This window comes from Triticum aestivum, chromosome 7A (genome assembly GCF_018294505.1).
Source record: "Triticum aestivum cultivar Chinese Spring chromosome 7A, IWGSC CS RefSeq v2.1, whole genome shotgun sequence".
NCBI classification, from domain to species: domain Eukaryota; kingdom Viridiplantae; phylum Streptophyta; class Magnoliopsida; order Poales; family Poaceae; genus Triticum; species Triticum aestivum.
This window is the reverse complement of record NC_057812.1, coordinates 153251010-153395188: the sequence shown is the minus strand read 5'-3', so window position 1 is coordinate 153395188 and position 144179 is coordinate 153251010. Positions and strand designations below refer to the sequence as shown.

At 45.3% G+C, this 144179-nt stretch overlaps 1 protein-coding gene across 1 annotated transcript; it reads right to left on the bottom strand.

Annotated features, from left to right (window-relative positions):
- Positions 1-22445: 22445 nt before the first annotated feature.
- Positions 22446-24036, bottom strand: LOC123154971 (protein ALTERED XYLOGLUCAN 4). The gene is made up of 2 exons (XM_044573558.1): positions 23730-24036; positions 22446-23601 (listed from the first exon to the last, which is right to left on the bottom strand). Exons 1-2 carry the CDS (start codon positions 23932-23934, stop codon positions 22499-22501), a joined length of 1308 nt encoding a protein of 435 aa, XP_044429493.1. The 5' UTR covers positions 23935-24036; the 3' UTR covers positions 22446-22498.
- Between the last annotated feature and the right edge of the window lie 120143 nt (positions 24037-144179).

The following is a 144179-nucleotide window of genomic DNA, read 5'->3' as shown; positions in this document are numbered from 1 at the left end:
CCCAATTAGCGTCGGGTGTCGGGTTGGGTGATAGCGAACGGGGTAAGGAGGAGGCTCCATTAGTCGCTGATGACGTCGCCATGGATGAGGATGAGGACGACGATGGCGCTGAACAGTATGTCTATACTGGCGCCTCCTCAGGGTTTGAGCGTCATGAGTCAGTGCCTGAATTGCCGTCTCAACATATTATGGACGACCTTCCGGTAGTAAAGAAGTCTAGGAAGAGAGAGAGGAAAGGCAAAAAAGTTGATTCTATGATCCAGCCGCCTCAGCAGCCTCGGCTTCAGGACCGTATAGATACCCTCAATGCGGATAAATGGCATATCCCGGTCAACCAATCCTACCTGCAACAGCGCTATGGGTCAGATTCGGCGATCTAAGGAGACTTCATGACGATGTGCTGCGGGTAGAGAAAGGTCTCATCACCTCGAAAGATCCAGGATACCCACTCTACGTGGTTAACATTCCGCGGCAAATGTCGTATGTCGACAGCTTCCCCACGGATAAGTTCTTCCTCCGATTCGATTACATATTCGACATGTTTCACGTGAAGAAGCTGGATTTTACATTTGTCCGCCTTTATGCCTTGCACATGAACTACATCATCGGGGTTGAGCAGATATCTCATATCTGTGTCGCTGACCCGTACTACATGCACGAGGGCTTCTTGGGAGTCTGCGCAAAGCACCGTCAATACACGAGGGATTACATCGTCAGTTTCATGCTCGCCAATAAGGACAAGGAGGCGATTATCGTGCCTTATCATCCTGTGTAAGTCATCCGCGCTGCTATCCTTCCTTCGATTTCAATCATTCATTTGCACGGTGGAGGCTAATTAATTTGAGGTGTACTTATTTTGCGCAGCGGCGGGCGCGCCATCCTCATCATCCTCTACCCCTGATTCTCCCACGCTCTTTACTTGGACTCGTCGAAGAACATTCACAAAAAGGATTACACCCACATCAAGGATGTTCTCGATAGTGTTATGTTTTACTACCAAGCAAGGGGTGGAGAGGTCGGGGACAAGAAGAGAAGGGGCGGCAGGGTCGCCTTCGGCCATAAGACCGACTTCTGCTGCATCCAGCAACCGAACGATTCTCTTAATGATGGATTCTATGTCCTACACCACATGCTGGAGTACAGACGGGATCACCAGAACCTTCGCATGTCACCTAGATCCGGCGATGCCCATATTCTTCAATGGGCAAAGGACATAGGAGATATCGAGGATCATCGACTTTGAGATGAGTTCTATAACATCCAGCGCGAACTTGCCCAAATCATCATGAAGGAGGTCGTCGGAAAAACAGGGATGTTCTACGGAGAAGGAAAAATGTCGCGGGAAGACGTCCGAACATGGATAGCCTCTCAGCGTCTCGACATGAAGCCTTTCACTAAGCTCAAGGACTATCTGCCTGACTTGGATGGATGGAACAACATGTTGGAGTGATTGTCGATATATGACAATGTGTCCGTTTAGTCCATACTTTCTGTATGACAAAACTTTGAGTTATGCATGATGAAACTTTATTTCTGATGTAATTAAACCGTCCTCCTCCTCGACTAGCGAAAATCACTCTAATTAGGGCATTTTGGGGTACAATGAACTTTGTTATTTATGCTTATGATATGTTGTTTCTATTTTTGCCAAGTCTGTCTCTTTCTGTTGCTCAACTATATATGTTTCATATCATCGACTCATGTGACGATGCAGGTGCATAGATCATAGATGTCGAAGAAGTGCTACACTAGGAGTATATATACGACAAGTGGCCGGAGTGTCAGGCCTAGGTGTACCATTTTTCGGTTTCCGAGCGACAGGCAGTAGTTAGTTTAGGTTCACGCTAATGCGAGAGAGGGATACGAACTCATGTACTCAAAGTGATAGCTCTTCTCGCGTATATCATTGTTTAGATGGATGACGATGTATTTGCAAGTAATCTAGACTTGTATCGCTATTTTCGAGATGATGACGAGAGACCACTTTGTGTTGGAGGATGATTATGATGATGACATGATTTGATGAGACTAATTGTATGTATATGCTATGATTACATTTGTATGTGTATGATATGCTAAGGATTATTGTATAAAGCCTATTCAAATACAAAACAAATATGCAGGGAAAGAAACTAATAAAACTAGTAGTAGCGAGGGGGGAAATTTAGCAGTAGCGTCGCCTTACCAGTAGCGCTTCACAGTAAACAACACTGCAGATAATATCAGCGACGCCCTTTTCTAAAGAGCGCTACAGCTATTCATGTATAGCAGTAGTGTGGGACAACAGGCGCTACTGCTATACGTTAGCTGTAGCGCCTTATTAGTAGCGTCGGTCCCCGCGCTACTGAGAGGCCCAAAACCCGCGCTACTACTAGGCTTTTCCCTAGTAGTGCATAGCCCTCCGGTCCAGCGGTTCCAAATGGCGAAAGAGATCCAGATGTAGGTTTTTAGCGTCGAACATGTCCTCGTCGAAGGCTCATTGAGCATAGTTGCCATCGTCACCGACCACCCAAGGGTTGTTCGGAAGTGGATCAACAATGTATCCAACTCCCTCCAAAAGGTAGGGATGAAGGTCATTGGTCTCAACGCAGAGTACACAGAACATGCCACTGGGAAGATCCAACGTGTCGCCGTCCTTCAGTTGTGCCTCGAAGATGATGTTTTGGTGTACCACATCATACACGCGCCCTCCATGCCAGGTGAGCTCCACGATTTCTTATCTTGGGAGGATATATACTTCTGTGGGGCAGCCATCGAAGGGGACAAATAGAAGCTGGCGCCATACAACCTTGATTTGAAAAGCATAGCTGACCTACAAACCATAATCAAAATTCCTATAGAAGATTGTGATAAACAGACACCATCCCTATTCAACATAGAAAAATTTGTGCTCGGTACAAATCTTCAGAAGGGTGACGAGACGCTGGCATTAAGGTCTTCTGGATGTGAGAATTATCCCTTGACATACGAGCGGATAAAATATGCTACCCTCAATGACCATGTGAGTTTCGAAATAGCTGCAAGGTCCAAAGAGCATGTTACGAAGCCGTCTCCCACAGAAGAGAAGAAGAAGAAGAAGCTGCACCAGCAGCAGGGCATTATGGATGGATGAACTATTTCCTCTCTTGTAAAAATATATTTCCTCTCTATGTACATTGATATAGATAAACTATTTCGATGGTGTGCATGTCTTTGGAACAAGTAGCAGCGTAGGTCCGCTTGACTATAAGGAACTATTTATCTGCCTAGCTTTCTCTACTACTCCTTCCAGTGATCGGTATGCAATGCATGTGTCAGTAGACATGACAGCTTGTCCATGGAAGTTGAACTACGACGGCCATCACGTTTCATACACTGCCACTCGCGATTCCCACGACGCCACTCCAATCCATGTCACCACGTCCCCCGACGTGCACCTCACCCCTCTCGGCCGCACCGCCCCTCTGCCTTTGTGTGCATGACATGTGGGCCAACTGAAATGTGGCGAGCATCAAGTTTCTACCATAGCCACACGCGATTCCCATGACGCCTCTCGAACCCATGAAAACACACGTCCCCCGACCTACGGCTCACCCTCTTGGCCCCACCGCCCCTCTGCCTTCGGGAGCCTGACATGTGAACCAGCCACCTATCGGGTCCACTTAATCTCACTCCTGTGGACGCCGACAGGGAAATGTAACTCCTGTGCTAGGTCTTGTGGTGCTACCACTGCACGAACGCGTGCCAAACTCGAGATTTGTTTCTTACTAGCAAGATGCCCGTGCGTTGCATGGAACATCAAGATGCATTTGTATGAGTAGTTTATCTTGTGGGAGAAAAGCATGAACGAGGGAAGGCCTTATTTGCAAATGTGGAGAGCGTGTGGGTATATTTTTGCAACATTGCCATAGTTTCCTTCCATGGACATCCTACACCTCATAACGCCTTGACGTCCAGCTGTGGCACCCTCTCCATGTCCAGGCTACCACCGACCGGTTCAACTCAAATGAGTGAGTCGCGAATGTCGCCGCGACAACGGCCAGCTGGGCATCTCGAACTACACCGATGCCGCTTCCCGTTAGCCGACCTATGCTGGCACGTGGCTGCACGCCGTTGAGCCGCGCGTCAATGTACGACGGCAGGAACGCCTCCAGGCTCACTGGCTCAACTGCGTCGAGTACATCACATTCGTAAACCGGTATCCGTTGAGCAGGTTGCTCCCGCCCATGAGCACACGCCTATACGTATCCAGCATTCCAGCCTCGTCACCGAGTGGTACATCCTCGGGACAGTGCAAGCGGTCAAAATCTCGAGCCCAAGTCGAGCTATGTGCCCTAGGTAGATCACTGGCTCCCGCCTGGGCTCCCACCCGGCCGTCGTTGCCGCCGCACACTAAAGATCTGGAGTAGCACCATACCGCTCAACCAGAGCACGAGCTAGTAAACGACGTCGTGCGACACGTCACAACAGTCAAGCACCTCAACATGCGTCGGCTGGGCAGAGACTTTTCTTGGCCACAAGCTCCATGGTCTCGTCCAAGATCGGTGTGGTACTGTAGTCGAACATGCGGGTAAAATACTACGGGAGCAGCTGCATGTGCATGGCCTAGACGCTGATGTTGGCGTGGAGGAGGTGATACTCGCTGGCGCCGCAACGTGCTAATGGCTTAGGCAGACACCTGTTGCGATGCTCTAGAGTTGGCACCGACATTGTCAACGAAGCTGATGATCCGAAGGAGGACGAGCAGGAAAGGAAAGGGTCTTGCATGCGTGTACAGATTCATGTAGGAAATTATTTCCCGGAAATACAGCCTTTGTTTACCTTTCTTTGAGGATATAGATGACCCACACGAGGAAATCTATTATAACCGCTGGATGAAAATTAGTGGTGCAGGAGTACGGATCGGAGCATGGGAGTGGAGCAGGCAAGTCTCGTCCGCCGACCTGCGCCTCACCCCTCTCGGTCACACCGCCGCTCTGCTTTCATGAGAATGACATGTGGGCCAGCCGCATTTAAGGTTCACATGTCGTTGACTCATAGGCCGGTGCACTAAGCCACTGAAGCCCGGTCCCGTGGGCCCCGAGAAGGAAATTTAACTCCTACGCCAGGCCTTGTGGTGCTCCCGCAGTACGAACTCGCTCCAAACCCGGAATTTGTTTCTTACAACTACCAATGTGCCAGCTCGTGCGTTGTACTGGATCCAAAGTATTATCTATTTAGTGGAGTGCACTGATACGTCCATTTTGCATCATGTTTTCTTACTATTATTTATAATGTTTTCATCCATAATAATGCTTTTTGGAGTAATTCTAATGCCATTTCTCTCATAATATGCAAGGTATACACAAAGAGGAAGAATTCCGGTAGTTGGAAATCTGGACCTGGAAAAGCTACGTCAGGCCACCTATTCTGCACAACTCCAAACAAGCTGAAACTTCACGAAGATATTTTATCAAATATATGAAGGACATTGGAGCAAATAACTACCAGAGGGGGCCCACCAGGTGGGCACAACCCACCTGGGCGCGCCAGGTATTCCAGTCGTGCCCTGGTGGGTTGTGATCACCTAGGCCCACCTCTGGTGCCCATCTTCTGGTATATAAGTCATTTTGACCTAGAAAAATAAAGGAGAGGACTTTCGGGATGGAGCGTCGCCGTCTCGAGGCGGAACTTGCGCAGGGGCACTTTTGCCCTTCGGTGGAGCGATTCCGCCAGGGGAACTTCCCTCCCGGAGGGGGAAATCATCGTCATCATCATCACCAACAACTCTCCCATCTTGGGGAGGGCAATCTCCATCAACATCTTCAACAACACCATCTCTTGATACGTCTCCAACGTATCTATAATTTCTGATTGTTCCATGTTGTTATATTATCTATCTTGGATGTTTTATAATTATTTTATAGTCATTTTATATCATTTTTTGGTACTAACCTATTGACATAGTGCCAAGTGCTAGTTCCTATTTTTTCCGTGTTTTTACATCGCAGAAAAACAATATCAGACGGAGTCCAAATGCCACGAAACTTTACGGAGATTTTTAATGGACCATAAGGAACATGTTGGGCCCTGGTTGCACCTCGAGGGAGTCCCGAGGAGAGGACAACTCACTAGGGCGTGCAAGGAGGCCCAGGCACGCCCTGGTGGGATGTGCCCACCTTGGGTGCCCCCCGGACCGCCTCTTTGCTCTATAAATACCCCAATCTTTCTAGAACCCTAGAGGAGTCGATGAAATATTCATCTAGCCATCGCAGAGTCCAGAACCACCAGATCCAATCTAGACACCATCTCGGATGGGGTTCACCACCTCCATTGGTGCCTCTCCGATGATGCGTGTGAGTAGTTCTTTGTAGACCTTCGGGTCCATAGTTAGTAGCTAGATGGCTTCATCTCTCTCTCACTTGATTCTCAATACAGTGTTCTCTTCGAGATCCATATGATGTAACTCTTTTGCGGTGTGTTTGTTGGGATCCGATGAACTTCGAGTTTATGATCAGATCTATCTTTTTATATCCATGGAAGTATTTGAGTTTCTTTGATCTCTTTTATGCATGATTGCTTATAGCCTCGTATTTCTTCTCTGATATTTTGGTTTTGTTTGGCCAACTTGATCTATTTATCTTGCAATGGGAAGAGGTGCTTTGTAGTGGGTTTGATCTTACAGTGCTTGATCCCAGTGACAGAAGGGGAACCGACACGTATGTATCATTGCTACTAAGGATAAAATGATGGGGTCTATCTCTACATAGATAGATCTTGTCTAGATCATGTCATCATTCTTATTGCATTACTTTGTTTCTCCATGAACTTAATACACTAGATGCATGCTGGATAGCGGTCGATGTGTGGAGTAATAGTAGTAGGTGTAGGCAGGTGTCGACGTGATGCCTATATAATGATCATTGCCTGGATATTGTCATAATTATTTGAAGTTCTATCAATTGCCCAATAGTAATTTGTTCACCCACCGCTTTGCTATTTTCTCGAGAGAAGCCACTAGTGAAACCTACGACCCCCGGATCTCTTTCTCATATTATTTGCCTTTGCGATCTATTTTTATTTGCCTTTTACTTCAGATCTATTAATCCAAAAATCCAAAAATACCTTGCTGCAATTTATTTTATTTGGTGTTCGATCTATCAATATTTACAATTCTCTCACGTTTGTTTGCCAATTTCTGGCACCATTGCCCGAAAGGGATTGACAACCCCTTCAACACGTCGGGTTGCGAGGATTTCTTATCTGTGTGCAGGGGCTGATTACGTTGTGTTGCTAGGTTCTCCTACTGGTTCGATAACCTTGGTTTCATATCTGAGGGAAATACCTACCGCTGCTGTGCTGCATCATCCCTTCCTCTTTAGGGAAATATCGACATAGCTTCAAGCGACATCAAAAGGAATTTTTGGCGTTGTTGTCCGGGAGGATCTTGAACATATACCAGGTTCCTAATCACAAATCTCATCTCCTTGCAATTTACATTATTTTCCATTTGCCTCTCGTTTTCCTCTCCCCCACTACACAAAAATTTACCGTTTTACTCGCCTCTCTTTTTCGTTTGTCGTTTTCTTGCTGGATCTATTTTTGTGTGCAACCTTGTTTGCCGCTATTATGGATAGTTCTTCCACTATCGCTTGCACTCCCGAGAACAAGGTTCTCAACTTTAAACAAAGGGGAGGAGATAATTTAAAAGATGCTTGGTATAGGATTTGCAATGCTCATAATAGATCTACAAGTAAGCAATCTACTGTTGTTCTTCTTCATTGTTTTTATTTTCGCATCACCACTTGGTATAGATTCGTCCTTGATATGATTACCGGTGGAAATTTCTTGATGTGTCCTTCTCTTGATGCCTTCAATGCTATGGGAGATTTAGTGGGATCACCACCTCTCATGATTAATGAAACAACTTTGACTCTTGAGCATGTTATGGAAAGATTGGATGATATTGAAAAGAAAATGCTCACCGAAGATCATATGGAAATTATAGATAAAAAGATTCATAATTTTTCTATAAATATTGGGTCAAAAGTGGGAGATATACTTAAGTTGTTAAAAGATAAGGGTACCTCAATCCATGAACGAATAGAAGAAAGTCTGTCTCGGATTGATAAATTAGAAGAAATCTTTAGTAATCTAAGCACGGCTTTTGCTTCCGCTAACCCTATCGCGAAAACTCCCATAAGGAGGGGTAGATCCAAGAACAAGGGTGCAACTTCTAGTAATAGTAATAATGGAGATCTTAAGATGATTAGTGTTCACCCGGATTTTGTTGAAGTGATAAGAGAACCTTTTTGCAAGAATGAAATCTTTCAATTTATTCCTAGGAGTATTTTTATTGATAATCTTTATGCTAAATCTCTGAAGGATCCTAAGTGTTTGATTGAAGATTTGGACAAGGATGACAAAACTTAGATCCTAGCTTTATGCCTAGCCGAGGGCGTAAAACTATAGCGCTTGTTGGGAGGCAACCTAATGAATCAATTTTGTTTTTGCTTTTTTCTTCCTATTTTTGCATGTTAGCACAATTATGCTACTGTTATAATTGTGTTTTTTATGTTTTAATTAGTGTTTGTGCCAAGTAAAGCCTTTAGGATCTTCTTGAGTGATAGTTGTTTGATCTTACTGAAAAAACAGAAACTTTTACGCTCACGAAATTAATTTTCATTTTTTACCAGAGAGCGATAAAATACCCATTCCACTTCCAGTAGATCAATATACAAATTTCTCATGTCTTCCTAATTTTTCAGAATTGTTGGAGTTACAGAAGTATTCGAAATAGTCAGATTTCTACAGACTGTTCTATTTTGACACATTCTGTTTTCTTTGTGTTGTGTGCTTACTCTTGATGGCTCTATGGTTTTTTTTGATGAGTTTTTTCCACAGAAAAGTTGGAGTACATTAGATATAAGACAAGAACAAAATATGAATTGGTTTAATACACTACTTATAGTAGTGGTTTATTATTCTTATACTAACGGATCTCAATAAAGTTTTGTTGAGTTTTGTGTGATTGAAGTTTTCAAGTTTTGGGTTATCTTACGATGGATGAAGGAAGGATGGAAGAACCTAAGCTTGGGGATGCCCGGCATGCCAAGCTATTATCCAAAATTGAGCTACCAACTAAGCTTGGGGATGCCCCCGAGTGGCATCCCCGCTTTCTTCCAACGATCATCGGTATTTTACTTGAAACTATATTTTTGTTCGTCACATGATATGTGTTTTGATTGGAGCGTCTTGTATGATATGCGTCTTTGGTTGTTTTATTTTGTGTTTTAAGTTATCAATCCTTGCTGGACACACCTATTTGAGAGAGCCGAAATTATGTCATGACTTGTTAGAATTGCTCTCTATGCTTCACTTAATTTTTTTATGGGCAATGGACTTGCTCTAGTGCTTCACTTATATCTTTTTGAGCACTATGTGCTTTAGTATTTTTGAAGAAATTCTCTCTTGCTTCACTGAAATTAATTTGATAGAAATAAAATTATATTATGCTCATGATCTTCACTTATATTCGTTGGAGCTTGTCAAAAGCAATACATGAAAATTAGTCCCAAAGTGATAGATATCCAAGAAGGATATAATAAAAACTTTCATGAAGATCATTGGACAAAATAAACTTGATTCTTAGTAATAGTTTTGAGATATGATGATGTGATATGTGAGTCATGTTGAGGAGTAATTATGCTTTAGTACGAATATTGGTGTTAAGGTTTGTGACTCCCTATGCAAGTACGAAAGTCAATAGTCATGCAATGAAATTATATCCTACTTGTGGTGCATTATTCGGTGTTATTTATGCTTAATGATTTCTTATGAGATTATCTGTTTCTTAGTTGGTCGCTTCCCAATCTATTGCTAGCCTTCATTTTGCACTAAGTATGATCACCACTTGTGCATCCAAAATCCTTTAACCCAGTTTTGCCACATGAGTCCACTATATCTACCTATATGCGGTATTGTTTTGCCGTTCTAAGCAAATTTGCATGTGCCATCTCTAATTTTGAAAGTAAACTTCTCTTTTGTGTGTTCGTTTCGCTCGCGGAGCGGTGAGGGGTGGCTAATATTTTCCATGCTAGATGTATTATTCTCAATATGAGTGTTTATTCACTTGTCATTGCACGAGAGTAAGGCAAAGGTATTAGGGATGCCCAGTCCCGAAATGCAAAAAAAATTGAATTTACTTTATGTTGTAAAATAATAAATTCCTTGGAAAGTGTTGGTATGGAGGGTAACCGTGGATACGGCTAGCCATGGAAAGTGAAAGTTATGGTGGAAAAAGCAATAAACTTTATTTTCTGTTTAGGAACTGCCTATGATATATCTATGCATGGAAAGTATTGGGAACTCTAAGTCGTTTTCGTTGGTGGGATGGATACACCTCTCAAAATGTTTTTATCTCTAAGTTTTTCGCTTTGAGCTCTGGCACCTCTACAAATCCCTACTTCCCTCTGTGAAGGGCCTTTCTTTTACTTTATGCAATTTTTATTTTTGAATTTGAGTCTCCATCTTCTCTTATAAAAGCACCATCTAGGAGGCAATATGATCGTACTTAAGTATTGGGTGTAGCTAATATTCGAGTATGTTTCATGAATGGATCAATGTTTGAGCATGATGGACTAGGGATAACTTATTTTAACATTGATATTTTGAAAGACATGCTTGCTTATTGATATGCTTGAGTATCTAATTATCATGTCAAAACTAGACTATTGCTTTGGACAATATAAAAGTCCAAATGTCCATGCTATAAAGAAAGAAATATGATATGACATGATAGGCAGCATTCCACATCAAAAATTCTGTTTTTACCACTTACCTACTCGAGGACGAGTAGGAGTTAAGCTTGGGGATGTTGATACGTCTCCCACGTATCTATAATTTTTCATTGCTCCATGCTATTATATTATCAATCTTGGATGTTTTATAATCATCTTATAGTCATTTTTATATCATTTTTTGGTACTAACCTATTGACATAGTGCCAAGTGCCAGTTCCTGTTTTTTCCGTGTTTTTTACATCGCAGAAAATAGATATCAGACAGGGTCCAAATTCCATGAAACTTTACGGAGATTTTTTATGGACCAGAAGGAACATGTTGGGCCTTGGTTTCACCTGGGGAGTCCCGAGGAGGGGACAACCCACCAGGGCGCGCCAGGAGGCCCAGGCGCGCCCTGGTGCGTTGTGCCCACCTCGATTGCCCCCGGACCGCCTCTTTGCTCTATAAATACCCCAATATTTTTAGAACCCTAGGGGAGTCGACAAAATATTCATCCAGCCACCGCAGAGTCCAGAACCACCAGATCCAATCTAGACACCATCTCGGATGGGGTTCACCACCTCCACTGGTGCCTCTATGATGATGTGTGTGTAGTTCTTTCTAGACCTTCAGGTCCGTAGTTAGTAGACAGATGGCTTCATCTCTCTCTCTCTCTTGATTCTCAATAAAATGGTTTATTAGAGATCCATATCATGTCACTCTTTTGCAGTATTTTTGTTGGGATCCGATGAACTTCGAGTTTATGATCAGATCTATCTTTTTATATCCATGAAAGTATTTGAGTTTTTTTGATCTCTTTTATGCATGATTTCTTATAGCCTCGTATTTATTCTCCGATATTTGGGTTTTGTTTGGCCAACTTGATCTATTTATCTTGCAATGGGAAGAGGTGCTTTGTAGTGCGTTCGATCTTACAGTACTTGATCCCAGTGACAGAAGGGGAACCGACACGTAGTATCATTGCTACTAAGGATAAAATGATGGGGTCTATCTCTACATAGATAGATCTTGTCTACATCATGTCATCGTTCTTATTGCATTACTCCATTTCTCCATGAACTTAATACACTAGATGCATGCTGGATAGCGGTCGATGTGTGGAGTAATAGTAGTAGATGCAGGCAGGAGTCAGTCTACTAATCTTGGACGTGATTCCTATATAATGATCATTGCCTGGATATTGTCATAATTATTTGAAATTCTATCAATTTCCCAACAGTAATTTGTTCACCCACCGCTTTGCTATTTTTCTTGAGAGAAGCCACTAGTGAAACCTACGGCCCTCGGGTCTCTTTCTCATATTATTTGCCTTTGCGATCTATTTTTATTTGCCTTTATTTTCAAATCTATTAATCCAAAAATACCTTGCTACAATTTATTTTATTTGGCGTTCGATCTATCAATATTTACAACTCTCTCACGTCTGTTTGCCAATTTCTGGCACCATTACCCGAAAGGGATTGACAACCCTTTCAACACGTCGAGTTGCGAGGATTTGTTATCTGTGTGCAGGGGCTGATTAAGTTGTGTTGCTTGGTTCTCCTACTAGTTCAATAACATTGGTTTCATATCTGAGGCAAATACCTACCGCCGCTGTTCTGCATCATCCCTTCCTCTTTGGGGAAATGCCGACGTAGCTTCAAGCGACATCACCTCTCAAACCCTAGTTCATCTCTGGTGTTCAATCTTGTTACCGGAACTATAGATTGGAGCTTGTGGATGACTAGTAGTGTTGATTACATCTTGTAGTTGATTACTATATGGTTTATTTGGTGGAAGAATATATGTTCAGATCCAATATGCTATTTAATACCCCTCTGATCTTGAGCATGATTATCATTTGTGAGTAGTTACTTTTGTTCTTGATGTCACGGGAGAAATCATGTTGCAAGTAATCATGTGAACTTGATATGTGTTCGATACTTTCATAGTATGTACGTTGTGATTCCCTTCGTGGTTTCATGTGAACGTCGACTACATGAAACTTCACCATATTTGGGCCTAAGGGAATGCATTGTGGAGTAGCAATTAGATGATGGGTTGCAAGAGTAATAGAAGCTTAAACTCTAGTTTATGCACTATTCGTAAGGGACCAATTGGATCCAAAAGTTTAATGCTATGGTTAGAATTTATTCTTAATACTTTTCTCGTAGTTGCGGATGCTTGCGGGAGGGTTAATCATAAGTAGGAGGTTTGTTCAATTAAGAACAACACCTAAGCATCGGTCCACCCACATATCAAATTATCAATGTACCGAACACGAATTAAGCCAACATGATGAAAGTGACTAGATGAGAATCCCATGTACCCTCAAAAATGCTTTGCTTATCATAAGAAACTGTTTTGGACCGTCCTTTGCCTCAAAAGGATTGGGCTACCTTGCTGCACTTTTGTTACTACTATCGTTACTTGTTCATTACAAATTACCTTACTATCAAACTACTTTGTTACTTACAATTTCAGCACTTGCATCTAGTTCATCGTGATCAGAATTTTATATATATAATTTTTGGCCTCGTGAAGGAGAAAGTATCGCTCTAGCTTGGGGAGGCTTAAGTCAATGTTATATTCATGCCCCAATCATGAGCTCTCAAGAGAAATTATTATCCAGAACTTTTATGCTCGACTTTCTCGTAATGATCAAACCATGCTTGATACTTCTTGTGTTGGTTCTTTTATGAAGAAGACTATTGAATTCCGGTGGGATATTTTGGAATGAATTAAACGCAACTCTAAAGATTGGGAACTCGACAAAGGTAAAGAGTCAGGTATTAAATTTAAGTATGATTGTGTTAAATCTTTTATGGATACCGATGCTTTTCAAAAGTTTAGCACTAAATATGGACTTGACTCTGAGAGAGTAGCCTCCTTTTGTGAATCATTTGCTACTCATGTTGATCTCCCTAAAGAGAAGTGGTTTAAATATCACCCACCTATTAAAGAAGAAATTAATGAACCGGTACTAGTTAAATAAGAAACTATACTTTAGAATGTTGATCCAGTTGTTCCTTCTGCTAATATTGAGAAACCACCTTTCCCTGTTAGGATAAAGGAACAAGCTAAAGTTTCAACTGTGGTTAAAAAAAGCTATATTATAACACCTAAACCTGATGAACAAATCAAAGTGGAACCTAGTATTGCTATGGCTAAAAATCTCTTGGAAGAAGATATGGATGGGCATGTTATTTACTTCTGTGAAGAAGCTGCTAGAATAGCCAAACCTGATAAAAAGGATAAACATAGACCTATTGTTGGCATGCTCGTTATCTCAGTTAAAATAGGAGATCACTCTTATCATGGTTTATGTGACATAGGTGCTAGTGTGAGTGCTATTACTTACACCTTATATCAAGAAATTATGAATGACATAGCACCCACAGAGATAGAAGACATAGATGTTACTATTAAACTTCCTAATAGAGACACTATTTCACCAATTGGGATTGTTAGGATGTTGAAGTCTTGTGTGGGAAAATAAACACCCTACTGATTTTCTTGTTCCTGGTTCCCCACAAGATGATTTTTGTCCCATTATCTTTGGTAGACCTTTCTTGAACACCGTTAATGCTAAGATAGACTATGAGAAATAAACTGTTGGTGTTAGTTTTGGTGATGAGTCTCATGATTTTAATTTTCCAAGTTTAGTAGAAAGCTTCATGAAAAATAATTGCCTAGTAAGGATGAATTAATTCGTCTTGCTTCTATTGCTGTACCATCTACTGATCCTTTAGAACAATATTTGCTAGACCATGAAAATGATTTTCATATGCATGAAAGAAATGAAATAGATAAAATTTTCTTTGAACAACGTCCTCTACTTAAACACAATTTGCTTATTGAAACTCTAGGAGGACCTCCTCCACATAAGGGTGATCATGTGTTTGAATTAAAACAATTCCCAAACACTTTGAAATATGCCTATGATGAAAAGAAGATATATCTTGTTATTATTAGTGCTAACCTTTCAGAACATGAAGAAGAAAGATTATTGAAAGTTCTAAGGAAGCATCGAGCTGCTATTGGATATACTCTCGATGATTTAAAGGGCATTAGTCTCACTCTATGTCAGCACAAAATTAATATGGAACTTGATGCTAAACCTGTTGTTGATCACCAACGTCGGTTAAACTTGAAGATGAAAGAAGTGGTAAGAACGAAAATACTAAAATTCTGGAAGCAGGTATAATCTATCCCATAGCTGATATTAGATGGGTAAGTCATGTTCATTGTGTCCCTAAGAAAGGAGGTATAACTGTTGTTCCTAATGATAAGAATGAACTTATTCCACAAAGAATTGTTACAGCTTATAGAATGGTAATTGATTTTAGAAAATTAAACAAAGCAGCTAGAAAAGATCATTACGCTCTACCTTTTATTGATCAAATGCTTGAAAGATTATCTAAGCACACACACGTTTGCTTCCTTGATGGATATTCTGGCTTTTCACAAATACCTGTTTCTCAACCTCATCAAGAAAAGACCACTTTTACTTGCCCTTGGGAACTTATGCTTATAGACGTATGCCTTTCGGTTTATGTAATGCACCTCCTACCTTTCAAAGATGTATGACTGCTATATTCTCTGACTTTTGTGAAAAGATTGTTGAGGTTTTCATGGATGACTTCTCTGTTTATGGGAAGTCTTTTGATGATTGTTTAAGCAATCTTGATCGAGCTATGTAGAGATGTGAACAAACAAATCTTGTCTTGAATTGGGAGAAATGCCACTTTATGGTTAATGAAGGCATTGTCTTAGGTCATAAAATTTCTGAAAGAGGTATTGAAGTGGACAAAGCTAATATTGATGCAATTGAGAAAATGCCATGTCCTAAAGATATAAGAGGTATTCATAGTTTCGTAGGTCATGCTGGTTTCTATAGGAGATTTATCAAAGACTTTTATAAAAAAATTATGCCTCTCACGAATCTTTTGCAAAAGGATATTCCCTTTGTTTTTATGATGATTGTTTAGAAGCCTTTGAAACATCAAGGAAGCCTTAATTTCTGCACCTATTGTTCAACCACCTGATTAGAACTTTCCTTTTGAAATTATGTGTGATGCTAGTGATTATGTTATTGGTGATGTTCTAGGACAAAGAGTTGATAAGAAACTGAATGTTATTCATTATGCTAGTAAAACTCTAGACGGTGCTCAACGAAACTATGCTACTATTGAAAAGGAATTCTTAGTAGTGATGTTTGCTTGTGATAAATTTAGACCTTATATTGTTGATTCCAAAGTAACTGTTCACACAGACCATGCTGCTATTAAATATCTTATGGAAAAGTAAGATGCTAAACCTAGACTTATTCGATAGGTTCTCTTGTTACAAGAATTTGATTTACATATCATTGATAGAAAAGGAGTTGAGAACCCCGTAGCTGATAACTTGTGTAGGCTTGAAAATGTGCCTGATGACCCACGCCTATTGATGATAGTTTTCCTGATGAGCAGTTAGCTGCAATAAATGTTGCTCATAGTACTCCTTGGTATGCTGACTACGCTAATTACATTGTTGCTAAATATTTACCACCTAGCTTTACATACCAACAAAATAAAAAAATCTTCTATGATTTAAGGCATTACTTTTGGGATGACCCACATCTTTATAAAGAAGGAGTACATTGTATTATTAGACGTTGGGTACCTGAGCATGAACGAGGACAAATCCTACAGAAATGTCACTCCGAAGCTTATGGAGCATCATGTTGGAGATAGAAATGCTCACAAGGTATCGCAATCTGGATTTTATTGGCCTACTCTCTTCAAGGATGCCCGTAAGTTCGTCTTATCTTGTGATGAATGTCAAAGAATAGGTAATATCGGGAAGCGTCAAGAAATGCCTATGATCTATTCACTTGATGTTGAACCATTTGATGTTTGGGGATTTGATTACATGGGACCTTTTCCTTCCTCTAATGGGTATACTATTTTATATTATTTTTGGGACTAATTTATTAACCTAGAGCCCAGTGCCAGTTCCTGTTTTTCCCTGTTTTTGAGTTTCGTAGAAAAGGAATACGAAACGGAGTCCAAACAGAATAAAACATTCGCGATAATTTTTCTTGGACCAGAAGACAACCATGAGACTTGGAGATGAAGTTGGAGGAGCCACGAGGAGGCCACAACGACGAGGGCGCGCCTAGGGGGTAGGGCACGGCCCCCACCCTTGTGGGCCCCTCGTGCACCTCCCGACCTAATTCTTTCGCCTATATATACCCATATATCTCCAAAGCAGTAGAGGCATCCACGAAAACACTTTTCCACCGTCGCAGCCTTGTATACCCATGAGATCCCATCTAGGGACCTTTTTCGGCACCCTGCCGGAGGGGGATTCGATCACGGAGGGCTTCTACATCAACTCTATTGCCATTCCGATGAAGCGTGAGTAGTTTACCTCAGACCTACGGGTCCATAGCTAGTAACTAGATGGCTTATTCTCTCTTTGATTCTCAATACCATGTTCTCCTCGTTGTTCTTGGAGATCTGTTCCATGTAATACTCTTTTGCGGTGTGTTTGCCGAGATCCGATGAATTGTGGATTTATGATCAGCTTATGTATGAATATTATTTGAATCTCCTCTGAATTCTTTTATGAATGATTTGATATCTTTGTAATTCTCTTCGAACTATCGGTGTGGTTTGGCCAACTAGATTGATTTTTCTTGAAATGGGATAAGTGCTCAGCTTTGGGTTCAATCTTGCGGCGTCCTTTCCCAGTGACAGTAGGGGCAGCAAGGCACGCATTGTATTGTTGCCATCGAGGATAAAAAGATGGGGTTTTCATCATATCGCTTGATTTAATTCCTGTACATCATGTCATCTTACTTAATGCATTACTCCATTCTTTATGAACTTAATACTCTAGATGCATGCTAGATAGCAGTCGATGTGTGGAGTAATAGTAGTAGATGCAGAATCGTTCTGATCTACTTGACACGAACGTGATGCCTATATTCATGATCATTGCCTTAGATATCGTCATAACTTTGCGCTTTTCTATCAATTGCTCGGCAGTAATTTGTTCACCCACCATATTATTTGCTCTCTTGAGAGAAGCCTCTAGTGAAACCTATGGCCCCTGGGTCTATTTTCCATCATATAAGTTTCTATTTTCCATCATATAAGTTTCCGATCTATAATTTTAGTTTCCGATTTACTATTTTGCAATCTTTTTACTTTTCGATCTATAAACCAAAAATATCCAAAATATTTACTTTACCATTTATCTATCTCTATCAGATCTCACTTTTGCAAGTAACCGTGAAGGGATTGACAACCCCTTTATCGCGTTGGGTGCAAGTTGTTTGATTGTTTGTGCAGGTATTCGATGACTTGTGTGTTGTCTCCTACTAGATTGATACCTTGGTTCTCAAACTGAGGTAAATACTTATCTCTACTTTGCTGCATCACCCTTTCCTCTTCAAGGGAAAAACCAACGCAAGCTCAAGAAGTAGCACCCACTTAGTTTCTTTTTGAGCTTTCATACACTTATATCTCTAGTGCATCCGTTGCATATGGCAATCCCTACTCACTCATATTGATATATATATTGATGGGCATCTCCATAGCCCGTTGATACGCCTAGTAGACGTGAGACTATCTCCTTCCTTTTGTCTTCTCCACAACCACCATATTCTATTCCACATATAGTGCTATGTCCATGGCTCACGCTCATGTATTGCATGAAAGTTGAAAAGTTTGAGAACATCAAAAGTATGAAACAATTGCTTGGCTTGTCATCGTGGTTGTGCATGATTTGAATATTTTGTGTGATGAAGATGGAGCATAACTAGACTATATGATTTTGTAGGGATAAACTTTCTTTGACCATGTTATTTTGAGAAGACATAATTTCCTTGTTAGTATGCTTGAAGTATTATTGTTTATATGTCAATATTAAACTTTTGTTTTGAATCTTATGGATCTGAATATTCATGCCACAATAAAGAAAAATTACATGGATAAATATGTTAGTTAGCATTCCACATCAAAAATTCTATTTTTATCATTTACCTACTCGAGGGCGAGCAGGAATTAAGCTTGGGGATGCTCGATACGTCTCAAACGTATCTATAATTTTTGATTGTTCCATGCTATTATATTATCTGTTTTGGATGTTTTATATGCATTAATATGCTATTTTATATTATTTTTGGGACTAACCTATTAACCTAGAGACCAGTGCCAGTTTCTGTTTTTCCTTGTTTTTGAGCTTCGCAGAAAAGGAATACCAAACGAAACGAAAACTTCGCGATGATTTTTGTTGGACTACAAGACACATGTTGGACTTGGACTCCAAGTCAGAAGACATTGGATTAGACAACAAGCCACAGGGGCGCGCCCTAGGGGGGCGCCCTTGCCTTGTGGCCTACTCCAACACCTCCTAACCTAATTATTCGTCCTATATATTCACGTATATTCCAAACCTCCAAAAGCATCTACGAAAACACTTTTCCACCGCTGCAACCTTCTGTATCCGTGAGATCCCATCTTGGGACCTTTTCTGGCACCCAGCAGGAGGGGGATTCGATCACGAAGGGCTTCTACATCAACTATATTGCCCTTCCGATGAAGCGTGAGTATTTTACCTCAGAACTACGGGTCCATATCTAGTAGCTAGATGGCTTCTTCTCTCTCTTTGATTCTCAATACCATGTTCTCCTCGATGTTCTTGGAGATCCATCCGATGTAATCTTATTTTGCGGTGTGTTTGTCGAGATTCGATGAATTGCGGATTTATGATCAGCTTATCTATGAATATTATTTGAATCTTCTCTGAATTCTTATATGCATGATTTGATATCTTTGTAATTCTCTTCGAACTATCGGTTTGGTTTGGCCAACTAGATTGGTTTTTCTTGCAATGGGAGAAGTGCTTAGCTTTGGGTTCAATCTTGCAGTGTCCTTTCCCAGTGACAGTAGGCGCAGTGAGGCACGTATTGTATTGTTGCCATCGAGGATAAAAAGATAAAGTTTACATCATATTGCTTGAGTTTATTCCTCTACAACATGTCATCTTACTTAATGCGTTACTCTGTTCTTCATGAACTTAATATTGTATATGCAGGCAGGAGTTGGTCGATGTGTGGAGAAATAGTAGTAGATGTAGGCAGGAGTCGGTCTACTTGACACAGACGTGATGCCTATATTTAATAATCATTGCCTTAGATATCGTCATAACCTTGCTTTTCTATCAATTGCTCGACAGTAATTTGTTCATCCATTGTATTATTTGCTATCTTGAGAGAAGCCTCTAGTGAAACCTATGGCCCCCGGGTCTATTTTCCATCATATAAGTTTTTGATCTACTATTTTGCTATTTTTTACTTTCCGATCTATAAACCAAAAAACCCAAAAATATTTACTTTATCATCTATCTCTATCAGATCTCACTTTTGCAAGTGATCATGAAGGGATTGACAACCCCTTTATCGCGTTGGGTGCAAGTTATTTGATTGTTTGTGCAGGTATTGGTGATTTGTGCGTTGTCTCCTACTGGATTGATACCTTGGTTTTAAAACTGAGGAAAATACTTATCTCTACTTTGCTGCATCACCCTTTCCTCTTCAAGAGAAAAACCAACGCAAGCTCAAGAAGTAGCATACCCGTCCACCAAAGTGTGAATAGCCAAAATAATTCAGATGTTTTGACTGGGGATAAGTTCTGGGACGCCGACTTTGATGGAACGGCTAAAGAACATGGATGATGCACCATTTGGAGTCTCCTATAGTGAGATGAAAACCGCTGACTCCGTCTGTCGGCTTCACACTTGTCCTCCTTTACTCCAGGTGGCGTCAAAACAGGAGCTGGCACATCCCTCTCACCTCAACGGCTTCCAATGGGAACCCATGCCATGTTCCTCTTCTCTAACTCTTTTGCCCTGAGCCGCTTTAGCTTTCTTTCTTGCCGATGTGATAAGACGAGTGAGCACCCCGGCCAAGTTATGAATATTATTAGTTGCATATGTCGTTAAACAATTAATCTCATGAGGTGTAGTATATGATGACTGAGGATAACCGACCAAATAGCTAATGGAAGCATGGCCGATTCCCCAATCAGACCGGCATGTTTGGGGTTGAACCCACATATTGCAAGCCGACTGCCGACGGATCAAATTGTGAGACACCCTCATGTACATGAGGTGTCCTATATTGGTCACTCGAACTCACCATGTTGTTCATCGGCATATTGAAAGGTGTCGCCGATGCATGAAAGTTCGGATCCCTAAATTGCATGTCGCGATTATGTAAATTCCAAGCTCCTCCAACAGAATAACTAGTCAGCCATTGCTCGCTAGGGCTAGCCGACATGACATGTCCATTGGAAGATCTAGTGACACCAACATAATGATTGTTTACATGTGCGTAAGGAGATTTATGGTACATGTTACCGCTGTAAATCGCAGCCGCTTGATGACGCTCTCCTTGTAGCAGGAACGGGTCGGAGACCATTCAAAGCTTCGATCCCAACAGAGTCACCAAAAAGTGTGTTTGCACATGAACAAGTAACTGTGTACCTCCAACGTTGAGGGTGATGCACCACCACTCACGTCGAAGGAGACCCATCCGGAAGCGCGGTATGCAAGTAATCCGGCGGGTACTTTTGAGGACCCGAAACCGCACACCCCCAGGAGGGAACTCGTTAGGGCACGCGGCGGCTATGGGCTGCCTTAGGTCGATTCGCTCGCCCATAGCGCCTCGAGGTTCGCTGCCCTCCAATCTTGCAGAACGAGGAAGAAGAAAACAAGAGAGAAGATAGAAGCAAATGTAGAAGTGGTAGATGATTGTTCAATTGTGTGTTGTTCAATCGATTGTCACCTCTCATCTATTTATGAGGCGGCTGGACTTCCCGTACAAGAAAATGATTTTAAATCCCGTCCAAATCTTTTCAAAATTAACCGAATAGGATTTAGGTAAGTCTGAGACAACAATTCGGTTTTTCGGTCTTGCGGTCTACAAATGACCTCGGATGAAGATGAGCCCAAAAGCAAATTTAACCGTTTTGACAAGGTGAGCAACTTTCATGTTCAATTTTTTTTTCGATTTGAGGCCATCTTCAGGGCTCAAACGCTCGTGTAAAACAGGCCATCAGTGGCGCTACCCGTTAGACATCAACTATATGTGTGTCTGATTAGGCGCACCACTTTGTTCCTCATGGTAGGGCCGTGCTTCGATGGCTCTAATTTTTGCATACGACTTCGGATTGAGACAACTTTTATATGAAAATCGACCATTTTGACAAGGCGAAGTCAATCCTTGTAGAATATTATTTTCATATGAGGTTGTTTTGGATGCTTAATTGACCGAACAACACATGAATATGAAATCTTAGTAATTCGAGCACAGTTTCGGCCGTTTAGATGAGATCGGATGGTGATGATCCAAATATTAAAGTTTCTCATTGAGACAATACGGAACTTTTTCATGTTGAGATTTTTTCCATTTGAGGCCATGTTAATTAAGTTCTTGCCCGTGCCAAAATTTGATGTCAAAAGTTGGTAGGAGGAAGATGACGTGTCAACGGTTGGATATGGAACTGACGGACAAGTAAAGAAGTGACTGATGCCAAAAATAAATAAATTCAAGTATGTGACAAGACATTTAGACGTCTCCTAAGAAAAAGCATACGTGGCCGTCGGCCTCGCGGTCGCGCGCGCAAGCACGGGGTGGGTGGCGAATGCACGATGAGTCGATGGGCACAAGTACCTCATCGTGCATACTACTCCGAACAATGGCTTCAGCCGCTTGCGGCCAGAATGTGCACCAGTATGTCGTTGAAGGTGTCCACCGGCCCCGGCGCGCACCAGTGCAGGCAGTCGTTGAACACCGTCTCCGGCACGGGCTTTCCGGCACCGTACCTGTCCTTGACGATGTAGGCGCCTGGGTGCCCATCGGGCCGCATGGACGCCAGCCTCGTCACGTCCAGCACGTCGAACCGCAGCCCCCGTCGCTGCCTTTTTGCCGCCGCCGCCGCCGCCGCCGCTTCCTCCAGCACGGCCTTCCTCATCTCGGCCGTGCCCCCATCCTCGGGCACCTCTCCCTCATCATACGGATTAGGCCGCGAGCACGCATCCCGGTGGTTCGACGCGTACTTGGCGTCGAAGTGCGCCGGTGCCATGGTTGACACCACCACCAGCTTCTGCTTGTCGCCGCTCGACTTTTCGTGGACGTACTCAAGCACCCTCCGGATCACCTTGCGGTACGCGCCGATGTAGCCGCCGGCGATGTCGGTCTCGTTCACGTCCGGACGGGCAAACACGCCGGCTATCTGCCCCTTGTCGTAGTAGACGGCCTGGTGGTTGAACCAGTGCCCCGCCGAGATCACCATCACGTCCATCGCCTCCACGTCCGCCGTCCACGGCTCGGTGAGCGCGTCCAGGAACAGCGTGTCGTGCGTCATGGCGTAGTCCACCGACCTGCCCTCGGCACGCACCAGGAACGGCGACCAGTACGTGGAGACGCTGACGTTGTGCGGCGCCGGGAAGACCCACCGCCAGAATTTGTGGGACATCGGATGATCCTCGTACTGGTGCGTCGTCTCGGGCCGCGACACCGTGGAGAGGAAGCAGACGAGGGACTCGGCCTGGTTGCGCGCCGTGGAGTCGCCGACGAAACCCAGGAGCTTGCCCCGGACTGCCCGGAGGAACTCAGCCGGGTCCAGCGCCGAGAGGTTACACCCCGCCGGCTGCCACCGCCAGTTCAGGTACCCGTTGTCCGGCTTGCCGTTGACGACGCACTTCTCCGCGCTCACCATGTCGCAGTTTTCGCTGTCGTACCGCCGGCCGCTCACGCTGCCATCCCACACCCACTTCCCGGTGGTATAGTCGCATTGCTGCCAAGCTGCGAGACAAAAAATGGAGGTCAGCATAGGTAGCATGCAATCAAGCCATTTTCTATATATATACTATACAGTGAGACATGTATATATCTCTATGCGTGTACGATCGACGATCGAGTTGCTTATATACCTTGAGGAGGAGGTGGGAGAGGAGGGCTAATTGTGCTTGTGCGATGTGCTTGAAATGCACCAACAGGATTGGTATATGAGAGCAAAGAAGATGGAGTGGAGTGGAGGAGGATGTAAACGAGAGACAAGGTGAACACAGCACCAGCGAGGAAGTTCTTGAGGAAGGAACAATGGCTATGAGTCGTTACTACTTGCATTCCTCCCATTTGTCGAGAAGAACGATATGAAGCCTTGTACTTCTAGCTAGATTGGTACCGGCCGGGATGTGTATGTATATAAGATCTATATGGAGCGAATGCATGTAGAGATTGGAATCTAGCTAGTACTGGTGAGGACATACCGTATATATCGGAGTTTGAGCGCCAAATTATATGGTTACAAAACAAGGAGTCAACGCCAACAATCTGAGAGCTTGCACAAACCAAGAAATACTACTTGATACCGATGACTATGCAATTGACTGTTAGTACTTCTTTTGTACTCTCTTTGTAAATTAATATAAGAGCGTTTAGATCAACTATATTAATTTACGGAGGGAGTAACAAAAATAGAATGAAAAAAAGTCCAAAACAAACCCTAAACTTGTAATCTCGAAAATCAGCACACCGAACTTTCTGATATCGGTCTATTTTAAACTTTAAGGGCGTTTAGCTGGGATTCATTGATGTGGCAAGTCAAACCCTAAGATTGTTGACCGGCTGGCTGGACAATAGGACGAAATCAGGTCGGCCCATTACCGCAATCGTGTGTGCTGCTCTAATTTTTCTTTTCTTTTTTCTTTCCTATTATTTCCCTTTTTCTTTTTTTGTTTTTATTTTCGAAATGATAATCATCTAAAAATATTTTTGTAATGACAATAAACATTTTTAAACTGCACAAAGTCACTTGTCTTCTACAACTCGCGATGGAAAATAATTGGGTGACAAAATAAAGGCGCTAACCCAGAGTGACCGCACTAAGAGCGACCGCAGCTAGCCACTTGCCCTGAACGCTGTTCATGACGATAGATAGCACGACTTCAACAAGAACAGACAGGAGCATTCATATATGTAAACATTTTTTGAAACATGTGAACAACTTTTGAAATTCCGAATATCTTTTGGCAAATGTGAACAACTTTTCAAATCACGGACAGTTTTTAAAAATGTAAACACAACTTGAAAATTTCAATCATTTTTTAAACATGAAGCTTTTTTCAAATTGCGAGCAAAAATAGAAAACATGAACATTATTTTAACTTCTGAACAATTTATGAAATGCGTGAACATTTCTTAAATTTATGAACAAAATTTTGAAAAAAAATATTCCTTTGAAAGCTTGTGCAAACTTTGTTCCGGATTCAAAAACTGTTTCCCATTTTTTAAAAATGTTTATGTTTCAAAGAGTGTTCGCTTTTTAAAAACTGATTGTGTTTCAAAAGCATATTCTTTTTTTCAAAAGTTTTCGGAACTTCATAAAGTGTTCGCACTTTGGAAAATGTTTGGGGATTTCAAAAATATTATTTATATTTTGAAATTTTGTTTGCTCTTAAAAAATGTTTTCAATTCTGTAGGTTGCTGTCTGTGATTAAATATGTTTGTGCTTCTATTTATTTCAGCAACTTCCATAAATTCTGGTGGGTAGCAAGTGGAGATCTGCAATGTCAAGTCTCAAGTGCTTCTATTTTGACGTCACACCTTATGGAAATTAAAAAAATCGTCACTTCGCGCCTGATGGGCCGGCCCAATTGTGTAGGCAGCCGACAATTCCGGATTTCTTTTACCACATCAACAATCCCTGTTTGGGAATGCCTTCAAGGTTTAAAATAGACCGAGATTAAAAAGTACGGTGTGCTGATTTCTAGGATTACAAGTTTATGGGTTGATTTAGTTTTCATTTACAAGTTCAAGGTTTGTTTTAGACTTTTTTTAAATAGAATCATGATAAGTGCCACACGTGTGGTAAAAACACATGGCAACTCTGAATTTCTTTATGACAAGTTTAGTGACGTGAGGATGGCAACTTTAGTTATCAAGGACGGCAACTTGATTTTCGGATGGCAAGTTTCAGTTTCTAGCCGGCCTGAACTTTTGCAAAAACTTTTTTTGCTCCTCTTTTATTTTTAAGGCCGGTTGCTAGCAGAAGTCACGGACACAATTCAAGTCACAGGGGAAAAAAGAAAAACAAAGCAAAGCTACTGGACACAAGATGCTACGAAAGCTAGCTTGAAGTAATTTGGTGTTGAGATTAGCTAGTACTAGAAGTGCTCGTTGTTGTGATGAACTAGTATTCCCTCCATTTCTTTTTAGTTTACATATAAAATTTGATTAAAGTCAAATTTTGTGAAATTTGACCAACTTTATAAAAGAAATCAACATCTAAAACACTAAAGCTATATGGTATAAAAATTAATTTCATAATACATCTAACAATATTGATTTCATATTGTGAATCTTGATATTTTTTCTATAAACTTAGTCAAAGTTAACAAGGTTTAATTTTGACTAAATCTTATATGCAGACTAAAAAACGGAGGGAGTAATAGTACTAGTGCATAGGATAGCTGGCGGAAATTGGTATGTGTGGCACGCGTAGAGGCAGACAGACAGCGCTAGGTGTCTTGCGGCTCGCGTCTTGCCTATGGCGAAGCGGCGCTGAGGGCCAGATAAGGTGTCCCCTGTATGTCCAGGGTCTTGCACGACGAAGGATGCGGCGCGCGTGGTGACAGACACAGTTGACCATGTGTCTGGGACTCTGGGTGTTTGCGTACCCCTGCATGCGGTAATATACAAAGCAATCGAATCAGCGCCTGATAAATATTGTATCAAAGGAAAATAAAGGCGTTCAGAGTCAACACAAATTGGAAACAACCGATCGCAATCTCTCTTTGTTTTTTCCTTTGGACGAGCACGACAGAGGAAAATATGGTGGACAAAAGAAGATCGATCTAGTAGATAATTTCTTCCGAACCAATCTAAACCAGCACTAATACCTGGATGGATGCAACCAAAAATTCAACAAAGCAAATAGTAGATGCAAAAATTGCTAAAGACTAAGATAGGTGTAAAGGATGAACTAATATATTTTTTGGCTTTTTGTGGGTTATAGGACAGCAAATAACTAATCTAATAAAACTGTAAATCTCCCATGCATGAACCTGAAAAGGGATACCATTTAATGTGACGGCGGCTCGATATTTCGGTAAGAATGGGGATAACTATCGATTTGGTGGATTTTGACCTTGACGATCCGGCTATACCGTATCCGACGATATGCCTCGACAATCACTAAACCAATCTTCGGTGGTTATTGACCTTGCCGTAGGCACGATCAACCTGAACAACGAGGTTCGAGTTCCTGCAAGCAACCAAAGAACCAGCAAGAACAAAGATGAATTACAACTGAAATTGCGAATGATAAATTGAGTACACAAATTAGATGAAAAGTTAGAGTTCCACCGTGATCTGACAAGGCAATAGTCATACATGTCTTGTAGATGCAAATTATAGCGATGGCTAGACAATACAATAAAACCTAAAATCTGAATCCTAGATTTTGACGACTATTTTCTAAGGCAGACAGATGTGTAGGCGTGCGAGCTGTCCCGGAGTCCATCTCCTCACGTCCGTGAAACTGGACCAGGCTGCACCATGTACCTTGTCTTGGGCTGCGTGAAGTCTTTGGACCCGCGTGCATGCATGGCTTAGCACTTAGCAGGCCGGACAGGAAAGTGCTCTTTAAAAAAAAACTGGAAAAGGGGAACCGCGCAGTATAGGTAAGGTTGACGACTTGAATTAATTAATGTGTGTGTCTAGGACATATCTATATGTACTTTACTTATTGCACATCTAAATAAGTGAATTAAGCATAAAAAAAGAAAAAAAAATATTCACACGAACTCGACGTAAAATCAATAATATAGGACTTAGATATGCAATACTTATGACACATCTAGATATGCTTTAACACAACCGTTAATTAATCCATGGAGGTCTAGCTACTTCATGCATTGCAACAGCCCAAGACACGTGCGTACATGTAATATATATTTGCCAGTGCCGACTTCGATTCTGAGCTCTTAGCTTGTAGCTCATTTACTTTACACAACGCTTGCTTGACTTTGATTCTGAGCTTTTAGTTTGTCGCTCATTTTACTTTAAACAATGCTTGCTTGTTTGTTTTTCGAGATGGCAGTTATCCTGCATTAATTAAAAATAAAAAAATTACTCAGTTAATTAAAAAATCAAGCGAAAATTAGATTTTGCTCAGTTAATTATGAAGATCCAGGCATCATAAATGGCAATCACAGTCCAAGATGATGGCAGTTGTTACTAACTTCAAGACGGTCGTCGACCGACCAAGCAAGTTGCATGCGCATAGTCAAATTAACGTCGATTCCTGCCCGCCCACTTCATCATCCAGCTAGTTAGTTCTCCGTAATAATCAATTAACAGTGTAAGAAAAAAAATAGTTGTACGTCATGGTAGCACAAGCATTGGTCATCGTGTTAGGAGCCCAGACCATCAACCTAACGCGAAGCAATCTATGGTTGGATGGTTAGGAAGACAGTGGTATCCTTAGCACACTAGAGTTCAAATCCTGGTGCTCGCGTTATTACTGCATTTATTATAGGATTTCCGGTGGGTTGTGCCCTCCTCGGCCCACCTCTGGTGCCCGTCTTCTGGTATTTAAGTCACTTTGACCTAAAAAAAATAAAAGAAGGACTTTAGGGATGGAGCGCCGCTATCTCGAGGCGGAACTTAGGCAGGGGCACTTTTGCCCTCCAGCAAAGCGATTCCGCCAGGGGAACTTCCCTCCCGGAGAAGAAAATCATCGTCATCGTCATCACCAACAACCTTCTCATTTTTGGAAGGGCAATCTTCATCAACATCTTCAACAGCAACATCTCCTCTCAAACCCTACTTCATCTCTTGTGTTCAATCTTTATACTGGAACCTCAGATTGGTACATGTAGGTGACTAGTAGTGTTTATTACATCTTGTAGTTGATTACTATATGGTTTATTTGGTGAAAGATCATATGTTCAGATCTATTATGCTATTTAATACCCCTCTGATCTTGAGCATGATTATCATTTGTGAGTAGTTACTTTTGTTCTTGAGGTCACGTGAGAAATCTTGTTGCAAGTAATCATGTGAACTTGATATGTGTTTGATATTTTGATGATATGTATGTTGTGATTCCCTTAGTAGTGTCATGTGAACATCGATTACATGGCACTTCACCATGTTTGGGCCTAAGGGAATGCATTGTGGAGTAGTTATTAGATGATGGGTTGCTAGAGTGACAGAAACTTAAACCCTAGTTTATGCGCTACTTTGTAAGTGACCGATTTGGATCCAAATGTTTAATGTTGTGGTTAGATTTTATCTTAATACTTTTCTCGTAGTTGTAGATGCTTGCGAGGGGGTTAATCATAAGTAGAAGGTTTGTTCAAGTAAGAACAACACCTAAGCACCAGTCCACCCATATATCAAGTTATCAAAGTAGCGAACACGAACCAAACCAACATGATGAAAGTGACTAGATAAAATTACCATGTACCCTCAAGAACACTTTGCTTATTATAAGAAACCGTTTTGGCCTTGCCACAAAAGGATTGAGATACCTTGCTGCACTTTATTTATCGTTACTTACTCGTTACAAATTATCTTGCTATCAAATTACCTATTACCGAAAATTTCAGTGCTTGCAGAAAATATCTTGCTAAAAACCACTTGCCATTTCCTTCTGCTCCTCGTTGGATTTGACACTCTTACTTATCGAAATGACTACGATTGATCCTCTATATTTGTGGATCATCAACGTCCTCTGGGCTTAGTGAGCCCTGGACAAGGTCGAGGCCGGGCTCCTTTACATTAGGAACCCCGTGTTTGGAACCCTATCAATATTAAGTATCAAAATATGATTCCACTCATTATAGGAGAATATGTATTGTTGTAGTTGATACCGGGTCTATGTGTAAACCCTTGAGCTACTAGTCTTGCTTTATATCTCACTACATCATTGTTTTTGTAAATTTTTCGGATAGTGGCCCCTTTAAGCTCCCACAAGGAAGTCTTTATGAGGAGTAGGTATTCCATTTAAGCCAATTTGAGGGCTTCATTCATTCTTCCACAGATTTTGCTCTACATCCAGTCGAAGGGTTTTAGCAATTTTTTAGGAGAGATATGTGTCGACAAGTTTAGTTTTTCTATTGTACTATTCTTTTGGATCAATATATATAACTTATGGATATTTCATTTATTTATTCAGGCGCCGTGTGATTTTCCATAACTATGGAGTTTGAGTGTTTCGATGTCCCAACTTTAGAATTTGTGTTCACATTTATGATGGTTCTTGCTGTTGAACTTCTATTTGGTGTCTATCAACTTCAGGTTGATTCACATTTACTGTAGTACATGTCGGCTCAGTCTTCCGGAGGTGCTCATAGGGGTAGGGTATGCGTGTGTGTGTGTTCATAGGGGTGAGTGTATGCACGTTTACATGAACGCTTGCATCTGTACCGTGTTAAAAAAAGACGTTTTTCTTTGTTTCTGCGGAGGCTTTGGATAAACATTATCCCTTGTTACCTGATTTCTCCCTCTTTTATTTGAAATTCGGAGTTTAGTTGTTTTATTTGGTACCTCTAAGTAATATCTTTGTGAATAATTAATAAAATGGTTGCATGCATTGCCCATATGCAGAGATCGGGGTCATCCATATTTCTAAAAAAATCAAATTCAAGTTGATTCACATTTACTGTTGTAAATATGTTTTCTTTGTTAGTGAAGACTTTGGATAAACATTTTCCATTATGATCAGATTTCTCCCCCTTTTATTTGCAATTCAGAGTTTTGTAGTTTTATTTGGTACCTCTAAGTCGCTCTAGTGCATTCACTGTTCGTGCTCGTAGCCGCTGACATCAACAGGCAGCTGTAGCAGTGGGAGAAGTCCATTTGCGGCAACAGACACTTTCACTCCAGTGAGCCATCGTAGCCGGAGAAGTCTGGGGGGGAGACTTGTGTGAGATCTCATATTATGTGAGGTCTATGAGATCAATTTTTTGAAAAACATATACGTCCTTCGTCCGGTGAAGAGTGTACATTTAGCTTCAAAATTTGTGCACAAAAGAGTGTACTTCTATCTTCCCAATGCAATTAAAGTAGAAGAAACTACTTCTCCCTCATCACACAATAATCAAGACCAATAGCAATCTACACATGATCTTCTTAATTTCTACATACACTTAGCTCATTAGGGGTTGGGTAACTAAAGAGGAAAGAGATGATGGCTTGCATCTTTCCAATGCATTTTGTACTTAACTCCATAATTTATCCTAAATTTTTTAGATGTACACTCTTCACCGGACAGGGGGAGTACATGTTTAAATATTCTCGAAAAATTTATAGACGCACATCAATGTTTGATGTATGACCTCAAAAAATTTCAGCCCCTAACTAAACTTACATTAATAGAACCGAAAAAGACAATAGTGTCAAAGTACTATTCACCCAAAGCTGCTACTAGTCACATTCAAATATTTTTTTTTATCTCTAAATATACATCGAGTTTTGAGCTGATTTTTTTGGTAGTTGTAGACACACCCCACATGGATGTTGTCAAATAATTTCAGATTTTTTTGAAATGTGTAAATATGATTTATTTTTTTAGGTTGATCTCACAATCGCACCTAAATGTGAGATCTCATACAAGTCTCCCCCGAGAAGTCTGCCTCGTGCCTGGCAGCAACCACTTGTGGAACTACTGTGCCCCCGTTGTCGGTGTCAAAATCGGCGGATCTCAGGTAGGGGGTCCCGAACTGTGCGTCTAAGGTCGATGGTAACAGGAGGCAGGGGACACAATGTTTATCCAGGTTCAGGCCCTCGTGATGGAGGTAATACCCTACGTCCTACTTGATTGATCTTGATGAATATGAGGATTACAAGAGTTGATCTACCACGAGATTGTTGTGGCTAAACCCTAGAAGTCTAGCCTGTATGATTGTGATTGCCTCTATGGACTAAACCCTCTGGTTTATATAGACACGGAGGGGCCTAGGGTTGTACAGAGTCGGTTTACAAAGGAAGAAATCTACATATCCGAACGCCAAGCTTGTCATCCACGCAAAGGAGAATCCCATCCGGACACGGGAGGAAGTCTTTTGTCTTGTATCTTCATAGCCCATTAATGTTGGGGAACACAATATTTCAAAAAATTTACCTGCGATCACGCAAGATCTATCTAGGAGATGCATAGCAACGAGAGGAGAGAGTGTGTCTACGTATCCTCGTAGACCAAAAGCGGGAGCGTTTAGCAATCAAATAGTGACATGATATGGCCAATATCATTTTGCTCTTTTTGATCTCCATCTTCGGGGCGCCATGATCATCATCGTCACCGGAATGACACCATGATCTCCATCATCGTGTCTTCATGAAGTTGTCTCACCAACTATTACTTCTACTACTATAGCTAACGGTTAGCAATAGAGTAAAGTAATTACATGGCATTTTCATTGAAACACAGGTCATACAATAAATTAAGACAACTCCTATGGCTCCTCCCGGTTGTCATACTCAATGACATGCAAGTCGTGATTCCTATTACAAGAACATGATCAATCTCATACATCAGATATATCATTCATCACATCCTTTTGGCCATATCACATCACACGGCATATGCTGCAAGAACAATTTAGACGTCCTCTAATTGTTGTTGCAAATTTTTACGTGGCTGCTATAGGTTTCTAGCAATAACGTTTCTTACCTACGCCAAAACCATAACGTGATGTGCCAATTTCTATTTACCCTTCAAAAGGACCCTTTTCATCGAATCCGATCCGACTAAAGTGGGAGAGACAGACACCCGCTAGAAACCTTATGCAACTAGTGCATGTCAGTCGGTGGAACCTGTCTCACGTAAGTGTACGTGTAAGGTCGGTCCGGGCCGCTTCATCCCACGATGCCACCGAATCAAGATAAGACTAGTAACGACAAGTAAATTGACAAAATCGATGCCCACAACAACTTGTGTTCTACTCGTGCATAGAAACTACGCATAGACCTAGCTCATGATGCCACTGTTGGGGATCGTAGCAGAAATTTAAAATTTTCTACGCATCACCAAGATCAATCTATGGAGTCATCTAGCAAAGAGAGAGAGAGAGGAGTGCATATACATACCCTTGTAGATCGCGAGCGGAAGCGTTCAAGAGAACGGGGTTGATGGAGTCGTACTCATCGTGATCCAAATCACCGATGATCCTAGCGCCGAACAGACGGCACCTCCGCGTTCAACACACATACGGAGTAGAGACGTCTCCTCCTTCTTGATCCAGTAAGGGGGGAGGAGAAGTTGATGGAGATCCAGCAGCATGACGGCGTGGTGGTGGTGAAGGAAATATGCCCTAGAGGCAATAATTAAGTTATTTCCTTATTTCATGATAAATTTTTATTATTCATGCTAGAATTGTATTGACCGGAAACATAATACATGTGTGAATACATAGACAAATAGAGTGTCACTAGTATGCTTCTACTTGACTAGCTCGTTGATCAAAGATGGTTAAGTTTCCTAACCATAGACATGAGTTGTCATTTGATTAACGGGATCACATCATTAGGAGAATGATGTGATTGACTTGACCCATTCCGTTAGCTTAGGACTTGATCGTTTAGTTTGTTGCTATTGCTTTATTCATGACTTATACATGTTCCTATGACTATGAGATTATGCAACTCCCGTTTACCGGAGGAACACTTTGTGTGCCACCAAATGTCACAACGTAACTGGGTGATTATAAAGGTGCTCTACAGGTGTCTCCAAAGTTACTTGTTGGGTTGGCATATTTCGAGATTAGGATTTGTCACTCCCATTGTCGGAGAGGTATCTCTGGGCCCACTTGGTAATGCACATCACTATAAGCCTTGCAAGCATTGCAACTAATGAGTTAGTTGCGGGATGATGTATTACGGAACGAGTAAAGAGACTTACCGGTAACGAGATTGAACTAGGTATTGAGATACCGACGATCGAATATCGGGCAAGTAACATACCAATTACAAAGGGAACAACGTATGTTGTTATGCGGTCTGACCGATAAAGATCTTTGTAGAATATGTAGGAGCTAATATGGGCATCTAGGTCCCGCTATTGGTTATTGACCAGAGAGGTGTCTCGGTCATGTCTACATAGTTCTCGAACCCGTAGGATCCGCACACTTAACGTTCGTTGACGATATAGTACTATGAGTTATGTATGTTGGTGACCGAATGTTGTTCGGAGTCCCGGATGAGATCACGGACATGACGAGGAGCTCCGGAATGGTCCGGAGGTAAAGATTCATATATTGGATGATATGGTTTGGTCAAGGGGTCAGGCCCATGGGGCTATAAGTCGGTGCAAAAGGAGTTTTGTGGAGGCCAGGGGGCCAAACGCCGGAGACCCTGGCGTCTGGCCCTGGGCCAGACGCCGAGGCCCATGGCGTCTGGGCCACACACCAAGGATTGTGGCATTTGGTCCTGGAGTCCGAGTGGGACTCTTGCCTTTCGGGCAAAACCGACTTTGAGGAGGCTTTTGCTCCAAGTTTTGACCCCAGGGCTCAACATATAAATGGAGGGGCAGAGCTAGCACCAAAGACACATCAAGAAACACCAAGCCGTGTGCCAGCAACCCCGTCCCCTCTAGTTTATCGTCCGTAATAGTTTTCGTAGTGCTTAGGCGAAGCCCTACAGAGATTGTTCTTCACCAACACCGTCACCACGCCGTCGTGCTGCCGGAACTCATCTACTACTTCGCCCCTCTCGCTGGATCAAGAAGGCAAGGACGTCACCGAGCCGAACATGTGTAGAACTCGGAGGTGCCGTGCTTTCGGTACTTGGATCGATCGGATTGTGAATACGTACGACTACATCAACCGCGTTGATATAACGCTGCCGCAAACAGTCTACAAGGGTATGTAGACAACACTCTCCCCTCTTGCTGCTATGCATCACCATGATCCTGCGTGTGCGTAAGAATTTTTTTAAATTACTATGTTCCCCAATAGTGGCATCCGAGCCAGGTTTTATGCGTAGATGTCATATGCATGAGTAGAACACAAGTGAGTTGTGGGCGATATAAGTCATACTGCTTACTAGCATGTCATACTTTGGTTCGGCGGTATTGTTGGATGAAGCGGCCCGGACCGACATTACGCGTACGCTTACGCGAGACTGGTTCTACCAACGTGCTTTGCACACAGGTGGCTGGCAGGTGTTAGTTTCTCCAACTTTAGTTGAACCGAGTGTGGCTACGCCCGGTCCTTGCGAAGGTTAAAACAACACCAACTTGACAAACTATCGTTGTGGTTTTGATGCGTAGGTAAGAACGGGTCTTGCTAAGCCCGTAGCAGGCACGTAAAATTTGCAACAACAAAGTAGAGGATGTCTAACTTGTTTTTGCAGGGCATGTTGTGATGTGATATGGTCAAGACATGAGGCTAAATTTTATTGTATGAGATGATCATGTTTTGTAACCGAGTTATCGACAACTGGCAGGAGCCATATGGTTGTCGGTTTATTGTATGCAATGCAATCGCCCTATAATGCTTTACTTTATCACTAAGCGATAGCGATAGCTGTGGAAGCATAAGATTGGCGAGACGACAACGATGCTATGATGGAGATCAAGGTGTCGCGCCGGTGACGATGGTGATCATGAAGGTGCTTCGGAGATGGAGATCACAAGCACAAGATGATGATGGCCATATCATATCACTTATATTGATTGCATGTGATCTTTATCTTTTATGCATCCTATCTTGCTTTGATTGATGGTAGCATTATAAGATGATCTCTCACTAAATTATCAAGGTATAAGTGTTCTCCCTGAGTATGCACCGTTGCGAAAGTTCTTCGTGCTGAGACACCACGTGATGATCGGGTGTGATAGGCTCTACGTTCAAATACAACGGGTGCAAAACAGTTGCACATGCGGAATACTCAGGTTAAAATTGACAAGCCTAGCATATAACAGATATGGCCTCGGAACACGGAGACCGAAAGGTCGAGCGTGAATCATATAGTAGATATGATCAACATAGTGATGTTCACCATTGAAACTACTCCATCTCACATGATGATCAGACATGGTTTAGTTGATTTGGATCACATGATCACTTAGAGGATTAGAGGGATGTCTATCTAAGTGGGAGTTCTTAAGTAATATGATTAATTGAACTTAAATTTATCATGATCTTAGTCCTGGTAGTATTAGCATATCTATGTTGTAGATCAATAGCTCATGTTTAGCTCCCCTGTTTTATTTTTGATATGTTCCTAGAGTAAACTAAGTTGAAAGATGTTAGTAGCAATGATGCAGATTGGATCCGTGATCTGAGGTTTATCCTCATTGCTGCACAGAAGAATTATATCCTTGATGCACCGCTAGTTGACAAACCTATTGCAGGAGCAGATGCAGATGTTATGAACGTTTGGCTAGCTCAATATGATGACTACTTGATAGTTTAGTGCACCATGCTTAAACGTCTTAGAATCGGAACTTCAAAGACGTTTTGAATGTCATGAACCATATGAGATGTTCTAGGAGTTGAAGTTAATATTTCAAGAAAATACCCGAGTTAAGAGATATGAAGTCTACAACAAGTTCTATATCTAAAAAATGGAGGAGAATAGCTCAAGCAGTGAGCATGTGCTCAGATTGTCTGGGTGCGACAATCGCTTGAATCAAGTGGGAGTTAATTTTCTAGATAAAATAGTGACTGACAGAATTCTCTAGTCACCATCACCAAGTTAGTAGAACTTCGTGATGAACTATAATATGCAAGGGATAACGGAAACGATTCCCAAGCTCTTCGTGATGCTGAAATCGACGAAGGTAGAAGTCAAGAAAAGCATCAAGTGTTGATGGTAAACAAAACCACTAGTTTCAAGTAAAGAGACAAAGGGAAGAAAGGGTAACTTCAAGAAGAACGACAAACAAGTTGCTGCTCAAGTGAAAAACCCAAGTCTGGACCTAAGCCTGAAACTGAGTGCTTCTACGGCAAAGGGACTGGTCATTGGAAGCGGAACTACCCCAAGTAATTGGCGGATAAGAAGGATGGCAAAGTGAACATAGGTATATTTGATATTCATGTTATTGATGTGTACTTTACTAATGTTTATAGCAACCCCTCAGTATTTGATACTAGTTCAGTTGCTAACAATAGTAACTCGAAACAGGAGTTGCAAAATGAATAGAGACTAGTTAAGGGTGAAGTGACGATGTGTATTGGAAATGGTTCCAAGATTGATATGATCATCATCGCACACTCCCTATACTTTCGGGATTAGTGTTAAACCTAAAATAAATGTTATTTAGTGTTTGCGTTGAGCATGAATATGATTGGATCATGTTTATTGCAATACGGTTATTCATGTAAGTTAGAGAATAATTGTTGTTCTGTTTACATGAATAAAACCTTCTATGGTCATACACCCAACGAAAATGGTTTGTTGGATCTCGATCGTGGTGATACACATTTTCATAATATTGAAGCCAAAAGATGCAAAGTTAATAATGATAGTGCAACTTATTTATGGCACTACCATTTAGGTCATATTGGTGTAAAGCGCATGAAGAAAATCCATGCTGATGGGCTTTTGGAATCACTTGATTATGAATCAGTTGATGCTTGCGAACCATGCCTCATGGGCAAGATGACTAAGACTCCGTTCTTCGGAACAATGGAGCGAGCAATAGATTTGTTGGAAATCATACATACTGATGTATGTGGTCCGATGAAAATATTGAGGTTCACGGCAGGTATCATTATTTTCTGATCTTCACAGATGATTTGAGCAGATATGAGTATATCTACTTGATGAAACACAAGTCTGAAACATTTGAAAAGTTCAAAGAATTTCAGAGTGAAGTGGAGAATCATCGTAACAAAAATAAAAGTTTCTACGATATGATCGCAGAAGTAAAATATTTGAGTTACGAGTTTGGCCTTCAGTTAAAACAATGTGAAATAGTTTCACTACTCATGCCACCTGGAACACCACAACGTAATTGTGTGTCCGAACGTCATAACCGTACTTTATTTGATATAGTTCAATCTATGATGTCTCTTACCGATTTACCACTATTGATTTGGGGTTATGCATTAGAGACAGCTGCATTCACGTTAAATAGGGCACCATCTAAATCTATTGAGACAACACCGTATGAACTATGGTTTGGCAAGAAACCTAAGATGTCGTTTCTTAAAGTTTGAGGTTGCAATGCTTATGTGAAAAAGTTTCAAACTGACAAGCTCAAACCCAAATCAGAGAAGTGCGTCTTCATAGGATACCAAAAGAAAAATGTTGGGTACACCTTCTATCACAGATCCAAAGGCAAGATATTCATTGTTGAGAATGGATCCTTTCTAGAGAAGGAGTTTCTCTTGAAACAAGTGAGTGGGAGGAAAGTAGAACTTGATGAGGTAACTGTACCTACTCCCTTATTGGAAAGTAGTTCATCACAGAAATCTGTTCCTGTGACTACTACACCAATTAGTGAGGAAGCTAATGATGATGATCATGTAAATTCAGATCAAGTTACTACCGAACCTCGTAGGTAAACTAGAGTGAGATCCACACCAGAGTGGTACGGTAATCCTATTCTGGAGGTCATGTTACTTGACCATGACGAACCTACAAACTATGAGGAAGCGATGATGAGCCCAGATTCCATGAAATGGCTTGAGGCCATGAAATCTGAGATGAGATCCATGTATGAGAACAAAGTATGGACTTTGATTGACTTGCCCAATGATCGGCGAGCCATTGAGATTAAATGGATCTTCAATAGGAAGACGGACGCTGATAGTAGTGTTACTATCTACAAAGCTAGAATTGTCGCAAAAGGTTTTGACAAGTTCAAGGAGTTGACTACGATGAGACCTTCTCACTCGTAGCGATGCTTAAGTCTGTCCGAATCATGTTAGCAATTGCCGCATTTTATGAAATCTGGCAAATGGATAAACAAAACTGCATTACTTAATGGATTTATTAAAGAAGAGTTGTATATGATGCAACAAGAAGGTTTTGTCAATCCTAAAGGTACTAACAAAATATGCAAGCTCTAGCGATCCATCTATGGACTGGTGCAAGCATCTCGGAGTTGGAATATACACTTTGATAAGTTGATCAAAGCATATAGTTTTATACAGACTTACGGTGAAGCCTGTATTTACAAGAAAGTGAGTGGGAGCACTACAGCATTTCTGGTAAGTATATGTGAATGACATATTGTTGATCGGAGATAATGTAGAATTATTCTGCAAAGCATAAAGGAATGTTTGAAAGGAGTTTTTCAAAGAAAGACCTCGGTGAAGCTGCTTACATATTGAGCATCAAGATCTATAGAGATAGATCAAGACGCTTGATAAGTTTTTCAATGAGTACATACCTTGACAAGATTTTGAAGTAGTTCAAAATGGAACAGTCAAAGGAGTTCTTGCCTGTGTTACAAGGTGTGAAGTTGAGTAAGACTCAAAACCCAACCACGACAGAAGATAGAGAGAGAGAATGAAAGTCATTCCCTATGCCTCAGCCATAGGTTCTATAAAGTATGTCATGCTGTGTACCAGACCTATTGTATACCCTGCCCCGAGTCTGGCAAGGGAGAACAATAGTGATCTAGGAGTAGATCACTGGACAGCGGTCAAAATTATCCTTGGTGGAATAAGGATATGTTTCTCGATTATGGAGGTGACAAAAGGTTCGTCGTAAAGGGTTACATCGATGCAAGTTTTGACACTGATCCAGATGACTCAAAGTCTCAATTTGGATACATATTGAAAGTGGGAGCAATAAGCTAGAGTAGCTCCGTGCAGAGCATTGTTGACATAGAAATTTGCAAAATACTTACGAATCTGAATGTGGCAGACCCGTTGACTAAACTTCTCTCACAAGAAAAATATGATCACACCTTAGTACTCTTTGGGTGTTAATCACATATCGATGTGAACTAGATTATTTACTCTAGTAAACCCTTTGGGTGTTGGTCACATGATGATGTGAACTATGGGTGTTAATCACATGGTGATGTGAACTATTGATGTTAAATCACATGGCGATGTGAGCTAGATTATTGACTCTAGTGCAAGTGGGAGACTGAAGGAAATATGCCCTAGAGGAAATAATAAAGTTATTTCCTTATTTCATGATAAATTTTTATTATTCATGCTATAATTGTATTAACCGGAAACATAATACATGTGTGAATACATAGACAAACAGACTGTCACTAGTATGCCTCTACTTGACTAGCTCGTTGATCAAAGATGGTTAAGTTTCCTAACCATAGACATGAGTTGTCATTTGATTAATGGGATCACATCATTAGGAGAATGATGTGATTGACTTGACCCATTTCATTAGCTTAGCACTTGATCGTTTAGTTTGTTGCTATTGCTTTCTTCATGACTTATACATGTTCCTATGACTATGAGATTATGCAACTCCCGTTTACAGGAGGAACACTTTGTGTGCTACCAAACGTCACAACGTAACTGGGTGATTATAAAGGTGCTCTACAGGTGTCTCCAAAGGTACTTGTTGGGTTGGCGTATTTCGAGATTAGGATTTGTCACCGATTGTCAGAGAGGTATCTCTGGGCCCACTCGGTAATGCACATCACTATAAGCCTTGCAAGCACTACTAGGGAAAAGCCTAGCAGCAGCGCGGGTTTTGGGCCTCTCAGTAGCGAGGGGACCGGCGCTTCTAATAAGGCGCTACAGCTAACGTATAGCAGTAGCGCATATTGTCCCACGCTACTGCTATACATGAATAGCTGTAGCACTCTTTAGAAAAGGGCGCTGCTGATATTATCTGCAGCGCTGTTTACTAGGAAGTGCTACTGGTAAGGCATCGCTACTGCTAAATTTTCCCCCCTCGCTACTACTAGTTTTATTAGTTTTTTTCCCTGCATATTTGTTTTGTATTTGAATAGGCTTTATACACTAATCTTTAGCATATCATACACTTACAAATGTAATCATAGCATATACATACAATTAGTCTCATCAAATCATGTCATCATCATAATCATCATCCAACACAAAGTGGTCTCTCGTCATCATCTCGAAAATAGCGATACAAGTCTCGATTACTTGCAAATACATCGTCATCCATCTAAACAATGATATACGCGAGAAGAGCTATCACTTTGAGTACATGAGTTCGTATCCCTCTCTCGCATTAGCGTGAACCTAAACTAACTACTGCCTGTCGCTCGGAAACCGGAAACCGGTACACCTAGGCCTGACACTCCGGCCACTTGTCGTATATATACTCCTGGCGTAGCACTTCTTCGCCATCTATGATCTATGCACCTGCATCGTCACATGAGTCGATGATATGCAACATATATAGTTGAGCAACAGAAAGAGACAGACTTGGCAAAAATAGAAACAACATATCATAAGCATAAATAACAAAGTTCATCGTACCCCAAAATGCCCTAACTAGAGTGATTTTCGCTAGTCAAGGAGGAGGACGGTTTAATTACATCACAAATAAAGTTTCACCATGCATAACTCAAAGTTTTGTCATACAGAAAGTATGGACTAAACAGACACATTGTCATATATCGACAATCACTCCAACATGTCGTTCCATCCATCCAAGTCAGGGAGATAGTCCCCGAGCTTAGTGAAAGTATTCATGTTGAGACGCTGAGAGGCTATCCATGTTCGGACGTCTTCCCGCGACATTTGTCCTTCTCTGTAGAACATCCCTGTTTTTCCGACGACCTCCTTCATGATGATTTGGGCAAGTTCGTGCTGGATGTTATAGAACTCAGCTCGAAGTTGATGATCCTCGATATCTCCTATGTCCTATGCCCATTGCAGAATATGGGCATCGCCGGATCTAGGTGACATGCGAAGGTTCTGGTGATCCCGTCTGTACTCCAGCATGTGGTGTAGGACATAGAATCCATCATTAAGAGAATTGTTCGGTTGCTGGATGCAGCAGAAGTCAGTCTTATGGCCGAAGGCCACCCTGCCGCCCCTTCTCTTCTTGTCCCTGACCTCTCCACCCCTTGCTTGGTAGTAAAACATAGCACTGTCGAGAACATCCTTGATGTGGGTGTAATCCTTTTGTGAATGTTCTTCGACGAGTCCAAGTAAAGAGCGTGGGAGAATCGGGGGTAGAGGATGATGAGGACGGCGTGCCCGCCGCTGCGCAAAATAAGTACACCTCAAATTAATTAGCCTCCACCGTGCAAATGAATTATTGAAATCAAAGGAAGGATAGCAGCGCGGATGACTTACACGGCATGATAAGGCACGAGAATTGCCTCCTTGTCCTTATTGGCGAGCATGAAATTGACGATGTAATCCCTCGCGTATTCACGGTGCTTTGTGCAGACTCCCAAGAAGCCCTCGTGCATGTAGTACGGGTCAGCGACACAGATATGAGATATCTGCTCAACCTCGATGATGTAGTTCATGTGCAAGGCATAAAGGTGGACAAACGTAAAATCCAGCTTCTTCACGTGAAACATGTCGAATATGTAATCGAATCGGAGGAAGAACTTATCCGCGGGGAAGTTGTCGACGTACGACATTTGCCGCGGAACATTAACCACGTAGAGTGGGTATCCTGGATCTTTCGAGGTGATGAGGCCTTTCTCTACCCGCAGCACATCGTCATGAAGTCTCCTTAGATCGCCGAATCTGACCCGTACCGCTGTTGCAGGTAGGATTGGTTGACCGGGGATATGCCATTTATCCGCATCGTGGATATCTATACGGTCCTGAAGCCGAGGCTGCTGAGGCGGCTGGATCATAGAATCAACTTTTTTGCCTTTCCTCGCTCTCTTCCTAGACTTCTTTACTACTGGAAGTTCGTCCATAATACGTTGAGACGGCAATCCAGGCACCGACTCATGCTGCTCAAACCCCGAGGAGGCGCCAGTATAGACATACTGTTCAGCGCCATCGTCGTCCTCATCCTCATCCATGGCGACGTCATCAGCGACTAATGGAGCCTCCTCCTTACCCCGTCCGCTATCACCCAACCCAACACCCGACGCTAATTGGGTAGGTGGGGTGTTGATGTTCATACCTTGCTGAGCCTGCGTGCTCGTGGGTGTGCTCCCGGCCGCCTCCAGATGAAGCAGACTCTTTGGCCACAACAGGACCCACCCATTGCAACAATCACCAAGCCACCGCGGTGTCTCGTCCTCATCCCCCACTAGTATTGGAGGAGGCAAATTCTCATGGCCCGGTTTGACACTGGCCACGGAAACCTTGAAGAGGTTCGGGGGGATCGGCCGGCTGTGGAACAATGGTTCCTTCGGCTCCATTATCGTCGCCTTCCCCACGTCCACCTTCTGGTCGCCGATGGTGTACAATATGGTGCACGGGGTTTCGTTGGCCTGCAAAGAAAAGTCTGCGACGCGAGACATCCGAAAGGCAACGAAAATGGGAGATTATACATTTATATTGAAGGGGGCCGGTGTGACAGATACCGTGAGGGAGTCGAGCTCAGCTAAAGACGAAGCACCACCGAGCACGTCCGTTGCGGGAGCCGGTGCGGGAGCAGGTGCTACGCTAGTCGATCTGCTCCGCAAGGAGTCAGCAAGGGGAAAGTCCTCTGCATTTTTTCTCGATTTTGCCTTGTCCAAGTGAAAACGCCCGTCACCAAGGAAGTAGACAAATCTGCAACCACCTATTTTGCAGCAGCTACCGCTGTTGCGACTGTCTGAGATGATTTCTTCTCAACCGCAATCTCAACCTTCTTGTCGATGTTTTCTTCAGTTAACCTCCATCTTTCCTTTCTCTCCTCCGTGGTCTCACGGTAGTACTTCTTCAACGTGGCGCCATCTCCGACACCATGCACGCATCCATACGATGGTCGAGTATCCACCGGTTGTCGTTTCAATATGTTCAACGCCCGGTTGAATGGAGTGTCCCACTTGGGCCTCGCCAATGCCTCAGACGGCGAGTCGCTTTCAGCCAAAATCCAGTGCTGCTCTCTCTGCAAAAGGCACAAGGATCGTTTACAAATATGACTAACGTGCGCAGTCGAATTGATCAGAAACTAAAATTACCAACAGTCTCATGAACTCCGTAATGACCGGTTTTGTCTCGTAAACCTTCTTGACTGGGTCCTAACGGTGCCGGGCCCTGAGGACGTCACACTCCCGCGGGATGGTGAAATCCGCCAAGGGGTCTGGTATGCCCAGACTCGCGGCTTCCGCGTCCTCCTTGGACCATTTGGACCTCTTTCCGCCGTAACCACAGCTTCCGAGGTGGTGGCTCTCAATGTTCCTCTCTTGAAGCCCCTCCATGTACTGAGACTTTTTTTGGCAGCTTCGGCCTCACAAGCCTCCTTGAATATTTGAAACTGCTCTTCCGTGATTGTCGGATTATCCTTTACAATCTCGGAGTAGGGTTCCTTCTTGACGATGATCTTTGCTTTCACTCGATTTTTCCAAGCGGCCAACGCGTCGCTAAACTTGGTCATGGCATGTTTGTTTTTCTTCTTCATTGCCGGGTCCTCATCTGGATGTTCATAATCCTTCTCATTCCGGCCCGGGAACAAGAATATCTGGTGAAACTTCTTTAGGAGGGAGCTCCTCATATCTTCTATCTTCTGTAGTTTCTCATCATTGATGCTGGTGGTTGTCCGTACGATGCAACCAATTTGATTGCCGTAGCATCAACGCGCTTCCTCGGGCGCCTTAGGCTCAAAATTGCCGTCGTCCACCTCCATGACCACCAATCTAGTAGTCCTGAGTTTGTTAGGAGGCTGTTGCCTCTTTGCTTTCGGTTCTACACCGGCTCCGCTCCCCGAGGCATCGACGGTCTCAGTCTCAGCGCCGGTCTCGTTGCCGGTCTGAGTCTCAGCGCTGGTCTGAGTCTTAGCACCGGTCTGCGTGTCGGCAAGGCTAAAAAATTTGGCTGCCGCCCGGTAGACGTCGTCGCAATCACCAGAACCATGTCCTTCATCGTTTCTAGCCATGATTCCTACGATTAAATCTAGTCAATTAATTCTAGACCTAATAAAATGAATAATGACACAAAAAAGGCCTATTGTTTTGCAGGAACGTTGACTCCTTCCCGGTGTGGCAAATCCCGGGCACTCGATATGTCCTAGTTTGTAGCACAAGTCATGTTGAAATTCATGGAAAATTTCGGCATGGCCTTTGCTAAAAAGTGGACAAATCGAGAACCTGAATTCTGCCGGAATGGAAATGAATCAACATTCCGGCAAGACATAGGCCACTCGGCTTCATTCCCTGGAAACAACAAAAGGCCACTTGGGCACAATCGAACCACTTCAATGTCGATTATGATCAATGAGAAAACACAGCTGAGGATTTTTCATATATCATGACCACTTCAAATTTGCATCTCCTAGTGTTTGACACTTCAAGAAAATCTACACAAATCTCATGCTCTCTGAAACTCAATTCAAAAACAAAATATAGATGGATGAACCCTAGAACTCAAATTATGAACCTAGAACTCAAATTATGTCCTAAATTTTTGTCCTAATAAAAATTCACTAAAAATTAAGAACCTACTAGACCGGCAACCTAAATCCTACCACCCTATTTAACATCTAGTTAAACCTTACTTTCCTAACATTTGTAATTAAACACTACAATCCTAACCCTACTGCCCTAGTAAAGCATATACAATTTTTCCTACGGCGAGGGAGGCAGGGGCGTCTCTGTCAAAGCCCTATCTAAATTCTTTTCATAACTAAATTAACCTAACTAAATTCTTTTCCTAACTAAATTAACCTAACTAATTTAGAGAGAGAGAGAGGAGGGGTGGGGCTTATAGAGGATGGCTCCGGTGGTGGCGAGGCAGGCAGGGGCGTCTCCGGTGACGACGAGGGAGGCAATTGTGGCAAGGGAGGATCCGGTGGCGTCGACTGCGGCTCCGGTGGCGTTGATGTGGCCGCGCGTCTCCGGTGGCGTTGGGGGCGGCTCCGGTGGTGTCGACGACGCATGGCTCTGGTGGCTCCGGGGGCGTCGACGTCGGCATGAGACGGCGGCAAAGTGGGGCAACGACGAATCGGGCAGACGGCGGCGGGGTGGGTCGAGGGATTTGGGGGAGAAGTGGTGGCCGGGGCGAAACGGTTTTTTGGTTAAGTCAAACTTAGTGGTAGCGCTTTTCGCGAAACGCGCTATAGCTAAGTTAGATATAGCGATTTTCACAAAACGCGCTACTACTATAGCTATGTAATTCCCTTCATATTTCTTATTTCCTTTTCTGTTTCTACAGCGGGGGTCTAGGAAATGCGCTGCAGCTACATTAGCTATAGCGCCTCTTACGAACAAACGCTACTGCTACGCCTTTCTCTTTTTTTTTGCTTTCTCATTTATTTTGCTCTACATTTTATTTTTTTCCTTTTTCCTTTTCTATTTCTTTCTTTTTCATTTACTTTTCCATTTGTTTTTCATTTCATTTTATTTCCATTAGCAATAGCGCTCTCCGCGCGAAACGCGCTACTACTTATGTCCTAGCGGTAGCGCGCTTCTCTCAAGACCGCTACTGCTATGCATAGCCTATCGTTTTGGCAATGGGAATATTAGTCGTAGCGCTTTTTCATGTGCATGCGCTACTGCTACTATTGTATCTGTAGCGTGGTTCTCGCAGGCGTGCTACTACTACTTAGCACTAGCGCTCGTTCTTGCCATGCGCTACTGCTAAATTTCTGTGTATAAGGTTTTCCCTAGTAGTGAAGCATTGCAACTAATGAGTTAGTTGCGGGATGATGTATTACGGAACGAGTAAAGAGACTTACCGGTAACAAGATTGAACTAGGTATTGAGATACCAACGATCGAATCTTGGGCAAGTAACATACCGATGACAAAGGGAACAACGTGTGTTGTTACGCGGTCTGACCAATAAAGATCTTCGTAAAATATGTAGGAGCCAATATGGGCATCCAGGTCCCGCTATTGGTTATTGACCAGAGAGGTGTCTCGGTCATGTCTACATAGTTCTCGAATCCGTAGGGTCCGCACGCTTAACGTTCATTGACGATATAGTACTATGAGTTATGTATGTTGGTGACCGAATGTTGTTCGGAGTCCCGGATGAGATCATGGACATGACGAGGAGCTCCGGAATGGTCATGAGGTAAAGATTCATATATTGGATGATATGGTTTGGCCAAGGGGTTAGGCCCATGGGGATATAAGTCGGTGCAAAAGCAGTTTTGCGGAGGCCAGGGGGCCAAACGCCGGAGACCCTGGCGTCTGGCCCTGGGCCAGACGCCGAGGCCCATGGCGTCTGGGCCAGAGGCCAAGGATTGTGGCGTTTGGTCTTGGACTCTGAGTGGGACTCTTGCCTTTCGGGCAAAACCGGCTTTGAGGAGGCTTTTGCTCCAAGTTTCGACCCCAGGGCTCAACATATAAATAGAGGGGCAGGGCTAGCACCAAAGACACATCAAGAAACACCAAGCCGTGTGCCGGCAAACAGGTAGAAGCAGCGGGATTTCAGCAGGGCTTCGCCAAGCGCTACTGGAGGAGGAAGAGATATCACGGGAGGGAGAGGGAGGCGCCAGGGCTTAAGGTGCGGCTGCCCTCCCTCCCCTCCACTATATATAGGGGCTAGGGGGGAGCATGCCCCTTGGAGATCCCATCTAGAGGGGGGGGGCGTCCCCCGGGGCGGCGGCCCCTCGGGGGGCAACGGCCCCCTTAGGGTTTCCAACCAGGGGGGCGCATGCCCCCTCGGGGGCCAACGGCCCCCTAGGGTTTCCAACCCTAGGCGCCTTGGGCCCTTGGGTGGGGCGCACCAGCCCACCAGGGGCTGGTTCCCATGCCACTTCAGCCCATGGGGCCCTCCGAGATAGGTGGCCCCACCCGGTGGACCCTCGGGACCCTTCCGGTGGTCCCGGTACAATACCAGTGACCCCCGAAACTCTCCCGGTGGCCGAAACTGGACTTCATATATATAAATCTTTACCTCCGGACCATTCCGGAACTCCTCGTGACGTCTGGGATCTCATCCGGGACTCCGAACAACTTTCGGTTAACCGCATACTAATATCTCTACAACTCTAGCATCACCGAACCTTAAGTGTGTAGACCCTACGGGTTCGGGAGACATGTAGACATGACCGAGATAACTCTCCGGTCAATAACCAACAACGGGATATGGATAACCATGTTGGATCCGACATGCTCCATGATAATCTCATCGGATGAACCACGATGTCGAGGATTCAATCAATCCCGTATACAATTCCCTTTGTCTATCGGTACGATACTTGCCCGAGATTCAATTGTCGGTATACCGATACCTTGTTCAATCTCGTTACGGCAAGTCTCTTTACTCGTTCCCGTAACACATCATCCCATGAACAACTACTTGATCACATTGAGCTCATTATGATTATGTCCTACCGAGTGGGCCCAGAGATACCTCTCCGTCATACGGAGTGACAAATCCCAGTCTCGATTCGTGCAACCCAACAGATACTTTCGGGGATACCTGTAGTGTACCTTTATAGCCACCCAGTTACGTTGTGACGTTTGGCATACCCAAAGTACCCTTACGGTATCCGGGAGTTGCACAATATCATGGTCTAAGGAAAGGATACTCGACATTAGAAAAGCTTTAGCAGACGAACTACACGATCTTGTGCTATGCTTAGGATTTGGTTTTGTCCATCACATCATTATCCTAATGATGTGATCCCGTTATCAATGACATCCTATGTCCATGATTAGGAAACCGTAACCATCTATTGATCAACGAGCTAGTCAACTAGAGTCTCACTAGGGACATGTTGTGGTCTATGTATTCACACATGTATTACGATTTTCGGATAACACAATTATAGCATGAACAATAGACAATTATCATGAACAAGGAAATATAATAATAACCATTTTATTATTGCCTCTAGGGCATATTTCCAACAGTCTCCCACTTGCACTAGAGTCAATAACCTAGTTACATTGTGATGAATCGAACACCCATATAGTTCTGGTGTTGATCATGCTTTGCACGTGGAAGGGGTTTAGTCAGCGGATCTGTGACATTCAGGTCCGTATGCACTTTACAAATCTCTATGTCTCCATCTTGAACATTTTCACGAATGGAGTTGAAGCGACGCTTGATATGCCTGGTCTTCTTGTGAAACCTGGGCTCCTTGGCAAGGGCAATAGCTCTAGTGTTGTCACAAAAGAGAGTCATCGGGCCCGACACATTGGGAATAACTCCTAGGTCGGTAATGAACTCCTTCATCCAGATTGCTTCATGTGCTGCCTCCGAGACTGCCATGTATTCCGCTTCACATGTAGATCCCGCCATGACGCTTTGCTTGCAACTGCACCAGCTGACTACCCCACCATTCAAAATATACACGTATCCGGTTTGTGACTTGGAGTCATCCCGATCTGTGTCGAAGCTAGCATCAACGTAACCCTTTACGACGAGCTCTTCGTCACCTCCATAAATGAGAAACATATCCTTAGTCCTTTTCAGGTACTTTAGGATATTCTTGACCATTGTCCAGTGTTCCATGTCGGGATTACTTTGGTACCTTCCCACCAAAATTACGACAAGGTTTACATCAGGTCTGGTACACAGCATGGCATACATAATAGACCCTATGGCTGAGGCATAGGGGATGACACTCATATTTTCTCTATCTTCTGCCGTGGTCGGGCATTGAGCCGTGCTCAATCTCACACGTTGCAATACAGGCAAGAACCCCTTCTTGGACTGATCCATATTGAACTTCTTCAATATCTTGTCAAGGTACGTGCTTTGTGAAAGCCAATGAGGCGTCTCGATCTATCTCTATAGATCTTGATGCCTAATATGTAAGCAGCTTCTCCAAGGTCCTTCATTGAAAAACACTTATTCAAGTAGGCCTTTATGCTTTCCAAGAGTTCTATATCATTTCCCATCAATAGTATGTCATCCACATATAATATGAGAAATGCTGCAGAGCTCCCACTCACTTTCTTGTAAACACAGGCTTCTCCATAAATCTGCGTAAACCCAAATGCTTTGATCATCTCATCAAAATGAATGTTCCAACTCCGAGATGCTCGCACCAGCCCATAGATCGAGCGTTGGAGCTAGCATACCTTGTCAGCGTTCTTAGGATCGACAAAACCTTCCGGCTGCATCATATACAATTCTTCCTTAAGGAAACCATTAATGAATGTCGTTTTGACGTCCATTTTCCATATCTCATAATCATAGAATGCGGCAATTGCTAACATGATTCGGACAGACTTCAGCTTCGCTACGGGTGAGAAGGTCTCATCGTAGTCAACCCCTTGAACTTTTCGATAACCCTTAGCGACAAGCCGAGCCTTATAGATGGTTACATTACCATCCACGTCCGTCTTCTTCTTAAAGATCCATTTATTTTCTATGGCTCGCCGATCATCGGACAAGTCAGTCAAAGTCCATACTTCGTTTTCATACATGGATCCTATCTCGGATTTCATGGCTTCAAGCCATTTGTCAGAATCCGGGCCCGCCATTGCTTCTGCATAGTTCGAAGGTTCACCATTGTCTAACAACATCATTTCCAGGACAGGGTTGTCGTACCACTCTGGTGTGGAATGTGTCCTTGTGGACCTACGAAGTTCAGTAGCAACTTGATCTGAAGTTTCATGATCATCATCATTAACTTCCTCTCTAGTCGGTGCAGGCACCATAGAAATATTTTCTTGACCTGCGCTACTCTCCGGTTCAAGAGGCAATACTTCATCAAGTTATACTTTCCTCCCACTTACTTCTTTTGAGAGAAACTCTTTCTCTAGAAAGGATCCATTCTTGGCAACAAAGATCTTGCCTTCGGATCTGAGGTAGAAGGTACACCCAATAGTTTCATTAGGGTATCCTATGAAGGTGCATTTTTCCGATTTGGGTTCGAGCTTTTCAGGTTGAAGTTTCTTGACATAAGCATCGCATCCCCAAAATTTCAGAAATGACACCTTAGGTTTCTTCCCAAACCACAATTCATACAGTGTCATCTCAACGGATTTCGACGGAGCCCTATTTAAAGTGAATGCGGCAGTCTCTATAGCATAACCCCAAAATGATAGCGGTAGATCGGTCAGAGACATCATAGATCGCACCATATCCAACAAAGTGCGATTATGACGTTCGGACACACCATTACGCTGAGGTGTTCCAGGCGGCGTGAGTTGTGAAACAATTCCACATTCCTTAAGTGCGTGCCAAATTCATGACTCAAATATTCCCCTCCATGATCTGATTGTAGGAACTTTATTTTCCTATCACGTTGATTCTCAACCTCACTCTGAAATTCCTTGAACTTTTCAAAGGTCTCATACTTGTGTTTCATCAAGTAGACATACCCATATCTACTTAAGTCATCAGTGAGGGTGAGGACATAACGATAACCAACACGAGCCTCAACACTCATTGGACCGCACACATCGGTATGTATGATTTCCAATAAGTTGGTTGCTCGCTCCATTGTTCTGGAGAACGGAGTCTTGGTCATTTTGCCCATGAGGCATGGTTCGCACGTGTCAAATGATTCATAATCAAGAGACTCCAAAAGTCCATCTGCATGGAGTTTCTTCATGCGTTTGACACCAATGTGACCAAGGCGGCAGTGCCACAAGTATGTGGGACTATCATTATCAACCTTACATCTTTTGGCATTCACACTATGAATATGTGTAACATCATGCTCGAGATTAAATAATAATAAACCATTAACCAATGGGGCATGACCATAAAACATGTCTCTCATATAAATAGAACAACCATTATTCTCAGATTTAAATGAGTAGCCATCTCGCATTAAACGAGATCCAGATACAATGTTCATGCTTAAAGCTGGTACTAAATAACAATTATTGAGGTTTAAAACTAATCCCGTAGGTAAATGTAGAGGTAGCGTGCCGACGGCGATCACATCGACCTTGGAACCATTCTGCAACATCCACGATAAGGCTATATCTTCCACGTGTCTGAGCACGACTTAGAGGCATAACCGCATTGTAGGCATGTCGCAAGAGGGGTAATCTTTACACATCCCATGTACTAAATAAGAAAGGGATAAAGAGTTGGCTTACAATCGTCACTTCACACAATATATGAATATAGCATTACATCATCCAAAATACAATCAAGGTCCGACTACGGAACCAAAATAAAGACAACCCCTAATGCAATAGATCCCCGATCGCCCCAACTGGGCTCCTCTACCGATCGAAAGGAAACGAAACAACACAACGAACACGATCTTCATCGAGCTCCTCCTTGAGGTCGGTTGCGTCACCTGCATGGTTATCATCGACACCTGCAACTGTTTGAAGTAATCTGTGAGCCACGAGGACTCAATAATCTCACACCCACGAGATTAAGACTATTTAAGCTTATGGGTAGGATAGGGTAATGAGGTGGAGCTGCAGCAAGCACTAAGCATATATGGTGGCTAACATACGCAAAAGAGACCGAGAAGAGAAGCCAACCACGGTCGAGAAGCTAATAAGTGATCAAGAAGTGATCCTGAAACTACCTATGTTCAAGCATAACACACGAACCGTGTTCACTTCCCGGACTCCGCCGACAAGAGACCATCACGGCTACACACGCGGTTGATGCATTTTAATTAAGTTAAGTGTCAAGTTTTCTACAACCGGATATTAAGAAATTCCCATCTGCCCATAACCGCGGGCATGGCTTTCGAAAGTTCAAAACCCTGCAGGGGTGTTCCAACTTAGCCCATCACAAGCTCTCACGGTCAACGAAGGATATTCCTTCTCCCGAGAAGACCAGATCAGTCTCAGAATCCCGGTTACAAGACATTTCGACAATGGTAAAACAAGACCAGCAAGACCGCCGATGCGCCGACATCCCGATAGGAGCTGCACATATCTCGTTCTCAGGGCAACACTGGATGAGACATCCTATGAGTAAAACCAAACCTAAAGTTTCCCTGAGATGGCCCCGCAGTCGACTCGGTTCGGACCAACACTTAGACAAGCACTAGCCCGGGGGGGCTTAAAATAAAGATGACCCTCGGGTTGGCCGACCCGAGGGAAGGGTAGGTGGTGGTGAGGCAAAAGGTAAAACCAAGGTTGGGCCTTGCTGGAGGAGTTTTATTCAAAGTGAACTGTCAAGGGGTCCCCATAACACCCAACCGTGTAAGGAACACAAAATCAAGGAACATAACACCGGTATGACGGAAACTAGGGCGGCAAGAGTGGAACAAAACACCAGGCATAAGGCCGAGCCTTCCACCCTTTACCAAGTATATAGATGCATTAATTAAATAAGAGATATTGTGATACCCCAACATATCCATGTTCCAAACATGGAACAAACTTCATCTTCACCTGCAACTAGCAACGCTATAAGAAAGGTGGGTTAGAGGCTTGACATGGCAATATGGGAGGCATAATATAGCAAGTGGTAGGTATCGAGGCATAGCAAATGGAGTGAGCAACTAGCAAAGCAAATATAGAAGTGATTTTGAGGGTACGGTCATCTTGCCTGAGATCCCGCAAGGAAGAAGAATGAGTCCATGAAGAAGACAAACGGATGAAGTCGAACGAATCCTCACAAACGCGACGTTATCGGAACTAACCCGAAGAAGCAACACCGGAAAGAAGCAAACAAAATAGTAAACAATCATCACATAAACATGGCATGATGCACAAACAAGTATGATGCATGTCCGGTTTAATGAGGCATGGCATGGCAAAGCGCACAAACAAAACTACAAATTAAGTGGAGCTCAATATGCAACGAGTTGCATATTGACGGAACACCACATCAATTATTTAGTTCGGTCTCATTTATGTACCCAACAATATTAAATGTTGTTAAACATGGCAAGAGGTGAAGCAAAGTAAAACTACCTATCTAGGCAACTTTAAATGAGGCCGAAACAACAAACAACAAGTCCGGGAAATCCTCATGTGCATATTATGAATTTGGTACTGTTCTGCCCTAAACATAATTTTAGAGTTGTTACACATGCAGAGTAAAGCCACCATGTTAAACTAGGCATTTTTTCTGCCCCATTTACATATACAGTTTATTTAAATCTGAGCTACGGTTATTAAGTTATGAATTAAATCATTTTGACATGGCATAGGGAAAATTTAAACAAACAGCAATTTAATCATTTTAAACATGGATGAAAGTTGCAAATTATGAAACTAGATGAAATTCTAGTCAAGTTTCATATATAAGTTGTTTAATTCCAATGCATGGGTGAGAAGTTATTAGATGCATGATTCTAGGGACTAAACTGCAAAACTGGTTTTCCCTGGATAATTAGCAAATTGCAGGGCAAAGGAAAAAACTATCGGGCCGAATCTGAAGGAGCTGGGCTGCTCACCACGGGCTGAGGCCCAGTTGGTGGAGGTGGGAGCTGGCGCTAGGAGATGGAGGGCGAGCTGGGCCTGGGGCGTTTGACCACGCTGGTGCCGGATCGGGTAAAAGAGGAGGGGAGCTGGAGGGAGTCACGTGAGCTGCTCTGCTCGATGCAGAGCGAGCAGAGGTCGCCGGCGGCTGCTAGGGCATGGGAAAGGGTGGCACGATGGGCAGCGACGGCGGACCGAGGCGAAGCAGGGGAGGTCCGGCAGGGGACGCGGAACCCGGGCGGCGTGAGGTGAGGCTCCCAGCGGCGGCTGGTGCTGCAAGGAGACGTGCGTCCCTGGAGCGAGGCGAAGCGGTGGCGACGAGGGACTGGAGCTGCAGGTCAAACAGGGCGACACAAAGAGTTGAACAGGGGAGGCTGCCCATGGAGTTCGAGAAAGGGTTGCAGGAGAGGTCGGGGATGGAGGAATCCGTGTGTGGGCATGCTGAGGGCGCCGAATCCGGGCGCGGGCGACGCGACTTGAAGACGAGGGTGGCCATGGCGGGTCCCTCTGTAGGTCGACGGCGACGAGGCGAGGAGGTGGCTGAAGGAGGCAGAGCTCCAAGCGGCAGTGCCATGGATCCCTGTGAGAGAAAATAGAGAAAGGAAGGGGAAGATCGTGAGAAGGAGAGGTTGAGAAGTAGGAGGGAAAAAGGAGCGGGGCTGTCGGGGCACTCATCTCCGGTGAGGTTTCGGTCGCCGGTGTCGGCCAGACGATGAGGCAGGGTCAAGGGCGATGGGGAGCTGCGGAAGGAGCTCGGGCAGAGGGGATCGAGAGAGGTCTGGTGATTGGTGGGTTTGGGTCGGGAGGGATCCCGAGGAGAGAGTGGCGGCGGGTGAGGAAAAAGAGGGAGTTGGTCTAGGGTTAGGTAGGTTTACACTGACTATAAAGTAGGTGGGTTTTTGGTTAGGGCTAATCCATCCCTCCGATCGCAATCGGACGATCGCGAATAAAAAGCTAAGGGGGGGTCCAAAAAGAAAAACGGAGATGTTTTGTAGATGTTTGGGGATGATCCGAATCCATCGGTACCGACAACCCGGGTCGGGTTCGGGTAAGTTTCGAACACACGCGAGGGGTCGATGCACTGTGCAAAGAGGGGTTTCGGGGCCTGTCGGTTGATAGCGGACTCTGCAGACGGTCTTGAGCTGAGAGAAGAGAAGAGGGAGAGGCCCGACGACTGTTTCTGGAGACCGAAAACGTCCGACGTTAGACCGGCAGCGGTGCTGCTATAGTTATTTGTTGGGGCATCAAACGGACTCCGAACACAATGAAATTTGACAGGCGGTCTTCCTACACTAAAATAAGACCGCACGCCAATTTTTATCCCAATCCAAGAACATTTTCCGGCCACTTTTAAAATAATATTTCGGACGTGCCGCGGGCGCGTGCAAGGGTGTCTGGACTCAGAACGGAGAACGGAAGGAACGGGGAGGCCGGGACGGATGCAAGTTTTGAAAACATGATGATGCAATGCACATGATTACATGACAAGATGCAACATGCAAGCAAATGACATGACAACGACGGCGAATAACTGGGAGACACCTGGCGCAACAGTCTCGGGGCATCACAACACTCCACCACTATGAGAGGATATCGTCCCGAGATCTAGGATGGCACCGGAGGGAAAAAGAAGAGGAATAGAAGAGATAAAACTAAGTTGCTTTTTGGACAAACGAGTGAAACCATGAACCTTGAGAGGTTGAACAAATTGAAAGAAAGAATAGAACGGAGAAGAACGAAGTTGAAAACACCCTGTTAGAAAAAGAGGAACAAGGAACATTACTACAACCTTGTAGGTTGAAAGACATAAGAAAAATGTAAGAATGGATAAGAAGTACACGCAAGCACTCCGGTTGAAACGAGATGTACAAAGAACGATAAAGATCAATTACGACAACACTCCGGTTGAAACAAGATAGAGAATGAATAAGAATGATATAATTTGGGCAGCACTCCGACTGTAAATGCAAGGAATCGAACATGATCTTGACAAGATGAGAAGATACTTGATGAAATCAACAACACACTGCCTTCGGAACTATTGAAAGAATGGCACAAGGGTAAGAAAGATTTCAGACAACACTTCGGTTGAGAAGGGAGGTAAAACTTGATAAGATGAGAGAGCTCCAATGAAAACATGACACTTCGGTTGAATCGATAAGCAAAAGGAAAGAACATGATCTTTGACAACAAATGGGATGATGGGTCAAAGAGTGCAACATCACAATGCTGTAACGCCCTCGATGCGGCTATATCTCCCACGTGTCGAAGCACGACTTAGAGGCATAACCGCATTGAAAGCAATGTCGCAAGTAAGGTAATCTTCACAACATCCCATGTAATACATAATAAGGGGAAAGGAACATAGTTGGCTTACATTTGCCACGTCACACAAAGTACATAAATATCATTACATCAACCAATACAATCATGGTCCGACTACGGTACCAAAATAAAAGATCAACCCCAACAAGCGACATGGTCCCGATCACCCCAACTGGGCACCACTACTGATCATCAGGGAAAGACACATAGTAACGGCGGGAGGCTTCATCGAACTCCCACTTGAGCTCAAGCGCATCATCTGGAACGGAGTCATCGGGCCCTGCATCTGGTTTGGAAGTAATCTATGAGCCATGGGGACTCAGCAATCTCGCACCCTCGCTATCAAGACTATTTAAGCTTATAGGTAAGGCAAGGTAATATGTGGAGCTGCAGCAAGCGACTAGCATATATGGTGGCTAACCGGTTCACAAATGAGAGTGAGAAGAGAAGGCAAAGCACGAACGAAGAACTAGAGAACAACCTACGACAAACATTACTCCAACACCGTGTTCACTTCCCGGACTCCGCCGAAAAGAGACCATCACGGTAACACACACAGTTGATTCATTTTAATTACGTTAAGGTTCAAGTTATCTACAACCGGATATTAACAAATTCCCATATACCCATAACCGCGGGCACGGCTTTCGAAAGTTCAAATCCCTGCAGGGGAGTCCCAACTTAGCCCATGACAAGCTCTCATGGTCAACGAAGGATATACCTTCTAGCGGGAAGACCCGATCAGACTCGGAATCCCGGTTACAAGACATTTCAACAAGGTAAAACTAAACCAGCAACACCACCCAGATGTGCCGACAAATCCCGATAGGAGCTGCACATATCTCGTTCTCAGGGCACACCGGATGAGCAAGACGTCGGGTAGGCCAGCCCAGAGTTGCCCCTGGTAGCCCCGGACATCGCTCGGTTGGACCAACACTTAGAGAAGTACTGGCCCCGGGGGGGGGGGGGTTAAAATAAAGATGACCATTGCGTCCGCGAAACCCAAGGGAAAAAGGCTAGGTGGCAAATGGTAAAACCAATGTTGGGCATTGCTGGAGGGGTTTTATTCAAGACGAACTGTCAAGGGGTTCCCATTATCACCCAACCGCATAAGGAACGCAAAATCCGGGAACATAACACCGATATGACGGAAACTAGGGCGGCAAGAGTGGAACAAAACACTAGGCAAAAGGCCGAGCCTTCCACCTTTTACCAAGTATATAGATGCATTAAGATAACAAGATAATATAGTGATATCCCAACAAGAAAATAATGTTCCAACAAGGAACAATCTCCAATCTTCACCTGCAACTAGCAACGCTATAAGAGGGGCGGAGCAAAGCAGTAACATAGCCAATCAACAGTTTGCCAGGACATGGTGGGTTAGAGGTTTGACATGGCAATTTGGGAGGCATGATAAGCAAGTGGTAGGCATCGCAGCATAGGCATAGCAAAAGAGCGAGCATCTAGCAAAGCAAAGATAGAAGTGATTTCGAGGGTATGATCATCTTGCCTGCAAAGTTGTCAGAGTTGACTGGATCCTCGAAAGCAAACTCAACAGGCTCCTCGTTAGCGAACTAGTCTCCCTGCTCTACCCAAACAAGACAAACAAGCAAAAGGAACACAATCAACCAAGTGCAAATGCTCGAACAACATGATGCAAACATGGTATGCTGTGCGGGATGCGATATGTGATGCATATGCATGAATTGACGAAGGATGAAAGAACCTGGCCTCAACTTGGAAATCCAAGTGTGCCACTGGCAAGGTGAGGTGATTTCTGTTGAAATCGATATAAAGAACACCGGAATCGGAGACACGGTTTGGAAATGGCAAGCAAAACAAATATGGCACCGGTCTGCGATAAACAGCAAGTAGCCATCTAAATGCATTAAGGTAAATATGCTACAACACTCAAACAAGACAACAAAATACATGGCAGGGATCCACTCATGATGCTTGACAAAATATGGACACTAAGCTATGGCCAATTCATCCATTAACAGGTTCAAACAAGCATGGCAAAAATGCAATTGGTAAACAGGTTTCAGACTTAGTGAAATTAACACTAGTTTGGAATTTCAGATCAGGTAGCACACTTTGGAGCATGAAAACTATAAGCTACAGGAACTTAACATGGCAAAGTAAATCATGTCATGGAGCTACTCAAAGAGCTTAACAAAAGTCCCTTAGTGACCATGAGCCAAAAGGGATCAGAAAATACAATTGCAAGCATGTGAACATGGCAAAAACATAATCAGATCACAGACTTAGTGAAAAACTGGAGCATGCAAATCGGTTAACGGGTTGGCATGTTCACGAGCTCGATGCACTCACTACAGAGCAAGGCATGACAATCTAAGCATATACCCATCAATAATACACATTATATAAGCTAGACATGGCAAGAACAACAACATAGCATGCACGGATCAACAACAACATCCTCGGCAAAATCGCTAACAAGTAGACAATCTGCCCAGATTCACGAAATAGCAAAAGTAGAGCTCGATTGACTCAAGCTAGGGTGCTCCATAATTGCAAACAAAGACATGGATGGATAGAGCACCACAAGATTAACAAAACATCCTTAGTGATCATCCTCAAAAGAGGCACGGATCACTAGGAAACAACATGAACATATGGCATATTGATAAGAACAGATCAAGGACTTGGTGAAATTGCTAAGTCCCTGAAATCAGCATTAACGAATGCACCACTTTGCAAGCTTGTGCTAGTCACCACACATATCACAAAAATACATGGATAGCACCTCTGTAAAGATGGCATGGCATATAACAAAACACGTGTAGAGCTCAGGAGCATATCATGCACACATTAATCATGGCGAAAATGACAAATAGCTATTTGGTGCAGAAGATCTGACAAATAACTCAAATAGCACTCTTCCAATAGCATTTCAGGAATCAAGATGAGCTCAAATGAAAATGATGCAATAAGACGAAATGATGTGCTCTCTAAGACGAACATTGTGATATGCTACACGCCCAAAACGGATCTACAGATACAAAGTTACGGCACGATGAATAATGGTAAAATAAACTGGGACTTAGGGAAAAATGAGGTCAACCCTAGGGTTTTTTTGAATCCGGATCTGAGATCCAGCGTGCGGATCGAGGTTCGCCGGGGGAACCTCGCCGGAGGTGGTGGCCGGAGCCGCGGCGCGGCGGGGCGGATGCGGCGCGGTGGGGCGGCGCCGGGGCGATGAGGTGGCGTTGGGCGGCGACCGACGATAGCCGCGGTGGCCGGAGCGTCGGGCGGCGAGGAAGCTCCGGCCACCGGAGTTGTTGAAGGAGGAGGCGATGTGGCGGTGGCGCAAGGTAGGAGGAGAGGCGGCGGGGCGCGGGTCCTCTGGCCCGGGCGGAGGCAGGAGAGGGCCGGTTTCGGGCCGGCGGGCCTCGGCGGCGGCGGGGGCAGGAGCCGCCACGTGGCGCCTGTCTATTGGCGCGGAGAGGCGGCGTGAAGCGTCCAGCCAGGGACGGACATGTCCGACGCGGCACGAGGCGATTTTTAGGGTTTGGGGACGAAGGAGATCCGGGAATTCGGAGGAGGACCTATTTATAGGCATAGGAGTAGCTAGGAGAGTCCAAATGAGGTGCGGTTTTTGGCCACGCGATCGTGATCGAACGCTCTAGATGATGGAGAGGGTCTTGGTGGGTTTTGGGCCAAATTGGAGGGGTGTTGGGCTGCAACACACACACGAGGCCTTCTCGGTCCCTCGGTTAACCATTGGAGCATCAAACGAAGTCCAAATGGTACGAAACTTGACAGGCGGTCTGCCGGTAGTAAACCAAGGCCGCTTGGCAAGTCTCGGTCCAATCCGGAAATGTTTAACCCCCACACACGAAAAGAAGGTAGAAATGACCACCGGAGGAGGTAGGAGCGCCGGAATGCAAAATGGACAACGGGGAAAATGCTCGGATGCATGAGACGAACACGTATGCAAATGCAATGCACATGATGACCTGATATGAGATGCATGACAACGACAACAACACATGGAGACAAAAACCCAAACCCGAGGAAATAAAATAACTTAGTACCGGAAACTGCAAGAGTTGGAGTACATATTAGGTAAATTACATCCGGGGTGTTACAAATGCCTTCGAAAGAAATGAAAGAAATGAATTTACTGAATGGAGGAAAAACAAGATCTTAAAAGAGCACGCTTACACGAGATGCTAAGACGGAGTTGTTGGACTATCAATAACGAAAGGATAAGCTTGTTGTAGCCTTATGGAAAACATCTAAAATCTTGAGGTGAAGACCAGCCACTAACGAAATCATCAGTTGGATTGAGATCAACAAGGAGATGAAAACTCCTTCATCGAGATGAGAAGCGTAAATTGGATCATAGATAAGCACCATAATGGCAACATTCCTAAAGGAAGGCTTTAGGTGAAATCTATACCAAGATTACTCTAATGAAGAGATTGATGGATTTAAATATGTCACTATTTGAAAACTTGTGAATCATGAAACATGAAGGGAAATTGTCAAGAAAGACATAACACCACCTGAAAAAGATAAGATAGAAAGAATTTCACTTCGAAATGCATGATGAAGAATACATGAGCTCGTCTGAAAAGAATCTCGATGGACGCTTCGAGAATGAATTAATTCCTTGATGAGCCACCATGAAGAAACTCTCGAAGAACTCCAGTAATCAAAGAATGATCAAACGAAAAAAGAAAATAGAAAAGAAATCCAGGAGAAACCTTGCAATGATTAGGATGGAGCTTTGCAACGATATAACCGAGAAAACTTGGCACGCCGGAAGGAAAAGATAAACAAATGAAATCAAGAGTTTTGATGAACCTCTGGAATAAGGAATTAATCACTTGGAGAAACAAGAATAAGAATTACATTATGCTTATCCTTCATCACTTAAATTAATGACAAGCAATGAATTTGGCATACTGCTTATTCTCTTGAAAAGAATTAAAGAGAGATATAGAGCAAACTTGGGAAGGTCTTCAACGAACCACCAGTAGAATTGAAACAACGAATAAATTGATATGATAAACGAAGGAAGAAGAATCTTGGAAGAGCCACAGTAAGAATTGAAAATGAACGAAGAAAAGATAAAGAAACACCGGGAAGAATTAGCAAACAACATAGTAAACAACCATCACATAAACATGGCATGATGCACAAACAAGTATGATGCATGTCCGGCTTAATGAGGCATGGCATGGCAAAGCGCACAAACAAAACTACAAATTAAGTGGAGCTCAATATGCAACGAGTTGCATATTGATGGAACACCACATCAATTATTTAGTTCGGTCTCGTTTATGTACCCAACAATATTAAATGTTGTTAAACATGGCAAGAGGTGAAGCAAAGTAAAACTACCTATCTAGGCAAGTTTAAATGAGGCCGGAACAACAAACAACAAGTCCGGGAAATCCTCATGTGCATATTATGAATTTGGTATTGTTCTGCCCTAAACATAATTTTAGAGTTGTTAAACATGCAAAGTAAAGCCACCATGTTAAACTAGGCATTTTCTACCCCATTTACATATACAGTTTATTTAAATCCGAGCTACGGTTATTAAGTTATGGATTAAATCATTTTAACATGGCATAGGGCAAATTTAAACAAATAGCAATTTAAACACTTTAAACATGGATGAAAGTTGCAAATTATGAAACTAGATGAAATTCTAGTCATGTTTCATATATAAGTTGTTTAATTCCGATGCATGGGTGAGAAGTTATTAGATGCATGATTCTAGGGACTAAACTGCAAAACTGGTTTTCCCTGGATAATTAGCAAATTGCAGGGCAAAGGAAAAAAACTACCAGGCCGAATCTGAAGGAGTTGGGCTTCTCACCACGGGCTGAGGCCCAGTCGGTGGATGTGGGAGCCGGTGCTAGGAGATGGAGGGCGAGCTGGGCCTAGGGCGTTTGTCCATGCTGGCGCCGGATCGGGTCAAAGAGGAGGCGAGCTGGAGGGAGTCGCGTGAGCTCCTCTACTCGATGCAGAGCAAGCAGAGGTCGCCAACGGCTGCTAGGGCCTGGGAAAGGGTGGCACGATGGGCAGCGACGACGGACCAAGGCGAAGCAGGGGAGGTCCGGTAGGGGACGCAGAACCCGGGCGGCATGAGGTGAGGCTCCCAGCGGCGGCTGGTGATGCAAGGAGACGTGCGTCCCTGGAGCGAGGCGAAGCGATGGCGACGAGGGACTGGAGCTGCAGGTCAAACGGGGCGGCGCAAAGAGTTGAATAGGGGAGGCTGCCCATGGAGTTCGAGAAAGGGTTGCAGGAGAGGTCGGGGATGGAGGAATCCGTGCATGGGAATGCTGAGGGCGCCGAATCCGGGCGTGGGCGACGCGACTTGAAGACGAGGGTGGCCATGGCGGGTCCCTCTGTAGGTGGATGACGAGGAGGCTAGGAGGTGGCCGAAGGATGCAGAGCTCCAAGCGGCAGTGCCATGGATCCCTGTGAGAGAAAATAGAGAAAGGAAGGGGAAGATCGTGAGAAGGAGAGGTTGAGAAGTAGGAGGGAAAAAGGAGCGGGACTGTCGGGGCACTCATATCCGGCGAGGTTTCGGTCGCCGGTGTCGGCCGGACGATGAGGCAAGGTCGAGGGCGATGGGGAGCTGTGGGAGGAGCTCGGGCAGAGGGGATCAAGAGAGGTCTGGTGATTGGTGGGTTTGGATCGGGAGGGATCCCGAGGAGAGAGTGGCGGCGGGTGAGGAAAAAGAGGGAGTTGGTCTAGGGTTAGGTAGGTTTACACTACCTATAATGTAGGTGGGTTTTTGGTTAGGGCTAATCCGTCCCTCCGATCGCAATCGGACGATCGCGAATAAAAAGCTAAGGGGTCCAAAAAGAAAAACGGAGATGTTTTGTAGATGTTTGGGGATGATCCGAATCCATCGGTACCGACAACCCGGGTCGGGTTCGGGTAAGTTTCGGACACACGCGAGGGGTCGATGCACTGTGCAAAGAGGGGTTTCGGGGCCTATCGGTTGATAGCGGACTGTGTAGACGGTCTTGAGCTGAGAGAAGAGAAGAGAGAGAGGCTCGGCGACTGTTTTCGGAGACCGAAAACATCCGGCGTTAGACCGGCAGCGGTGCCGCTATAGTTATTCGTTGGGGGCATCAAACAGACTCCAAACGCGATGAAATTTGATAGGCGGTCTTCCTACACTAAAATAAGACCGCACACCAATTTTTATCCCAATCCGAGAACATTTTCTAGCCACTTATAAAATAATATTTCGGACATGCCACGGGCGCAAGCAAGGGTGTCTGGACTCAGAACGGAGAACGGAAGGAACAGGGAGGCTGAGACGGATGTAAGTTTTGAAAACATGATGATGCAATGCACATGATGACATTACAAGATGCAACATGCAAGCGAATGACATGGCAACGACGGCGAATAACTGGGAGACACCTAGCGCAACGGTCTCGGGGCGTCACACATTCCCGACGCGCATCGTCACCTCGTTCTTCACCAGTCTCCGCTTATTCCGCAGCTCCTGTTTTGAGTTACAAATATGAGCAACTGCACCGGTATCAAATACCCAGGAGCTACTACAAGCTTTGGTTAGATACACATCAATAACATGTATATCACATATACCTTTGGTATTGCCGGCCTTCTTATCCGCTAAGTACTTGGGGCAGTTCCGCTTCCAGTGACTGTTTCCCTTGCAATAAAAGCACTCAGTCTCAGGCTTGGGTCCATGCTTTGGCTTCTTCCCGGCAACTGGCTTACCGGGCGTGACAACTCCCTTGCCGTCCTACTTGAAGTTCTTATTACCCTTGCCTTTCTTGAACTTAGTGGTTTTATTCACCATCAACACTTGATGTTCCTTTTTGATCTCCACCTCCGCTGATTTCAGCATTGAATATACCTCAGGAATGGTCTTTTCCATCACCTGCATATTGAAGTCCATCACAAACTCTTGTAGCTAGGTGGGAGCGATTGAAGGATTCTGTCAACGACCGCATCATCCGGGAGATTAACTCCCAGCTGAGATAAGCGGTTGTGCAACCCAGACATTTTGAGTATGTGCTCGCTGACAGAACTATTTTCCTCCATCTTACAACTGTAGAACTTGTCAGAGACTTCATATCTCTCGACCCGGGCATGAGCTTGGAAAACCATTTTCAGCTCTTGGAACATCTCATATGCTCCGTGCTGCTCAAAACACTTTTGGAGCCCCGGTTCTAAGCTGTACAGCATGCCGCACTGAACCAGGGAGTAATCATCACTACGCGACTACCAGGCGTTCATAACGTCTTGAGTTGCTGGGAAAACAGGTGCATCACCTTGCGGTGCTTCAAGGACATATGCTTTCCTGGCAGCTATGAGGATAATCCTCAGGTTACGGACCTAGTCCGTGTAGTTGCTACCATCGTCTTTCAGCTTGGTTTTCTCTAGGAACGCGTTCAAGTTGAGGGCAACATTAGCGCGGGCCATTTGATCGACAAGACATATTGCAAAGTTTTAGACTATGTTCATGATAATTAAGTTCATCTAATCAAATTATTTAATGAACTCCCACTCAGATAGACATCCCTCTAGTCCTCTAAGTGATATATGATCCGAGTCAACTAGGCTGTGTCCGATCATCATGTAAGACGGACTAGTCATCATCGGTGAACATCTTCATGTTGCTCGTATCTTCTATACAACTCATGTTCGACCTTTCGGTCTTCCGTGTTCCGAGGCCATGTCTGTACATGCTAGGCTCGTCAAGTCAACCTAAGTGTATTGCCTGTGTAAATCTGGCTTACACCCATTGTATGCGAATGTTAGAACCTATCACACCCGATCATCACGTGGTGCTTCGGAACAATGGACCTTAGGAACGGTGCACAATTAGGGGGAACACAATTCTTGATATTTTAATGAGGGATCATCTTATTTATGCTACCGTCGTTCTAAACAAATAAGATGTAAAAACATGATAAACATCACATGCAATCAAATAGTGACATGATATGGCCAATATCATTTTGCTCCTTTTGATCTCCATCTTCGGGGCGCCATGATCGTCATCGTCATCGGCATGACACCATGATCTCCATCATCATGATCTCCATCATCATGTCTTCATGAAGTTGTCTCGCCAACTATTACTTCTACTACTATAGCTAACGGTTAGCAATAAAGTAAAGTAATTACATGGCATTTTCATTGACACGCAAGTCATACAATAAATTAAGACAACTCCTATGGCTCCTGCCGGTTGTCATACTCATCGACATGCAAGTCGTGATTCCTATTAAAATAACATGATCAATCTCATACATCACATATATCATTCATCACATCCTTTTGGCCATATCACATCACACGGCACATGCTGCAAGAACAAGTTGGACGTCCTCTAATTGTTGTTGCAAATTTTTACGTGGCTGCTATAGGTTTCTAGCGAGAACATTTCTTACCTATGCCAAAACCACAACGTGATATGCCAATTTCTATTTACCCTTCAAAAGGACCCTTTTCATCGAATCTGATCCGAGTAAAGTGGGAGAGACAGACACCCGCTAGCCACCTTATGCAACTAGTGCATGTCAGTTGGTGGAACCTGTCTCACGTAAGTGTACGTTTAAGGTCAGTCCGGGCCCCTTCATCCCACGATGCCGCCGAATCAAGATAAGACTAGTAACGGCAAGTAAATTGACAAAATCGACGCCCACAACAACTTGTGTTCTACTCGTGCATAGAAACTACACATAGACCTAGCTCATGATGCCACTGTTGGGGATCGTAGCAGAAATTTAAAATTTTCTACGCATCACCAAGATCAATCTATGGAGCCATCTAGCAACGAGAGAGAGAGAGGAGTACATCTACATACCCTTGAAGATCGTGAGCGGAAGCGTTCAAGAGAACGGGGTTGATGGAGTCGTACTCGTCGTGATCCAAATCACCGATGATCCTAGCGTCGAACGGACGGCACCTCCGCGTTCAACACACGTACGGAGCGGAGACGTCTCCTCCTTCTTGATCCTGTAAGGGGGGAGGAGAAGTTGATGGAGATCCAGCAGCACGACGGCGTGGTGGTGGAAGCAGCGGGATTCCAGCAGGGCTTCGCCAAGCGCTACTGGAGGAGGAAGAGGTGTCACAGGAGGGAGAGGGAGGCGCCAGGGCTTAGGGTGCGGCTGCCCTCCCTCCCCTCCACTATATATAGGGGCTAGGGGGCGCATGCCTCCTTGGGGGGCAATGGCCCCTAGGGTTTCCAACCGTAGGCGCTTTGGGCCCTTGGGTGGGGCGCACGAGCCCACCAGGGGCTTGTTCCCATGCCACTTCAGCCCATGGGGCCCTCCGGGATAGGTGGCCCCACCCGATGGACCCCCAGGACCCTTCCCGTGGTCCGGCTACAATACCGGTGACCCCCGAAACTCTCCCGGTGGCCGAAACTGGACTTCCTATATATAAATCTTTACCTTCGGTTAACTGCATACTAATATCTCTACAACTCTAGCATCACTGAACCTTAAGTGTGTAGACCCTACGGGTTCGGGAGACACATAGACATGACTAAGACAACTCTCCGGTCAATAACCAACAGCGGGATCTGGATACCCATGTTGGCTCCCACATGCTCCACGATAATCTCATCGGATGAACCATGATGTCGAGGATTCAATCAATACCGTATAAAATTCCCTTTGTCTATCGGTACGATACTTGCCCGAGATTCGATCGTTAGTACACCGATACCTTGTTCAATCTCGTTACGGCAAGTCTCTTTACTCGTTCCCATAACACATCATCCCGTGAACAACTCCTTGATCACATTGAGCTCATTATGATGATGTCCTACTGAGTGGGCCCAGAGATACCTCTCTGTCATACGGAGAGACAAATCCCAGTCTCGATTCGTGCTAACCCAACAGATACTTTCGGGGATACCCGTAGTGTACCTTTATAGCCACCCAGTTACGTTGTGACGTTTGGCATACCCAAAGTACCCTTACAGTATTCGGGAGTTGCACAATCTCATGGTCTAAGAAAAGGATACTCGACATTAGAAAAGCTTTAGCAAACGAACTACACGATCTTGTGCTATGCTTAGGATTGGGTCTTGTCCATCACATCATTATTCTAATGATGTGATCCTGTTATCAATGACATCCTATGTCCATGGTTAGGAAATCGTAACCATCTATTGATCAACGAGCTAGTCAACTAGAGGCTCACTAGGGACATGTTGTGGTCTATGTATTCACACATGTATTATGATTTCTGGATAACACAATTATAGCATGAACAATAGACAATTATCATGAAAAAGGAAATATAATAATAACCATTTTATTATTGCCTCTAGGGCATATTTCCAACACTATCAACTTCAGGTTGATTCACATTTACTATAGTACATGTCGGCTCAGTCTTCCGGAGGTGCTCATAGGGGTAGGGTATGCGTGTGTGTGTGTGTGTGTGTGTTCATAGGGGTGCGTGTATGCACGTTTACATGAACGCTTGCGTCCGTACCGTGTTAAAAAAGACGCTTTTCTTTGTTTCTGCGGAGGCTTTGGATAAATGTTATCCCTTGTTACCTGATTTCTCCCTATTTTATTTGAAATTCGGAGTTTAGTTGTTTTATTTGGTACCTCTAAGTAGTATCTTTGTGAATAATTAATAAAATGGTTGCATGCATTGCCCAGATGCACAGATCGGGGTCATCCATATTTCTAAAAAAATCAAATTCAAGTTGATTCACATTTACTGTTGTAAATATGTTTTCTTTGTTAGTGAAGAGTTTGGATAAACATTTTCCATTATGATCAGATTTCTCCCCCTTTTATTTGCAATTCAGAGTTTTGTAGTTTTATTTGGTACCTCTAAGTCGCTCTAGTGTATTCACTGTTCATGCTCGTAGCCGCTGACATCAACAGGCAGCTGTAGCAGCGGGAGAAGTCCATTTTGCGGCAACAGACACTTTCACTCCAGTGAGCCATCGTAGCCGGAGAAGTATGGGGGGAGACTTGTGTGAGATCTCACATTATGTGAGGTCTATGAGATCAATTTTTTGAAAAACATATACGTCCTTCGTCCGGTGAAGAGTGTACATTTAGCTTCAAAATTTGTGCACAAAAGAGTGTACTTCTATCTTCCCAATGCAATTAAAGTAGAAGAAAATACTTCTCCCTCATCACACAATAATCAAGACCAATAGCAATCTACACATGATCTTCTTAATTTCTACATACACTTAGGTCATTAGGGGTTGGGTAACTAAAGAGGAAAGAGATGATGGCTTGCATCTTTCCAATGCATTTTTTACTTAACTCCATAATTTGTCCTAAAATTTCTAGGTGTACACTCTTCACCGGACGGAGGGATTACATGTTTAAATATCCTCGATAAATTTATAGATGCACATCAATGTTTGATGTACGACCTCAAAAAATTTCAGCCCCTAACTAAACTTACATTAATAGAACCAAAAAAGACAATAGTGTCAAAGTAATATTCACCCAAAGCTACTAGTATTCACATTCAAATTTGTTTTTTTATCTCTAAATATACATCGAGTTTTGAGCTGATTTTTTTGGTAGTTGTAGACACACACCACATGGATGTTGTCAAATAATTTCAGATTTTTTTGAAATGTGTAAATATGATTTTTTTTGGGTTGATCTCACAATCGCACCTAAATGTGAGATCTCATACAAGTCTCCCCCGAGAAGTCTGCCTCGTGCCCGGCATCAATCACTTGTGGAACTACTGTGCCCCTGTTGTCAGTGTCAAAACCGGCGGATCTCGGGTAGGGGGTCCCGAACTGTGCGTCTAAGGTCGATGGTAACAGGAGGCAGGGGACACGATGTTTATCCAGGTTCAGGCCCTCGTGATGGAGGTAATATATACCCTACGTCCTGCTTGATTGATCTTGATGAATATGAGGATTACAAGAGTTGATCTACCACGAGATCGTTGTGGCTAAACCCTAGAAGTCTAGCCTGTATGATTGTGATTGCCTCTATGGACTAAACCCTCCGGTTTATATAGACACCCGAGGGGCCTAGGGTTGTATAGAGTCGGTTTACAAAGGAAGGAATCTACATACCGAACGCCAAGCTTGCCATCCACGCAAAGGAGAATCCCATCCGGACACAGGAGGAAGTCTTCTGTCCTGTATCTTCATAGCCCATTAATGTTGGGGAACGCAGTATTTCAAAAAATTTACCTACGATCACATAAGATCTATCTAGGAGATGCATAGCAACGAGAGGGGAGAGTGTGTTTTGGTATCCTTGTAGACCAAAAGCGGGAGCGTTTAGTAACGCGGTTGATGTAGTCGAACGTCTTCGCGATCCAACCGATCCAAGTACCGAACGTATGGCACCTCCACATTCAGCACACGTTCAGCTCGATGACGTCCCTCGGGATCTTGATCCAGTTGAGGCCGAAGGAGAGTTCCGTCAGCACGACGGCGTGGCGACAGTGATGATGAAGTTACTGGCGCAGGGCTTCGCCTAAGCACTACGATGATATGATCGAGGTGTGTAATTATGGAGGGGGACACCGCACATGGCTAAGACAAATCTTGGAGTGCCTTTGGGGTGCCCCCTGCCCACGTGTATAAAGGAGGCAGGAGGAGGAGGCTAGCCTAGGAGGGTCACGCCTGTAGGGGAGTCCAACTAGCACTACTAGAAAAACAGCTATAGCCAATATGGACACTAATGACGCACTATACATGTGGTGCACCATTACTAAATAGTAATGGCGCATCATGTATAGGTGCGCCATTAGTAACCAAAACAGTAATGGCGCACCAGGTGAAAAGTGCGCCATTACTAAGTTTGACCAAGGTTTGACCCAGTCATACACATAGTTATGGCGCACTTTGTAAAGGTGCGTCATTACTAAGACCAAGGTTTGACCCAGTCATACACATAGTAATGGCGCACTTTGTATAGGTGCGCCATTACTAAGTTGACATAGTAATGACACACATTTACAAAGTGCGCCATAACTATGTGTATGACTGGGTCAAACCTTAGTCAAACTTAGTAATGGCGCACTTTGCATAGGTGTGCCATTACTATGTCAAACTTAGTAATGGCGCACATATACAAAGTGCGCCATTACTAACTTTGAACAATGTTTGAACAAGTCATACACATAGTAATGGCACACTTTGTGAAGGTGTGCCATTACTAACTTTCTAGGTGGCCGAAAATTTCACCAAATGCACCCCCCTCGTGGACCGCCTTTTTATTTTTTTTTAAATAAAAGAAAATGATGGAAATGTCAAAAAATAAAAGAAAATAAGTGTCCCATGTGATATGTGGTCTAGTTGTTGGAAAAATTTACAAATATGAATTTCAACTTAATTTGCAAAATCTCTCTAGAATTTAGTAAAATGGGCATAACTTTTGCATACGAACTCGGATTAAAAAGTTTGTATGTGAAAAATCATCTACTCGAGAAGTTACATCCGAATTCAACTGGGGGAACCCCGTTGAAGATTTTTAGAATCCCCAAAAACCTAATAGAATAAAATATACGGGGCTTTTAAGATCTAGAGGGGGGAAAATGAAAAAAAAAATCAAACTTAGTAATGGCGCACCATTTGCTAAGTGTACCACTAGTAACAGAAAAAATTGGTTTCGATATTTTTTCAAAATATGACCGGGAAGTTTGAAATATTTTTTCAAAATTTCATCATACTCATGAACATGAACAAAGTCCTAGACATCAACAAGGTTTAATAGGATTGATATGATAGATATATCAACAAGTGCCTATTAAGTGAGCTGGTGCTGGGGTTGGATAGAGTTGAGAAGTTAAGCGTGCTGGGGTTGGAGTAGTGTGAGGATGGATGACTTTCCGGGAAGTTTGACCATGGAGTGCGACTTGACTTGAGATTAAGCATATTGACCTGAGATGAAGCCATAGTGACCCGAGATTAAGAAAAAAACGAAAAAAATTGAATTTTTTTTGAAAAAAATTGTTAGTAATGGCGCACTTCTATGTGGTGCGCCATTACTAAGTCAGATAGTAATGGCGCACTTATATGTGGTGCGCCATTACTAAGTCAGATAGTAATGGCGCACTTCTAGGCATAGTAATGGCGCATAGTGCGTCATTACTATCTGTGATAGTAATGGCGCACCAAATGTGCGCCATTACCAATAGTTACTAATGGCGTGCTAGTAATGGTGCACCTATAGTGCGCCATTAATAGCCAAAATAGGTGCGCCATTAATAGCCTATTTTCTAGTACTCCCTCCGCCTAGGTGTGTAAGTCATCTTACGTTATGCACCGCGACCAAGGCGGAGAGGAAAACGAGAAAACTTAATGTCTTTTTGCTAATTAATAACATTGCATGCAATGAACTAACCATTGCATGTCATGTTTGGTAGTCTCAAGTGATTGAAAGCATGCACGGCCCATGTCTCTTATTGGTTGATATGTCACAAAACAAAAAACGAGGAGGGAGTTAATGTACCATGCCTAAGTGTTTTGGGATTATTTAGTTTTCGTAAGGTGACTTACACACCTAGATGGAGGGAGTAGTGTAGGATTCCCAATCCTAGTTGGAGTCCCCTTCCTTTTCCAAGAGGGGAGAGAAGGAAGGAGTAGGAGAGGGAGAAGGAAAGAAAGGGGGGCGCCGCCCCTTCCTAGTCCAATTCGGACTTGCCATGGGGGGAGTGGCGGTCAACCCTTGAGGCCCTTCTCACCTTTCCTATATGGCCCATTAAAGCCCACTACTTCCCCCGGTGAATTCCCGTAACTCTCCGGTACTCCGAAAAATACCCGAATCACTCGGAACCTTTCCGATGTCCGAATATAGCCTTTCAATATATCGATCTTTACGTCTCGACCATTTCGAGACTCCTCGTCATGTCCATGATCTCATCCGGAACTCCGAACAACCTTCGGTACATCAAATCACATAACTCATAATAGAAATCGTCATCGAACATTAAGCGTGCGGACCCTATGGGTTTGAGAACTATGTAGACATGATCGAGACACATATCCGGTCAATAACCAATAGCGGAACCTGGATGCTCATATTGGCTCCTACATATTGTACGAATATCTTTATCGGTCAAACTGATTAACAACATACGTTGTTCCCTTTGTCATCGGTATGTTACTTGCCCGAGATTCGATCGTCGGTATCATCATACCTAGTTCAATCTCGTTACCGGCAAGTATCTTTACTCGTTCCGTAATGCAACATCCCGTAACTAACTCATTAGTCACATTGCTTGCAAGGCTTATAGTGATGTGCATTACCGAGAGGGCCCAAAGATACCTCTCCGACAATCAGAGTGACAAATCCTAATCTCGACCTATGCCAACTCAGCAAACACCATCGGAGACACCTGTAGAGCATCTTTATAATCATCCAGTTACGTTGTGATGTTTGATAGCACATAAGGTGTTCCCCGGTATTCGGGAGTTGCATAATCTCATAGTGAAAGGAACATGTATAAGTCATGATGAAAGCAATAGCAATAAAACTAAACGATCATTTATGCTAAGCTAACAGATGGGTCTTGTCCATCAAATCATTCTCTAATGATGTGATCTCGTTCATCAAATGACAACACATGTCTATGGTCATGAAACTTAACCATCTTTGATTAACGAGCTAGTCAAGTAGAGGCATACTAGGGACACTCTGTTTTGTCTATAGATTCACACATGTACTAAGTTTCCGGTTAATACAATTCTAGCATGAATAATAAACTTTTATCATGATATAAGAAAATATAAATAACAACTTTATTATTGCCTTTAGGGCATATTTCCTTCAGTCTCCCACTTGCACTAGAGTCAATAATCAAGTTCACATCGCCATGTGATTTAACAACAATAGTTCATGTAAAATAGGGTCTAGCATATTGTACATGTACACGTATTTGTATACGTATGTAATTGTATTCTGATCATCTATATATTGAGACGTGAGGCTGGATGTTAGCCACCCACGCAAAACCCGAAACCTACCTCTTCAACTTGGTATCAGATAGCCACCGGGCCGTCGCACGAACCCTACGCCGCCCTCCGATCCATCCGCCGCCGCCGCCGTGCGCCGCCCTTCCGCGCCGCCGCCGCCGCGAGTTTCCTCCGCCGCCGCTGCCGCGCGCCACCCTCCTCCACGCCACCCTCCTCCGTGCCGCCTCCATGTCGTCCGCTGCCCTTTCGCTCTCCAATAGCGTCGGCACCATCACCTCACCCGCGACTGCCACCGTTCCCGTCGCCCTCGCCATTCCAACGATCTTCGTCCGCCTTGGCCGCCACAACTTCATGCTGTGGGGAGGCATCGCCGACACCATCTTAGCCAGCGCCAACCTCCATGGCTACCTGGACGGCACCACGGCGGCACCCGACAAGACCATCACCGTCGGGGCTGGTGATGCCGCGATGACCACCGCTAACCCGGCGTACCACCATTGGTGGACTCAGGATCAGAAGGTCAAGGGCCTCCTTCTCACCTCCATGGAGGAGGACATCTCCTGTCAGCTCATCAGTTGCGAGACGGTGTAGGTGGTATGGACGGCCATCAGTGCCATGTACGGCACACAGAGTCGTGCCAACATCCGTCACATCCGGCATCAAATTCAGACGTTGAGGAAGGAGGAGATGTCCGCGGCTGAGTACATGCACAAGATGAAGGCCCTCGCCGACACCATGGCTGCCGCCGGATCTCCGATTCGTGATGATGAGCTCATTGATCACATCCTCACAGGATTCGGCTCTGCCTACAACCCCATCGCCGCCTCCCTGGGTGTGAGTAATGCACCTATGCCCTACTCCAGCTTCTACTCGCTCGTCTTGTCATTCGAAGCATTGCAGGCTCAGTAGAGTACGTCGGAGGGGTGGACTCCCTCGGCCAACGCCGTGACTCACTCCGCCCCCTATGGCCAGGGCGGACGCGCTCCCTACTCGGAGCCCTACCCCTCCCAGGGTAGGGGTCGCCCGGCCGATGGCAACGGCCAACCAGGGCACGGCCGCCAAGGTGGCAACGGTGGCCGTGACCGCAACCCCTCCTACGCCGGCAATGGTCGACAAGGTGGTGGGGGTAACGGTGGCAACAACGGCGGCGGTGGCCGTCGCAACAATCGCTGGCGCCCCTGGTGTCAAACTTGTAAAAACTGGGGGCATGTGGCCGATGATTGTGACAAGCACTATGACCAGGACAACACCACTCGCTCCGTCAACTCGGCCTCCACCAACACCGTCGACTATCCTTGGGTACTGGACACCGGGGCTATGGATCACCTGACAAGTGATCTTGAACGTCTCCAGGTTCACGAGCACTATGATGGCAAGGACCAGGTTCAAGTGGCCAATGGTGCAGGTCTGTCTATTTCACACATTGGTCATTCCCGTTTACCGGGTTCATCTCTCAAACTGCGCAACATCCTGCATGTTCCACACATCAGAGAGCATCTTCTTTATGTCTATCACCTTTTTTGTGATAATGGTGTGTTTGTTGAGTTTCACCGTCGTCTTTTCCTTGTTAAGGACAAAGCAACCAGGTGCGTCATTCTTCAAGGTAGGAGTCGGGGAGGGGTCTACCCGATTCCCTTTGCTCGTGCATCGTCCTCGTCATCTCGCCATGCTTCATCCAGTGTCTGAGTTTCATCCTTGCAATGGCATCAACGTCTTGGTCACCCTACCAATAATGTGGTCACCTCCATTGTTCGGAGCCATGACCTTCCATGTTCTACTTCAAATACTTCACCATTAGTGTGTGATGCATGTCAGCGTGCTAAGAGTCATAAACTACCGTATTCTACATCTTATCATGTCACTACTGTACCTCTTGAATTAATTCATTCAGATGTTTGGGGTCCTGCTATTGCGTCTTGGGGGGGGGGGTACAAGTATTATGTTAGCTTTGTTGATGACTACATGTGCTTCACTTGGATTTATTTGCTTAAACATAAGTCTGATGTTGAGAAAGTCTTCTATAACTTTCAGGCTCATGTCGATCGTCTTATGGATTACAAAATCAAGGCCGTTCAGTCCGACTAGGGTGGTGAATACCACAAGCTCCATCGCTATTTTCAACGCACGAGCATCTCCCACCGTGTGTCATGTCCACATACATCTCAGCAGAACGGTATTGCCGAGCGCAAACACTGTCATTTGGTCGAGACCGGCCTCGCCTTACTGGTGCATTCATCTCTCCCACTCTGGTTTTGGGATGAGGCTTTTCTTACGGCATGCTATCTCATCAACCATATGCTCACTCCGGTTCTCAACAAGGACACACCCCTGTTCCGCCTGTTTCATGTTCAGCCCAATTATTCCTCTCTTAGGATTTTTGGGTGTGATTGCTGGCCTAGTCTCTGCAAGTATAATGCTCACAAGATGGAGTTTCGTTCCAAGATGTGTGTTTTCCTTGGCTATAGCCCTCTGCATAAGGGCTATAAGTGTCTTGATCGCACCTCGAGTAGGATCTATATCTCTCATGATGTTGCTTTCGATGAGTTAGTTTTCCCTTACTCCATCCCAGGTGTCTCGGTTGACATTGCTTCTATTGAGCACGCCCTCAATTTTCCATCTAATGAACCGGTTTCGGATGTCCATGTGCGGAAATATGACCTGCCATATTTGTCACCTGATTTGTTTTCTGCAGATGCTGCTCTAATTTCTTCCTAGGAACCCGTCGCCGCACCTGCATCCGCCGGCATGATCGACGTGCATGCCACGCCTCCTGAGGCGGTCTCGTCGGCCTCGCCCGCTGGCGCGACCGCGGGCCTGACTAAGTCGCCCGCTGCATCTCCCGCCTCGCTTGGGTCGGCTCGGCCCACCTTGCCCGTCGTCGCCGGGTTGCCAGCTGTGTCCCCTGGACTGCCGCCTCCGCCTGGCTCTCCGTCGTCGCCTAGTCCGGCGCAGCCCGACATGTCTCCCCAAGCCGTGTCGCCTACTGCTGAAGATCGTTCAGCCGCGACACCACTGGTCGGGTCTCCGTCCTTGCCGCCACCATCTACCGATGATCCGGCTCCCGGGCACACTATGGTCACCCGTCACCGCGATCATACGCGTAAGCCCAAGACATACACGGATGGCATGGTGCGGTACGACACTCGTCGGCGTGCATTCTTCGCCGCACCCACTTCTCATCGTGATGCTCTTAGTGAACCGGCTTGGCGTGCCGCCATGTCTGAGGAATTTGCTGCCCTTTGTCATACGCACACATGGGTGTTGGTGCCTCGGCCTCCTGGTGTTAATGTTGTGGGCTGCAAGTGGATCTTTAAGACCAAGCATCGACCGGATGGTTCTGTTGACAAGCACAAAGCTCACCTTGTTGCTCGTGGTTTTACTCAACAGCAAGGGATCAACTATGGAGATACTTTTAGCCCTGTGGTGAAGCCTACCACGGTTCATCTGGTCCTCTCTCTTGCTGTCTCCCGCGGGTGGAGTCTTTGACAGATTGATGTGAGTAATGCTTTTCTCCACGGTTTTTTGGCCGAAGATGTCTACATGCAGCAGCCCCCTGGTTTTGAGGATGCTCATTATCCCTTTAATGTCTGCAAACTCCGGAGGTCTATCTACGGGCTCAAACATTTGCCGCATGCCTGGTATGCTCGGCTTTGTCAGCGTCTCTCACAGCTTGGTTTTGTTCCCTCCAAGGCAGATGTGTCCTTGTTCATCTTTTCACATGGTGCTATCCAGATATACATGCTAGTGTATGTTATGATATTGTGATTGCTGGTTCTACACCTACTGTGGTGGATTGCCTTGTGCAGTCCTTGTCTGCGAGTTTTCCCATCAAAGACTTGGGCCGACTAGAGTACTTTCTTAGACTGGAAGCGTCCTTTCATTCAGGGGGCATGACATTGACACAGAAGAAGTATGCACTTGATCTCCTTCATCGCGTCAACATGGAGAACTGCAAGTCCACTTCCACTCCTCTTGCCACATCTGAGAGCCTCTCGCGTCATAGCGGTGCATTGCTAAGTACCAATGATTCTTTTAGGTATCGCAGTGTAGTTGGAGCAATTCAGTATCTGACACTCACTCGTCCAGACATCTCCTTTGCCGTGAACAAAGTGTGCCAGTTCCTGTCTCAGCCTATGGAGGTTCATTGAAAAGCAGTTAAGAGTATTCTGAGATATGTCAAAGGTATGCTAGACACGGGATTACGGATTCATAAGTCCAGATTTACTGGAGTCAGTATATTCACCAATGCAGACTCGGCAGGCTGTGTTATTGATAGGCGTTCCACTGGTGGCTTTACTGTATTTGTTGGACCCAATCTTATATCTTGGAGTTCCAAGAAGCAGCCTACAGTCGCGTGGTCTAGCACCGAGGTAGAGTATAAGGCATTGGCCAATGGCGCAGCCAAAGCCATTTGGACAGACACATTTCTCACAGAACATGGAGTCACACGGCAGCGCACACCCATATTATGGTGTGATAACTTAGGGGCAACTTACATTACGGCGAATCCAGTGTATCATGCTCGGACCAAACACATTGAGATTGATTTCCATTTTCTGAGAGAACGAGTAGCTGTTGGTAAACTAGAAGTCAGGTTCATCTCAACTGATGATCAGCTAGTGGATGTATTTACTAAACCAGCTACTCGACAGATGCTAGACCGCTTTAGAACCAATCTGAATCTTGTATGTAGTTCAGATTGAGGGGGCATGTAAAATAGGGTCTAGCATATTGTACATGCACACGTATTTGTATATGAATGTAATTGTATTCTGATCATCTATATATTGAGACGTGAGGCAGGATGTTAGCCACCCACGCAAAACCCTAAACCTACCTCTTCAACTGTTCACATCTTTATGTGATTAGTTCACATCTCCATGTGACTAATACCCAAAGGGTTTACTAGAGTCAATAATCTAGTTCACATCGTTATGTGATTAACACCCAAAGAGTGATCATGTTTTCCATGTGAGAGAAGTTTAGTCAACGGGTCTGCCACATTCAGAGCCGTATGTATTTTGCAAACAAATTATGTCTACAATGCTCTGCACGCTGCTACTCTAGGTAATCGCTCCCACTTTTAATATGTATCTAGATCGAGACATAGAGTCATCCAGATTGGTGTCAAAGCTTGCATCGGCGTAACTCCTTACGACGAACTCTTTGTCACCTCCATAACCGAGAAACATTTCCTTATTCCACTTAGGATAATTTTGACCGCTGTTCAGTGATCCACTCCTGGATCACTATTGTACCCTCTTGCCAAACTCATGGTGAGGTACACAATAGGTCTGGTACACAGCATATCATACTTTATAGAACCTATGACTGAGGCATAGGGAATGACTTTACATTATTTTTTTTATTTTCTGCCATGGTCGGGTTTTGAGTCTTTACTCAACTTCACACCTTGCAACATAGGCAAGAACTCCTTTGACTATTCCATTTTTAACTACTTCAAAAACTTGTCAAGGTATGTACTCGTTGAAAAAATTTATCAAGCGTCTTGTTTTATCTCTATAGATCTTGATGCTCAATAATTAAGTAGCTTTATAGGTAATTCTTTCTTTGAAAAACTCCATTCAAATTCTCATATATGCTTTCCAGAAAATTCTACATCATTTCCGATCAACAATATGTCATTCACATATACTTATCAGAAAATTCGTAGTGCTCCCACTCACTTTCTTGTAAATACAGACTTCGCCACAAGTCTGTATAAAACTATATGCTTTGATCAACTTATCAAAGCGTAAATTCCAACTCCGAGATGCTTGCACCAGTCCATAGATGGATCGCTGGAGCTTGCACATTTTGTTAGCACCTTTAGGATTGACAAAACCTTCTGGTTGCATCATATGCAATTCTTCTTTAAGATATCGATTAAGGAATGCAGTTTTGACATCCATTTGCCAAATTTCATAAAATGTGGCAATTGCTAACATGATTCGGATAGACTTTAAGCATCGGTACGAGTGAGAAAATCTCATCATAGTCAACATCTTGAACTTGTAAAAACCCTTTTCGACAAGTCGATCTTTGTAGATAGTAACACTACTATCAGCGTCCGTCTTCCTCTTGAAGATCCATTTATTCTCAATGGCTCACCGATCATCGGGCAAGTCAATCAAAGTCCATACTTTGTTCTCATACATGGATCCCATCTCAGATTTCATGGCCTCAAGCCATTTCATGGAATCTGGGCTCATCATCGCTTCCTCATAGTTCGTAGGTTCGTCATGGTCTAGTAACATGGCTTCCAGAACAGGATTACCGTACCACTCTCGTGCGTAGCGTACTTTGGTTGACTTATGAGGTTCGGTAGTAACTTGATCTAAAGTTTCATGATCATCATCATTAACTTCCTCACTAATTGGTGTAGGCATCACTGGAACTGATTTCTGTGATGAACCATTTTCCAATTCGGGAGAAGGTACAACTACCTCATCAAGTTTTACTTTCCTCCCACTCACTTCTTTCGAGAGAAACTCCTTCTGTAGAAAGGATCCATTCTTAGCAACATATAACTTGCCTTTGGATCTGTGATAGAAGGTGTACCCAACAGTTTCCTTTGGGTACCCTATGAAGACGCATTTCTCCGATTTGGGTTCGAGCTTATCAGGTTGAAACTTTTTCACATAAGCATCGCAACCGCAAACTTTAAGAAACGACAACTTAGGTTTCTTGCCAAACCACAATTCATATGGTGTTGTCTCAATGGATTTAGATGGTGCCCTATTTAACGTGAATGCAACTGTCTCTAATGCATAACCCCAAAATGATAGTAGTAATTCGGTAAGAGACATTATAGATAGCACCATATCTAATAAAGTACGGTTATGACGTTCAGACACACCATTATGCTGTGGCGTTCCAGGTGGCATGAGTTTGTGAAACTATTCCACATTGTTTTAATTGAAGGCCAAACTCATAACTCAAATATTCGCCTCTGCGATCAGATCATAGAAACTTTATTTTCTTGTTACGATGATTCTCTACTTCACTCTGAAATTCTTTGAACTTTTCAAATGTTTCAGACTTGTGTTTCATCAAGTAGATATACCCATATCTGCTCAAATTATCCATGATGGTCAGAAAATAATGATACCCGCCGCGGACCTTAACACTCATCGGACCGCATACATCGGTATGTATTATTTCCGATAAGTTAGTGGCTCGCTCCATTGTTCCAGAGAACGGAGTTTTAGTCATCTTGCCCATGAGGCATGGTTCGCAAGCATCAAGTGATTCATAATCAATTGATTCTAAAAACCCATCATCATGGAGTTTCTTCATGCGCTTTACACCAATATGACCTAAACGGCAGTGCCATAAATATGTTGCACTACCATTATCAACTTTGCATCTTTTGGCATCAATATTATGAATATGTGTATCACTACGACCGAGATTCAATAAACCATTTATTTTGAGTGTATGACCATAGAAGGTTTTATTCATGTAAATAGAACAACAATTATTCTTTGACTTAAATGAATAACCGTATTGCAATAAACATGATCCAATCATATTCATACTCAACACAAACACCAAATAACATTTATTTTAGGTTCAACACTAATCTCGAAGGTAAAGGGACTGTGCGATGGTGATCTTATCATCCTTGGAATTATTTCCAACACACATCGTCACCTCGTCCTTAACTAGTCTCTGTTTATTTTGCAACTCTTGTTTTGAGTTACTACTCTTGGAAACTGAACCAGTATAAATACCGAGGGGTTGCTATAAACACTAGTAAAATACACATCAACAACATGTATATCAAATATACCTTTGTTCACTTTGCCATCCTTCTTATCCACCAAGTATTTGGGGTAGTTCCGCTTCCAGTGACCATTCCCTTTGCGGTAGAAGCACTCAGTTTCAGGCTTAGGTCTAGCTTTGGGTTTCGTCACGGGAGTGGAAACTTGCTTGCCATTCTTTCTTGAAGTTCCATTTCTTTTCCTTTGCCCCTTTTCTTGAAACTAGTGGTCTTGTTGACCATCAACACTTGATGCTCTTTCTTGATTTCTACCTTCGCTGATTTTATCATCGCAAAGAGCTTGAGAATCATTTTTGTCATCCCTTGCATATTATAGTTCATCACGAAGTTCCAGTAACTTAGTGATAGTGACTAGAGAACTCTATCAATCACTATCTTATCAGGAAGATTAAATCCCACTTGATTCAAGTGATTGTAGTATTCAGACATTCTGAGCACATGCTCACTGGTTGAGCTATTCTCCTACATCTTGTAGGCAAAGTACTTGTCAGAGGTCTCATACCTCTCGAATCGGGCATGAGTCTGAAATACTAATTTCAGCTCTTAGAACATCTTATATGCTCCATGGCGTTTAAAACGTTTTGAAGTCCCGGTTCTAAGCCGTAAAGCATGGTGCACTAAACTATCAAGTAGTAATCATACCAAGCTTGCCAAATGTTCATAATGTCTGCATCTGCTCCTGCAATAGGTCCGTCACCTAAGGGCGCATCAAGGACATATATCTTCAATGCAGCAATGAGGATAATCCTTAGATCACAGACCCAGTCCGCATCATTGCTACTATCATCTTTCAACTCATTTTTCTCTAGGAACATGATACGTCCATTTTGCATCATGCTTTTATATCAATATTTATTGCATTATGGGTTGTTATTACACATTATGTCACAATACTTATGCCCATTATCTCTTATTTTACAAGGTTTACATGAAGAGGGGAATGCCGGCAGCTAGAATTCTGGGCTGGAAAAGGAGCAAATATTAGAGACCTATTTTGCACAACTCCAAAAGTCCTAAAACTTCACGGGAGCACGTTTTAGAATATATGATATTGGCCGAAGGAAGTACCAGAGGGGGGCCACCCACCATCCACGAGGGTGGGGGGCACACCCTACCCCCTGGGCGCGCCCCTTGGCTCATGGGCCCCCTAGCAGCCCTCTGATGCCCATCTTCTGCTATATGAGGTCTTTCTTCAATGAAAAAAATCATAAGATAGCTCATGGGATGAAACTCCGCCGCCACGAGGCGGAACCTAGGCGGAACCAATCTAGGGCTCCAGCGGAGCTGTTCTACCGGGGAAACTTCCCTCCGGGAGGGGGAAATCATCACCATCGATCCTCTCATCGGGAGGGGGTCAATCTCCATCAACATCTTCACCAGCACCATCTCATCTCAAACCCTAGTTCATCTCTTGTATCCAATCTTTGTCCCAAAGCCTCAGATTGGTACCTGTGGGTTGCTAGTAGTGTTGATTACTATTTGTAGTTGACGCTAGTTGGTTTATTCGATGGAAGATCATATGTTCAGATCCTTTATTGTTGGATTTCGGGTTCCGGCAAAACCCTCAAGGTTCGAACACCGGGGTGCGCACGGAGATCTCTCTCTCACCGATCACGCCCTCGCGAGGGCCTTGCATGCTTGTTGGTGAAGATGGGCCGTACGGGCCCGTTTGCAGCGCCACGCCATGGGCCGCAGGTAGGCAAGTCTGGGGACCACCGTTCCCAGAACACCGACAGTAGCCCCCGGGCCCAAGGAGCGCTCGGGCTTGGCTTCGAGGCGAAGCCAAAGGGAAAGTGTGGAGTGCCGTGGGCTCCAATAGCCTGCGGCCTTGGTCGACGTGTGGTAGTTGATTGGGCGTGGGCATCTCCGCTTCCCCACACTGCCTTGATACCCGCCTGGCTAGGCGGCCACCACGGTCTACACGGTTTCCCTCCCGTTGTTTCCATGCACTCTCCAATTCTTCCGCTTACTCGTAGCTCAGCCTCTCCCCCTGATCCGATCTGAGCTCAATCCTCCCATCGCCATGGCCCCCGACCCATCGGAGAAGGGGAAGAGTCCCCTATCCTCGGCTGAGCTACGCGCGGTGGCTGAGCCTGCCGTTGGCAGGTCGCTGGTGCTCAACCAAGAAGCCATGGACAAGGTGCGTCCCATGCTCGCCTCCAGCTTCAATGAGTGGGGAAGGACGGTGGCCTGGCCAGGTCAACCAGACAGCCACCGTCCATTCTTCATCGATGCCCTTTGGGCTGGCTTGGTTCCTCCTTTCTCCGCCTTCTTCAACGTTGTGCTTGAGCATTATCAGATCCACATGTTGCACCTTGATCCCCAATCCGTGACCCTTCTCGCCATCTTCTACTTTGTTTGCGAGGCCATGGTAGGCATTGCTCCTTCGGTGGCTCTTCTCCGCCACTTCTTCTCGATGCACCTGATTGATCCCCGACAGAGCTCAGGATGCCTGAGCTTTCAGGCCGTGGTGGCAACAGCCAGTGCGGGGATTGACTTCGAGCTCCCACCATCCACGAGCTGGTTTCGGACACGGTGGGTATTTGTTGATGTTGGAGTGCTCAGCCCCCTTCTCTCTTCTCTGTCAGCGCCCGCTATTCCCAACTCCGGTTGGTGCCACCAAAGGCTCGCCGATTCACGCCTTGCCCCCGTCTGGCTCAGGCTGAAGAGGCTCAACAAGTACCTTGATGTGACTGCGCCTATGGTGGTGAAGGAGTTCGTCCGGCGCCGAATCGCTCTGCTTTAGCGCCACTCTCAACCAATGTGGGCCTTGCTCAACAGCAAGGACCACATGCGACTTTAGGAGTCCGGGCTCCCCCTTGAGGCGCGGCGAACGGTGCTCGAGGTCCTGACGGGTGTCCCATTGCCAGACAACATGCCAAGGAAGAGTTGCCTTCTGTACCGCTGCTTGATGAGTGGGGGCTGCGTCCGGTCGGCCTCGTGGGGCCCCGTGAGAACCCCATCATCGTGGTTCCCCTTCCTGCCGCTGGCGTCAAGCTCGCCCCAAGTGTGGATGCAGGGGGGCGAGCACCGCAAGGGGCCAATGGCGAAGGTACCGAGGTGCTGATGTCGCCTAGGGCTCCTAAGGCGTCGTCCTCAGGAACTCGTGATTCTTGCCCTGGGGCGGCGGTTGATGGAGCGATGCAGCCCGCCTCTCCCGAGGCCAGGGCTCCTGAGACCTCGGTAGGTCGCTGTGAGGTAGAGCTTGACAGCTCCCCTCAGCTTGGCGCTCCTGAGGCTGCCCCTTCGAGAGCATCTCCAGATGCGCCTCGTGTTGGCTGCCATGTCCATCACATCGGTCAGCTTTGCGTGGACTTCGAAGAGCTCTGCAAGAGGAATGGGTCCCCAAGCAGCGGCACCTTCGAGCCTTTAAAATGGAGAAAGTACATCGCCGTTGACGAGTAAGTACCTTATGTTGGTGATTCTTCGCGTGCACCTTCCCTTCCCGACGATACCTCTTCAGGACCCCTTCCGCCAAGGCCGCAGGATCACCTGAGAAGCCTCATCCTCTCTCCTCGTTTCACCCGCTAGACTCGAGCGCTGCAAGCCCACGCGCTGCTCACTGTGTGGAGTCAACCGGGGAAGATAGCCCGTCGACAAGGCATCTTGAGCTCGCGCCTTCGCCGTCCCTCCTTCGCGGCCTTGCCAAGCGTGCCAAAGGTTCCTCCGCTGGTCGTGGACGGCGGCTGGATGGCTTCGGTCTTGGGCTCCTCTTCAAGCAGTAGGTCTCGACTCGTTCGGGCTCGTCACGAGGCCTGGCCTGCAGTTGGGTGGGTGCCAGCCCCCTGCTGAGAGGGGGCGAGCCGCTTCAGGCCCCATCCGCGGTCCCTGCAGCGGAGAACGGAGTCAGCAGCATGATCGAGTCAGCGCATGAAAGGAGTGTCGTCCGCCACAAGCTCTTTCAGGAGGCGACGGGCGCGATGAACCGACTTGGTGAAGAGCTTGTGGATGTGGACGCACGTCTAGTGGCCGAGGGTCTTCAGCTGGTGGAGGAGTGGCACAAGTTGAATGTGGCCATCAACCTCGGGCGCCACCAGTGCGAGCTTGATAACGCAAAGGCTGAGGCGTCCCTTACGACCTCGCGCGAGGCTTGCTCCCGAGAATTGGAAGAAGCTTGGGAAGTTGACCGCCGCTGCGAGATCACAGAGAAACGCACAGTAACGCCCATGATGCGGCTATATCTCCCACGTGTCGAAGCACGACTTAGAGGCATAACCGCATTGTAAGCAATGTTGCAAGTGAGGTAATCTTCACACAACCCATGTAATACATAAGGGAAAGAGATACATAGTTGGCTTACATTCGCCACTTCACACAATACATGAATAAAACATTACAACATCCAGATACAATCAATGTTCGACTATGGAACCAAATTAAAAGAAGACTACCCCAAATGCTACAAAGATCCCCGATCGTCCCAACTGGGCTCCACTACTGATCAACTGACAAACGAAACAACATAACGAACACGATCTTCAACTAGCTCCTCCTTGAGCTCGGTTGCATCACCTGCACGGTATCATCGGCACCTGCAAACTGGTTTTGGAAGGAATCTGTGAGTCACGGGGACTCAGAAATCTCGCACCCTCGCGCTCAAGACTATTTAAGCTTATAGGAAGGGTAAAAGTATGAGGTGGAGCTGCAGCAAGCGACTAGCATGTATGATGGCTATCATACGCAAATGAGAGCGAGAAGACAAGGCAAAGGCACGGTCAAACAACTATGATCAAGAAGTGATCCTAGAACAACCTACGTCAAGCATTACTCCAACACCCTGTTCACTTCCCGGACTCCACCGGAAAGAGACCATCACGGCTACACACACAGTTGATGCTTTTTAATTAAGTTAAGTTCCAGGTTTTCTACAACCGGACATTAACAAATTCTCATCTGCCCATAACCGCGGGCACGGCTTTCGAAAGTTCAAAACCCTGCAGGTGTGTCCCAACTTGGCCCATCACAAGCTCTCACGGTCAACGAAGGATATTCCTTCTCCCAAAACAATCCGATCAGACTCGGAATCCCGGTTATAAGACATCCTCGACAATGGTAAAACAAGTCCAGCAAGACCGCCCGATGTGCCGACATCCCGATAGGAGCTGCACATATCTCGTTCTCAGGGCACACCAGATAAGCAATCCGTACAACTAAAACCAGCCCTCGAGTTTCCCCGAGGTGGCGCTGCAAGGGGCTCTAGTTTGGACCAACACTTAGACAAGCATTGGCCCGGGTGGGGGGGGGGGGTTAAAATAAAGATGAACCTCAGGATGCGTGACTCCCAAGGGAAAAAGGCTAGGTGGCGAATGGTAAAACCAAGGTTGGGCCTTGCTGGAGGAGTTTTATTCAAGGCGAACTGTCAAGGGGTTCCCATTATAACCCAACCGTGTAAGGAACGCAAAATCCGGGAACATAACACCGATATGACGGAAACTAGGGCGACAAGGGTGGAACAAAACACCAGGCATAAGGCCGAGCCTTCCACCCTTTACCAAGTATATAGATGCATTAATTAAATAAGAGATATTGTGATATCCCAACAAAATATCCATGTTCCAACATGAAACAAACTCCAATCTTCACCTGCAACTAACAACGCTATAAGAGGGGCTGAGCAAAGCGGTAACATAGCCAAACAACGGTTTGCTAGGACAAGGTGGGTTAGAGGCTTGGCTTAACAATATGGGAGGCATGATAAGCAAGTGGTAGGTATCGCAGCATAGGCATAGCAAAAGAGCGAGCAACTAGCAAGCAAAGATAGAAGTGATTTCGAGGGTATGGTCATCTTGCCTGCAAAGTTCTCCGAGAAGACGAAAGCTTGATCCTCGTAAACGTACTCAATGGGATCCTTGAACACGAACTCGTCTCTCGGCTCTACCCAATCAAGAACAACAAGCAAAGGGAGACACAATCAACCACGTGCAATGCTCAAGCAACATGATGCAAACATGGTATGACATGCGGGATGCAATATGCAATGCATAAACATGATTTGGAAAGGAAATATTGAACCTGGCCTCAACATGGAAATCCAAGAGTGCCACTGGATAGAGGAGTTGATTTTGGTCGAAATCGATATAAAGATCACCGAAATCGGATGCACGTTTTGGAAATGGCAAGCAAAACAAATATGGCACCGGTCTGCGAATTACAGCAAGAGACCATATAAATGCATCAAGAACAACATGCTACAACACTCCAACATGACAACAAAATACATGGCATGGATCCACTCAAGATGCTTGACAAAAGATGAACACTGAGCTATGGCTAAATCACTCATTAATAGGTTCAAAAAAGCATGGCAAAAGTGCAAATGATAATAGGTTACAGACTTAGTGAAAATAACAAGTCAGGAATTTAACATCAGGAAGCAATGTTTAGAGCATGATAACTACAAGCTACAGGAACATATCATGGCAAAGAAAGGCATGGCATGAAGCTACTCAAAGCATAAAACAAAAGTCCCTTAGTGACCATGAGCCAAAAGGGATTAGAAAATACAATTGCAACCACGTGAACATAGCAATTATCGTTAACAGATTCAGACTTAGTAGAAAACTGGAACATGGCAGGACAGATATCAAGTAGGCATGTTTACGAGCTCAATGCACTCACTACGAGGCATTGCATGACAAACTAAGCATACACACAGCAAGTAGACATGGCATAGAAGACAGACATGGCAAGAACAACAACATAGCATGCATGGATCAATAGCAACAACCTCGGCAAAATTGCTAAACATGTTAACAATCTGCCAGGAACATTTTATAACAAAAGTAGAGCTCGATTGACTCAAGCTAGGGCGCTCCATAAAAGCAAACAAAGACATGGATGGATAGAGAACCACAATATCTAAAAAACACCCTTACTGATCATGCTCAAAAGAGGCACGGATCACTAGGAAACAACATGAACATATGGCATAAAAACAATAACAGGACAAGGACTTAGAATATTTCTAAGTCCCTGAAAACAGCAACATTAAGTAAGCTCCTTTGCATGCTTGTGCTAGTCACCACAGAGATCACAAAAATACATGGCATACACCCTTGTAAAGATAACATGGCATACTTCAAAACACATGTAGGGCTCAAGATCATAGCATGGGCACATTAATCATGGCAAAAATGACAAAAGTGCATTTGCTGAAACAGATCCGAAACTAACATCACATAGCCCTCTTCCAACAACATTTAGGGCATCAAGATGAGCTCAAATGAAAATGATGCAATGAGATGAAATGAAGTACTTGTTGTGACGAACATTTTGATATGCTACACGCACGAATCGGAGCAACGATGATGAAGTTATGATGCGATGAAGTGTGCATGAAAATGAATGGATTCGGGGACTAAGAAGTTTTCAGGAAAAAATAGATCGAGCGGGGAATAATATGTGACGCTCAGGGCGTGGGATAGCGAGCGGGGCTCACCCATGGGCTTCGGCCCAAAATGAAGCGGAGGCGAGGTAGGCTGGGCCTTGGATCTGGGCCAGTGCTGGACCGCGCAGGGCCCACGAGGCGCAGGTGAACGGGAGCCCCGCCGTGCTCCTCCTCTGGCTCGAAGCAGAGAGTGGCCACTTTGGAGGGGTGTTGGGTTGCAACACAAGAGGCCTATTCGGTCCCTCGGTTAACCGTTGGAGTATCAAACAAAGTCCAAATGGCACGAAACTTGGCAGGCGGTCTACCGGTAGTAAACCAAGGCCGCATCGGTCACGGGGCGTTACAACACTCCACTACAAGAGTATCTCATCCCGAGATCTAGAATGGCACCGGAGGGAAAACGGAAAAGAAAGAGAAGAGGTGAAACTAAGTTGCTCCTTTGACAAATGAGTGAAACCAAAGAACCTTGCAAAGGTTAAGCCATTTCGAGAAAAGAATACAACGGAGATGAACGAAGTTGAAAACACTTCGTTAGAAAAGAGGAACAAGGAAGAACAAATTTGAGCAGCACTCCGGTTGAGAAGAGATGCAAGACTTGATAAGGCGAAAAGAATTTGAGCAAAAGGGTACAACATTCCGGTTAAAATAAGATAGAGAAGGAACAAGAATGATATTATTTGGGCAGCACTCCGACTATAAATGGAAGGAATTGAACATGAACTTGACAAGATGAGAGGATACTTGATGAAATCAACAACACACTGCCTCCGAAACTATTGAAAGAATGGCACAATGGGTAAGAACGATTTCAGGCGGCACTCTGGTTCAGAAGGGAGGCAAAACTTGACAGAATGGGAAGAACTCGAAAAGCGGGCACAACACTCCGGTTAAATGGATAAGCACGAGAGAACATGGTCCTGACAACCCGAGATGAAGAGTGAGGAGAGCAACACCACAATGCCTCCGGAAGAGAGAATAGGAGATGGATCATTGAAATAACGGAATGGAGAAGAAAATTCCAACTTCTGCCACAAAAGAGCTTGAAAAGGCATCCTTACGAGAAGGGTCGAACGGAATTGTTGGAAAACCAACAACGAAAAGAATAAGCTTGATGTGGGCTTATGGAATACATCTCAAATTATGAGGTGACAACCTGCCACTCACGGGAAAAAGAATTGGATTAGTATGACCAAGGAGGCGAGAAACTATTTCACCGGTAGGATAAATGAAGAACTAGGGTCGTTTATAAACACCATAAATAGCAACAATCCTTAGGGAAGGCTTTAGGTGAAACGTGACACAAGATAACTCCAACGAAGAGGTTGATGGATTAGAAATACCTCATAATTAACAACATGTGGGTCATGAAACATGAACTCAAATTATCGAGAATGACATAATACCACCTCCGATGGTATGGTAGAAAGAATTGCACTCCGAATTGCAAGATGAAGAATGCTTGAGCTCCTCTGGAAATAATCTTGATGAACACTTCTAGAAGGGATTAAATCCTTGATGAACCCATCATGTAGAACCCTCATGAAGAACTCCGGTAACAAAAAGGATGATCAAACGGAAGAAAAAGAGGTTGAAAACACAAGGTGAAACCTTGCGATGATTTAGATGAATTTCCGTCGTGATATAATTGAAATAACTTGGAGCTCCGGAAAAGAAATATGAATAACTAGAAACCGAGAATGTGATATGATGGACCACTCCGGAAAGCAGGAAATTAGATCACTTGGATGAAACAATAATAAGAATTACGTTATGCGTATCCTTCACCAATTAAATGATGACCCATATTGGATTTGGCATACTACTTATTCTCATAGAAAGGATTAAATTAAATATAGCGCAAACTTGAGAAGGTCTTCAACGAATCACCGATCGGGATTGGAAAGAAGGAATGAATTGATATGATAACCATGGAAGAGAGATCTTGAACGAACCACCGTAAGAATTGAAAACGAACGAAGTAAAGATAAAGAAACACCGGGAAGAATTTGCAAATGAATGAAGATGCTTGAGTTAATTTAGATCCATGAGAACGAAGAGATCATGAGCTGATTAGAGAAAAACTTGAATGGTGCACTGGTAATATTTGGAGAATGATAGCTGAAAGCTGGAATGAATAAACTTGAATTGGTGGATTCCGGATAAACAAACTGAGCACACTCTTGAATTTCTTCGGATGGGTGAAAAGAATTCTCACAATTAAAACAATTATGAGAGGATGGCAACAAACTAGAATGACTAATTTCTGAGAGAATGGATAAGATATGGAGGTAAAACTCTTCTTCAGTCTTCAAATGCAGAGAATGACGATGAGAAAGACCACCATGAATTGTTGATGCACTCCGGAATGAAAAAATAGAAAAGGTTGAGACAATGATTAAAAGAGTGTGAAAGATCTTGGAGAAGGCATTTGACTCATGCTAACTCATTCTTACATCAAACTTGGAAAAGAATTTGAGAAATAACTCCGGAAGAAAATTAGAAGAGTCAGGTAAGATCTTGGGAACAGACCCGTGGGTTAGGGCCCACTCAAAAGAGACAACGTTGAAATGATTACTTGAAAAGGAGAATGCACTGGTTGAATTAAATGGTTTGAATAAGATAACATTCTCGAAAGATCTTGAATGAATGAGAATAAACACTAGCATCTTCTGAGAGATCTTCAGTACTCCGGAACAAATGAATAGTGAGAGGTGAATGATTGAGAATTGCACCAGCATGAGAAAGCATTGAAATGAGGAAAAGATATGATTGACATGGCTTGACTAGAATCCACCGGAGAAGAAAATGAGTGAAGAGTGAAGAACTTGAAACTCCGTTAGAATCTTCATGAGCCTCACCGGGTAAGAACATTGACAGAAAAGAATGGAGAGACTTCATATTCATAAGATAGATACTTGATAAACAAATATTATTCCTTGAAGAAAAAGGGTGGGTGGGCGGGAAAAACAAAGGCAACTTGGAGACGGATGAAACAAACACCGTTGAGAAGAACTAATACTTGATCTTGCAGATGTTGAAATGATTGGATCCACTTGAAGAGAAACACGCCGGTGAAAAGGATTGACATGAAAATCTCGATTATCAAGAAGGATTATTATTCACATAGGAGTATGAGAACACCGCTTAGGAAAGGTATGGGATCAACATTTTACTTCGAAGCAACTCGAATACCACAACTCAAAACAAAACAAAGGATTGGCTTGCAGAATAAGCCGGAACAATCATATGATTGAGATTTCGTCTGAAGTTTTCGTGGTGGGGCCTACACGGGCTCGATCGTACAGCACCATCATGTACTAGGCAGTGCACATGACATACGAAGCGTCCCCGAGTCAGCATAGCCAAGGACTCTTTAAGACACAATGAGACCACTGTAAAACCAACCGTGGATAGGTGGACCACTAGACGTCGAACCCCAATTTCATAACATACATCTGTCGGAAAGATATCCTAAGAGCTACTTGAATTCCCACTTATAAACTCCCGAAACTTTCTGGTAATGCAATCAGGTGTTGGGGATAGAGGGGAAGCATAATATCTCACCCAAAACTAGCAAATCCTAAATCCAGCAGTATCCAACCTTCAACACATAACCAAGAAACCTTCGGAAATCATTTACCTCAACCTTCGAAAAGCATCCGTTATACAAGTTATGGCAATACTCCCGAACGCCCACCCCAGTACTGGGTGGCGTCGAGGTTATCTCACCAACAACTGCATAAAAGAGATTTTCGATGTCGGTGAAAACTCAGGTATTCCATAATTGCAACGATAAAATTGTGACGACAACACCTCAGAGCTCAACTCCCCGGGACACTGCCACAACCCCTAAATGTCAGGAGGCACCAAGAACGATGTTCTCATCACAAAACCATCGGAATGATTCCCAGATACCCGCGTGATCCTAAATTTTTTTAGTGAAATTTGAGAAGAGAAGAGTCAAAACTCTACGTCAGGATGCCTCACCAGAGCGACGAAGGGACTGAGGAGTAAAAAGAATTCCTACTCTCCGATATATATAATTACTAAATGACTCAAAACATTTTTCTAGACTCAACAACGCCAACGATTCGATCAAGCAGGGGGCTCCTAAGGTTGGGGAAGGCTCTGATTACCAACTTGTAACACCCACAATGCGGCTATATCTCCCACGTGTTGAAGCACGGCTTAGAGGCATAACCGCATTGTAAGCAATGTCGCAAGTGAGGTAATCTTCACACAACCCATGTAATACATAAGGGAAAGAGATACATAGTTGGCTTACAATCGCCACTTCACACAATACATGAATAAAACATTACAACATCCAGATACAATCAAGGTCCGACTACGGAACCAAATTAAAAGAAGACTACCCCAAATGCTACACAGATCCCCGATCGTCCCAACTGGGCTCCACTACTGATCAACTGACAAACGGAACAACATAACGAACACGATCTTCAACTAGCTCCTCCTTGACACGCAAGCAAATGACAAGGCAACAACAACGAATAACTGGAAGACACCTGGCACATCGGTCACGGGGCGTTACAACACTCCACCACTACGAGAGGATCTCGTCCCGAGATCTAGAATGGCACCGAAGGGAAAACGAAAAAGAAAGAGAAGAGGTGAAACTAAGTTTCTCCTTTGACAAACGAGTGAAACCAAAGAACCTTGCAAAGGTTAAGCCATTTCAAGAAAAGAATACAAGGGAGATGAACGAAGTTGAAAACACTCCGTTAGAAAAGAGGAACAAGGAAGAACAAATTCGAGCGGCACTTTGGTTGAGAAGAGATGCAAGACTTGATAAGGCGAAAAGAATTTGAGCAAAAGGGTACAACACTCCGGTTAAAATAAGATAGAGAAGGAACAAGAATGATATTATTTGGGCAGCACTCCGACTGTAAATTGAAGGAACTGAACATGAACTTGACAAGATGAGAGGATACTTGATGAAATCAACAACACACTGCCTCCGAAACTATTGAAAGAATGGCACAATGGGTAAGAACGATTTCAGGCGGCACTCCGGTTGAGAAGGGAGGTAAAACTTGACAGAATGGGAAGAACTCGAAAAGCGGGCACGACACTCCGGTTAAATGGATAAGCACGAAAGAACATTGTCAGTGTCAAAACCGGCGGATCTCGGGTAGGGGGTCCCGAACTGTGCGTCTAGGCGGATGGTAACAAGAGAGAAGGGACACGATGTTTTACCCAGGTTCGGGCCCTCTTGATGGAGGTAAAACCCTACGTCCTGCTTGATTAATATTGATGATATGGGTAGTACAAGAGTAGATCTACCACGAGATCAAGGAGGCTAAACCCTAGAAGCTAGCCTATGGTATGATTGTTGTATGATGAAGTTGTCCTACGGACTAAAACCCTCTGGTTTATATAGACACCGGAGAGGGTCAGGGTTACACAAAGTCGGTTACAATGGTAGGAGATCTTGAATATCCGCATCGCCAAGCTTGCCTTCCACGCCAAGGAAAGTCCCATCCGGACATGGGACAAAGTCTTCAATCTTGTATCTTCATAGTCCTGGAGTCCGGCTGAAGGTATAGTCCGGCTACCCGAACATCCCCTAATCTAGGACTCCCTCAGTAGCCCCTGAACCAGGCTTCAATGACGACGAGTTCGGCGCGTAGATTGTCTTCGGCATTGCAAGGTGGGTTCCTCCTCCAAATTCTTCATAAAAGTTTGTAAACACCAAGAGTAGTGTCCGGCTCTACAAAATAAGTTTCCACGTATTGCCACAGAGAGAATAATATTAACACAAATCTAATCTGCTAACGTATTCCGTAGCGTGACATCACACTACGGCCAAGCCTTTATTCGAATCATTTTCACTTTTCCACCTCAGCGTGCTTTGCGAGGCGGTTTCCTTGGCACGTCTTGTCAAAGGAGAGATCGTGTCCCCCATTTACGGGATTCTCATCAATACGGACGTGGGTAACCCAACTGCGCCATTTATCAGGGCACTTGGGAGGCAAGCGAGTTTTACTAGGCTGGTGGGGACGCACAGTCGCATCCGCCCATATAAGGGGATAAGGATCCACCTTTTTACCTACACCTTCTTCCTCCTTTGCCTATCCATCTTCTGCGCACCCGAGCTCCAGCGCCCAAGCCCGCACTTCCTACCTCAACCTTCTCCAACAATGTCCGGAGCGGGAGTCAAGTGGATGGTCTCCTTCGTCACGGAGGGCCATGTCAAAAGGCTAAGGAAGGCCGGATACTTGTCCAAAGACATCGCGCACCGGCTTCCTGAGGAGGGGCAGCTTCTCCCCACCCCAAGGCCCCATGAGAGGGTAGTATTTCTTCCCCACTTCCTCCGCGGACTGGGTTTTCCTCTCCACCCATTTGTCCGCGGGCTCATGTTCTACTATGGCCTAGATTTCCACAATCTGGCCCCGAACTTCATCCTCAATATCTCGGCGTTTATCGTCGTGTGCGAGGCTTTCCTCTGCATCCGCCCCCATTTCGGCCTCTGGCTCAAGACCTTCAACGTCAAGCCAAAGGTGGTGCGCGGCAACCAGGCGGAGTGCGGAGGTGCCATGGCGGCAAAATAGCCAACGTCCTATGGCTGAAGGGCTCCTTTGTGGAGACCTTGAAGGGGTGGTAGTCAGGGTGGTTGTACATCACCGAGCCACGTGATCCGGAGTGGATCGCAGCCCCTGAATTTCGATCCGGACCCCCTACGCGGCTCACGCCTAGAAGGAGACGGGCTTGTCGTGGGGCGACGAAGAAGAGGTGACCAGACTACAAAAATGCATCCAGTCCCTGGTGAACAAGCAGCTCAAGCTTGTCAACATAGTCCAGGTCATGCTCGTCCGCCGGATCCTTCCGTGTCAAGAACGGGACTTCAATTTGTGGGAGTTCAACCCGGCACAACACCGAACTCTGAGCAGGCTCTTCGACACGACGTACAAAGATGTCTGGAGGGGGCTAACCAAAGGCGTCGAGGCTCCCACATCCGCCTCCGAAGACTGCGGATTCAGCTCGCAATGTCCTGCTGGGGAGGTAAGATATTTTCATCTTTTACAGGATGTTAAGTTTTCTTCATAGTTTGACTCTATGCGGGATCTAAACTCCCTCACCTTTGACAGGATTGGTGGGCGAAGTCTGGACTTATTAACTGTCCGGCTCCCTTGCCCGAAGACCCAGCTCCTGCTCTCCTAGTGAAGCTGCTGGTTCCGGCACCTTATGTGGTGCCGGAGAAGAAGGCCAAGAAGAAGAAGGCCACGGGGACTCGAAAGAGTTCCCGGCATAGGTGGTGTCAGACTCGTCGTCCGATGAGTCCGAGACGCACTCCTCCCGTGAAGACGAGGAGGAGGAAGAAGAGACCTCTCCCCCTCCAGCGGGGGGAGGAAAGAAGAGGAAGGCCGCCCCAGTAGGGGAGGCTGAAGGGTCCAAGAAGAGGAAAACCCCTCCGCCGGACTACGCCCCCGACGCCGACAAGGACGAAGAGGAGTGGCTGGACAGGGTCAAGCGTCCGGCGAAATCATAAGTGTTCCGATACCAGAGTAACTCATGATATTCCTTTTGTTGCGCGGCTTTCCCTAATGTCGAATATAATCATGCAGCCCGCCCAAGGACGGGCTCGACGAGTCGTCGAGCGACTCCCTGGATTCATCGGACGTGAATTCAGTTCCGCCCGCTGCCTCCCCTGTGCTGCGGATGACGCCGAAGTGGCGTCGCGACAAGCTCCGGGGCAAGAGGAGGTGGTCCAGGAGGAACCGCATTGCGGCCTCCCAGACTCCAGGAGTAAAGGGGACCAGATCCCCCAGGGCTCCAAGTCCGGCTTTAAGCCGGACACCGCGCCGGAATCATCAACGGTTCCGGACCGCGGCAGGCGAACTCCTGCCAAGAGGAGCAAGCCTATTGAGTCGGCGTCCTCCGTCCAACCAGAGGCGCCGGACAATCTGCTGGAGGTGCTTAAGGGCGCCTCCATCGACGAGGAGCACCGTACCATCATGAGTATGGTGGTCCAGAAGGTTCGGTCCACCAAAAGCAGACTGACTGAAGCTTGTGCTAGCCTTCTAACAGGCTTCGAGGTAAGTAAAAAATATGTGAAAATATTACCGCATAGACAGTAGCCCCTGATGCTCTATTTGGCGTTCGTAAAGAAAAGCCGAATAGAGGATCTATTAAATATCGCAGGAGTCTAACTAAAAAGGAGTCAATATACGTATGCAGGCTTCGCTGCTGGCCACCACCGCACTGACTGCGGAGGTGGGTGCCCTGAAGCAGGGCCTCGAGCGGACCGAGCAAGAGCTTGGCCTTGCCAAACGGCAGCTCGAGGAGAAAGAAGGTAAGAGATACATTATAGAAAAAATGCCTATAAGAAGATGCAATTGCAAAAAATGACAGGAGTATACTGCTTATTGTAGGGGCCACAACTGAGGTGGCGACCCTCAAGCAGGCACTGTCCGAGGCCGAGAAGAAAGCGGTCACAGAGCGCACCGAGCAGGAGAAGTTTGAGGCGCAGGTCGGCGAGGTGCAGCGAGAGCTTCAGGCTCTCACGAAAAAACATGAGAGTTTGGAGCTAGCCTCGAAGACGCGAGCGTCCGAGCTTGCTGCGGCCCTTAAAACTGCCAAATCTGCCAAGGCCGAAGCCCAGAAGGCCCTCCAGGAATTGGATGCGGTGAAAAAGATAGCGGCGGGTAAGGCATTCTCTATGCAAAGCAGACATATAAAAGTAAACTACTTGTTACTTACCCGAAACCGGAGCTCTCCAGGGGCATTCGCAGATCTTCCCCGCAGCGTATCCGATGCCGCCGCATTCTACCGAGCCGAGGAAGGCAGCTCGACGGAGAAGGTGTTCTGGTCTCAGTACGCTGAGGCCGGACACCCTGTTCCCTTGAGCGACCAGCTGAAGCAGCTGGTCGAGCTCCATAAGGCAGCCGAACAGGCCCTGAAGGGCTTCATAGTTCGGCTGTGGCCTGGAGAGGCCCTGCCTGGGAGCTACTTCGGACTGGTGCGGCGGCTGGTGGAGGCTTGTCCAAGGCTCGAGGTCATCAAGCGCTCCGTATGCATCAAAGGTGCCCGTAGGGCCCTTGCCCGTGCAAAGGTGCACTAGGGTAAGCTGGACGGTGAGAAGCTTGTGAGGGACGGGCCGCCGCCGGGGAAGGAGCATCGCAAGCCCGAGAACTATTACAAGGATGTTCTGGCTGGTGCCCGCCTTATGGCGGATGAATGTACCAAGGATGTAATTTTTGAATGAACTCGCTCGTGTTATCCTATGCGCTGAAAACTTGTTCATATGCGCTAAGCAATTGTAACGCCCCGGACACACCCGCCGGTGGTCGTTACTCCTGGCGAGATCTAGACTGGCCCCACAGATCAAAACTAGTCTTTTCTGCGCACTTTGTCCTCACTCATGCGCACCCGGGAGCAACTTCCCGGTCGGTCACCCATCCTGACACTACTCCAAGCTGAGCACGCTTAACTTTGGAGTTCTGTCCGAATGGGCTCCCAGAAAAGAAGGAATTCCTTATTGATATGAGTAGTCTATCATCCCTAATAAGGCAGGCCATCACATACACCCCCACTCAGAGGAACCGACGTCCTCGTCGGGCCACAGGAACGTTCCCTCTTGGCACATACGTTTGTGCTTCCAGTCCAGTACATGTGTCATGTCGTGTGCCACGACGGGTCACAAACGTCATGAACAACATGACCACGCACCTGTCGGCAACCATCCGTGTAACCGCGAGGGTCGGCTCTGATACCAACTTGTAACGCCCCGGACACACCCGCCGGTGGTCGTTACTCCTGGCGAGATCTAGACTGGCCCCACAGATCAAAACTAGTCTTTTCTGCGCACTTTGTCCTCACTCATGCGCACCCGGGAGCAACTTCCCGGTCGGTCACCCATCCTGACACTACTCCAAGCTGAGCACGCTTAACTTTGGAGTTCTGTCCGAATGGGCTCCCAGAAAAGAAGGAATTCCTTATTGATATGAGTAGTCTATCATCCCTAATAAGGCAGGCCATCACAGCAATGCTTGTTGAATTTAAAATATTACTTTCTGTGCGGCCGTTTATCAAAAAATTGAGAGATGGCCAATCGTCGGCTTCTGCCCCCATGCCACTAGTGCTGGGGTGTTCGGGATAAACCTGAGCGCTCTTTTTCCCATGATTGAGTCCATTGAGGGAGGCCATCAACACAACGAACAAGGCAATCGGACTATAATGCTTGAACACTCTCACTTAGCCATAGAACTCTATAATTTTAAATTTCGGCGAAGCCCCTATTATTCGGAAGACCGAGTTCGGGGCGCTATCCACGCCTTGGCCGGACAAAGCCGGTTCCTCGCTCGAAGCGGCATAAGTCTTTAAGGACTCGAAAAACCTCTCGAACAGCGACCGGTCTCTCGCTTCATCATGACAGTCGGTTTTAGCTTTCTCTACCGAGGTGCTCAGCCCAGCTCAACTAGGGCACAATCGCAGTAGTTCTCCTAGTGCTACCTTAGCCGATATAGCGGAACGTAAGGCACCAAAACATAGGAGCCGGGCAAACCCAACCATTGACCCAAATCATGATTCGGATCCGATGTATATAGTGCTATAAGTTCGGGGTGCCGCACTTGTGAAAGTGTACGGACTTCTCACGCCATATAGATGGGTACTGAAGCCCTTGGCGTATTTTGCCGTACCACAGTGTACGGATGCGACATGTTATTAATAAACATATATATAAAAAGAGGATAATGCAAAAAATAGACAAAAAGCTATGCATTGTTTATAGAAAGGCTGCTATGAAAGAGGAACGATACAAATAGTGCGATAAGCAAAAGAAATTGGACTATTTAACATGTCACGGCCAGGGGCAGGCCGCGAAATTGTATTAAAAACAGGTATACTGCTCGCAATAGAGACCACCTGGGAGTTCCATAATGCGGCGTGGCTTGTCTGCTTTCCTGGATCTTGCATCGTTTGTGCAGCAGTTGAATTGCCGAACGGGTCGTCCGAAGTATGGAGTCCTGAGAGTAAGAGAAAAAAAAGGAATCCGGCAGCCCCTGGTGCGGTTTAAACCGTTTTTCGGGCGTGCCGTGATAGTGCCCCTTCCCCTGTGCCCATGGTATTTCAAGAGCGTAGTTATGTATGTGAAGCGCTGGTTTCACTATATCGCGAGGGCTAGGGTTGGGGCTGCATTGCTACGCTAGCTCAGAACGTGCCAGGCGGTCTTGTTATAGGGTACTCCAGGCGCGCTTGACAGTGTCCAGCTTTTTGAAGGCCGAACTGGAGAACTGCCTAGAGAGGCTGCCTTGTACTTCTGTTGCGAGCGCTGCCGTGTGCTCCTCTGTTCGGAGGGAGCATTCAGTGTTCCCATTGACCGTGATTACTCCTCTAGGGCCTGGCATCTTGAGCTTGAGGTATGCATAGTGCGGTACCGCGTTGAATTTTGCGAATGCGGTTCGCCCGAGCAGTGCGTGATAGCCACTATGGAACGAGACTATGTCGAAGATTAACTCCTCGCTTTGGAAGTTATCCGGAGATCCGAAGACCACTTCCAGTGTAACTGAGCCTGTACAGTTGGCTTCTACACTGGTATGACGCCTTTAAAGGTCGTTTTGGTGGGCTTGATCCTCGAGGGATCTATGCCCATTTTTCGCACTGTATCCTGGTGAAGCAGGTTTAGGCTGCTGCCGCCGTCCATGAGGACTATTGTGAGATGAAATCCGTCAATGATTGGCTCTAGAACCAGTGCGGCGAAGCCGCTATGACGGATGCTAGTGGGGTGGTCCCTTCGATCAAAGGTGATCGGGCAGGAGGACCATGCGTTGATCTTTGGGCCGACTAGCTCCATCGCATATACGTCCCGTAACGCATGCTTCCGCTCCCTCTTGGGGATGTGGGTTGCGTATATCATGTTCACCATCTGCACTTGCGGGGGAAATCCCTTTTGTCCACTGTTGTTCGGCGGCCTTGGCTCCTCCTCTTCGTCGCTATGCAACCTCTTGTCTTTGTTTTTGGCTCTTAACTTGCCTGGCTGCTTGAACACCCAACAATCCCTGTTGGTGTGATTGGCTGGCTTTTCGGGGGTGCCATGTATCTGGCACAAGCGGTCGAGTATTCGGTCCAAACTGGACGGGCCCTGAGTATTTCTTTTGAATGGCTTTTTCCATTGACCGGATTTGTAGCCTCGGAATCCGGCATTAACTGTCGTATCCTTGTTGCTGTCGCTGTTAACGCGGCGCTTTTGTTTGTTCCGACGCGACCTGTCGCTTTTGTCATTGGTATTCGAATTACTAGGGTTCTTGGTTAAATTGTTGCTGCGAGCTAGCCAGCTGTCTTCTCCAACGCAAAAGCGGGTCATGAGTGTCGTGAGGGCTGCCATAGATTTCGGCTTTTCCTGTCCCAGGTGCCGGGCAAGCCACTCGTCATGGATATTATGCTTGAAGGCTGCTAAGGCCTCTGCATCCGGACCGTCGACTATCTGGTTTTTCTTTGTTAGGAACCATGTCCAGGATTGCCTGGCCGATTCCTCTGGCTGCTGAATTATGTGGCTTAGGTCATCGGCATCCGGTGGTCGCACATAAGTGCCCTGGAAGTTATCAAGGAATGCAGCTTCCAGGTCCTCCCAAGAACCGATTGAGTCTGCTGGCAAGCTGTTAAGCCAATGCCGGGCCGGTCCCTTAAGTTTGAGTGGGAGGTATTTGATGGCGTGTAGATCATCACCGTGGGCCATGTGGATATGAAGGAGATAATCCTCGATCCATACCGCGGGATCTGTGTGCCATCGTACGATTCGATGTTTACGGGTTTGAAGCCCTCAGGGATTTTATGATCCATTACTTCATCTGTGAAGCATAGTGGGTGTGCGGCGCCTCTGTATTGGGCTATATCACGACGCAGCTCGAAGGAGATTTGTCTATTGAGTTCGGCCCGGCCAGATTTATTGCATCCGGAGTGACGATCACCGTCACGTGCCGTGGGGCGCCTGCGTGATCCGTAGATCGATCTTGTTTGCCTTGCCTTGTCCTCTAGTATGTCGCGCAGGTCGGGCGCATTTTCCCATGCCTTAGTATGCTTGACGCGGCGTCGGGGCATGGCTTGAGTGGAGGGCCAAGAGGCCTCTCTGTCGCGGCCACGAGGTGGCCGGTCGTCCATGTCATGCGCTGGTGATGTAGGTGCTTCCTCCTCTAGTCGGGGTAGCAGCCTGCGCTTTGGGTGACTCTTGCAGGGGCGTTCGAGTTCATACTCTTCGGCCGCAAGGACTTCAGTCCATCTGTCAGCTAGCAAATCCTGATCAGCTCTAAGCTGTTGCTGCTTTTTCTTGAGGATGCTTGCTGTGGCCATAAGCCTGCGTTTAAAACGCTCTTGTTCGGCGAGATCCTCTGGCACGACGAACTCGTCGTCATCGAGGCTTGCCTCATCTTCAGAGGGAGGCGTATAATTATCGTCCTCAACCTCTTGGTCCGCCGCCCTCTCATGAGGGCTGGCTTCTCTGTCCTCCTGTGCTGAATCTTGCTAGAGGGGGTGCTCTTCGGTGCTATCCGGAGTAGTATTATCTCCCGTGCCAGGATCACCGTTTTTGCTTTGGCAGGATTTAGAGCGGCGCCGCTGACGCCGACGCTTGGGCTGTTTCTTGGAGGTATCGTCCCCTGTTGTTCCATCGCCATCTCCATCCTGTGGAGTGTCCATCATATATATGTCATATGACGAGGTGGCCTTCCAGCGCCCTACAGGTGCTGGTTCTTGTTCGTCTCCTGCATCGTCGTCCATGCCGTCGATGTCTTCGGAGTCGAAGTCAAGCATGTCGATTAAGTCGTTGACAGTGGCTACGAAGTGGGTGGTGGGTGGGTTTTGAATTTCCTCATCATCCGTATCCCAACCTTGCTGACCGTAGTCCGGCTAGGGCTCTCCTGATAAAGAGAGAGACTTTAGAGAATTCGGGATGTCGCCGAAGGGCGAGTGCTGAAAGATGTCCGCGGCAGTGAACTCCATTATCGGCGCCCAATCGGATTCGATCGGCAGGGGCGCGAGGGGCTCGGAGTTCGGAGAGGAATCCGGCTCCTCGGAGTCACGGGCCATGCGGAGTGCGGGGCTGGAGTTCAGCTCGATCGCCTCTGAGATCGCAGCCCCTGAGGCAGCGTCCAACCGCAGATCCTCGATCGGCGCAGTAGGCTCCGAATCAATGGTCGGAACTGATGCGTGTGCGGCCTCCAAGGCGCTGTTCGGCGGCAGAGCTATATCATGCCCATCGAGACAGTGCAGCGCGCTTGGCTGTGGCTCGAATCCGTCGAAGATCAAGTCCCCACGGATGTCAGCCGTGTAGTTTAGGCTTCCAAACCTGACCTGATGGCCAGGGGCGTAGCTTTCGATCTGCTCAAGGTGGCCAAGCGAATTGGCCCCCAGTGCGAAGCCGCCGAAGACGAAGGTCTGTCCGGGGAGAAAAGTCTCACCCTAGACTGCATCGTTGTTGATGATCGAAGGAGCCATCGGGCCTAAAAGCGACGACACAGAGGAACTCTCAATGAAAGCACCAATGTCGGTGTCAAAACCGGCGGATCTCGGGTAGGGGGTCCCGAATTGTGCATCTAGGCGGGTGGTTACAGGAGACAAGGGACACGATGTTTTACCCAGGTTCGGGCCCTCTTGATGGAGGTAAAACCCTACGTCCTGCTTGATTAATATTGATGATATGGGTAGTACAAGAGTAGATCTACCACGAGATCAAGGAGGCTAAACCCTAGAAGCTAGCCTATGGTATGATTGTTGTATGATGAAGTTGTCCTACAGACTAAAACCCTCCAGTTTATATAGACACCGGAGAGGGTTAGGGTTACACAAAGTCGGTTACAATGGTAGGAGATCTTGAATATCCGCATCGCCAAGCTTGCCTTCCACGCCAAGGAAAGTCCCATCTGGACACGGGACGAAGTCTTCAATCTTGTATCTTCATAGTCCTGGAGTCCGGCTACCCGAACACCCCCTAATCCAGGACTCCCTCAAACATGGTCCTAACAACCCGAGATGAAGAGTGAGGAGAGAAACACCACAATGCCTCCGGAAGAGAGAATAGGAGATGGAACATTGAAATAACGGAATGGAGAAGAAAATTCCAACTTCTGCCACAAAAGAGTTTGAAAAGGCATCCTTACAAGAAGGGTTGAACGGAATTGTTGGAAAACACACAACGAAAAGAATAAGCTTGATGTGGGCTTATGGAATACATCTCAAATTATGAGGTGACAACCTACCACTCATGGGAAAAAGAATTGGATTAGTATGACCAAGGAGGCGAGAAACTATTTCACCGGTAGGATAAATGAAGAACTAGGGTCGTTTATAAACACCATAAATAACAACAATCCTTAGGGAAGGCTTTAGGTGACACGTGACACAAGATAACTCCAACGAAGAGGTTGATGGATTAGAAATACCTCATAATTAACAACATGTGGGTCAGGAAACATGAACTCAAATTATCAAGAATGACATAATACCACCTCCGATGGTATGGTAGAAAGAATTGCACTCCGGATTGCAAGATGAAGAATGCTTGAGCTCCTCTGGAAACCTTGCGATGATTCAGATGAATCTCCGTGGTGATATAATTGAAATAACTTGGAGCTCCGGAAAATAAATATGAATAACTAGAAACCGAGAATGTGATATGATGGACCACTCCAGAAAGCAGGAAATTAGATCACTTGGATGAAATAATAATAAGAATTACGTTATGCGTATCCTTCACCAATTAAATGATGACCCATATTGGATTTGGCATACTACTTATTCTCGTAGAAAGGATTAAATTAGATATAGCGCAAACTTGAGAAGGTCGTCAATGAATCACCGGTCGGGATTGGAAAGAAGGAATGAATTGATATGATAACCGTGGAAGAGATATATTGAACGAACCACCGTAAGAATTGAAAATGAACGAAGTAAAGATAAAGAAACACCGGGAAGAATTTGCAAATGAACGAAGATGCTTGAGTGAATTTAGATCCATGAGAACGAAGAGATCACGAGCTGATTAGAGAAAAACATGAATGGTGCACCGGTAATATTTGGAGAATGATAGCTGAAAGCTGGAATGAATAAAGTTGAATTGATGGATTCCGGATAAACAAACTGAGCAGACTCTTGAATTGCTTCGGATGGGTGAAAAGAATTCTCACAATTAAAACAATTATGAGAGGATGGCAACAAACTAGAATGACGAATCTTTGAGAGAACGGATAAGATATGGAGGTAAAACTCTTCTTCGGTCTTCAAATGCAGAGAATGACGATGAGAAAGACCACCATGAATTGTTGACGCACTCCAGAATGAAAAAAAATAGAAAAGTTTGAGCCAATGATGAAAAGAGTGTGAAAGATCTTGGAGAAGGCATTTGACTGATGATAACTCATTCTTACGTCAAACTTGGAAAAGAATATGAGAAATAACACCGGAAGAAAATTAGAAGAGTCAGGTAAGATCCTGGGAACAGACCCGTGGTTTAGGGCCCACTCAAAAGATACACTGTTGAAATGATTACTTGAAAAGGAGAATGCACCGGTTGAATTAAATGGTTTGAATAAGATAAAATTCTTGAAAGATCTTGAATGAATTAGAATAAACACTACCATCTTCTGAGATATCTTCAGTACTCCGGAACAAATGAATAGCGAGAGGTGAATGATTAAGAATTGCACCGGCATGAGAAAGCATTGAAATGAGGAAAAGATATGATTGACATGGCTTGACTAGAATCTACCGGAGAAGAAAATGAGTGAAGAGTGAAGAACTTGAAACTCCATTAGAATATTCATGAGCCTCACCGGGTAAGAACATTGACGGAAAAGAATGGAGAGACTTCATATTCATAAGATAGATACTTGATAAAGAAATATTATTCCTTGAAGAAAAAGGGTGGGTGGGCGGGAAAAAACAAAGGAAACTTGGAGACGGATGAAACAAACACCGTTGAGAAGAACTGATACTTGATCTTGCAATGGGGCTCCTAAGGTCGGGGAAGGCTCTTATACCAACTTGTAACACCCTCGATGCGGCTATATCTCCCACGTGTCGAAGCACGACTTAGAGGCATAACCGCATTGAAAGCAATGTCACAAGTGATGTAATCTTCACACATCCCATGTAATACATAAGGGAAAGAGATACATAGTTGGTTTACAATCGCCACTTCACACAATTACATGAAAAAAGCATTACATCATCCAAATACAATCAGGGCCCGACTACGGAGCCAAAATAAAAGAAGAACCCTAAATGCGACAAAGGTCCCCGATCGACCCCAACTGGGCTCCACTACTGATCAACTAGAACGAAACAACACAAAGGACAAGATCTTCATCGAGCTCCTCCTGAGCTTGGTTGCGTCATCTGCACGGTCTCATCGACACCTGCAAGCTGGTTTTGGAAGTATCTATGAGCCACAGGGACTCAGCAATCTCGCACCCTCGCGATCAAGACTATTTAAGCTTATGGGTAAGGTAAAGGTAGGAGGTGGAGCTGCAGCAAGCGACTAGCATATATGGTGGCTAACATACGCAAATGAGAGCGAGAAGAGAAGGCAAAGCACGGTCGATAAAAGTATGATCAAGAAGTGATCCTAAAACAACCTATGTCAAGCATAACTCCAACAACCGTGTTCACTTCCCGGACCCCGCCGGAAAGAGACCATCACGGTTACACACGCGGTTGATTCATTTTAATTAAGGTCAACTTCAGGTTTTCTACAACCGGACATTAACAAATTCCCATCTGCCCATAACCGCGGGCACGACTTTCGAAAGTTCAAGTCCGTGCAGGGGTGTCCCAACTTAGTCCATCACAAGCACTCACGGTCAACGAAGGAATAGACCTCCACCCGAGACATTCCGATCAGACTTGGTATCCCGGTACAATAAGACATTTCGACAGGGTAAAACTAAACCAGCAACACCGCCCGAAAGTGCCGACAAATCCCGATAGGAGCTGTACATATCTCTTTCTCAGGGCACACTCAGATTGTCCTAGGTACGGGCAAGCCAGCCCAGAGTTGCCCCTGGTGGCCACCGGCAGCTGACAGGTTGGACCAAAATTCAGAGGAGCACTGGCCCGGGGGAGTAAAATAATGATGACCCTTGGGCGCGCGACCCCCAAGGGAAAAGAAAAGGCTAGGTGGCAAATGGTAAAACCAATGTTGGGCATTGCCGGAGAAGCTTTACTTAAGGCGAACTGTCAAGGGGTTCCCATAATAGCCCAACCGCGTAAGGAATGCAAAATCCGGGAACATAACACCGATATGACGGAAACTAGGGCGGCAAGAGTGGAACAAAACACCAGGCATAAGGCCGAGCCTTCCACCCTTTACCAAGTATATAGATGCATTAAATAAATAAGATATATAGTGATATCCCAACAAGTAAGCATGTTCCAACAGGGAACGGTATCTCCATGTTCCAACAAGGAACAAACTTGAATCTTCACCAGCAACTAACAACGCTATAAGAGGGGCTGAGCAAAGCGGTAACGTAGCCAATCAACGGTTTGCTAGGACAAGGTGGGTTAGAGGCTTGTTTCAACAAACTGGGAGGCATGACAAGCAAGTGGTAGGTATCATAGCATGGGCATAGCAAAAGAGCAAGCATCTAGCATAGCAAAGATAGTAGTGATTTTGAGGGTATGATCATCTTGCCTGAAATCCCGCAAGGAAGAAGAACGAGTCCATGAAGAAGACAAACGGACGTAGACGAACGGGTCCTCACAAACGCGACGTTACCGGAACCAACCCGAAGAAGCAACACCGGAAAGAAGCACACAACATAGTAAACAACCACCACAATATCATGGCATGATGCACAACCAAGTATGATGCATGACCGGTTTAAAGAAGCATGGCATGGCAAAGTGCACAAACAATCCTACAAATTAAGTGGAGCACAATATGCAACGGAGTTGCATATTGAAGAAAACACCACATGACTTATTTAGTTCTCTCTCGTTTAGGTAACCAACAAGATTAAATGTTGTTAATATGGCAAGAGGTGAAGAACAACAAAACTACCTATCTAGGCAAGTTTAAATGAGGCCGGAAGCAACGAACAACAATTCCGAAAAATCCTCATATGCATAATTTAAGGTTTGGTACTGTTCTGCCCTAAACATTATTTTAGAGTTGTTAAACATGCAAGAAGAGTGCACCATGTTAAACTAGACGTTTTTCTACCCCATTTACATATAAAGATTATTAAATTCGGAGTTACGGTTATTTAGTCATGAATTAAATCATTTTAACATGGCATAGGAGCAAATTTAAACAAATAGCATTTTTAATATTTCAAACATAGATGAAAGTTGGATATTATTAATCTACACAAAATCCTGAGCAAGTATCATATATAAATCAATTTAATCCGATGCACGGTTAGTGAGTTATTAAATGCATGATCTAGGGGACTAATCTGCAAAACTGGCAATCTCTGGATAAATCGTTAAATCGCAGATCTGGGAAAAAATGGCTATGGGCCGAAACTGCACATGGATCCATAGGGCAAACAGGAGAGGGGGGCGGCTCACCCATGGGCTCGGCCCAGGAAGGAGGGGGAGGCAGGCCGACGCGGGGGCGGCGCGCTGGGCCGGACTCGGGCGCTGGGCCTGGGAGGCCAAGGCGACCGACGCGCTGGAGCTGGCCTGGTGCGGAGGCTGGGCCGGGCCCACAAGGCGCAGGGCGTCCTCCTCCTCGATCCCGCCTAGATCGAGGAAGGCAGGGGGGCGGTGGCGGCGCCAGGAAGCTCCGGCGAGGGCGCAGCAACGGCGGGGGCCGGAGAGTGATGGGGAACGCCGGGGACGGCACGGGGGCTGCCGGATCTGGCCGGAGGTGGCCGGATCCGGGCGATGGCGACGTGGAGAAGGCGGATGCGATGGCTGGCGATGGCGGACGCGGCGACCGGCGATGGAGGCAGCGAGGCGGCGAGAGGAGGCGGGCGGTGGCGCTGGGCGGCGATGGTCGTCGGCGGGGAGGCGCTAGGCGACGGGCGAAGAGGCGGCTGGCGATGGAATTCTGCGGTGGCGGCAGGGAGCCTCGGGCCCTGGAGGGCCGGATCTGGGCTGCTCCGGGCCCCGATGAAGTGGGGCGGTGCGGGCGCTGACATGGCGCGCTGCGGTTGGTCGAGCGGAGCGGTGGAGCTGAGGTGGCGGGCTCCTATTGGTGGGAGTGAGGTGGCCGGCGAGATGGACACGTCCGGCGCGGCGTGGACGCGTCCGGCGGCGCGAGGGGAGGAGAAGCTAGGGTTTCATCCGCGAATTGATCCGAAATTTCGGGGAGGGGTGCTCTTTTATAGGTAGAGGGAGCTAGGAGAGTCCAAATGAGGTGCGGTTTTCGGCCACGCGATCGTGATCGAGCGACCGAGATGATGGAGCAGAGTTAGGTGAGTTTTGGGCCAAATTGGAGAGGTGTTGGGCTGCAACACACACGAGGCCTTCTCGGTCCCTCGGGTAACCGTTGGAGTATCAAACGAAGTCCAAATGGTACAAAACTTGACAGGTGGTCTACCGGTAGTAAACCAAGGCTGCTTGGCAAGTCTCGGTCCAATACGGAAATGTTTAATCCCCACACACAAAAGAAAGCTCAAAATGACCACCGGAGGAGAACGAAGCGCCAGAATGCAAAACGGACAACGGAGAAAATTCTCGGATGCATGAGACGAACACGTATGCAAATGAAATGCGCATGATGACATGATATGTAATGCATGACACGCAAGCAATGACAAGGCAACAACAGCGAATAACTGAACGACACCTGGCACATCGGTCTCGGGGCGTTACAACACTCCACCACTATGAGAGGATCTCGTCCCGAGATCTAGAATGGCACCGGAGGGAAAGCGGAAGAGATAAGAGAAGAGGTAAAACAAATTGCTTCTTTGACAAACGAGTGAAACCAAGAACCTTGAAAGTTTGAACAAAAGACAGAAAGAAAGCAACGGAGATGAACGAAGTTGAAAAACACTCCGTTAGGGAAAAAGAACAAGGAAGAACAACTTTGGGCAGCACTCCGGTTGAAAAGAGATAAAAGGCTTGATAATGCGAAAAGAACTTGAACAAAGGGGCACAATACTCCGGTTAAGCAAGATAGGGAAGGAATAAGAGTGATATAATTTGGACAGCACTCCGCCTGTAAATGGAAGGAATTGAACTTGACAAGATGAGAGGATACTTGAAAAGAGGACACAACACTCCGGTTAAAAGGATAGGCATGAAAAGAACATGATCTTAGGCAAACGAGATGATGGGTTGAGAAGAGCAACATCAGTAGACCTCCAGGAGAAAGAATAGAATAAAGATAATTGAGACAAACGAATATAGAAGACAATGACAACTTCTGCTACAAAAGAGCTTGAAAAGGCATTTTTAGGAGAAGGGTTGAACGGAGTTGTTGTGAAAACCCACATCGAAGAATAATAAGCTTGATATGGTCTTAAGGAATACCTCTCAAATTATGAGGTGAAAAATCTGCCACTCACGGGAAAAGAATTGGATTGATAAGAACAAGGAGACGAGAAAGTTATATCACCGGGAAGATAAAAGAAGAACTTGGGTCATCTATGAGCACCATAATAGCAACAATCCTTAGGGAAAGCTTTAGGTGAAATATAACCCAAGGTAACTCCAATGACGAGACTGATGGATTTAAAATACCTCATTCTTAACAACAAGTGAATCATGAAACATGAACTCAAATTATCAAGAATGACATAATACCACCTCAAATGATACGGTAGAAAGAATTGCACTCCGGATTACAGGATGAAGAAAGCATGAGCTCCTCAGAAAAGAATCTCAATGAAAAACTTCTAGACGGAATTAAATCCTTTATGAACCAACATGTAGAATATTCATGAAGAACTCCGGTAAACAAAAGATAACGAACAGAAAGAGAAGTTGAAAAAACACAAGGTGAAGCCTTGTAATTATTTAGGTGGATCTCCGTGATGATATAATTGAGAGAACTTGGAACTCCGGGAAAAGAATAGATAAAGCATCTCGAACCCAGAATTTGATATGATGAACCTCCAGAATAAGGAATTAATCACTTGGATGAAACAAGAATAAGAATTATGTTATGCTTATCCTTCACCAATTAAATTGATGACAATCAATGGATTCGACATATTACTTATTCTCGTAGAAAGATTAAGAGAGATATAACATAAACTCAATGGACCACCGGTAGGATTTAACCAACGAATACATTGATATGATAAAGAAGGAATAGAAATCTTGAACGAACCACCGCAAGAATTGAAAATGAACGAAGAGAAGATAAAGAAACACCGGGAAGAATTATGAAATGGACGAAGATGCTTGAGAGAATTTAGATACATGAGAAAGAAGAGATCACGAGCCGATTAAAGATCACTTGAATGAAGCACCGGTGAGATTTGGAGAACGAGAGCTGAAAGATGGAATGAATACATCTGAATTGATGGACTCCGGATAATCAAACTAAAAAGACTATTGAATTACTTCGGATGGGTGAAAAGAATTCTCACGATCGAAAACAATTTTTGAGAGGATGGCATTAAGCTAGAATCACGAATCTGTGAGAGAGCGGATAAAATATGGAGGGAAAGCTCTTCTTTGGTCTTCAAAATCTGAGAATAACGATGAGAAACAACACCATGAATCGTTGAGACACTCCGGAATAAAGAAGAATAGAGAAGTTGAACCAATGATGAAAAGAATTTGGAAGATCTTGGATAAAGACATTTGACTGATGATAAATCATTCTTACATCAAACTTCGAAAGGAAATTTTTGAGGACAGCTCCGGGAAAATAGAAGAGTCAGGTAAGATCCTGGGAAAAGACCTGTGGGTTATGGGCCCACTCAAAATAAGCACCGTTGAAAATATTTAAAAGAGAGAAAGCACCGATTGAATTAAATGACTTGAATGAGATAACAACCTCGAGATATCTTCAGCACTCCGAAACAAATGAATAGCGAGGAGTGGATGATTAAGAGGTGCACCGGTATGAGAAGGTATTTGAAACGAGGAAAAAGAATATGATCAACAAAACTTGACTTGAAACCACCGGAGATGAAAAGAATGAAGAATGACGAACTAGAAGCTCCGTTAGAATCTTCATGAGAATCCCCGGATAAGAATATTGACGGAAAGAATGGAGAGATTTCACATGAATAGGATGGACACTTGATTATGAAATCTGAGTCCTTGAATAAAAAGGGTGGGAGGGTGGGAAAAAGAAATGCAACTTGAGATGGATGAAACGAACACCGTTGAGAAGAACTGATACTTGAACTTGTTAATGTTGAAGTGAACGGATCCACTTGAGGAGAAGCACATCGGTGAAAAGGATTGACATGACAATCTCGATTATCATGACGGATTAGTATTCACATAGAAGTATGAGAACACCACTTGGAAAAGGTATGGAATCAACATTTGACTTCGAAGCAACTCGAATACCACAACTCAAAACAAAACAAAGGATTGGCTTGTAGAATCAGCCAGAACAAACATATGATAGAGATTTCGCCCGAAGTTTTCGTGGTGGGGCCTACACGGGCTCGATCGTACAGCACCATCATGTACAAGGTAGTGCACATGACATACGAAGCGTCCCCGAGTCGGCATAGACAAGGACTCTTTAAGACACAACGAGACCACTGTAAAACCGACCGTGAATAGGCGGACCACTAGACGTCGAACCCCAATTTCAAACCATACATCTGTCGGAAAGATATCCTAAGAGCTACTTGAATTCCCACCTATGAAACTCCCGAAATTTTCCGGTTATGCAATCAGGTGTTGGGGATACAGGGGAAGCATAATATCTCACCCAAACTAGCAAATCCTACATCCAGCTGTATCCATCCTTCAACACATAACCCAGAAACCTTCGGAAATCATCTATCTCAGCCTTCGAAAAGCATCCGTTATACAAGTTATGGCGATACTCCCGAACTCCCGCCCCAGTACTGGGTGGCGTCGAGGTTATCTCACCAACGAACTGCATAAAAGAGATTTTTGATGTCGGCGTACTAAACTCAGGTATTCCAGAACTGCAACGATAAAATTATGACGACAACACCTCAGAGCTCAACTCCCTGGGACACTTCCACAAAACCCCTGACAGGAGGCACCAAGACAATGTTCTCATCATAAAACCATCGGAACGATTCCAAAATACCCGCGTGATCCTAAAAACTTTTTTTAGTGAAATTTGAGAAGAGAAAAGGCAAAACTCTACATCATGATGCCTTACCAGAGCGATGAGGAGACTGGGAAGTTAAAAGAATTCCTAAACTCTCCGATATATAATTCCTAAATGACTCAAAACATTTTTCTAGACACAACTCGGCTGCTAAAACGATCAAGCAATGGGGCTCCTAAGGTCGGGGAAGGCTCTGATACCAACTTGTAACACCCTCGATGCGGCTATATCTCCCACGTGTCGAAGCACGACTTAGAGGCATAACCGCATTGAAAGCAATGTCACAAGTGAGGTAATCTTCACACATCCCATGTAATACATAAGGGAAAGAGATACATAGTTGGTTTACAATCGCCACTTCACACAATTACATGAATAAAGCATTACATCATCCAAATACAATCAAGGCACGACTACGGAGCCAAAATAAAAGAAGAACCCTAAATGCGACAAAGGTTCCCGATCGACCCCAACTGGGCTCCACTACTGATCAACTAGAACGAAACAACACAAAGGACAAGATCTTCATCGAGCTCCTCCTGAGCTTGGCTGCGTCATCTGGACGGTCTCATCGACACCTGCAAGCTGGTTTTGGAAGTATCTATGAGCCACAGGGACTCAGCAATCTCGCACCCTCGCGATCAAGACTATTTAAGCTTATGGGTAAGGTAAAGGTAGGAGGTGGAGCTGCAGCAAGCGACTAGCATATATGGTGGCTAACATACGCAAATGAGAGCGAGAAGAGAAGGCAAAGCACGGTCGATAAAAGTATGATCAAGAAGTGATCCTAAAACAACCTATGTCAAGCATAACTCCAACAACCGTGTTCACTTCCCGGACCCCGCCGGAAAGAGACCATCACGGTTACACACGTGGTTGATTCATTTTAATTAAGGTCAACTTCAGGTTTTCTACAACCGGACATTAACAAATTCCCATCTGCCCATAACCGTGGGCATGGCTTTCGAAAGTTCAAATCCCTGCAGGGGTGTCCCAACTTAGCCCATCACAAGCTCTCACGGTCAACGAAGGAATAGACCTCCACCCAAGACATTCCGATCAAACTCAGTATCCCGGTACAACAAGACATTTCGACAGGGTAAAACTAAACCAGCAACACCGCCCGAATGTGCCAACAAATCCCGATAGGAGTTGCACATATCTCTTTCTCAGGGCACACTCAGATTGTCCTAGGTACGGGCAAGCCAGCCCAGAGTTGCCCCTGGCGGCCACCGGCAGCTGACAGGTTGGACGAACACTCAGAGGAGCATTGGCCCGGGGGGGTAAAATAATGATGACCCTTGGGCGCGCGACCCCCAAGGGAAAAGAAAAGGCTAGGTGGCAAATGGTAAAACCAATGTTGGGCATTGCTGGAGAAGCTTTACTTAAGGCGAACTGTCAAGGGGTTCCCATAATAGCCCAACCGCGTAAGGAACGCAAAATCCGGGAACATAACACCGATATGACGGAAACTAGGGCGGCAAGAGTGGAACAAAACACCAGGCATAAGGCCGAGCCTTCCACCCTTTACCAAGTATATAGATGCATTAAATAAATAAGATATATAGTGATATCCCAACAAGTAAGCATGTTCCAACAAGGAACGGTATCTCCATGTTCCAAAAAGGAACAAACTTCAATCTTCACCTGCAACTACCAACGCTATAAGAGGGGCTGAGCAAAGCGGTAACGTAGCCAATCAACGGTTTGCTAGGACAAGGTGGGTTAGAGGCTTGTTTCAACAAACTGGGAGGCATGACAAGCAAGTGGTAGGTATCGTAGCATGGGCATAGCAAAAGAGCGAGCATCTAGCATAGCAAAGATAGTAGTGATTTCGAGGGTATGATCATCTTTCCTGAAATCCCGCAAGGAAGAAGAACGAGTCCATGAAGAAGACAAACGGACGTAGACGAACGGGTCCTCACAAACGCGACGTTACCGGAACCAGCCCGAAGAAGCAACACCGGAAAGAAGCACACAACATAGTAAACAACCACCACAAAATCATGGCAGGATGCACAACCAAGTATGATGCATGACCGGTTTAAAGAAGCATGTCATGGCAAAGTGCACAAACAATCCTACAAATTAAGTGGAGCACAATATGCAACGGAGTTGCATATTGAAGAAAACACCACATGACTTATTTAGTTCTCTCTCGTTTAGGTAACCAACAAGATTAAATGTTGTTAACATGGCAAGAGGTGAAGAACAACAAAACTACCTATCTAGGCAAGTTTAAATGAGGCCGGAAGCAACGAACAACAATTCCGAAAAATCCTCATATGCATAATTTAAGGTTTGGTACTGTTCTGCCCTAAACATTATTTTAGAGTTGTTAAACATGCCAGAAGAGTGCACCATGTTAAACTAGACGTTTTTCTACCCCATTTACATATAAAGATTATTAAATTCGAAGTTACGGTTATTTAGTTATGAATTAAATCATTTTAACATGGCATAGGAGCAAATTTAAACAAACAACAGTTTTAATATTTCAAACATAGATGAAAGTTGGATATTATTAATCTACACAAAATTCTGAGCAAGTTTCATATATAAATCATTTTAATCCGATGCACGGTTAGTGAGTTATTAAATGCATGATCTAGGGGGACTAATCTGCAAAACTGGCAATCTCTGGATAAATCGTTAAATCGCAGATCTGGGAAAAAATGGCTATGGGCTGAAACTGCACATGGATCCATAGGGCAAACAGGAGAGGGGGCGGCTCACCCATGGGCTCGGCCCAGGAAGGAGGGGGAGGCAGGCCGACGCGGGGGCGGCGCGCTGGGCCGGACTCGGGCGCTGGGCCTGGGAGGCCAAGGCGGCCGACGCGCTGGAGCTGGCCTGGTGCGGAGGCTGGGCCGGGCCCATGAGGCGCAGGGCGTCCTCCTCCTCGATCCTGCCTGGATCGAGGGAGGCAGGGGGCGGCGGCGGCGCCAGGAAACTCCGGGGAGGGTGCAGCAACGGCGGGGGCCGGAGAGTGATGGGGAACGCCGGGGACGGCACGAGGGCTGCCGGATCGGGCCGGAGGTGGCCGGATCCGGGCGATGGCGACGTGGAGATGGCGGATGCGGTGGCTGGCGATGGCGGACGCGGCGACCGGTGATGGAGGCAGCGAGGCGGCGAGAGGAGGCGGGCGGTGGCGCTGGGCGGCGATGGTCGTCGGCGGGGAGGCGATAGGCGACGGGCGAAGAGGCGGCTGGCGATGGAATTCTGCGGTGGCGGTGGGGAGCCTCGGGCCCGGGAGGGCAGGATCTGGGCTGCTCCGGGCCCCGACGAAGTGGGGCGGCACGGGCGCTGACATGGCGCGCTGCGGTTGGTCGAGCGGAGCGGTGGAGCTGAGGTGGCGGGCTCCTATTGGTGGGAGTGAGGTGGCCGGCGAGATGGACACGTCCGGCGCGGCGTGGACGCGTCCGGCGGCGCGAGGGGAGGAGAAGCTAGGGTTTCATCCGCGAATTGATCCGAAATTTCGGGGAGGGGTGCTCTTTTATAGGTAGAGGAAGCTAGGAGAGTCCAAATGAGGTGCGGTTTTTGGCCACGCGATCGTGATCGAACGACCGAGATGATGGAGCAGAGTTAGGTGGGTTTTGGGCCAAATTGGAGAGGTGTTGCGCTGCAACACACACGAGGCCTTCTCGGTCCCTCGGTTAACCGTTGGAGTATCAAACGAAGTCCAAATGGTACGAAACTTGACAGCCGGTCTACCGGTAGTAAACCAAGGCCGCTTGGCAAGTCTCGGTCCAATCCGGAAATGTTTAATCGCCACACACAAAAGAAAGCTCGAAATGACCACCGGAGGAGAACGAAGCGCCGGAATGCAAAACGGACAACGGGGAAAATTCTCGGATGCATGAGACGAACACGTATGCAAATGAAATGCGCATGATGACATGATATGTAATGCATGAGAAGGCAACAACAGCGAATAACTGAACGACACCTGGCACATCGGTCTCGGGGCGTTACAACGGGCTTGATCGTACAGCACCATCATGTACAAGGCAGTGCACATGACATACGAAGCGTCCCCGAGTCAGCATAGCCAAGGACTCTTTAAGACACAACGAGACAACTGTAAAACCAACCGTGGATAGGCGGACCACTAGACGTTGAACCTCAATTTCATAACATACATCTGTCGGAAAGATATCCTAAGAGCTACTTGAATTCCCACTTATAAACTCCCGAAACTTTCTGGTAAGGCAATCAGCTGTTGGGGATACAGGGGAAGCATAATATCTCACCCAAAACTAGCAAATCTTACATCCAACAGTATCCATCCTTCAACACATAACCAAGAAACCTTCGGAAATCATTTACCTCAACCTTCGAAAAGCATCCGGTATACGAGTTATGGCAATACTCCCGAACTCCCGCCCCAGTATTGGGTGGCGTCGAGGTTATCTCACCAACAACTGCATAAAAGAGATTTTCGATGTCGGCGAAAACTCAGGTATTCCAGAATTGCAAAATTGTGACGACAACAACTCGGAGATCAACTCCCCGGGACACTGCCACAACCCCTAAATGTCAGGAGGCACCAAGAACAATGTTCTCGTCACAAAACCATCGGAACGATTCCCAAATACCCGCGTGATCCTAATTTTTTTTAGTGAAATTTGAGAAGAGAAGAGTCAAAACTCTACGTCAGGATGCCTCACCAGAGCAACGAAGGGACTGAGGAGTAAAAAGAATTCCTACTCTCCGATATATATAATTCCTAAATGACTCAAAACATTTTTCTAGACTCAACAACGCCAACGATTCAATCAAGCAGGGGGCTCCTAAGGTCGGGGAAGGCTCTGATTACCAACTTGTAATGCCCACGATACAGCTATATCTCCTACGTGTCGAAGCACGACTTAGGGGCATAACCGCATTGTAAGCAATGTCGCAAGTGAGGTAATCTTCACACAACCCATGTAATACATAAGGGAAAGAGATACATAGTTGGCTTACAATCGCCACTTCACACAATACATGAATAAAACATTACAACATCCAGATACAATCAAGGTCTGACTACGGAACCAAATTAAAAGAAGACTACCCCAAATGCTACATAGATCCCCGATCGTCCCAACTGGGCTCCACTACTGATCAACTGACAAACGGAACAACATAACGAACACGATCTTCAACTAGATCCTCCTTGAGCTTGGTTGCGTCACCTGCAAACTGGTTTTGGAAGGAATCTGTGAGTCACGGGGACTCAGCAATCTCGCACCCTCGCGATCAAGACTATTTAAGCTTATAGGAAGGGAAAAAGTATGAGGTGGAGCTGCAGGAAGTGACTAGCATGTATGATGGCTATTATACGCAAATGAGAGCCAGAAGAGAAGGCAAAGGCACTGTCGAACAACTATGATCAAGAAGTGATCCTAGAACAACCTACGTCAAGCATTACTCCAACACCATGTTCACTTCCCGGACTCCACCGGAAAGAGACCATCACAGCTACACACGCGGTTGATGCTTTTTAATTAAGTTAAGTTTCAGGTTTTCTACAACCAGACATTAACAAATTCCCATCTGCCCATAACTGCGGGCACGGCTTTCAAAAGTTCAAAACCCTGCAGGGGTGTCCCAATTTAGCCCATCACAAGCTCTCACGGTCAACGAAGGATATTTCTTCTCCAAAGACAATCCGATCAGAATCGGAATCCCGGTTACAAACATCCTCGACAATGGTAAAACAAGTCCAGCAAGACCGCCCAATGCGCCGACATCCCGATAGGAGCTGCACATATCTCGTTCTCAGGGCACACCGGATCAGAAATCCGTACAACTAAAACCAGCCCTCGAGTTTCCCCGAGGTGGCGCTGCAAGGGGCTCTAGTTTGGACCAACACTTAGACAAGCATTGGCCCGGGGGGTTAAAATAAAGATGACCCTTGGGATGCATGACTCCCAAGGGAAAAAGGCTAGGTGGCGAATGGTAAAACCAAGGTTGGGCCTTGCTGGAGGAGTTTTATTCAAGGCAAACTATCAAGGGGTTCTCATTATAACCCAACCGTGTAAGGAATACAAAATCCGGGAACATAACACCGATATGACGGAAACTAGGGTGGCAAGAGTGGAACAAAACACCAGGCATAAGGCTGAGCCTTCCACCCTTTACCAAGTATATAGATGCATTAATTAAATAAGAGATATTGTGATATCCCAACAAAATATCCATGTTCCAACATGGAACAAACTCCAATCTTCACCTGCAACTAACAACGCTATAAGAGGGGCTGAGCAAAGCGGTAACATAGCCAAACAACAGTTTGCTAGGACAAGGTGGGTTAGAGGCTTGGCTTAACAATATGGGAGGCATGATAAGCAAGTGGTAGGTATCGCAGCATAGGCATAGCAAAAGAGCGAGCAACTAGCAAGAAAAGATAGAAATGATTTCGAAGGTATGGTCATCTTGCCTGCAAAGTTCTCCGAGAAGACGAAAGCTTGATCCTCGTAAATGTACTCAACGGGCTCCTCGAACACGAACTCGTCTCCCGGCTCTACCCAATCAAGAACAACAAGCAAAGGGAGACACAATCAACCACGTGCAATGCTCAAGCAACATGATGCAAACATTGTATGACATGCGGGATGCAATATGCGATGCATAAACATGATTTGGAAAGAAAAGATTGAACCTGGCCTCAACATGGAAATCAAAGAGTGCCACTTGATAGAGGAGTTGATTTCAGTCGAAATCGATATAAAGATCACCGGAATCAGATGCACGGTTCGGAAATGGCAAGCAAAACAAATATGGCACCGGTCTGCGATTAACAGCAAGAGACCATCTAAATGCATCAAGAAAAACATGTACAGCACTCCAACATGACAACAAAATACATGGCATGGATCCACTCAAGATGCTTGACAAAAGATGAACACTGAGCTACGGCTAAATCACTCATTAACAGGTTCAAACAAGCATGGCAAAAGTGCAAATGATAACAGGTTACAAACTTAGTGAAAATAACAAGTCAGGAATTTAACATCAGGAAGCAATGTTTAGAGCATGATAACTACAAGCTACAGGAACATATCATGGCAAAGCAAGGCATGTCATGAAGCTAATCAAAGCATACAACAAAAGTCCCTTAGTGACCATGAGCCAAAAGGGAACAGAAAATATAATTGCAACCACATGAACATAGCAATTATCGTTAACAGATTCAGACTTGGTAGAAAACTGGAACATGGCAGGACAGATATCAAGTAGGCATGTTTACGAGCTCAATGCACTCACTACGAGGCATTACGTGACAAACTAAGCATACACACAACAAGTAGACATGGCAAGAACAACAACATAGCATGCACGGATCAATAGCAACAACCTCGACAAAATTGCTAAACATGTTAACAATCTGCCAGGAACATTTTATAACAAAAGTAGAGCTCGATTGACTCAAGCTAGGGCACTCCATAAAAGCAAACAAAGACATGGATGGATAGAGCACCACAATATCTACAAAACACCCTTACTGATCATGCTCAAAAGAGGCACGGATCACTAGGAAACAACATGAACATATGTAAATCTGAGAACAGTTTTTAAAAAACTGGTTAAAAAGGGTTGGTTTTTTCCTCAGGCTTAATTGGTTGAGGTTTTATTGGGCTGAGCTTTTTTTGGTTCAAGTTTGGTTTGGGTATGTAGAAAAACCAGTTTGGGTATAATTGGTTACGGGCTTAAAGAGTTTGGGCCTAACCGCTGGAAACTATGGGTTCCAACCCGGTTCCTCGCCCTGGAGTGCAACTCAGAAAAAAGCCCCATCGAGGGATCGCGCTGACCTACCCATTCCCGATCCCGATCCCTCCACCGCCGCCGGCCGCCCTCCATCGTTGCTGTTGCCCTTCACCGCCGGCCTACGCCCTCTCCCCCTCCCCCTCCCCTCCCCTCACAGATCAGTGCCCTAGTCCTCCTCCTTCTCGTCTTCTTTGCCCCCTCCTCGATGTCCTCGTCGGCGGCGCCGGGCATCATCCGGCTGCCACGCGCCGGGTTCTGCACTGCGCCGGCTTCCAGGCGTCAAGTTCGTCGAGTTTGGCGGCACCCGCGCCATCCCACTCATCTACAAGACTACAATGATCCCGCGAGTGCCTCCTCGAGGTCACTTCCTCCAGATCCCCCTCCCCCTCCCTTCGTCTCTCATTTTACTCCAGAAATTCCAGTTCTTTGGAAGTCAACCCGAAGTAGATCTTGGTGGTATCTTGATTATTCAGTGCAGTAGACCACTTTGTAAATTACAAACTAAGGTACATGGGTTGTTGTTCATGAACAACACAAGTAGCAGGCATTTGGTTAATGTTCATGGACTGATGTTTCAAGAACAGAGAATTGCTATTAGTTTGCTCAATTCTTCTTGATTAGGATTTGGAGTTACTGTAATTAACATGTTAGTATGGCACTAAACACATGAATACCATGGTTTCTAAAAAATACCATGGTTCTGATAAGAATATTCAGAGTGATCCCATCCTATTTTCCCTTTTCACTTATATGGTAAACAACCATATTATATCTCCTAGTTATAGCCGATTCAGTTTGATTAGTTTATCTTCCAGCCGGCGTCGCGTGCGAGTCTCCATCTCTCTGCAGTGCCATGACTGAAGCAGGCTCACCACCAGGGAGAACACTCGTTCGCAGCAAGCTATTTCTCGAGTCCTTGGCTGCCTATGTATTTTCGGCGAGTAGTGCACGGATTAGATTGATTGATCCTTTTGGAGAGCACTCATAAGCAGCAGGTTATATATGCTAGCTAGCTAGCCGATTCAGTATAAATGGCGCATGTACACGCACAAAGAATTTAGGACCAGTTGGAACTTGGAAGTACATGCACGTATATAGACATATAATGGCAACACGCTCCTAGTATTGAATTACTTCAATCTAGTTGACTGATCCTAGGATGGTATTACATGTGCATGGCAGCTGCATGCAGCCGGCAGCCATTAGCACCGCTAATTACTCAGTCATTCACGCTAAGACATTTGGTCAAAACTTTGGTTAAACAGCAGCAACCAAACACATATAAAACTGAGAAAAACATTGGTTTTAGGAAAGTGTAGTATTCTTTGCCCACCCAGAGTAATACTGTGGTTTTCAATTACCATAGTTTAAATAAAACTTTGCTGCCAAACTAGCCCTGAATTTTATAATCTACTGGACATCCTTTGCAAATTCCTGTAATAGTGAAGAAATAGCTTCAAGATCATTTACATTAACAATGACATATTTCTGGACATCCTTTGCAAACGGTACTATTGATTGTTTCTACTGTACTATTCTAGCATTTTCTAACAGTAATCTTCCATATGTATTTTCACATGCAGTGTGCTCTGAAATTTGAGGCATGTCTACCTCAGAGGTTTCCGAGAGTGCTGATTCCATGGATGAGGATATGAGTCAAGTACCACGTGTTAGAAGGTCCAAGGTGTGGGAGCATTATGAACAAGATCTGGTTCGCATACATGGTGATCTGAAGGCTGTGTGCAAATATTGTGGGACACAACTTCACACCAAGTTTGGGACTACGAGTTTGAGAACCCATATTGCAGAGTCTTGCATATCAATTGAGGATGGTTGCAGGAAGAATTTTCTGTTGACTATGAAAAAAACAAATTCCGAAGGCCCGTTTGTGTTTGGTCAAAAAGTTTGTCGTGATCTCATGGTCAAGTTTTGCATCCATGCTGAGATCCCCTTTCTTAAGTTTGAAGATCCATACCTTCACCCATGGATTGACTCAATGTAGCCAGCATTTCAAGTCATGGGTCGTCACACAATTCGTGATGATGCAATGAAGATGTACAAGGGAATGAAGAAAGACATCGAAGTTGAGTTACAAAATTTGGATTCTCGCATTTGCTTAACATCTGATATGTGGACTTCATCATAGAGCTTGGGCTACATGTCCATCACCGCCCACTATATCAATGCAGAATTCATCTACAAGAAGAAGATCATAAGTTTCGCAGAGGTGAAGTATCCTCACACGGGCTATGCGATAGAAGAGGAACTTGTTGGTTGCCTAACAGAATGGGGCATAAGGGGCAAGCTGTTCACTTTGACACTAGATAATGCTAGCAATAATACTAATGCATGTGATGAGTTAATAAAATATCACAAACATGAGCTGCTCCTTGAAGGTCAACATTTGCATGTGAGGTGATGTGCACACATTCTCAATATCTTGGTTCAGGATGGAATGAAGATAATCCATGAAGCTATTGACATGATACGAGAGTTGCTGAAGTTTATTGACTCTTCTCCTTCAAGACTTCAGGATTTCAATACAATTGCAAGTGGGATGGGTCTGCCTTCAATGAAAGGTATCTCTGTTGATACACCAACCATATGGAACTCAACATGGAAAATGCTTGTAGAAGCATTGATATACAAATCTGTCCTCACTAGTTATGCAACTCGAAAGATGATAGAATCTCCAAGTGAGCAAGAATGGGAAAGGGCAGCAGCTATTTGTGAGTTTCTAGAAGCTTTTGAAGAGCTTACCTTAATTGTTTCAGCTCATAGGAAGCCAACTACACATGAGTTTCTGCCGGTTGTGCTTTGTATTTTCCATGCATTAAAAGATCCAGGTTGTCAAACCTCTGATGTGTTGAAGGAATTGGCGGCAGCGATGCAAACAAAGCCCGATAAATATTGGGATCCCGAGGATAAGGAGAATGTAGATCCTAACCATCGTAGAAAAAGCAAGGGCATTGAGTTTAACCACTCACTTATCATTGCTACATTCCTGGATCCAAGGAGGAAAGAAGATTATTTGGATTTCTTCTATTGCAAGTTGTCTATCAACGAGGAGCAGGTTTCAAAACAAGTGGAGATTGCTTTAGAATGGGTGAGAAAGTATGTCAAGGAATATGAGCTACTTGCAGCGACAAGCACTGCACACTCGACACCTTCTAGTCAAGGCAATACCACTATTGGATCACCTATTGCAGGGAAAAGAAAGCTGGAAGAAGAGTTTGCCCAGCACAAGTCTCGTCGGGGGTCACATGTACACAAATCAGAACTTGACACATACTTGGAAGAAGCAAGGGAGCAGGATTGTGATGACTTCGATGTCTTGGGTTGGTGGAAGAGGCATGCTGAAAAGTTTCCTATATTGGCATCGATGGCCCATGACTTTCTCGCAATTCCTTTGAGAACAGTGGCATCCGAATCAGCCTTCAGTTGTGGTAAGAGGATACTTGGCGACACAAGAAGTTCTTTGACCCCTGATATGCTCGAAGCGCTTGTTTGTGCTAAAGATTGGTTGTTCAAACCAAAGGATGGTGAGTTAATCGCTTACATTTTGGTTCTACTACCTGTGTAGAATGTGATACATAAAACATGTAGTATAGAAGTGTTGATATGCCTTTAAATTAATATTTTATTTCATTTGCAGGAGATGGATAGTAAGGATGCAGCTAAAAATTTGGAACCAATAAAAGGTAAAAATATAATCTTGATCATCGTTATATATAAGCAAGGGCTAGTGAAGTTCCCAATTTGGTGGCCAAGCTGGCTCTTTAGAAAATCCCGATCATTTTTTAGGTGTTTATTAGTCCACTTTTATGTTTGTTTATGTTTATTAGTTGGCTCTTTAGAAAAATTAACAGTTGGCCAATTTGGTAGCAAACTGTTATATTTATTAGTCTAGCTTTTTTCTGATGTTGCACAAGTTAGTGGCACCTCTTTGGTGTCCTTTCTTTGGTCTGTTAATTTTTCTGAAGGTTGTCGAGGAATATTATAGAATATGTTCTCTTCGTTTTGGATTTAGGTGTTTGGAGATAATACTATGACCATGTACGGCCAAATATATTTGTACTATTTTATGTACTTGTTAAGGCATATATGGGTAAACATTTTGAGTCCAGTAGCTGCTTCTGCAACCACATTTTTTCCAACAGGAGGGGGTTGGTTTGTGTGACTGAAAAAACTCATGGCATCTCTCTTTTGTGTTGGTGTAGACATTTGCTCCTCCAGCATCAGACTATTCTGGTTCTTCTCTTGCCTAGAAATCCTGCTTTCAACAAGTTCAGAATCACCCGGCATGACATTTTCGGTTAATTCGAAGAACAATGGCTCCAAGTTGAAACATGTAGCCTTCAGCACCGAAGTTGTAGTCTAGTCTATATCATGGTCGGCATGAGCCCATGACATGCAGAAGTTACTATTATCCTCTGTAATCAAGTTCTGAACATTTGAAGAAAATGTTATTCTTGTAATGATGGACGTGAACTCCAAGATCTCAACCTGACTCAAATTTTAACTATCAAGTGCATTCTTGTTCTGATTGTACATATACTGATACTTTACATGTATGGGTGGGGAACTGATCTAGAACCATAGGCTACAACCATAGTTTCTAGAATGGGTTAGTTTGGTTTTGGTGAATCTGTCATATGGTATAGTTTGGGCTGGGTGCCAATGCCAATTATGTGGGTTCAGTTTGGTTTGGTTTCTGAAATGTCATCACGTGGGTTCAGTTCAGGTTTGGTTCGGTTGCCCACCCACTCTCAGATTTAAATATATGGCATAAAAACAATAACAGGACAAGGACTTAAAATATTTCTAAGTCCCTGAAAACAGCAACATTGAGTAAGATCCTTTGCATGCTTGTGCTAGTCACCACAGAGATCACAAAAATACATGGCATACACCCTTGTAAGATAACATGACATACTTCAAAACACATGTAGGGCTCAAGATCATAGCATGCACACATTAATCATGGCAAAAATGACAAAAGTGCATTTGCTAAAACAGATCTGAAACTAACATCACATAGCCCTCTTCCAACAGCATTTAGGGCTTCAAGATGAGCTCCAATGAAAATGATGTAGTGAGATGAAATGATGTACTTGTCGAGGCAAACATTTCGATATGCTACACGCATGAATTGGAGCAACGGTGATGAAGTTATGATGCACGGAACTATGCATGAAAACGAATGGATTCGGGGACTTAGCAGTTTTCAGGAAAAAAACAGATCGAGCGGGGAATAATATGTGACACTCAGGGTGCGGGATAGCGAGCAGGGCTCACCCATGGGCTTCGGCCCAAAACGAAGAGGAGGCGAGGCAGGCTGGGCCTTGGATCTGGGCTGATGCTGGACCGCGCAGGGCCCATGAGGCGCAGGTGAGTGGGAGCCCCGTCATGCTCCTCCTTTGGCTCGAAGCAGAGAGTGGACACTTTGGAGGGGTGTTGGGCTGCAACACACACAAGGCCTATTCGGTCCCTCGGTTAACCCTTGTAGTATCAAACGAAATCCAAATGGCACGAAACTTGACAGGTGGTCTACCGGTAGTAAACCAAGGCCGCGTGACAAGTCTCGGTCCAATCCGAGAATGTTTAACACCCGCACACGAAAAGAGGTAGAAAGGGACACCGGATGACATAAGAGCACCGGATTGCAAAACGGACAACGGGGAAAATGCTCGGATGCATGAGATGAACATGTATGCAAATGAAATGCACATGATGACATGATATGAAATGCATGACACGCAAGCAAATTACAAGGCAACAACAGCAAATAACTAGAAGACACCTGGCACATTGGTCACGGGGCGTTACACGCACGCGGGAGCTCCAAGCCTGGAGCGCCTCCTTGGAGCAGCAAGTGGAGGCGCGCAGAGCAGCCCTGGTGTCTATGAGGGGGACGTCCGTCAAAGAGGAAGAGATCCAGAAGCGCGAGGAAGCATTGGCGCTGGAAGCCATGGAGCGCAGCCTTGAGTTTCAGCGACTAGAGACGAGGCAGCGTCAAGTCGCCCAAGCGGAGGATGCCGTTGGCGCGCGCGAGGCCAAGGCCCAGGAGGAGGTTGATCACCGGGTGGCCGAGCCTCGTGCGGATCTCGAGGGAAGGTACGACTTGATGCTAAAGCTCGCAGAAGCTGAGGCCGCCAGTAGGACTGCTGCCCTCAAGTCCAGGTTTACCGAGGTGGAGTGACGCGAGGAGGCCGCCGCAGCCGCCCTAGTCTCGGTGCAGGCCGAACTGGCCTCCGCCCGAGCCGATCTGCTCCCTCTTCAGTAGCAGATCGCTGACGCCGAGTCCGTCATGCGACAGAGCAGGGAGGAAGTGCTTCAACGGCGGACGTTGGAGCGCGTGCACGCCCCCCTGCTCCAGGACCTCAGGAACAGGGCCAATATCGCCCTGGGCCAAGTCTGCGATGAGAATGCTCCTCATCCCCACGCGAACGACTACGCTAGCCACCTCCTCTTCTTCACCGACGTGGTGACGCGTGTGGAGAGTCGTTCCGAGAGAGCTCGCCAACTTGTTGAAGAGAGGAGCCATGGCCTGCTCGTGCGTGCTTTCTCCCGCATCTTTATCCATCTACAGAACACCGAGCCCAACTTCGATTTTGATGCCGCCATCGGTCTCGTACCCGAGGACATCCGAAGTGACCTGTCGCGATGGGTGGAAGACAATGTGGACACGCTGGTCAGGGCCTTCACTTCCGATGACGATGGGGTGGTGGTCGTGGCGGACGCGGGCGACGTGGTCGAAAATGGTGACGGCAGCGCTGTTGGAGGTGATGGTGATGCGAGCGATGGTGGCAGCGATGCCAGCGACGCGTCTGAGGGCTATCTGGGGGACGCAGCGAGCGACATGTCTGACTGATCCCATGTTTCCCAGCTGTTCCTGCACACAGAAGCTTGGACGCAACCCTTGAGGTTGTAAGGGCATTTTTGGAGGGGAAGCCCCTCATGTAAATTTACTACTGCCTCTATCTTGTTAGGTCGAGTTGAATATGTGTCTTCGTGAACTCATGTATCCTGGGGCCAAGTTGTTGTTGCGGTTTACCTTAGCCTGGACGAGCCCCAAACTGGCTCGTGAGGTTGCGAGTTTCTGGGAAGCTCCTAAGGAACTCGTCGAGACACCCGAGGGGGCCACGTGATAAGCAAATGCTAGCCGTGGTGCAACATGCGCGTGGTGCGTGTGTGTCATGCCCAGCCCCGCTTGCGAGGGGCCCGTGAGGGGGAAGCAACAGGCGCGAGCTCCGAAATAAGGCAAGAACTAGGTAGCAAGATATCGCTTGAACGAGAAAATGCACCCCCCGCGCGCATCAATGAAAATTCAATTTCAACTTAAATCCAAATCCAGAAGGCAGGGTTCCAGAAAAGAGATCCAAAGCAAATGGCCGCGTCCGGCGCCTAGTCTAGTCTTCTTGTCTTCTCACTAGCACGGAGCTAAGTGCTGCCACTAGGATGTGGGAGGGAGCCCTCGAGGCCCAAGGGCGGCATTCATGAGACTCAGGGGCGTGTACAGCCCCACTCATTATTACGTGAGAGTGTCACGAGCAGAGACCTTCACAGGAGTGAGCCTTACTTCATATCGCCAGACGAGGGCCCCGCCTTGCGCCTCCCTCGACCACCGTTGGTGGAGACCAGAGACAAGGACGACACCAAGGGGCAAAGGGGACGCCAGTGGCGCCCTCGGCGATCACGGGTCCTCTACCAGGGGAAGGCTCGCCGGCACCTCCCCAACAGAGGGCCTACCTCTAGGCGATGCCTTGCTCCGTGCGAAGTGGGGAGGGGCCTTGCTCCTGGCCCCTCCCACGCAGCCCCTCCCACCGCCGCACCGGAACCGTCGCCTGGCGCTGTGACCTGATTCACTTGTGATTTATGGTTAGCGTAAGCCTGCCCCTGGGAGATTAGTGGTACCCTGTAGCTGTTGTCGACGACATGGTTGGTGGGGCTCTCGGGCGGCTCCTGGAAGGCCTCAGCTCCTAATGCCTCCTCTTCCCAACCCGGCTCGAGGAACGAGCCGGGGTCATCTTCCGGTGTGTACTCCTGGTTCATCATGCGGGGCACGTAGGCCTCCGAGTCCGTTGCCCCGAAGACCTCGCCGAAGTGCCCCACGCTCCATGTCGCCCAGCCCATGATGACGTCCTAAGAATGGTGGGGTAGTTCCCCATTGGGCCGTGTGCGGCGACGCTCGTGCCCACACCCATCTAGGGTGGTGTGGGTGCGATGGGGCGCCGTCCGCCATGGATCGTGCTGGTGTCGATGAGGCCCCCGGGCGCACTCGGGGGCACGCGGGCGCGGCGAGGCCCGCCGTGGGATCCGGCCGCTGCCTGGGGCATGAGCTGGTAGCATAAGGGCGGTGCTCCCGTGGTCGCTGCGTCCAGTAGCTCGGTGACGCGATCCAGCAGTGCAACCCGGCCGCTGTCCACCAGCCGGCACCGTAGAAGCTCCGGTGCCACCATGAGTGCAGCCCGCATGTTTGCTTGCTCCCTCCAGGTGCGCGCGCCGTCACCGCAGCGTGGCTTGCGGCCCTTGCAGCAGCTCGAGCCTATCGTGGGGTGAGGGTGGACGGCGCCTGGCCGATCTGCTCGCGCCCCGCAACGTTAGGGGGCGCTCGTGCCGCCTGGAGCACGGGGTTGAGGTCTTCCTGGGGAGGCGGCGCCGCCCGGGCTGGCCAGGCTGCCCAGCGGTCGGTGTTGGTCCTTGAGTCGCCGGACATCAGAACTGCGGAGCGTCGGTGAATTGACTGGCGGGAGAGAGGCTCTTGTGCACCCCTACCTGGCGCGCCAAATTTCAGATTTCGGGTTCCGGCAAAACCCTTCAGGTTCAAACACTGGGGTGCGCGCGCAGATCTCTTCCTCACCGATCACGCCCTCACACACTTCGCGATCTCTAGGCTAGGCACACAAACTCTTAGCACACGGGACACAAGATTTATACTGGTTCGGGCCATCGTTGCGGTGTAATACCCTACTCCACTGTGGTGGTGGTGGATTGCCTCTTGGGCGGATGATGAACAATACAAGGGGAAGAACAGCCTCCTGAGGAGAGGTGTTCTTGTGCTTGGTGAACTTGTGGTTGTCCGGGTCGATCTCCCCCTCTAATGTGGTGGCTTAGTCCTATTTATAGAAGCCCTGGTCCTCTCCCCAAATATTGAGCGGGAAGGGAGCCAACAACGGCCAATTCAAAAGGGGATAGCTAGTACAGCTTATCCCGACAAAAGTAGTCTTTGCTTGTCAAAGGCTCTGGTGGTGGCGCCGTCTTGGGCTCCACGGTGACCTCCGTCCTGCCGTCCTGCTAGTCTTGGTCTCCTTGCACCGATATGGACCTGTGCCTGATGCCTCGGAACTCCTCGCCTGCGCTTGCCTCCTTAGCACCAAAGAGGAAACAAGGACACTGTGCACGCTGGCGCCAGCCTGGTCTCGATCGTCATGGCTCATGTTATTGGAACCTCGCGAGGTTTACCTTGCCATGATCTCTCTGCCCCTCACGATCTAGCCTGGTGAGGCCGCTCCTAAGGAGGTGTTGTGTCATACACCTCGCGAGGCTTGACCCCTCGCGAGGGTCTTGCATGCTTGTTGGTGAAGATGGGCCGTGCGGGCCCGCTTACAGCACCACGCCGTGGGCTGCAGGCAGGCAAGTCTGGGGACCCCCATTCCCAGAACACCGACATTTATGCATATTAATACCCCTCTGATTATGAACATGAATATGATTTGTGAGTAGTTATGTTTGTTCCTGAGGACATGGGAGAAGTCTTGTTATAAGTAGTCATGTGAATTTGGTATTCGTTTGATATTTTGATGAGATGTATGTTGTCTTTCCTCTAGTGGTGTCATGTGAACGTTGAATACATGACACTTCACCATTGTTTGGGCCTAGGGGAAGGCATTGGGGAATAATAAGTAGATGATGGGTTGCTAGAGTGACAGAAGCTTTAACCCTAGTTTATGAGTTGCTTCATAAGGGGCTGATTTGGATCCATATGTTTCATGCTATGGTTAGGTTTACCTTAATACTTCTTTTTTAGTTGCGGATGCTTGCAATAGGGGTTAAACATAAGTGGGATGCTTGTCCAAGGAAGGGCAATATCCAAGCACCGGTCCACCCACATATCAAATTATCAAAGTACCCAGGCATCGGTCCACCCACATATCAAATTATGAGAATACCTTACTGAAAACTGCTTATCATTTCCTTCTGCTCCTCGTTGGGTTCGACACTCTTACTTATCGAAAGGACTACGATAGATCATCAGAATATCAAAATAAACAGGGAGCTACATGCGAGCTATTGATCTACAACATAGATATGCAAAATACTATTAGGTACTAAGTTCATGATAAATTAAAGTTCAATTAATCATATACTGAAGAACTCCCACTTAGATAGACATCCCTCTAGTCATATAAGTGATCACGTGATCCAAATCAACTAAACCATGTCCGATCCTCACGTGAGATGGAGTAGCTTTCAATGGTGAACATCACTATGTTGATTCATGCTCGACCTTTCGGTCTCAGTGTTCCGAGGCCATATCTGCATATGCTAGGCTCGTCAAGTTTAACCCGAGTATTCCGCGGGTGCAAAAACTAGCTTGCACCCATTGTATGTGAACGTAGAGCTTATCACACCCGAATATCACGTAGTGTCTTGGCACGACGAACTGTCGCAACGGTGCATACTCAGGGAGAACACTTATACCTTGAAATTTAGTGAGGGGTCATCTTATAATACTACCGCCGTACTAAGCAAAATAAGATGCATAAAAGATAAACATCACATGCAATCAAAATATGTGACATGATATGGCCATCATCATCTTGTGCCTTTGATCTCCATCTCCAAAGTACCATCATGATCTCCATCGTCACCGGTATGACACCATGATCTCCATCATCTTGATCTCTATCAACGTGTCGTTACATGGTTGTCTCGCCAACTATTGCTTTTGCAACTACTGCTATCGCATAGCGATAAAGTAAAGCAATTATATAGCGCTTGCATCTTATGCAATAAAGAGACAACCATAAGGCTCCTACTAGTTGCCGATAACTTTAACAAAACATGATCATGTCATACAATAATTTATATATCATCACATCTTGACCATATCACATCACAACATGCCCTGCAAAAACAAGTTAGACGTCCTCTACTTTGTTGCTGCAAGTTTTACGTGGCTGCTACAGGCTTCTAGCAAGAACCATTCTTACCTATGCATCAAAACCACAACGTAGTATAGTGATAGCTTTTTGATCTTCGGAAAGAGCCATGTTCATTGAAACTGATTCAACTAAAGTTGGAGAAACAGACACCCACTAGCCACCTGTGTGCGAAGCACGTCGGTAGAACCAGTCTCGCGTAAGCGTACGTGTAATGTTGATCTCAGCCGCTTCATCCAACAATACCACCGAATCACGAATCAACTAGTGACGGCAAGCAATATCTATATACCCACACCCACAACTCCTTTGTGTTCTACTCGTGCATATAACATCTACGCATAGACCTGGCTCGGATGCCACTGTTGGGGAACGCAGTATTTCAAAAAATTTACCTACGATCACGCAACATCTACCTAGGACCTGCATAGCAATGAGAGGGGAGAGTGTGTCTACGTACCCTCGTATACCAAAAGCGGAAGTGTTTAGTAACGCGGTTGATGTAGTCGAATGTCTTCACGATCCAACCGATCCAAGTACTGAACGTACGGCACCTCCGCGTTCAGCACACGTTCAGTTCGATGCCGTCCCTCGGGCTCTTGATCCAGTTGAGGCCGAAGGAGAGTTCCGTTAGCACGAGGCATGACGACAGTGATGATGAAGTTACCGGCGCAGTGCTTCGCCTAAGCACTACGATGATATGATCAAGGTGTGTAACTATGGAGGGGGGCACCGCACACGGATAAGACAAATCTTGGAGTGCCTTTGGGGTGCCCCCTGCCCACGTATATAAAGGAGGCAGGAGGAGGAGGCCGGCCTAGGAGGGGCACGCCTATAGGGGGAGTCCAACTAGGATTCCCAATCCTGGTTGGAGTCCCCTTCCTTTTCCAAGAGGGAGAGAGGGAAGGAGTTGGAGAGGGGGAGGAAAGAGAGGGGGGCGCCGCCCCCTCCCTACTCCAATTCGGACTTGCCATGGGGGGCGGCCAACCCTTGAGGCCCTTCTCACCTTTCCCGTATGGCCCATTGAAGCCCACTACTTCCCCCAGCGAATTCCTGTAACTCTCCGGTACACCAAAAAATACCTGAATCACTCGGAACCTTTCCGATGTCCGAATATAGCCTTCCAATATATCGACCTTTATGTATCGACCATTTCGAGACTCCTCGTCATGTCTGTGATCTCATCCGAGACTCCGAACAACCTTTGGTACATCAAATCACATAACTCATAATACAAATCGTCATCGAATGTTAAGCGTGCGGACCCTACGGGTTCGAGAACTATGTAGACATGACCGATACACATCTCCGGTCAATAACCAATTTCAGAAGCTGGATGCTCATATTGGCTCCTACATATTCTATGAAGATCTTTATCAGTCAAACCGCATAACAACATACGTTGTTCCCTTTGTCATTGGTATGTTACTTGCCCGAGATTCGATCGTCGGTATCATCACACCTAGTTCAATCTCGTTACCGGAAAGTCTCTTTACTCATTCCTTAATGCAACATCCCGTAACTAACTCATTAGTCACATTGTTTGCAAGGCTTATACTGATGTGCATTACCGAGAGGGCCCAGAGATACCTCTCCGGCAATCGGAGTGACAAATCCTAGTCTCGACCTGTGCCAACTCAACAAACACCATCGGCGACACCTATAGAGCATCTTTATAATCACCCAGTTACGTTGTGACATTTGATAGCACACGAGGTGTTCCTCCAGTATTCGGGAGTTGCATAATCTCATAGTTAGAGGAACATGTATAAGTCATGATGAAAGTAATAGCAATAAAACTAAACGGTCATTTATGCTAAGCTAACGGATGGGTCTTGTCCATCACATCATTCTCTAATGATGTGATCTCGTTCATCAAATGACAACACATGTCTATGGTCAGGGAACTTAACCATCTTTGATTAACGAGCTAGTCAAGTAGAGGCATACTAGGGACACTCTGTTTTCTCTATGTATTCACACATGTACTAAGTTTCCGGTTAATACAATTCTAGCATGAATAATAAACATTGTTCATGATATAAGGAAATATAAATAACAACTTTATTATTGCCTCTCGGGCATATTTCCTTCAATTAGTCCGGCCCATGTTACATAGTCCGGACGCCCGAGGACCCCTTAGTCCAGGAATCCCTCAGTAGCCCCTGAACCAGGCTTCAATGGCGATGTGTCCGGCGCGTAGATTGTCTTCGGCATTGCAAGGCGGGTGCCTCCTCCGAATACTCCAAACCAGCCTCCGAATACAGTAAACCTGTCCGGCTCTGCAAAACGAGTACCACACACACCCGCAGAGAGTATAATATTTTATGAGTCCAACCCGCTGACAACTTTTGTAGCGTGACATCACGTCACTGCCCGGTCATTATTTCGAACCGTTTTTAGCCTCCCGCTCCATGTTTCAAGATGGGTTTTATCGGCACGTCTTGTCGAAGCAGATATCGTGTCCCCTTATTGCGGGATTCTCATCAATACGGGCATGGGTAATCCAACCGCGCCGTCTGCACGACCCTTGGGGAATAGCCAAGTTTTAAGGCAAGCGGGGAGGCGCTTGATATCCGCAGCCTTTATAAAGGGATAAGGATTTCACCTTTTCATCCACGCCCTGTTCCTCTTTGCCCATCCATTCTCGAGATCCAGCGCCCAAGCTTCCATCCTTTCCACCTCAAAAAAGCACTCCAGCCATGACCGGATCTGGAGCGCAAGGCAAGTAGATGCTTTCCTCCGTCAAGGAGAAGGACATCACCAAGCTCCGGAAGGCCAGGTTTGCCATTTGTGGGAGTTCGATTTGGCCGAGCACCAGACTTTGCAATAGTTCTTTGGTACTACACACGAATACATCTGGAAGGTGCTCTTTAAGGCCAACGAGACATGGCTGGCGATGACTGAGGATCGTGGGCACAACCTGGCCCATCCCGCCAGTCCGATAAGTTTTTCGTATTTCAAGGTGTATCCTTTACTTGCATACTCAAGGAAGACGCCTAAGCTTCACCATTTATTTTTTCAGGGCTGGACAAAGAAGGCAGAGCGGATCCCGTGTCCGGCTCCGCTGCCCGAAAACCCAACGATCCCTCTTCTGATAAAGATGCTGGTTCCGGCGCCTACCAAGTGCGGGAGAAGAAGGCCAAGGAGACCAAGAGTGGTCTCCGCCATAAGGGCACTTCGGACGTGACGTCCGAAGATGCCGAGACCCACTCCTCCCACACCGAGGAGGACGAGGAGGAGGAGGTGGAAAGCAACTCTCCCCCGGAGGGGGGAGGAAGAACAGGGAAGCCTCCACGCACCTGGAGGCAGAGGCGCCCATGAAGGGGAAGGTCTCCCCCGTGGACAACTCCGCGTGGGACATCGATAGCAGCTCCGAGTGGCGCCCCAGGGATAAGCCCCTGGCTGAATCATAAGTACTCAAAGACGCACACATATATACAGCTCCTTTACTTCATGGTTTTAACATGTTGAATTATGCACTGCAGTCCGGCTCATTCCGACCTCCAGCGATCCTCATCTTCGGGGAATTCGCTGGATCCGAAGGTGATGGACAGCGGGTCCCTTCCGGGGCATCTTCTCCCAAGGCCATGGATGACACCGAGGTGTTGTCCTGAAGGACCTCCCCAGGCCAGGGAGAGACGCAGGAGGCTGTCAGGGTGGGACCAGAGGGTGAACCCTCAGCCGCCGAACACATGGGGGAGCAAATCCCCATGGAGACTAGCGATGGGGGCCATATCCAATCCGGCCCCCAGCCGAATACAATTCCGGAGACCTATAAGGCTTCGGAATCCGGCAAGCAGCCTCCTTCGAAAGAAGGAGGTGCACCGATCCCACCGGTGACCTCTGTCCATCTAGAGGCGCCTGATACTCTACTGGAAGCGCCGCGAAGTGATTCCATTGTTAAGGAACACCATACCCTCATGGGTACAGTGGTTGAGAGGATTGAGTTCGCAAAGAGCAGACTGGCCGAAGCCTGCACAAGCCTTCTAACACACTTTGAGGTATGAAAACACAATTTATGCCAAAGGAATGTCATAGTATAGACAGTAGCCCCTAAGACACTGTCCGGGGTTCGAAAAGAAAAGTCGGACAGAGGATCAACTAATTTTCGCAGGAGACTAACCATACGTGTCTATGTGAATAAGTAGGCGTCTTTGTTGGCTGCGACCTCTCATGCTGCTGAGGTCTCTGGACTGAAGCAGAGTCTAGAGCGGACGAGGAAGAGCTCGGACGCGTTAAAAAACAGCTGGAGGACCATCAAGGTATGCAATGACCTTGTGTAGACTCAGAAAGGATGAATGATTTGTGTTGACCATAGTGCCATGATATTTTGTAGGAGCGGCGACCGAGGTGGAGACCCTCAAGAAGGCGTTGGCCGAATCCCAGGAGAGAGCAGCACAGGAACAAGCCGCTCGCGAAAGACACGAGGCGAGGGTTGGTGAGGTTTAGCAGGAGCTCCAGGATGTCGCCAGGAAGTGCGAGTCCTTGGAGCGCAATATTGCGGATCAAGAGTCTGAACTTGCCAAGGCCCACCAAAGCACACACCATGACTGGGTTAAAGCCCAGGGTGCCCTCCAGGAAATCCAGGAGGCCAGAAAAATCGTGGCGGGCAAGGCCTTTATTATGCAGAGCAAGTATGTGAAGAAAAGGTTCCTATTACTGACCCAGATTTGTAGTTCTCCAGGGGCGTTTCCGGATCTGCCACATAGTGTTGCCGATGCTGCGGAATCCTTCTGAGCCGAAGAGGAGAGGTCAACGAAGAAGCTATTCTGGTCACAATACCTTGCGCCAGAGCATCCGGTGGCCTTCAGCGATTAGCTGAAACAGCTGACCGAACTGCATAGGTGGCCGAACTGGCCATGAAGGATTTGATAATCCGTCTATGGCCTGCCGAAGCCATACCCAGCAGCTACTTCGGGCTCGTGAAGCGGCTGGTCAATGCCTGCCCTCGGCTTGATTCCATCAAGCAGTCGGTCTGCATTAAAGGTGCACGGATGGCCTTCGCCCGTGTCAAGGTGCAGTGGGCGAAGATGAACACCATCAAGCTCGCGACTGAGGGACCGCCCATGGGCAAGGAGCACCGCACGCCTGAGCGGTATTTTGATGATGTCCTGAAGGGATCCCGCATTATAGAGGGCCAGTGTTCAAAAGACATTATCTCTGGATGAAGTTATTCATGTTATCCCTTCCTGTATTATGAAACAGAGCGATTATGTAATATAATGTTTGTTGTTTGAAAATTTTACCTCCTGTGCGGCCATTTTGTTAAATCTAAGAGTTGGCCAGTCGTCGGCTTCAGCCCCCACGTAGGTAGTAAGGGGGTGTTCGGTATGGAATCTAAACACTCTTGATCGAAGAGTTTGGTCCTTGAAGGAGGTTTTTAGCGCAACGAACCATACAATCGGACTGTGTGGCTTTATCACCCTCACTTAGCCATAGGAGTTTGACAATAGAAAGGTAGGCGCATCCCCTAGTTAGTATTTAATCTGGACTAGGGTGTTGTAGACACCTGATCGGGTAGAGGCCGATTCGTCGCATAATGCGGAAAAAATCGCAAAATCCGAATAGCTGACCAGCTCTCGTCGTATCATGACAGTCAGTTTTCGGCTTTCTCTACTGAGGTGTTTGCTCGGATAAACCACAAACACAATCGCAGTAGTTCTCCCTTTACTACCCTAGCCGATAGGACAGAACGTAAGGTAGCAAGCACAGGAGCTGGGCAACCCAACTATTGACCAAAGACATGATTCGGAGCCGATGCATATAATGCTAAAATACGGGGTGCCGAATTGTATTGTAAAAAGTGTTCGGACTTTGTTGCCATAGTATGGAGCACTGATACGTCTCCAACGTATCTATAATTTTTTATTGTTCCATGTTATTATATTATCTATTTTGGATGTTTAATGGGCTTTAATATACCTTTTTATATTATTTTTGGGACTAACCTATTAACCAAAGGCCCAGTGCAAATTGCTGCTTTGTTTGCCTATTTCAGTGTTTCGTAGAAAAGGAATATCAAACGGGAGAGTTATTTTCGGAACAAACGTGATCCAGGAAACTTGGAGTGGACGTCAAGAAAGAAGCGAGGAGGCCACGAGGCAGGACGGCACACTCATGGGAGGCAGGCGCGCCCCCCACCCTCGTGGGCCCCTCGCAGCTCCACCGACGTACTTCTTCCTCCTATATACCCATATACCCCGACAACATCCAAGAGCACCACGAAACCCTATTTCCGCCGCCGCAACCTTTTGTACCCGTGAGATCCCATCTTGGGACCTTTTCCGGCGCTCCGCCGGAGGGGGAGTCGATCACGGAGGTCTTCTACATCAACACCATAGCCTCTCCGATGACGTGTGAGTAATTTACCACAGACCTTCGGGTCCATAGTTATTATCTAGATGGCTTCTTCTCTCTCTTTGGATCTCAATACAAAGTTCTCCTCGATTCTCTTGGAGATCTATTCCATGTAATTCTTTTTGCGGTGTGTTCATCGAGATCCGACGAATTGTAGGTTTATGATCAAGATTATCTATGAACAATATTTGATTGTTCTCTGAAATCTTTTATGCACAATTTAATATCCTTGCAAGTCTCTGCAAATTATCAGTTTGGTTTGGCCTACTAGATTGATCTTTCTTGCAATGGGAGAAGTGCTTAGCTTTGGGTTCGATCTTGCTGTGTCCTTTCCCAGTGACAGCTGGGGCAGCAAGACACGTATTGTATTGTTGCCATCGAGGATAAAAAGATGGGGTTTATATCATATTGCTTGAGTTTATCCCTCTACATCATGTCATCTTGCCTAATGTGTTACTCTGTGCTTATGAACTTAATATTCTAGATGCATGCTGGATAGCGGTCGATGTGTGGAGTAATAGTAGTAGATGCAGAATCATTTCGGTCTACTTGTCGCGGACGTGATGCCTATATACATCATCATGCCTAGATATTCTCATAACTATGCACTTTTCTGTCAATTGCTCGACAGTAATTTGTTCACCCACCGTAGAATTTGCTATCTTGAGAGAAGCCACTAGTGAAACCTATGGCCCCCGGGTCTATCTTCCATTATATTATTTTCCTATCAACTTGCTATTTCTATGTTGCAATCTTTATTTTCCAATCTATACAAAAAATACCAAAAATATTTATCTTATTATCTCTATCAGATCTCACTTTCGTAAGTGACCGTGAAGGGATTGACAACCCCTTTATCGCGTTGGTTGTGAGGTTCTTGTTTGTTTATGGAGGTACTAGGCGACTTGCATGTTACCTCCTACTGGATTGATACCTTGGTTCTCAAAAACCGAGGGAAATACTTACGCTACTTTGCTGCATCACCCTTTCCTCTTCAAGTGAAAACCAACGCATGCTCAAGAGGTAGCAAGAAGGATTTCTGGCGCCGTTGCCGGGGAGGTTGCATTATGTCAAGACATACCAAGTACCCATCACAAACTCTTATCCTTCGCATTACATTATTTGCCATTTGCCTCTCGTTTTCCTCTCCCCCACTTCACCCTTGCCGTTCTATTCGCCCTCTTTTCCGCTTGCCTCTTTTTCGTCCGTCTCTTTTCGCCTGCTTCTTGTGTGCTTGTGTGTTGGATTGTTTGCTGTGATGGCTTTACTAAAAAGCATTGATCCTCACCTTAGAAGGTTGGAAGAAATTTAAAACAACGTTAGAAGTTTTATGTCCTTGCAGTTTGAGCATAATAATTTCTTCAGAAACGAGCTTAAAGAACAAAAATGTTTTATGGGGTACATGAATAAAGAGATCGAATTTTATGGTTTGAAATCTCAGTTTGCTCATCTTGAAAACTTAATAGCCCAAATTTCGGATAAGAAGGCCACCTTAGTTAATTAGATGGCCGCCAAACCGGAAGAACTACACGAGAATAATGATGAAGATCTAAAAGTGATTGATGTGTCCCCTATTAAATCTTTGTTTTGCAATATGAATCTTGATAATGATGGGACTAGAGACGAGTCAGCTTTAGTTAAAAGGCGTCCCAATGATTCGGAGTTTTTAGATCTTGATGCAAAAAATGGTAAAAGTGGGATTGAAGGGGTCAAAATTTTACATAGAAATGAACCCACTATTTTGGATTTCAAGGGATTTAATTATGATAATTGCTCTTTGATAGATTGTATTTCCTTGTTGCAATACGTGCTAAATTCTCCTCATGCTTATGATCAAAATAAAGCTTTTACCAAACATATCATTGAAGCCTTAATGCAATCCTATGAAGAAAAGCTTGAATTAGAAGTTTCTATCCCTAGAAAACTTTATGATGAGTGGGAACCTACTATTAAAATTAAAATTAAAGATCATTAATGCTTTGCTTTATGTGATTTGGGTGCTAGTGTTTCCACGATTCCAAAAACTTTGTGTGATATGTTAGGTTTCCGTGAATTTGATGATTGTTCTTCAAATTTGCATGTTGCGGATTCCACTATTAAGAAAACTATGAGAAGGATTAATGATGTTCTTATTGTTGAAAATAGGAATTATGTGCCCATTTCATTGTTCTTGATATAGATTGCAATCCTACATGTCCTATTATTCTTGGTAGACCTTTCCTTAGAACGATTGGTGCAATTATTGATATGAAAGAAGGGAATATTAGATTCCAATTTTCGTTAAGGAAGGGCATGGAACACTTTCCTATGAAGAAAATTAAATTACCTTATGAATCTATTATGAGAGCCACTTATGGATTGCCTACCAAAGATGACAATACCTAGATCTATTCTTGTTTTTATGCCTAGCTAGGGGCGTTAAACGATAGCGCTTGTTGGGAGGCAACCCAATTTTATTTTTGTTTCTTGTTTTTTTGTTCCTTTTTAGTAATAAATAATTCATCTAGATTCTGTTTAGATGTGGTTTTATTCTTTTAATTAGTGTTTGTGCCAAGTAGAACCTTTGGGAAGACTTGGGGGAAGTCTTTGTGATCTTGATGTAAAAACAGAAACTTTAGCGCTCGCGAGATTTGCTGCCATTTTTTACTGGAGAGTGAGATTAGGTTGATTCTTTTTGAAGATTATTAATATACAAATTCCTCACGCAAAAAAAATTATTCCAGAATTTTTGGGGTTATATAAGTATTCAAAACGTACAGATTACTACAGACTGTTCTGTTTTTGACAGATTCTATTTTTCGTGTGTTGTTTGCTTATTTTGATTAATCTATGGTTAGTATCGGGGGGTATGAACCATAGAGAAGTTGTAATACATTAGGTTTAACACCAATGTAAATAAATAATGAGTTCATTACAGTACCTTGAAGTGGTGGTTTGTTTTCTTATACTAACGGAGCTAATGAGATTTTCTGTTGAGTTTTGTGTTGTGAAGTTTTCAAGTTTTGGGTAAAGATTTGATGGATTTTGGAATAAAGAGTGTCAAGAGCCTAAGCTTGGGGATGCCCAAGGCACCCCAAGGTAAAATTCAAGGACAACCAAAAGCCTAAGCTTGGGGATGCCCCGGAAGGCATCTCCTCTTTCGTCTTCGTCTATCGGTAACATGATATGTGTTTTGCTTGGAGCATCTTGTATGATTTGAGTCTTTGCTTTTTAGTTTACCACAATCATCCTTGCTGTACACATCTTTTGGAGAGAGACACGTGAATCGAAATTTATTAGAATACTCTATGTGCTTCACTTATATCTTTTGAGCTAGATAATTTTGCTCTAGTGCTTCACTTATATTTTAAAGAGGACGGTGGTGGTTTTATTTTATAGAAATTATTGATCTCTCATGCTTCACTTATATTATTTTGAGAGTATTTTAGAACAGCATGGTAATTTGCTTTGGCTATAAAATTAGTCCTAATATGATAGGCATCCAAGATGGGTATAATAAAAACTATCATAAAAAGTGCATTGAATACTATGAGAAGTTTGATACTTGATAATTGTTTTGAGATATCAAGATGGTGATATTAGATTCATGATAGTTGAGTAGTTGTGAATTTTAGAAATACTTGTTCTGAAGTTCGTGATTCTCGTAGCATGCATGTATGGTGAACCGTTATGTGATGAAGTCGGAGCATGATTTATTTATTGATTGTCTTCCTTGTGAGTGGCGGTCGGGGGCGAGCGATGGTCTTTTCCTACCAATCTATCCCCCTAGGAGCATGTGCGTAGTACTTTGTTTCGATAACTAATAGGTTTTTGCAATAAGTATGTGAGTTCTTATGACTAATGTTGAGTCCATGGATTATACGCACTCTCACCCTTCCACCATTGCTAGCGTCTCTAGTACCGCGCAACTTTTGCCCGTACCATACACCCACCATATACCTTACTCAAAATAGCCACCATACCTACCTATTATGGCATTTCCATAGCCATTCCGAGATATATTGCCATGCAACTTACCACCGTTCCGTTTGTTATGACACGCTTCATCATTGTCAAATCGCTTTGCATGATCATGTAGTTGACATCGTATTTCTGGCAAACCCACCTTTATAATTCTTTCATACATGTCACTCTTGATTCATTGCACATCCCGGTACACCGCCGAAGGCATTCACATAGAGTCATATTTTGTTCTAGTAGCGAGTTGTAATTTTTGAGTTGTAAGTAAATAAAAGTGTGATGATCATCATTATTAGAGCATTGTCCCATGTGAGGAAAGGATGATGGAGACTATGATTCCCCCACAAGTTGGGATGAGACTCCGGATGAAAAATTAAAAAAAGGCCATAAAAAGAGAAGGCCCAAAAAAGACAAGAGAAAAAATGAGAGAAAAAGAGAGAAGGGACTATGGTACTATCCTTTTACTGCACTTGTGCTTCAAAGTAGCACCATGATCTTCATGATAGAGAGTCTCATATGTTGTCACTTTCATATACTAGTGGTAATTTTACATTATAGAACTTGGCTTGTATATTTCAATGATGGGCTTCCTCAAAATGCCCTAGGTCTTCGTGAGCAAGCAAGTTGGATGCACACCCACTTAGTTCTTTTGTTGAGCTCTCATACACTTATAGCTCTAGTGCATCCGTTGCATGGCAATCCCTACTTGCCCACATTGATATCTATTGATGGGCATCTCCATAGCCCGTTGATACGCCTAGTTGATGTGAGACTATCTTCTCCTTTTTGTCTTCTCCACAACCACCATTATATTCCACCTATAGTGCTATGTTCATGGCTCACGCTCATGTATTGCGTGAAGATTAAAAAAGTTTGAGAACATCAAAAGTATGAAACAATTGCTTGGCTTGTCATCGGGGTTGTGCATGATTTAAATACTTTTTGTGGTGAAGATAGAGCATAGCCAGACTATATGATTTTGTAGGGATAACTTTCTTTGGCCATGTTATTTTGAGAGGACATGATTGCTTTCTTAGTATGCTTGAAGTATCATTATTTTTATGTCAATATTAAACTTTTGTCTTGAATCATTCGGATCTGAACATTCATGCCACAATAAAGAAAATTACATTAAGAATTATGCTAGGTAGCATTGCACATAAAAATTCTGTTCTTATCATTTACCTACTCGAGGACGAGCAGGAATTAAGCTTGGGGATGCTTGATACGTCTCCAACGTATCTATAATTTTTTATTGTTCCATGCTATTATATTATCTGTTTTGGATGTTTAATGGGCTTTAATATACCTTTTTATATTATTTTTGGGACTAACCTATTAACCAAAGACCCAGTGCAAATTGTTGTTTTTGCCTATTTTAGTGTTTCACAGAAAAGGAATATCAAACGGAATCCAAACGGAATGAAACCTTCGGGAGAGTTATTTTTGGAACAAACGTGATCCAGGAGACTTGGAGTGGACGTCAAGAAAGAAGCGAGGAGGCCACGAGGTAGGAGGGCGCGCCCAGGTGGGGCAGGCGCGCCCCCACCCTCATGGGCCCCTCGCAGCTCCACTAATGTACTTCTTCCTCCTATATATACCCATATATCCGGAAAACATCCAGGAGCACCACGAAACCCTATTTCCGCCGCCACAACCCTCTGTACCCGTGAGATCCCATCTTGGGGCCTTTTTCGACGCTCCGCCGGAGGGGGAATCGATCACGGAGGGCTTCTACATGAACACCATAGCCTCTCCGATGATGTGTGAGTAGTTTACCACAGACCTTCGGGTCCATAGTTATTAGCTAGATGGCTTCTTCTCTCTCTTTGGATCTCAATACAAAGTTCTCCTCGATTCTCTTGGAGATCTATTTGATGTAATTCTCTTTAAGGTGTGTTTGTTGAGATCCAGTGAATTGTGGGTTTATGATCAAGATTATCTATGAACAATATTTGATTCTTCTCTGAAATCTTTTATGCATGATTTAATATCTTTGCAAGTCTCTTCGAATTATCAATTTGGTTTGGCCTACTAGATTGATCTTTCTTGCAATGGGAGAAGTGCTTAGCTTTGGGTTCAATCTTGCAGTGTCCTTTCCCAGTGACAGCAGGGGCAGCAAGGCACATATTGTATTCTTGCCATCGAGGATAAAAAGATGGGGTTTATATCATATTGCTTGAGTTTATCCCTCTACATCATGTCATCTTGCCTAATGCGTTACTCTGTTCTTA

Coding starts and splice junctions, on each gene's coding strand:
- LOC123154971 (XM_044573558.1), bottom strand. CDS start 23,934: ATGGGAGGAATGCAAGTAGTAACGACTCATAGCCATTGTTCCTTCCTC. Junction 23,602..23,729: donor TCTCCCACCTCCTCCTCAAG/GTATATAAGCAA, acceptor TTTGTCTCGCAG/CTTGGCAGCAATGCGACTAT.